This window comes from Arvicola amphibius, chromosome 3 (genome assembly GCF_903992535.2).
Source record: "Arvicola amphibius chromosome 3, mArvAmp1.2, whole genome shotgun sequence".
In the NCBI taxonomy this organism is placed as follows: Eukaryota; Metazoa; Chordata; class Mammalia; order Rodentia; family Cricetidae; genus Arvicola; species Arvicola amphibius.
Genome location: NC_052049.1, coordinates 111,992,373 through 112,132,031, shown reverse-complemented (window position 1 = coordinate 112,132,031; position 139,659 = coordinate 111,992,373). Strand labels below are relative to the sequence as shown.

Sequence of the window (139,659 nt, the reverse complement as noted above, 5' to 3'; positions counted from 1 at the left end):
ATTTTAGATTTCAAGACAGGGGTTTCTCTGTAGCTTTGGAGCCTGTCCTGAACTAGCTCTTATAGACCAGACGGGCCCTGACTCACAGAGATCCACCTGCCTCTGCCTCCCGAGTGCTGGGATTAAAGGGATGCACCACACTGCCTGGCTGTTTTTCCTTATTAGTATTTTTAAAAATTTATTTATTTATCTATTTGGTGTGGTGGTGGTGGTGTGTTGTGAGTGGTGTGTCATGAGTCACAGTTGGTGCTCAGAAGTCAGAGGACAGCTTTTTGGGAGAGCCAGTTCATTCCTTTTATGTGGGGTCCCAGGGAGTGGAAGTCATTAGATTTAGCAGCAGGCACCTTTCCCCCACTGAGCCCTGTTTCTGGCCCTGACTGGCTGTTTAATTGCAGCCACTGCAGGTGTGGCATGTTTGCTAGGTTTGATCATGGACACAGGGAGTGGGAAGCTCCAGTGTGATCTCCAGGAGCCACACCTGTTTACTCTGCAGGCTGAAGACACAGATTAAAAAAAAAAAAAAAAAGCACGCCAGGCCTGGGGAGATGGCTCAGAGAACTGTGTGTGCCAGCAAGAAGACATCTCCAGCACCATGAAAGCTGGGCGTGGCTGAGTACACTTGTCACCCACCAGTGATTGGAGATGAGAGACCCCAGGAACTCATTGGCCAGAGAACCTAGTCAACACAGGACAAGTCAGGTAGAAAAGTGACAGAAGACACCCTCCTGTGTCCTCCTCTGTGTTTGCGGAATGTGTGTGGTCTATTCGCTTATATCTCTGGAATCAAGGCCTTTCTTCCACTGGGGGGCTGGGCTCAGGTCACCCAGAAGGCTTTCACCAAGCAAGTGTTTTTACCGTCTAGGTGACGGCACAGAGAAACTACTGGACTGAACTGGACTGCTCCCTGAGCAGATGGAAAGGTTTAGTGGGAATCAAACTGCCAAGACCATTTCATTTCTCTCTCTCTCTCTCTCTCTTCTCTCTCTCTCCTCTCTCTCTCTCTCCTCTCTCTCTCTCTCTCCTTTCTGTGTGTGTGTGGTGGTGTGTGTGTGGTGTGGTGGTGGGGAGGGCAGAGAGAAGAGCAAAGTGGCAGAAAAGCAAGCAGACTGTGTGACAGCCAGCAAGGGTGGGGCACCTGAGCTGACACACGTTGTCGTTGTCCAGATTGATCTGAACTAGGTGCCCTAGGCACAGGGAGTTGATATTAGGGGAAGATTAAGAGAACGTCTTGGTTAGATCTGATTTTCAGCCAGGCCTTTAATCCTAGAGGCAGGTGGATCTCTGCATTCGAGGCCAGCCTGGTCTACAGAGAGAGTTCCGGGACTGCCAGAGCTACACAGAGAGACCCTGTCTCCGGAATGGGAGAAAAGAGGGAGAGATCTGATTTTCTAATAAATAGAAACCTTTAGGCTTGTTGTTTCCCCAGTAACAATCCTTCTGTTTACCCAGCCAGAGGCCTTCTGTCTAGGACAGTGGTTCTCAACCTGTGGGTCTCTATCCCTTTTGGGATCACATATCAGATGTTCATTACAATTCATAACAGTAATAAACTACAGTTATGAAGTAGCAATGAAATAATTTTATTGCTGGGGTCACCACAACATGAAGAGCTGTATTAAAGGGTTCACAGCATTAGGAAGGGTTGAGAAGCCACTGGTGGACCTTTCCTCTGGTCATTCTGCTCCTCTCTCTCTCTTCTCTCTCTCTCTCTCTCCCTCTCACCCTCTCCCCCCTCCCCCCCCTCTCTCCAGAGTCTCTATGTAGCTCTGGCCCTGAAACTTGACACAGACCAGGGTGATCTGCCTTTGCCTTCTAGATGCTAAGATTAAAGGTTTGAGCTAACTAGCCCAGGCTTTGTTTGTTTATTTATTATTTATTTTTGGTTTTTTCGAGACAGGGTTTCTTTGTAGCTTTGGAGCCTGTCCTGGAACTAGTTCTTGTAGACCAGGCTGGCTTCAAACTCACAGAGATCTGCCTGCCTCTGCCTCCGGAGTACTGTACTGGAATTAAAGGTGTGTGCCACCGCCGCCTGGCTATTTATTTATTTTTAAAGACAGGTTTCATGTGGGGCAAGACTGTCTGTCCTTAAACCTGCTACATATCTCGGAAGCTGACCTTCCCATCTGCCCCACGAAGTGAAGCCTAGTTTATGCAATGCTGGGTTTAAGCGCAGGACTTCGCTCAGGCTGGGTGAGCTGTCTGCTGACTGCGCTCCATCCTCTACTGGCTGAAGCTCAGAGGGAATGAAGGACTCGGGTAATGTTCAGGGTTCCGAGTTGGCAACAGAGAGCTTGAATTCAAAACAAGTAGGAAATTAAAACAAACAGTGGTGACCAGGGGAAGGATAAGTGTCCTTGTTTACTTTCTGTTGCCCTGATAAAACACTCTGACCAAAAGCAACTTGGAGAGGAAAAGGTTTGATGCTCTGCACTGCCCGGTCACAGTCCATCTTTGAGGGAAGTTGGGCAAATTGTCAAGGCAGGCGCCTTAAGGCAGTCATGCTTCTTATTCACACATTACGTCCAACCATGGAACTCACTCTGAGCCAAAGAACCGCAGGAACCATGGGGCTGCTGCTTGCTAGCTGGTTCACTCTCCGCCAGCGTTCTTATACAGTGCAGGACAGCCCCCGCTTCTATATTAATTAACAAGACAAGTTTACAGACCGGACCCGACCTAGACAATTCTTAAACTGAGGTTTTCTCTCAGATGACTGACTGTGCCAAATTGACAGTTAAGGACGATGATAGTCACTCAAGAGCCCTCCTGTAAGCAGAAAGCGCCAGGGCTTTCAATGTGTGAGGCACAGGTGGCCTACAAGCTAAAACAGCGGCCAAGGTAGGAAGCAGAGCTCTTTCAGTCTGGAGTTCCTTTCTCAATGACAACGAACTGCCTCCTCAGGATGCTGCAAAAATCTGCCGAGGAGTGTGGAAGAGCAATTTGGGAATCTCCTGTAACAACCTTTTTCTCTTTGTGAATAGTTTTGTGAATTTTAAGACGGTGTCTTAAAAAGGGTTGTGTTCCCAAAGCATAGTAGGTGCTTAATAAATGATAAAAATAAGTGAGGAATGAGAAGATGAAGCGGCGGGTACAGCGGGACACGGAGGCGGAACTATCCCAGAGTCCAGCCCAGAATTTTAGAGAGCGCAAGCTCCAGGACCCGCAGAGGGTGAGGAGGAGGGGGTTGAGGGTGTTTAACTCTCAAAAGCAGCCGCATCAAAGTCTGGCTCTTTAAGAGGCGGGATGGGGATTATGCTGACATGCAAACAGACCAATCACTGCTTCAAGAGAAGGGGCTTTATACTTATTTTTTTTTCTATCTCCCTCATTGGAAACTATGTCGTTTTGGCACCGTTCAAAAAGACCAATAGCTTTTCGACATTTCTGCCACTGCCCTTCACCGATTGGCCATAGGCCATCGTCCCGCCCCCGCTTGCCCCACCCCTTTGCACACAAGATGGCGGCGCCCAGTGGAGTGGAGGCCGCGCTTGGGGCTTCCCGAGGCTGACTCCCTGCCTCTCTCTCTCCCTTTGGTGACAGTCGCCGCGCGTGGGAGGACAGGGGGCCGGGCGGGGACAGGGGCACTTGCGTGGCTGGACCGCCCCCACCCGGCCCCGGCCCGGCCCGGCTTTTCCCGATCCGGTCCCCCCCCTTCCCGGTCTCCTCCCGGTCTGACCGGTTCCCGGCCTCGTCTGCCGCTCCAAGCTCCTAAAGCTGAGCGATTTCCTCCAGTCCCGCTCACTGTCACTTTCGACATGTTCTGCCTCTCCGCTCCCGAACAGCCCGCCTTCCAAACCGGGACTCCCTTCGTTCTCCTAAGAGTCTTCCCTCCAACCCGCTTCAGACCTTGGTTCTCCCTCGGTTAAGGGTTCGCATCCCTTCCAGATTAGCCCCCCGACTCTCCAGATCCTGGCAGCCTTGACACGGCCTTCACGGAGGAGCCAGCCTTGCTTTCGTCCTGAACTCCGCAGCCCTATCATGGAGGCTGTGTTCCTGGTGGTGAACGGGGGTGGGCCTGGTGCTGGACTTGCTGACCTTGGTGTTGGATCTCAACTTCCTGCTCGTGTCCTCCCTCCTGGCCACCTTGGCCTGGCTCTTGGCTTTCATCTACAACCTGCCACACACGGTCCTGACCAGTCTTCTCCACTTGGGGCGAGGAGTCCTGCTCTCGCTGCTGGCCTTGGTGGAAGCGCTGGTCCGGTTTACCTTTGGCGGCTTGCAGGCCTTGTGGACTTTTCTCTACAGCTGCTACTCTGGCTTGGAGAGCTTGAAGCTCCTAGGGCACCTGGCCTCTCACGGAGCTCTGAGGAGCCGAGAACTACTCAACAGGGGCATCCTGAACATGGTCTCCAATGGGCATGCTTGGCTGCGCCAAGCCTGTGACATCTGTGCCATTGCCATGAGCCTGGTGGCCTATGTGATCAACAGTCTGGTCAACATCTGTCTCATCGGCACGCAGAACCTCTTCTCCCTGGTGCTGGCCCTGTGGGATGCCGTAACGGGGCCTCTGTGGCGGATGACAGACGTGCTGGCTGCTTTCCTCACCCACATTTCCAGCAGTGCAGTAGCCACGGCCATCCTCCTCTGGACCCCTTGCCAGCTAGGGCTGGAACTGTTGGCCTCAGCGCTCCGCCTCCTGGCCGGCTCTGTTCTGTTCAACCTCACGGGTTTGGTGTTGTTGGCTTGTGTGCTGGCGGTAACTTTGGCCATGTTATACCCAGACTTTACCTTGAGGCTGGCCACCCGAGCCCTCAATCAGCTCCATGCCCGACCATCCTACCACCGGCTCCGAGAGGATGTTGTTCGGCTCTCTCGCCTGGCGCTGGGTCTGGAGGCCTGGCGCCGAGTCTGGAGCCGAAGCCTGCAGCTGGCCAGCTGGCCTAATCGGGGAGGAGCGCCGGGGGCTCCCCAAGGTGGACCCCGGAGGGTGTTCTCAGCCAGAGTTCAGGAACAGGACGCTCTTCCTGAAGCAGAAGAGGACGTCAGGACCAACAGGACGGCACCCGCTAGAGGCCGAGAGAGACTCAATGAGGATGAACCGACAGCAGGGCAAGACCCATGGAAGCTGCTGAAGGAGCAAGAGGAGAGGAAGAAGTGTGTCATCTGCCAGGACCAGAGCAAGACCGTGCTGCTTCTGCCCTGCCGGCACCTATGCCTGTGCCAGGCCTGCACCGAGATCCTCATGCGCCACCCCGTCTACCACCGCAACTGCCCGCTCTGCCGCCGCGGCATTCTGCAGACCCTCAATGTCTACCTCTGATGACTCCCTCCCTGCCCGCCCGCCCACCCTCCGCGCTCCACACGCTGGGACAGCATCAGCATTCTGCCTCTGGGTTTTGGCCTGAGTCTTCTTTGCCTCAACACGACGATGCGACTCCGTCAAGCCTCAAGCCATATATCCAGGACTTGTAGCTGGAACACTCTGGGAGACTCCAGCCTGGGTGGGACAGGGTAACAGTTTCTCTGCACCCTGTGTGGGGCCCTGTGGTGTAGAGGGTGGTGAGTCTGTCACTATGCAAGGGCCTTGAGACTATGGTGGGCTTTTCCCCAGCCTGCCCAGGGCCCACCCAGATGCCAGCCTCTCGGGCTAGCCTTTGCTTCTGGCTTTTCTGTTGGGGTTTTTGGTCCTTCCCCCTAGGCCACACCACAGTAGTGTCATGTGAGGATTTCGGCGACTCATGGGCCTTGGAGTGATCTTAATTTTTCTATTTTTTGTTTTTTTCTTGTTTTGGAATGATCTTGAATCTTTATGTTCAGCCAGAGCCTCTGCCCTGGCATGTCTGGGAGTAGAATCCCGTAGGTGCCCTTAGAGCCACTTCTGCCTGTTACCGTCTTTTAAAGACTCCCAACTTGACCCAGAACTTTGGGTGAGTAGTTTATCCCTGGGTACAGGGGTGCAGCTAAACCTGGCTTTGGGACCATTTACCCTGAGCACTCACTTCCAGGAGGAGCCTCAGAAGGAAGACCCAAATTTTTGCTCATTCCTCTCACACCTCACATGGCACTGAACATGGCATTCCTTCTGGTCTCTCTCTGGCATCGGGAGGGCATTCCGCACATTTCCCTAGGGTTCAAACAAGGGGCTAGGCCTCGGGGTATGCAGCCCCGTTAGGTCTGCCTGCCCAGTTTCTATGAATAAAGCTGTGTTGATAGCTCTAACAATTTGGTCCTTGCAAGTGCCAGCGAGTGCTCAGCCAGCGTTGCCTGGGGCTTTCAGACTGGCTAGAGTAAGTGAGCTTCTGGACTGCCTAGCTTGGGGGTGTGGACGAGGAGATGGGGTGGCAGGGCTGTGTCCCCGGGAAAGCTTGGTGCTTGCTCACCCCTTCTGATCTGACCTACCGCACTCATTTCTGGACCAGGCTTCTCTGTACTGCATTAAGTCCTTGTGAGCGGAACGTGAACTCGTTGCCCCTGTAGCCTGCCCTTCCCTGTGTTCCCGATTGTGCCACTATTCCTGGGAGGGTACAGTGGAGCCTGCTGCCTGGAGGCCAGTTCCTGGAGGAGCCGGCGATTGTCCTGGCTGTCCTGGAACTTACTGTGTAGACCAGGTTGGTCTTGAACTCAGAGATCCACCTGCTTTTGCCTCCCAAGGGCTGGGATTAAAGGCATGCGCCACCGCGCCCGGTGTACTGCAATGTGCTGGAGTAAGGGACTAAGGGACTTTTTGCTAGAGGTGTGAGCTGGAGCCTAGAGATCAGCAGGTCTGCCTAGAAGACACAGGAAACCTAGAGCCTTTGATACAGCGCCCTCTCATGGCCGCAGGAAATTAGGGGCAGCACAGTGTCTTCTGGAAGAGGGGTAGATTCTGGGTCCCGAAGGAGGTCCCTCCACTCTCCATGGAGAGGTTGAACAATTGTGGTTAGCAAACCCAGGATGTTTCTTAGTCATAGCCTGAGCCAGCCAAACTGAGTGTCACAGGAGGTGAGCCCTCAGGGGTTCTGTAGCCAGCCTCAGACTTAATGGCTTGGCCCACCCAGGCTGTGCCCAGCACAGCGGAGACAGTTCTCCACTGCCCCTGAATTGGAGGCCTGTGGCAGGCCTTGCAACATACCCCTCCCCACCCGCCCCCTGCTGAGCAAGGAAAAGCCTGGCTCCTTCCAGTCTCTGTTTAATGTGGAGGATAAACATTTTATTAGGGAAGATAAACTTCCTGAGCTGGGGGCCAGGGACCTCCTTTCCTTCCACCCCCTTCTGAAATTCTTTCTGCAGATCTTAATACCCTTTCCCCAACCACCTTAGAAGCCCAGACCTTAAATCATTGTTCTAGTCTGGAGCGTGGTCGCCCCCTTGTGGTCACTTCAGAAACTACTTATGTCTGGGTGGGGGTGACAGCAAGGGCTCTACAGTTAACTAAGAAAGCAAGCTATCTTTACCTTTATCTGGCTCACAGCGAGGGCAGCCATGACTGAAAGCTCCCGATCCTTTTTTAGACCAGACAGTGGCTGCTCCTACTTGGTTTGGCATGTCTGAATGGAAAAATGTGTTCCTTTTTCTGGGTGGCCAGAGCCCCAAATCAGGAGGGCAATCTGCTGGTCAGGCAATCCTTTTCGCCTCTACATAGCTAGGTGGCAGCTCCATGAGCCGACTAATCTAGGTCTGCCTACTGCTATCTCTGCCTCGTGGCTCCATCCCACCCAGGAACCCTCCTGCTGTGGATCCTCAGAAAAAAGGCAGAAGCCAGTGTTAGGTTTTTGAGGTTATTGAGTGAGCTCTGAAAAAAAGGCTGGCCCTAGGAGCAGGAGAGATGGAGTCAGGGACCTAGAGGGGACACGGGACTAGGAAGGAGCATCCCACCTTGGAATCCTGAGCAGGACAACCGGGAACCCACAGTTGCCAGCACAGCACACTCCTGGGCAGAAACCCAGCCGCTGTTGCACACTGCCTGCCTTGACCTCAGACAGCCTGTCTCCATTCCTTGCCAGCAGTGGGACAGGCGGGTGGCTCCCTCTCTTCCCTAGTCATTCACAATATTCCAGGGGGCCAGCCCTCCTGGTATGCGCCTGTCAATGTCACACACCCTCTAGGAGCAAGTGCCAGCTCCAGGTTCACTGTATATTAGGCGAAGACTGGGGAGCTGTGCCAGTCAGAATAGACGAGGAATCCAGAGAAGGTGCTGTCTGTCTTGATGCTGGCATAGATGCCAATGTAATCACCCACGCCCACCTGCACCCACACCTGGTCCTCGGGTTCCAGCCTTACCATAGCACCCCCTGAGAGTGAGGCTGGCTTGGGCCACCCCCCGAAAAACTGGAAGAAAGAGGCGATGGACTCGCCATTTTTGACAAGATCGAATTGCAAGCTGGCCCGGTAGACGGTAGCGTGGACGGCAAAGTAGTAGACACCAGGCACTTGGCAGGTGAACTTGCCGGTAGTGGCATCGTAGTGTCCCTGCTCATTCAGCAGCACGCGGTCGAAGGGTAGGGGTGCGTCGGCTGGCGGAGGCACTCGGCTCTCGGAGCGCTTGGCACTGAAGGCTGATCGCGGGGGCACCGAGCACTCCCCAGCAGGTCCGATAGCCCCCACGGGACCTGCCTCTCCACGAGGCCCGGGCTCCCCTCGCGGCCCAGGCAGTCCTGGGGGTTGGGGTGGGTCGAAGGGGAGAAATTAGGAGTCACAGTGGAGCGCAGAAGGGTGACTCTGTTGACCATGCCTAAGTCTCCCAGCCTCCCTGGCTGCTGCCTCCTGCGGGGAACAGAGCTGAAGTGCTGAGTAGAGGGATCTAGGCTTTCTGACTCCCTGGGGCTGACTCACCCCTCCATCCACAGCCCACCTCGCCCCACCCCAGCCGACTGGAATGGAGGGGGAGTAGCGCCCCCTGGCGGGACCCTTGAACCCCAAAGGATTCTTGAGAGCAGCTGCGGTGCTCACTAGGATGTATGTACCCACGGACTGCGATGAAGATGACTTCTTACCCGGCCTCCCGCCCTCGCCTTTTTCGCCCGGAGCTCCGGGCGCACCGTCGCGGCCATCACGACCGTCGCGGCCAGGCAGGCCTTGGCTGCCATGGTGGCCTGGTGTGCCTGGAAGGCCAGGCTGCCCGGGACACATGCTGGGGATCTTGTTGTCATCCAGTGGAGGAGAGCCTGACACCAACCCCAGAAGCAGCAGGGCAAGAAGTGGCCTCATGGTGGTGACCTCAGGGGCCCAGACGCCAGGATCCTCTTGTAGTCTGTGGGCTGGGCAGGACCAGAGTCGGAACCCAGAATCTCGGGACCCACCTCGCGCCCCACCCAGGTGGAAGCCAGCAGGTCCCCGCTCCACAAACATGCCTTTGGGGCTGAGTGCAGTGTGACAGGATGAAGAGGAGGGTGCCCCAGACCAAGAATTGGAAGAGCACAGGAAAGGAGAGGAAAGACAAGCCCTCCCTACCCGGTCCCCTAGCTGGCGCCCAGGCTTTCCCACAGTCCCCTCCCCCACCCATACTCCTCCTCTGCCAGTCTCACCCCTCCCCTCTCCCCAGCTCCCCCTGCTGCTCTCTCTGAATGGCTTTCTCAGACCCTCCACCTGGCCCTGCTCCCACTCCTACCCCAACCAGGCAGCCCCTGCCCTTGCTGACTGATCCCAGCTTCTGTTGCTCCTTGCCGGCTCCACAGCGCTCCTCCCAAACTCCTAGAGGAAACCAGTTGTTCAGGGGCCAAGAGCTCCGGGGCTGGGAAATAGCAGGGAAATAACTCGTGGTGTCGCCCGGCGGCCGGCCAAAGTTGTGGGGGTGTAGGGGGTGTGGAGAAAGGAGGAGGAGGAGAGAGACTTGAGCCTACTTCACACAGAGGCTGAACTGTCAGACACTCGTGGCTCCAGTTCCCAGGAGCTGGCGGTCGGGAGGGAGGAATGGATGGGGCAGTAACAGGGACCAAGGTCAAGACTAGTGTGTGTGGGTGGGGTGGAGGCGGGTGGATACCTAGATCAGGAGAGCTCAGGGGACCCCCCCAGGCGTAGAATAGGGTCCCGCTACACCAGTAGACTCTCAGTATAGCTTTGTTGACTAAATGGAAAAGCTGAAGTCTGGTGATGGTGATTTTAAACACTCAAGCGGGAAGGGGGAAGGCAGAAGATAGGGAATCAGGGTCAGAGACTTGGATAAGAAATCTCTAGGTTCTCTAGGCTGTAAGGCTGTCTTGGCAAACAAGAGCGCAGGGATAGTACAGGGAAGATCGGGTGGCCCCATTATCCCTGGGCAGGATCAGGTCCCGCTCTCTGGGAAGCACCAAGAGAGGATGGGTGGAGTCCCATGCCCAGGTCACTCTTCCCTTTGTTTTCTGCCTGCCCTGTCCACCCACATAAGTAGAGGAGGATGGGCAGACAGAGGGTAGGGGCTGGCTTCAGGTCAGGGCTGGGAACAAGCTTCCAGGCTAGCCGCTTCGGGCAGCCGGTTGCAGTTGAAGGGCCAGGGGGTGCCCAGTAGTGCCAGGCTAGACTGGCACTGTTGTTCTGCCTCCTGGCAGACAGAGCGGCAAGGGGGTAGGATAGTGCCTAGTGGGGTGCAGTGAGGTACAAGCAGTCTGCAAAGGAACCTCCGGAAGTTCTGATAGCAGGGTAGAGTTGTCAGACTCTGTGGGAGGAAGAGACAGACCTCAGATGTCCAGTTCCCATGCACCCACCCCTCCCTGTACCCTCCCGCCTCTGTGTCCCAGCACCTTGTAGCCTCTGAGGATGTCTGCCACCTCTGCCTGGGTGGCCAGGCCCACCCAGATGTTGGGGAAAGCTGTGGTGCTGTAGCTTAGTCCGCGACACATCTCCACTTGGACAGGTTCACAGGTCAGCTCTGTAAGGGGGAGGGTGGATCACCGTGGGGAATAAGACACTGCCTGGCCCTGGGGCCTTGTTTCCACATGGGTCACGGGGACTTCTGTTGGGTGTCTCAAGAGGCACCGCAGAACCATTTCACACGCTTCAGCGAGCCCTTCTCTTTGCCAGAGCATGCACTGGCCAGCCTATGCATCATGTAGGCCCATCTGATCTTAGGAAGTGTGGAGCACCCGCTGGACTATTTGGGGGCACTTCTGTCATGTGATCTGTGAAGCAGGCTGTGGAGAGGGACTCTGAGTGACAAGGTAGATAAGTCTCAATACCCCTACCACTGACCCCCACCTTCCCGTGTCCCTCTCAGATGACATAAGCACAGAATGCCGTCACCAGGTGTGAGGAGTCCCAGGGTGAGGAGAGAGGGGCCCAGGCACGAACTTTCCAAGAGGGAAGGAAAGGGAGGTGAGGAAAGTGTGGCAGGAACCCAGCCTGTTGTGGCCAGCAGGACTTGTTCAGGGTAAAGGCTCCCTACCTGGTTGTGGGAACAAGTGGCTGCTGCAATTGTCATTGCTGTCGTTTTCACAGTCTCTCCATAGGTCACACATCCACTGCAGTTCCCCACACCCTCCGTCCTGGCAGAACTCTCTGGGCCCACAAGGGTCTGCGGGCACAGAGGCATGACAGTGCCCTAGGACATGCCTGTACCCACGGCCCTCCAGGGTGCCCTTTGATGTTCCATGGAGGAGCCTCTGTTGCCCACACCCCCCCTGCCCAGGGGCACTTACTCTCTGTAGTATTGATGGCCTGGTAGGTGGCTAAGAAGCCCCCGCTGCTGATACCAAGATCGGTCTTAAAGATTACAGCCAGCTGATGCCGCGAGGAGACGAGGTAGGGTGGCGGCTCTGCGCCACAGAACCTGCCCAGAGCAGAAAAATAGCCTGGCACAGGCCCCTGGCCAGCCCTGGGGGCTCTTGGCCATGCCAGGGGTGATAGCGAACAAGATTGCTGATTCATGGAGCTTAGGGCCTGGGGAAGGAGACACATGCTATCTGTCACAGAAAGTAGGAAATGGCTTCTTAGACTTGGGGAGAGTCAGGGAAGATGGCAGGAGGCAAAGGCCCTACAGGTGGAAAGAATAGAGCTGGGCAGCTGCGGAAGCGAAGGCCCGGTCAGAAAAGCACACACTGTTTCGGGGGGCCGGTAAAGAGCTCGGAGTTTATAGAGCAGCTGAAGACAGTGAAGCCTAGTGTTGGGAGCCCAGGCTGCCAGATGGGGGATGAGGCGCCCTGATTGGTACCTGCCCAGGAAGCTGAAGGCTCCAGAACTGCTGGCCTCGTACACTTCCACATAGTCAAACTTGCACTCAGCTTGCTCTTCCAGGCTGAAGTTGTGGAACTGTAGCCTTATGCTGTATCCCACGGGCACTGAGATGTACCAGGTGCAGAGCTGGAGGAAGGCATGTGTGAAATAATTCACGAGGACCTTCTCCGGTCTCAGCCCTGTCTTGCAGGGGGCACTCTATACCCACAGCAGACTAGGCAGGGTGTTGCCTACCTACATCATCGGTGCATCTTAAATAGGAATGGTCAGTCAGACATGGTGACTTACACCTATAATTCCAGTGCTTGGGAGCAGGGTTCAAAGTCAGCCCAAATTTATATCAAGCTCCAAAGAAGCCTCCTGAGCTATATACAGAGACTGTCTCAAAAAAGCCAAGGACCAGGGATATAATAGCTCAGTGGTAAAAGACTTATCTGTCATGCACAAGATCCTGGGGTTGTTCCTCAACATGGAAAACAAACAAACAAACAAACAAAAAAACACAAAACAACCCAGCAAGGTGTGGGGTTGGGGGTGAAGGCATGGAGATGCACGCCTTTCTTCCCAGGCAGTGGCAAGTGGATCTCTGTGGGTTCCCGGCCAGCCAGGGCTACATAGTGAGACCCTGTCTCAAAACAAAACAAAGCCCATGCCTGGCATGGTGGCTTATACCTATAATCCAAGCACTTGGTGAGCTGGGGCAGGAGGATTCTCACCAGTTACAAGATCAGCATGGGCTACAGAGGGAGACCTTGTCTATAAATATATAAATGCCCTTTCAGTTGTCAGAGATAAAGGTGTTTACCCAGCATAGAAATATCTGGATATATCATTGGTACTTAACAATGTTTCCTTCTGGCTGGCAGGAACTTATCTTATCCAGGCACACAAAGCTAGGCACCCTGGTGTCTCATGAGTACTAGACACCCTGGTGTTTCCTGAGGATACTGTGTTTACCTGTTGTTGAGGGTAGTGCTGTGGGTAGTTGGGAGTAGAGAACACCCCGTGGAGCCCAGTCAGATTTCCTCCACACCCTGGAGAGAAGTCCAATGGCTCATGAGTAGCCAGGCAAGAAAATTCTGGGTCAGAGCAGGGGAGAAGATGTGCCTGCCCCATCCCTAGCTGGGCCCGTACCCAAGGTCTTGGCGCTGCAGTTGGCCTCATCACTTCCATCGGCACAGTTGGGAATACCATCACATACTAAGTCGTGCGTCAGGCAGAGGAGCAGGTCGCAGCGGAACTCATTGTGGGCACAGCTCCCTGGAGAAGGGCATGAATCATCTGGAGTCAGAATCCCCCAGAGTTTCCATCCCCTTTGCTGTGTCGGGAGTAGCTGAAGGGGTGGCAGCTGGGGACTTGATGGGAAGTCACTCACAATGCCCCGGGGCCACAGCTTGGTACCAGGCCTGGAAACCGGACCCTTCCACGTCAGCATCAGAGACGAAGGACACACGGAGGTGGCTGGTGTTGGAGTTTAGTGTGGCTGGAGGCGTTTTACCACACACCCTGTCAAAGAGCCAGGTTGGGGGTGATGGAGGCTCTGAACCCAAGCAAGAAAGGACCAGAGCACAGCGGTGGAGGTGCACAGCTTTAATCCCAGCACTTAGGAGGCAAAGGCAGGCGAATCTCAGTGAGTTCAAGGGCAGCCTAGTCTACAAAGTGAGTTCCAGGACAGCCGGAGCTGTTGCACAAGGAAACCTTGTCTCGAAACTGCTTCCACCCCCACAAAAGAAAGAAATGGATCAGAGAGGGAGGTAACCTTCCCTAGGCCACACAGCAACAAGGTGCTGGCAGGGGAGAAGCCAGAGGTTAGTTCTGTTAATTTCCTTCTTTTTTTTTTTTTTTTTTTTTTTTTTTGAGACAGGGTTTCTTTGCAGCTTTGGAGCCTGTCCTGGAACTAGTGTTAATTTCCTTCTTGTCAAGAGTTTTTTGCTTCCCAGTTTCTCCACTTTCAGACAAGTGGGATCCCCTAGACGCAGAGGGACCCACCTGAGGAGAGGGCCTGAAGGCTCGGGGGTAATTTCCAAGCGATCAAAAAGACAGGCAAGCACACCTTCTATGCTGAGGGCTTGAATCTTGAGCTGTATTGTCTGGCCTGTGGCTACCTGGATATGCCAGACACAGCGACTGTGGGGTGGGTAAAGGTCTGGGTAGTTGGGGCTGCTGAAGAAACCCCTCGGGCCAGGAAGGAGGCCTCCGCAGGCTGCAGGGGGTGGAGGTTAGAGTTCAGAGGTCAATAGAAGAGAGGTCTTTTCCCCCTCAGTCCCAAGGTTCCTCTTCCAGGCTTTTCTTCCTCTTTCTCCACGGAGCGCGCTTAGAACTCACTGGTCTGGTGTGTAGGGCTCACGGCTGCCTCCTGCTGCTCCGCGGTTGCTGGAGAGGTGGTGGTGGTGCTGGTGCTGGTGTTAGGATTGGTACTAGGAATGCTACCCTTGGGGGCGAGGCCTTGGGTGGGCAGTGGGCTCTCAGTTGTCGTAGGGAGGGATGTAGCCTGCAACTCTGGGGGCAGGATGGAGGAGTGTCGTTTAGAGGATCTGGTCCCTGGGGAATAGTTCACGGACTCTCCATGTAAAGTCCCCCCAAGCACTTACGAGCCAGGATGACAGTCACCAGTAGCCCCAGCAGCAGGAGCAGCAGGCCACTGAGCAGCAGGATACACAGGGAAGAGAAATGGCAGTCCGGTTGTAGCCCTCGGAGATGCTGGGCTGCGGGGAGGACACAGTGGAGTTCTTAGAGGCACCCCTGCCTGGGATGACCCTCATACCTTCGTTCCTGGACTCTCTCCTATGCCTGGGCAAGCCCAGAGATGGTTACCACGCCAGGGAGCTTTGAGGCTGCTGCTGGCATCTTTCTGTAAGGCTGGTGGAGGGCAAGAAGGCCCTGCTTCAGGGTCGAAAGCAGGATTGCAGAACTCTGTCTGGAATGGAAGACAGAGGCTTATGGGCTGAGACAGGCAGGTTCACTGGGGACAAGGATCTTGGGGGGTGGATTCCATGTGGGCCTTACCTTGCTCAGCTCAGTTGTCTCTGGATAGAGGATGACATCGGAATAGTCCTTCATGGCTCAAGATTCTGCATGGCTTTTTGGAGATCCTGTGACAGCCCAAGACCCCTGAGGGTCCGCTCCGAGGTCGCAAGCCACCTATCAAAGACGCAACCTCTACTCTTAAAGGAACAAGGCTATGAGGAGAGACCAGTTCTCTGCCTGCCTTCGGCAGAATGGTTGGGGCTCCAGGCTACTCTGTCTCCATGTGGGGGAGGGAAGTGAAGCGAGAAGGAATTCACAGAAGGCACGGAATGGTCCTTAATCCAACTCAGCTGAGGATGCTGGGGTCAAGACCCTGGCACGGAGCAGCAGTCCTTAAAGGCACAGGCTGTGGCTGTGAGCACCAACAGAGAAGAGGTGTTCTGTGGTATGTGACTAGGGCAGTCACCATGCCCCCACCTCAAGGTATGAGGGAGCTCACGGGGAGCTGGAGGTGGGAGGGCATTGGAGCCTCAGGTGAAGAGAGACAGAGACAGGGAGCGAGTGCTGGGGTAGAGGTGGGCAGTCTTCTAAGGGTCAGACAAAGCCAGCAGCTCACTACATTGCCCCATCAGAGTGGCAAAGTTACTGACTAACTCTGGACCTTTGGAAGAAGACACTCCTCCACCCTGGCTTGCTTGCTTTCTTTCTTTCTTTCTTTCTTTCTTTCTTTCTTTCTTTCTTTCTTTCTTTCTTTCTTTTTTTTCGAGACAGGGTTTCTCTGTAGCTTTAGAGGTTGTCCTGGAACTAGCTCTTGTAGACCAGGCTGGCCTCAAACTCACAGAGATCCACCTGCCTCTGCCTCCCGAGTGCTGGGATTAAAGGTGTGTGCCACTACCGTCCGGCTTGTTTTTGTTTTCAAGACAAGGTTTCTCTTTATAGTCCTGGCTGTCCTGGAACTCTCCCTGTAGATCAGGATGGCCTTGAACTCGCAGAGATCCGCCTGCCTCTGCCTCCCAAGTGCTGGGATTAAAGGCGTGCGCCACCACCGCCTGGCCGGCTTTTTTTTTTTTTTTTAAGGTGGTCTCATATTGCCTGGGTTGGCTTCAAACTATATAAACAAGAATGACTGGGAACATTTTTTTTGGCATATGTGTGTATATGTATATGTGTGTGTATATGATGTGGATATTTTGCTCATGTTTATATGTATGGAGGCTAGAAGTTGATGTCAGTGTCTTCCTTGATCTCTCTTTCTCTCTCACACACACACATACACACACACGATATTATATTTTGAAGCAAAGTCTCTCACTTGAGCCCAGAGCTTGCTTGGTTCTGCGTGTCTAGCCAGCCAGCCTACTCCAGGGACCACAGACGGGGCTATCATGCCTGCCTGGCATTCACAGCCTTTCCATGAGTGGCAAGGGCTTTCCCTGCTAAGTCATTTCCTCAAAAGAACCCGGAGCTCCTGAGTCTCCTGTCTCTGCTGTGTGTGCACCCACATGGTGTCGGGGTTGAACCTTCACGCATGCTGGTCAGCCCTCGACAACAGTGCTCCTGCTCCAATGCTATATTTTTGTTGTTCTATTATTATTATTTTGTTTCGAGACAGGGTCTCTCTATGTTGGAGCTAGCCTCACACTTGGATCCATCCTTTTGCTTCCGTCTCCTTGCTGTTAACAGCGTGTTTCCATACATGGTTGGGAAAGGCCCCTGCTTTAACCATTGTCTGTGTTACAAGAATGACACATTGCACAGACAGCAGGGCATGAGATTGAGGGGCTGGCTCCCCACATCTGGGTCCCCAAGCCTGCAGGAGGAAAGACAGGGTGGGGGAGGGTGAGTTGTAGAGTCAGGCTGTTGGTCATGGTTGCTGTCATGAGGTAGAAGGCCGACACCACGACTGAGTGTCTCATCCCTGCCTTGTGCAGCTGCTCTAGTGCGAGAGCCAAGGGCCTGCCTGCAGCCTTGTTTAATCACAGGGCCGGGCCGGGCTGAGTCTGGTAACAACTCCATGTTCCCGGCTACAACTTGTAGAATGTCAGTAATGTTTTAGGCTCTGGGCAAGAGGTCTGGCATATTGTTTTCTCTCATTTCAGACATAACTCATTGAGGGACCGTAAGCATTTTCAAAAGCCACTATTAAGGCTCTGAGAAATCACAAGCTGAAGTGAGTTAAAACAGAACATGTGTTCTTGTATGTTTACAACTGCCCTTTAGAGGGGGCCATGCCATGTTAGGAGAGTGGAAGGGGCAGGCAGATCTGAGACTAAGACAGCTGGCTCTGCACGCAGGAAAGCAGCCTTTCTCCAACGCCCTCTCAGAGGCTTGACTACTTCTGTCCAGGCCTCAAGCCTCTTCCCGGACTCTGAGTGGAGAGTTCAGCAGTCCTGGTCTTCAGGGAAGGCCAGCTTAGGTTGCTGCAGGGGTGAGAGTCTTGAGGAGGCTGTGATAGGCATCCTTTGGCCACAAGTCTTGGCCCATTCTGGTTGGACCAGACGGAGCAGTATTCCTAGCCATGCAAAGTGTTTGTAATAGCCAGATGGTGGTGGCTCCCACATTTAATCCCAGCACTTGGGAGGCAGAAGCAGGCGGATCTCTGTGAGTTTGGAACAAGCCTGGTCACAGAGTGAGTTCCAGGACAGCCAGAGCTACATAGTGAGGCCCTGTCGAGAGAGAGAGAGAGAGAGAGAGAGAGAGAGAGAGAGAGAGAGAGAGAGAGAGAGAGAGAGAGAGAGAGAGAGAGAGAGAAAGAGAAGAGAGAGAGACATGCACAGAGAGAGAGACAGAGAGAGAGACATAGAGAGAGACACACACAGAGAGAGAGAAGAGGAGAGGAGAGAGGAGAGGAGAGGAGAGAGGAGAGAGGAGAAAGAGAGGAGAGAGAGACATGCACAGAGAGAGACACAGAGAGACACAGAGAGAGAGAGGAGAGAGAGAGAGAAGAGGAGAGGAGAGAGGAGAGAGAGACATGCACAGAGAGAGACAGAGAGAGAGAGAGGAGAGAGAGAGAGAGGAGAGAGGAGAAAGAGAGGAGAGACATGCACAGAGAGACACACAGAGAGACAGAGAGAGATACACACACATACACACACACAGAGAGAGAGGAGAGAGAGAGAAAGAGAGAGAGGAGAGAGAGAGAGAGAGAGAGGGAGAGAGAGAGAGAGAGAGAGAGAGAGGAGAGAGAGAGAGGAGAGAGAGAGGAGAGAGAGGAGAGAGAGAGAGAGAGAGAGAGAGAGAGAGAGAGAGAGACTGGATCAGAACCTATGGACTAGCCTGCACTGGGCTCTGCAGATTGTGAGTTTGGGGGTGAGCCCCGTGGTGTGGTTATTCACTAAAGGTTGCAGGCATCAGGCCTGGCTGGGGATGAAGTGGGCTGATGGAGCTGGTTACCCTCATCTTAGTAGCACATGACTTAGCAGGAGCAGTTTCAAAGTGGGGCTCAGAATCTCCTCCTCCTGTCTATCCCCAGTTCAGATTGGGTAGGATTTATCAGTCATGACTTGGTGAGGGTATAGGGCAGCACAGTGGAACCCTCCATGTGCAGGGCCCAGCACTTATCCAAGGGACAGCCACCAGGGATGAGCTGTGTCTCAGCTGTTACTGACTGAACCCCTGCTACTTAGAGATATGAATCTTCTGGAAGTCAGAACTTGTCTCTACACAGAGGCTCAATGACTTGTTTTTTTTATTCTACAGATTAATGTGGACAGATAAGATGGCATGGCCAATGTAAACCAGGGGCTTCCCAAAGGCACCCACAGACCTGTCTGGAGCCCAGGTTGGGAACAACATTGACACCAGATGCATGAAGACCGTTAGAAAATCATCTCCAAGGGCTCGAGGGCAGCCCACGTAGCCTATTAAGGAGGCTGCTTTTTCAGCCACTGCATCCTCTTTTCTTGGCAACCTTTTTTTTTTGAGACATGATCTTTTCCTCCCAAAATTTATTTTTATGACTTTATGTGTGTATGCCTGTACCACATGTGTGCAGATGCCTATGGAGGCCAAGAGCAATTCTCTCCTTCTACCAGGAGAATCCCTGTGGATTCCAGGGACTGAATTTAAGTTGCCAGTCTTTGGTGGCAGGGGCCTTTACTTGCTGAGCTATTTGCCAACCCAGTTCTAACAAAAGACTGTATTATCATCTAATAATGCATAATTATGTACTAATATTATCTAATAGAAGACGTGTGTGTCTGCACACACATACATACAGGTGTGAGTTTGGAGGTCACCGGCCAACTTTCAGGAACCAACTCTCTCTTTCCACTGTGGGGATCGAACTCAGGTTTGCAGGCTTGTATAGTGAGTGCTTTTAGGCACTCTCCGGGTAGCTCTCTGACCATAAGTTGCTTCCTGTCAGGTATTTGGTCATAGCAACGAGAAAAAAATTACCCCCCAATCGAGTATCTACTGTGTGTCACATTTTTTTCCTAAGCAGTCTCATAGCTCTGAGTTGGTATTATCATAATCAGTTTATAGATGAGGAAACTGGCTCAGGGAGGTTAAGTCATCTCGAGCTGTGGTTGCCAGCTACTTCCTCCTGCCCTTTGCCATCCACACAGGTGGTTGTTTGTGCCCATGAGCTTCGAAGGGTAGGGATCCTTGGACGTGCCCAGCTCCAACAGACCCTAGCAGGGCTCAGCTAGCTCACGCTGGCTTTGCCACTGGGCACATGTGCACGGTACATGGTTGTTCGGTTCACTTCCTACTAAGGGAGGAAAATTCTGCTGGGAGGCCTGCCGAAGGCTGTCACCGATTCAACCAAAAGGCTAGGTGAGCTCCACCTTCCTTCTGCCACAGCCAGGTCTTTGACAGGTCTTGTTGAGCTCTCTGTAACCTGTCAAAATGACAGGTGGCCCCTAAGTTCCCGACCCTAAAGATCCATAAAATATCAATCGGGCTGCGACTGAGCAATCAAAAATGAACTCCGAGGCTGGAGTGGTGGCTAGCGCTAACAGGTCTGTCCCTGCATTTCCTTGTTATCCGTTTCGGTATGGGCCCTGTGTGACAGAGCCTTGAATTTGATCCCTGAAACTGACCTGGTAGGAGAACTGATTCCACCGTGTGTGCACTCGCTGTCCTCCTTCAATAGGTAAATGTAAAACAAACAACAACAGCCTGTAAACTGGGCCAGGGGCCCTTGGGTGTGTTAAGTCCCTATTCAAGTGTATATTTGGAGGAAAAGCGAGTTAGCATGAAAATTCCTGAGCCGAGGCCTTCAGTTCCTGTGAGGCTGGAGGCCTACAAAGTGTGTGAGTGTGTGTGTGTGTGGGGGGGGGGGGGATCTTGTTCAAGGTCACAAACGCAATTGCAGAGGTAGTACCTCCTCTCAGCCAGGGCCTGCAGGAGAATGGGCGAAATAATCCAAGTTGCTAGGAGGCAAAGCAGATCGCAAAGAAATGCACCGACAGACCTGCTTGTGTTTGGGGTTTGGTGCAGTCCTAGGGACCGTTGCCATGGGGATGAGATGGCACCACAGGCTAAGCAGAGAAAGGAAAGCTGAGAGCAAGGGCAAGGGCTGGACTTGAGTCCCCACTTTGTTACGATCTGTGCTCTGGGAAAGAGAATGAATGCACATGGCGGCTTCTACCACCCCTGAAAAACCAGGCACCATCACTTTGCTGCGAGCCACTTTCTATTTAGAAGAAGACATTGCTTACCTGTGGCTGACTGGGAGAATCCATCAGCTTTTAGACATCTCCTCCTGGGTCCTGCCACTCCTGGGGTGGATAGGGAAGTCCAAGTCCCTCAGGGAGAAGCCACAAAGGTTTATTCAAATCTTTCTTATGTTGCTGGTGTGGTTTTGGGTGGGTGGGTGGGGGTAAAGCTCCAGCCTAGCATACCAGAAGCCCTGGGTTCAATTCCCATTATCAGCTAAAATGGGATGGTGAAGGCACATGGGACTGTAATGGAATCTCAGCCCCTGTAGAAGTGAAGCTGGGAGAGCAGACTCAGCTCACCCGATGCCTTAGGCAGCTCGAGGGACACTTGGACTATATGAGATCTTGTCTCAGAATAAAAGTTAAATCTTTCTTCCCTGCTGTTGTGACATTCGCAGATAAAAAGCTGTCTTCCAAGCTGGGCCTGGTGGTCCATGCCTTTATTCCCATTATTCCTAGCATTCTGGAGGCAGAGGCAGGTGGATCTTTGTGAGTTCAAGGCCAGCTTAGTCTATAGAGTGAGTTTCATTACAGCCAGGGCTACACAGAGAAACCCTGTCTGGAAAACCAAAACCAAACCCAAACCAACCAATGGACCAACCAACTAACCAACCAACTAAACAAACTCTCTTCTTTCATGAGGTGGGGCACACTGTAGCACAGGCCCCAGGTGACAGCAGCCGCTTGTGCCACAGCAAGCCAAGATGTGACCAGATGGACTTTATTCTCCCAAAGTGTCTAGAGCCAGGAAGAGGAATCCTGATGGAACATTCTACGCTTATGGGAGTGGGAGGAACTTCAGTTCTAAGATCAGCTGAAGAAATGATGATCCCACCCCACCCCCAACAGACAATGTCACTGTGTGCCCTAAAGAGCTCGTACCCGTTTTTGTTTGTTTGTTGACAGGGTCTTACTATGTAGCTTTGGCTGTCCTGGAGTTCTCTTATGGACCAGGCTGACCTCAAACTCAGAGATCCACCTGCCTCTGTCTCTCAAGTGCTGGGATTGAAGGGGTGCACTACCATGCTTGGCTTTTTTTTATCTGTATGTTTTTTTTAAGATTTATTTATTTATTATGTATACAACATTCGGCCTCCATGTATGCCTGCATGCCAGAGGAGGGCACCAGATCTCATTACAGATGGTTGTGAGCCACCATGTGGTTGCTGGGAATTGAACTCAGGATCTTTGGAAGAGCAGCCAGTGCTCTTAACCACTGAGCCATCTCTCCAGCCCGTATATGGGTGTTTTGCCTGAATGCATGTATGTGCACCATGGGCATATAGTTTCTCCAGAGGTCAGAAGAGGGCATCAGATTCTCTAGGACTGGAGTTGTGAACTGATTTGTGCTTGCTAGGAATTGAACTGGGGTTCTCTGGAAGCGTAGCTGGTATCTTTAGTCAATGAGCCATCTCTCCAGGCCCTCTTCTCTTTTTTTATATATATATAATCTCACCGACTATCCTTCAAGTTGCCATGTATCTGGGGATGACTTTAGACTTCTGATTCTCACACCTCTCTCCCTGCTCCTCCAAGTGCTGGTGTTCCAGGCTTGTGCCGCTGCACCTGGCTCTCAAATTTTGATGGAAGTTTTTTAGGAAGTGGGAGTGTGACTCAGTATACTTAGTGTAACACCTGCTTAACATGCACAGGCCCTGCATTTAATCTCCAACACCCTAAAACAAACCAAAAGTCAAACCTCCTTAAGGGGATATGGTGGTTTGAATGAATAGGCCCACAGGGAGTAGCACTATTAGGAGATGTGGCCTCGTTGAGCTAAGTGTGACTTTGTTGGAGGAAGTGTGTCACTGGGAGTGGATGCGAGGTCTCAGATGCTCAAGCCAGGCCCCAGTGTCACTCTTTCTTCCCACTGTCTGTGGGTTGGGGTGCAGAACTCTCAGCTACCTCTCCAGTACCTTGTCTGTATGCCTTCCACCATGATCATAATGGCTAAACCCTTTAACACGGGGGCAGTTATTTCTAAAGGTTTTTTTTTTTAAATGTATGCAGTGTTCTGCCTGCATGTGTGCCTGAATGCCAGAAGAAGGCACCAGATCTCATTACAGATGGTTGTGAGCATCACGTGGTTGCTGGGAATTGAACTCAAGCCCTCTGGAAGAGCAGCTAGTGTTCTTAACCTCTGAGTCATCTCTCCAGGCCCGATTTCTAAGTTCTAATGGGAAATGGAGGGCTTCAGTCATCAGTTTGCTCTAAGATAAGCGACCCTGTGTCCAGCATCTGTTGGGACGTCTGCAGCAGAGGTCTGCTCTATGCTCTAAGCGACACTGTGTCCAGCATCTGTTGGGACGTCTGCAGCAGAGGTCTGGCCCACACAGATCTTACAGAAATGTGAGCAATGTGTGGTGGCTCAGACCTGTAATCTCGATACTGTGTAGGTTAGAGCAGGAGGGTTGCTGAGTTCAACAACAGCCTGGGCTGCAGAAAGCCTGTATTTTAAAAGGGGTTAGCAAGTAAAAGTGCCTGTCCCAAAGCCTGATGGTCTCTTCTGATTCCTGGGACCCACATGGAGGGAAAGAACTGACTCTTGCATGTTGTCCTCTGACCTCCACAGGTAAACGCATGCACCCCTCTCCCAGTAAATGTAAAAACCTCTTTAAAAAGAGTCACCACCAGATATGTCAGTTCTCCCAGGGGTTTATACAGTGCCCTATAGGATAATGTCTTTGTAAGTATGCTATAGCTCATCAACATTTTGGCCAAAGAATAAAATACATATAAACACAAGACAGACTCAATCTGGGAATCCATATGTAGAATATGAAATCTGAAACACTATTTAAAGAACAAAAAAAAAAAAAAAGAGAATCGAATGTTGGGCAGTGATGGCACACGCCTTTAATCCCAGCACTCGGGAGGCAGAAGCAGGCGCAACTCTTGAGTTTTGAAGCCAGCCTGGTCTACAGAGCAAGTTCCAGGATGGCCAGAACTATACAGAGAAATCCTGTCTCCAAAAAAAAAGTTTAAACTTAACAGGTGTGTTAAGTTTCTAGAGTGCAGAGGCCAGCAGAAGCGATGAACTGTGTGGCCCTCACTAAGCTGGAGCCCCTCCCAAATCAAGACCGGCACAGCGGCAGCTTCGTTCTCAAAGCTACTATTTATTCTGTACAAGGCTCCACTGTACAACAGACATTTGCCTCTTGCTTACATAGTAAACAAGTGTACACCAGCCCTTGGGCTCAGTTCATAGTCTTCCCTAGAGAAGGGTGTCAGGCCAGGTAAACTCGGGGTGTCTTTCTTGGGTGCCCCAAGCACTCCAGGTTCTGAGGGCATCATTGGGCCCACCTGTGGGCGTGTGCAAAACACCTTAGTGCTGAATAGCTTGGCTCTTGGGACAATGTGGAGTTTTGCCTAATGACTGAGGGCCAATCAAGTCCACGGTAAAGAATCCTATGAGACAGCCCCAGACATCCAGGCTTTAGCTCCTAGGGTAGGACCAAAGACTGATGCCAAGAGGGGGTTAGGGGTGGCATGGGTGTCCCTGAGCATCTCAGTCCAGAGGGCCTTTGTCCAGGAGACTCTGAGAAAGGGACAGGTAGGTGGGCAGGAAGCTTGGGGACAGGGGCATTAAGAGGAGAATAAATTAAAGGCGAAGCTCTAGGGACAAGGGGCCTGGGCTGTCCTTCAAACAGCTGGGGAGTAGACCAGGGGCGGTGAGTGGACAGCAGGAAGAGCTAGCTACACTATCTGAAGAAATATCCTTTACCCATTTCCCGCTTAACCTCACTGCAATGCACAAGCCGGGGGCGAAAGGCAGCACCTTATTTCCCCGTGAGTCTTTGAACATGGCCCTGGGATAAAGGGAAACAGCTGAGGGATATCTCAGGAAGGGGAAGTTACCCCCTGGTCCCCAAATGGTATAAGGCACAAATCTTGGAGGCAACTAGATTCCATCCAAAACATAAAAAAAAAAAAAAGAAAAAAAAACACTTTGAAACAGAAAACTCACTTAGATTCCAGGTCTACTGTGACTATGCTTGGGCCTGGCTGACACTCACCTAACACCACAGGGGGCTAGCATTAGGGAAGTTGCATTTGGAGAAGGAAAAAAGAAAAAAACAACCCCCCCCCCAACCAAAGCCCAACAAAAACAAAAAGGGAGGCCAACCCAATGTCCCAGCTGTGAAGAGGTCCGAAGGACGGCGTCTCCAGTTGCAACATGTTCGTTACAGTTAATTTTTTTTTTTTAAAAGTTGGGCTTTTGAAAACCCAAACCAGCTTTTTTCAAAGATGTCCCCCTCAACTGTACCCCTGGACTTAGCAGCGTTAAGAGGGCTCTTGGCTCATGGGTGTTTCCTTTCTGGGCTGGTGAGCAGGTCCAGGGGGGCTGTTCGGCGCAGGCTCCTCCCTAACTCCATCCAGCAGCGATGCTCCCAGAAGGCTCCAGAGGGCGCTGTCCTCCCAGAAGGTGTGGGGCAGGAGAGGGCAGCAGGTGGCCTGAGGATCTTCTCCCCACAGACTGCTGTTGTTTATTACACACAGGAAAAAAACCACAAACTTAAAAATGCAAACAAGAGAAGCCGAGGAGCTGAGGAACACTGCTGTCGTCTCTGCATGAGTCCGTCTTCCCTGACGCGCCGCCGCGGCTCAGGGGCACCTGGCTCCTTTGCTCCAGACCCCGACCAGGCCGTACCAACTTCTGCTCGGCAGCTTTATTTTACTTTATTTTTCTCTTACTTGTCAGGATTTTGTTGTTTTTGTGGTGTTTTTTTTTTCTGAATTTTTAAAAAACTTAGGACGTGGGGCCGCCACAGGGAAGAGGGAAGGGCTGTAGCTCCACAATGCTACATACGGGAGGGTGGACTGGCCAGTTCATAAAAGAGCAAATAGGCGTCGCTGGTGCGCACTTGGCTGGAGGACATGGGTGTGACGCTGTGGAGAGACCAGGTAAAAGTCAGAGCCTGTCAACGAAGGCCAGGGACATAGAGCCGAGTGTAGCCAGCCTCTCTATGCCAACATAAGCTCTGCCTCTGTCCTTTCAGTTTTTTTTGTCAAGATTTTTATTATTTTTAAATATGCATATGTGGTATGTGTGTGGGTACTTGCACTGAGTACTGAGTGCAGGTCCCATGGTGGCCAATGGCAATGAACTCCTGTCCTCTGCTACAGCTGTAAGTACTCTTAACCACTGAGCTATTTCTTTTTTTGAGACAGGGTCTCATATAACCCGGCTGACTTCAAGCTTGTTAGGCAGCTGAGGGTGACTTGAACTCCTATCCTCTTGCCTTCACCTCTCAGACGCTTGGCTACAGCTGTAAGCCACCATGCCCATTTTTGACAGCCCCAGAAAGGGCAGCGCAGAGTTGTGTGTATAATGTTTGGCCTCGACTTTCTGTCTGTTCAAGACGGAAGCCGCATGAGGTGGTCTGCTGTCTAGGAGCCCTGTCTGAACCCCAGCTCTTACCTGGAGTCATTGAAAGTGTGCCATTCGCCCGTTCCTGGACTTCGGCAGTAGGCTGTATAATGGCCTCCCATGGTGGTTCCGGAGTGATTGGACACAGCGTAAAGGTTGTAAACAGCGTGGTCTGAGGAGGAGACACAGGTGTCGAGCCCTGGAGGCATTCCTGCCCAAGTCCTTCCCTTCCTCTCTTTTATTTCCCTATCTTTTTTTTTTTTTTTGTCCCTTAAAGAAACCATGGCTTCTACTTAAAAAGTTAAAAGTTAATTTTAGTTACTCATTGTGTGTGTGTGTTTGTGTGTGTATGTGTGTAGGTCAGAGGGAAAACCTGAAGGAGCCAATAGTCGATTCCTTCTAGGTGAGTTTTGGGGATTGATCTCAGGTCAACACCTTTACCTGCTGACCTTTCTCAAGGGCTCCTTACTTCCCAGTTTTTTCCAATTCGCCAGCTTTCCCCTCTGGGATCTTCAGCCTTCCTCCTGATGAAGTATACTCACTGGTGTTTTCTGAAGCAAATTCTCTCAAGTCCAGGTCTCTTAGTGGAAAATTCACAAATGTTGTGAGCTTGCTGGTTCGTATCCTGGATTCCGAGAACCGCTTCAGGTCTGTGATTGTCGCGAGTCAAGGACAAAAAGCCAGAAGAGAGTCCTTGGTGAAGGCTCTTCTCAGGAGCAGGAAGGCAGACAAAGAAGTCTACGCTGTTTTTTCCCTACTCTGCTCCCCTCCCCTTTGGTCCCTTGTCATTAGTCACACCAAAAAGTCAGGTCCCACCCTGGGGTAAGGATACGGAGCACCAAGATCTTTGGGAACCTCTGCACAGAGAACTTCTTTATACATCGTTTTCTGGCTCGGCAGCGGCAGCATGTCTGAAAGACAAGACGAAAAGGGCTCGACCCGGTGACCCCTCCCCAGCAAGGCACTGGGATGGCTTCTCTGTCACTGAGGAGCTGACTTACTGGCTTTTCGTCCCCATCCAGCACATCCTCTTTGGTGAAGAGCCTCATGCAATCCATTAATGTCACCTCAGGATAACCTCTCTGGAGAGAAAAAAGGTCCAGGTCAGCTGCGCACAACCTTGTAAAGCCTGAGGGAAGCTGGCGCTGGGCTACAGTGGGGCATACCTTTACCTTTGCAATGGGCAACGAGAGGTCCCAGAAGGGATCAAAGACTGTAGAGCAGTAACCACAGTCAGTACACGTCAGGGAGCTCTTCAGCTGCCCCACGAAGAGATCTGCGGAAGAGAAAGCCAGGGCGTGCTCAACATATGGAGAGCTTGTCTTCATTTTCTCTCTGCTCTTGCCTTAGTTTGAAGAGCCACAGGCAGAAGCAGGGTTCCCTGGGAAGACAATCCTACTTAAGCAAAAGTAGGGAACGAGAGATACAGGTATTTTCTTGTCTGTGTACTTACCCCCAATCCGACTGTCTTCCCTCTCTAGATACTTCCTCCACATCTGCCGTCCCTTTTCGTCATCCCTGGGAATCACAGACAGGAAGACAGCTGTGTCAGACCCTGGTAGGCGAGGGGCTATCAGCTAGAATCTTTATGGATTTATATGGATTTTCTTTGTGGGGCTAGGCATGGAATCCTGGACCTCGCTTGTGTTCTTCACACAACCCGCTGAGCTGTACCTCCCAAGCCAAGGTTTTTCTTGAGACAGGATTAGCCCAGGCTGGTCTCAAATTCATAATCCTTCCTACCTCAGCCTTTTGAAATCTAGGATTACAGGAGTGTACCACCATGCCTGGCTTCAACCTTCTAATCTTTAATGTAACTTAGTGGCAGAGTGCTTGCCCATCACGTCCAAGGCCCTAGGTCCAATCCCCAGTAACACACACACACACACACACACACATACACACACAAAACCATCACCAAAATAAAAAAAAGCTCATGTTTAAAGCAGCAACGAATCAAATCTGGTTCTCCCCAGATCACTACTCTTAAAGAAGTAGGCGCAAATTTCAAGTTCACAAAGACTTCCCTCCTCTTACTTACGGGAGGTGATCAAGGTTCTCAGGGCTGGGCTTGGGCCTCACTGTCACCCGGTTCACCTCATTGTGGAGCCCATCCAGGAGGAAGCGAAGGAACTCCTGAGCATCCTGCTGACTGAACCCAGAAAACGTGAGTGAGCAGCGCCCTGCTTGCGCTACCAGCCCCATGGGGGAGGACATGCATCTGAGGCCCTTACTTATAGCCGACAAAGCGTGGTGCATATCTCTGAATCTGGGTCTTGAACTCAGACGGGCTCACCACATCATTGGGGGATGACGTCCATATGGTCTGGATTAGTTTTGCAAATTCTGTTAGAAGGAGTGATCAGAAAGGGGGTGGAGGAGATGAGATATTTTCTGTTTAAGAAAGTAATTGTATTTTAAACTGTGAGTGGGGGGTTGATGTGTGTAAGCTTGTGAGTACCCATGGATTCCAGAAGTGGGTGCTGGGAACCCTGGGACTAGAGTTACAGGTTGTTGTAAGTTGCCTGACAAGGGCTCTGGGAACCAAACTCTGGTCCTCCTTAAGAGCAATAAACATTCTTAACCACTGAGCCACTTCTCTAGGCCCAGGTGAGATCATATATATGAATATGGAAATATATATATATTATATATATATGTATGTATATATATAAAACCTTGAGCTGGGTGTGGTAGCGCACACCTGTGATTCCAGGTTAAGGTAGGAAGATCAGGAGTTCAAGGCCAGCTTGGGCTACCTGAGACCCTGTCTCAAAAAAACAAGACAACCATCCAATGAACAAACAATGAACAAACAAGATAGGACCCTGAAACTGGAGTCAGGCATGGTATAATCCCAATACTTGGGGGGCTGAAGCAGGAGAATCATGAGCTTGGGTCCAGCCAGTGTTACACAGTAAGGCCGTGTCTCAAACAACAGATCCTGAAACGCATACCAACAACAACAGGCAAAGAAAGAAAAATAGAGGGGTGGAGTGTATCCAAAACACAACCATCAGTCCAACCTGGTAGAACAGAACTGGGAATGGAAGCAGGGCCACACCCACATGGGGCTCCTCACCTTCCATGAGGGCTGTGTGTGCGCTGCTGGTGTGGCCGAGGTCCCGCATATATAGCCTTTGAAGGCAGTAATCTCTCAACTCTCGGGTGTTGCTCAGGCACTGAAGAATTGAGTTCATGAAGCACTAAAAGAGATGATCTGGGCAATTAGTGGGTGTGCACAGCTCTAAGCTTCCCACAAGCCATGGATTCCCAGTCAATGCACTGTTGGGATGTGGTAGCAACTTGAAGCGATGGGGCCCAGTGGAAGGCCTTCAGGTATTGGTGGGCTTGCCCCTGAAGGACCCCAATCTCTTCCCTCTCTGTCTTTTGCATTCTGGTCATGAGGTGAATGGTTCTGTTTGCTGCACATGTACTATCTTGTCACAAGCCCAAAGCAACAGAGTCACTAAGTCAGCCACGAACTAAAACAGCCCGATAAATTTACTGTCATTTTAAGTTGATTTATCTCATGTATCTAGCCGAGGGACAAAAAGCTGACTAACACAGGGATGGAGTTAAGACCTTTACCCGGCACCTCTGTTACTTGCAACTAAAAGCTTTGTTTCACCTCCCGCAAGGTGAACTCCCTCCCAGCGCCAGGTTCCTCTTTCCCGAGAGAAGGAAGGCAGGGAGGAGTGAGGCAAGTCCCCACTATGGGGAAAGGCCATATAATTGGTTATTTCCTACTGAGGTGTACAAAAGGGTGTGGGCACACTGGTCAGCAGTGGGTGGGAAATGATGGGAGAACCAGGAGGAAGGTCCAGGAGAGAAGCAAGCTGGCAATGAATGGGGCAACTTCCTTTTAGCAGTACTTCCTGCTGGGGGCGGGTAAGACAGAGCCCAGCGAGTCACTGAGACGTAGCCAGGAAGGGCAGGTACTGATTGCCCTCTAGGATAGGAAGTTAGCTGGATCCAGGAGGGAACTCTATTGGATTATCCCAGTCAGGAGAATAGGAATGACCTCTACTCTCCTGGAGAGAAGTGAGTTGGGAGGAACTTACCGTGTTCCCAAGGTTTCGAAGACCAGCCAGACCCTGGGCACTCTTCGAGTTCTGTAAGCAAAGAATACGTGACATCTGAGGAGGCACAGAGCCTGGCTCTGCCCAGCTCTCACTCAGCAGCCACCCCCCTCCCCGCTGCAGTGTTCTTGTCCCCTTTCCTTCAGACTGGGTTCCTCTGTGTAGACTGAGCTGTACTCGCTCTGTAGACCAGGCTGGCCTCAAAATCACAGAGATCTTTCTGCCTCTGCCTCCCGAGTGCTGGGGTTAAAGGTGTGTGCACCACTACCACCCAGCAGAGTGTTCTCTTTTTAACCTCGGTCTATGAGTCTTGGAAGAAAAGAGGGTGGAAGAATGCCTATTTTCAATACAATCTATTCTTCAGGGCTCACTTTTTATGGTCTCACTGGGTAGCCTAGTGAACTTGTGGCAATCCTCCTGCCTCAGCCTCATGAGTGCTGGGATTACAGGTATGACCTACTACATTTGACTTCTCTTATTCTTTCTCTGCCACAGTGGAGACTAGATAAGAGAACTAGAGGCTAGGGATCCATAAATCCAGCAATATATATTTCTTGCTGTAAGAAACTGACAGTCCAGGTTAGGCAGGGTGAGGAATGCCTGCAATCCCAGCACTTGGTTCAAGGCCAGCCTCCGCTACTATACAGGTGAGCCCAAAGGCTAGCCTGAGCTATATGAAACAACAAAAAGAGGTTTCCTGTCTGACCCGGTACTAGTTCACATGACCTATATTTGTAATAGACGCTCAACATATAGGGAACCATCATAGCCGTCACTTTAAGGGGGTTGAGAATGACAAACCACTCTGAGTTTAGATCTTCAGCCGGGGTGTGGGGAGCTTAAGCAGCCTGCCATTCTGAGTTGCCAAAGACAGGTGGAATTCCTTCCAGCTGAACTCAGCGTCTAAGGGCTGAGCCAAGACAGGAGGATCCTCCCTGCCCGCCTCAGGTTTCAACATCCCAACGGGCCACTGGCTGCAAACACTTGCTGCCAGCGTGTGCCGTGGAGCTGAGGGAGCACCTGGCTGAAGGTGCCGCTCTAGTCTCTACTGCGGAGGCTGGTGAGGGGGCTGGAGAGAGAGCAGGTGCAAGGCTAAAGGCTCTGAGTGCCATTTGTCACAGTCTCTTTGCTAAGCCTGGGCACACCTGGGAATCAGGAAACCTTCAGGCTCAAAGGGTTAAAGGTACAGTGGATGAGTTTGTGGATTAGGCTACCACCCCCTCTAAGGAAGAGGCCTCGGAGCAGGCAACTCTGGAGCAACACTGGCTGGGGCATGCGTGGGGCCAGCTCAACCCTGATCAGAACAGAAGCCTGAAATAACTCAGCTAAAATTACTCATGCTGTGTGCTGACAGCCTAGGAGACTGTCAGCGGCTCAAAGCCCAGGAGACTGTCAGCTTGAAGGGGGGAGGGAGGAGCAGGCCGAGGGAGGGCTTTTCTCCACAAGTGCCAGGCCCGTCCCACAAGTAAGAGGATCCCTCCCCTGGTCAGTTGTCAGGTCCAAGTCTAGGAGGCAGAGAAGAGAGCACACCCAGAAGAGATGTGGTTTAAACCTTCAGCTGCAGGGAGCACCTGCTGGCATCAGGTAGGGCGCAGCATCCTACCTGCCCTGCCCTGCACTGTTAGCCATAAGTGGCCCCAAATAAAATGCGAATCCCACCACTGGGTGTCGTGGTTGATTGGGCTTGGCTAGATTTGTGTAAGATCCTGGGTTCAACCCCGGGTAGTGGCAAATGGGAATTCTGCCTTGCTGACAACAGTGGAGGGCCCTATAAGGGGGCTACCACAGAGAAGGTCCCTGCGGACAGAGATCTTGTCAGAGCCTTGGGTAAGTGGAAAAAGACTTCCTCTTCCCCCAGAGCCCAACAGCAAAGCATGGCTGCAATCTCCATGCTGCCCACTTGGAGACACCCACTGAGGAGTGCCCACACACGCTGCCCACTCACACCTGTTTTTGTAGCTCTTTTCTAGTCCTTACCCCCTGTGCCCGAGACGACATTGGTCTAAACAGGCTGTAGAGATGCAAAGCATCCTACCACTGGTGACCATGTCCACGTCCACCAGGCGGGCTCTCGGCTGAGGCACTTATCCCAGCACTAGTGAGGGTGGGGAGAGGGAGGCTGGAGTCACCAGTCCACAGAGGCACTCCGTTTTCAGGCTCACTGGGCGGCTGGAAGGTGGGAAGTGCACTGCATCCTCCATGGTTAGTATTCTGGGCCCTAATGCTTCTGTTGGCTTGGTGGTAGGGAGAAGGAAGAGGCTCCCCTAAATCACTATTAGGACCCTCTGATTATTATTGTTGTTATTTTGGTGTGGAGAGTCTTGTTTTAATCTAAAATTTCCTGAACTTCCAAACACCTGGCAAGTTCTTCCCACCTCCCCCCCCCCTTTTTAGACACAGGGTCTCACACTATGTAACGCTGACTGACCTAAAATTCACTGTGGAAATTCACTATGTAGACCAGATTGGTCTTAAACTCAAAGCTATCCTCCTGCCTCTGCCTCTCAAGTGATGAGATCATAGGCATTCACCACCATGCCTGACTCCACTTGCCAGCTCCTGACTGCTCTGTGTAGAATGGGGGGGGGGGCTTACAGGGCTTGGCGGTAGCAGTGGGTGGGGGAGCAGGGCTGCTCTAAGCCAGGCCGATATTCTTCTGCCATGAATAGGAAATCAGGAGCTCCAGGGAAAGTCAGCACTTTCCATTCCAGAGAGGAACAAAATGTCCCAGGAGTGACCTTTCTCACAGGGCAAACAATCCTACCTCAGGGCTGGCAGGGAAAGAGAGGCTAGGATTGAAAAGGTGGGACAGAAACCCTGCGCAGCCAGCCTCTCCCAGGGACGGCACAAGGAACCAATTCCAGCGGGGACTCGGGTGCAGGGTGCAGCGTTGAGAAAGTTTGGACCCGGAGCTTCCTTACACTCAGCCATCGGCAAACCTAGCTTTGACTCAGTAGCAAGTACTGGTCTAGAGAGCAGATGCCACTTCCATAGTAAACAGCACTCCTCTGCCAGGGCAGGAGCGGGGGCTCAAGTACCCTGTCACTGGGTAATGCGGGTTGACATCTGGGGATGGGCCTGTAAGGACGGGGGACTGATATTGTGACTTCACACTGGAGACCCCAGCTGAGTGGCATTTTTGCTTTATCTGCATGGTGAGGGTCAGCCATGTGTCCTGGCTGCAACCAAGGAGCCCGGTGTAGCCCTGGCACGGGGCAGGGCACGCACTGCCAACACGGGAGCTGGTGCCTGTTACATAAGACCTGTCAAGCTCAGGCCCCTTTTCTCGTTCCCAAAGGGACAGTGGCCAGCCTTAGCCCCAGCATTACTCCACGAGCTGCTTCAATCAAGGAATCCACTGCCCACTCCACAGAAGTGAAGAGGGCCAGGAAGAGAAAGGGCTCGTCCTCACACCTGTCTACAACCTCTGCCCTTCACAGGGTCAAAGCACCCTGACAACTGACCCCCGGCAGAGAGCCTATTTGGGAACAGAGACGAAGAGGCAACCCCTTGATCCACCTTCCGTGCTGGAGTTTGGCCTTGGAGGAGACACCCCCGAGTCCAGCGTGCTGTCCGTTCCCCCTAGTCACACACCAGCCCTAGTCAAGGTTACTCTCGTCTGCACCTGTCTTGATAGGTGACTGGAATTAAGAGGCCAAGAGCCACCAGGTGCCCGGGTCACCCAGGGAAGCAGTCAGGAACCTTAGGGAGCTTGGATATCAAGAGGGGAGGAGTCTGGGGCAAGCCGGCGATTTCCAGGGAAGGGGGCATCTCTTGCCAGGAGACCCTCGGAAAAGAGGGGAAAGATCTGGGAAAGAACGTCCCGGGGTTCAGAGACTCATGGTGGTCTGGGGTTGATCCCGGGAGCAAGCAGGACCCCAGACCTTCGGCGTGGGAGGTCCCAGAAAAGGGCCCGCGTACCTTGGCTTTGTTGAGCAGAAGCCCCACGAAGGTAGAGAGCAGCAGGGACGGGGACAGAGGGGAGCGCGGCCGCAGCTCCTTGGCGAGGGCGGGAAAGGGGGCGGCGGGGGGCTCTTCGGGCAGGGTCACGGTGTATGAGGTACGCATGCTGCGGAGCGGGCGGAGGGCTATGCCCCCAAACCGGCGCGGCTGACCAAGGGGTTACGGGGAGTCCCCGCGCGGTGCCACAACCCGGACACCGAAGGCAGAGGAGATCCCACAGGACCCCGTCGGTAACGCGGGGCAGTTACCGCTACTGCAGGGCCCAGCGCGCGCTCCTCCGCCTCAACCTCCCCACCGCGCGCAGCCAACCGACCGGGCCCAGCGCTCGCGCCCCGGCGGACTGGCTGACCCGCCGAGCCTCCAGCCGCGCGACGTCAGCGCCGGGGCGGGGCCGGGCTCAGGACCACGCCCCACCCCGCCTCCGCCCCGCCCCTGGAGCCGGCACGCGGACTCCGGCGAGGTCGCAGGACCTGCCCAAAGCTGCTGACCCCGGGCCACAGAGACGCGGGAACCCTACTGGGGCAAAGCGGGGACGCGCTGTCCCTGGCCGGCCCAGGGATTGGACTCCACGGACAATCTTTGGGGTCTTTGGGGGACGCCCCCTTAAGATCAAATGTCAGTCAGCTTGGAGCGACTCCGCCCAGGCAGCAGACAGTTGTGAACTTGGGGGTTGCAGATCCGTTTGAGACCCCAGCGACAGCTCACTATTTTTCAGGACAAAATGCATAGGCGCACACTTTCGTCCACCTAGGTCTTCGTGACGCCCAGCCTCCTCACGTCTGCAGGGGTCGAGGAGCCCCGGCCAGGAAAGACTCCCGAACGCCTCCCGGGCTGAGCTCCGCTCCACCTCTAGACCTAGCCTACCTAGCCCATTATCAAGAGAGGCGGTGTTCATTTTATAAGGTACAATAGGTCACTGGCCCTTTTGGCTCTAGGAAAGAACCATTTTTGGACCTTCTTGACCTTTTTACCCAACTCCATCTCTTCTAGAACCTCAAATTTAACTTTTATAAGAGGATGGGAGGAAGACGTTCGTCTTGTGTGTGAGGTAGTGGTGGTCTTGTGTGGGGGTGGTCTCTGGCCACGTGGCCAACGCTTAAAGGCCTAGGTCTAGGGAGAGGGGTTTGTTTCTGATGCTCCGCCCCCTCACCTAACAGGGAAGCGCAGGAATCTGCCGAGAGAAAGTATCTTGTTTGGAGCTTGCAGGCTATTTTTAGCTAGTATTTTTAGCGTTTAAAAATACTCGGAGAGGCAGCAGTGTGCGCTGTTACTCATCTGTGGGTTGCTTCTGTTCCTCCCGGCAAGCGCATCCCCACATGTACACGCGTACCGCGCACACGACCACAGCCACATGGGAACTGCGTCCGTGATGTTTGCGTGGGTTGTACCCTAGGCCACCCACAAAATAGGAATTTGGTGACAATAAGGTGGGGAGTACGGACAAATCTCTCACCATTATGTCCCCAGCAGTGATGAGGGAAGGAGGCGGGAGCAGGAGCCACTAGGCATTTAGGGCGGTCACGGTTGGAGGCATGATCTTCGGACTTTGCCCCAACCTTGGACCGTGGACACACGGCGACAGCCCATCTCTCCAAGCTTCCCTTCCGTCTTTGCAGCTACACCCTTTCCCAGGGTGCAGCTCCCACACTGGGCACATCAACGCTGGCATTTGATCACAGCACTGCTGCGTGATAACTAGAGCATCTAGCACGTGGTCCAGGAGGATGTAAAGCTGTCTGTCTATAGCTTCTTTCCATGATCATTACCCTCGTGCCTCTCTGGTCCCTGCCACCAACTACCTTGCTCCTATGCTGCTCTCAAGAAACAGGGCTCGAGCTGGGCAGATGGCCCAGTAGGTGAATGTGCTTGCCTCCAGGACTGACTGAGTTTGATCCCCAGGACTCACGTGGTCGAAGAAGAAAACCGACCCCCACAAATTGTCTTTTAACTTCTAGGCTTACAAAATAAATAATTTTATTTTGACACGGTCTAACTAGGTAGTCCTGAATGGCCAGGAACTTGCTATGAAACCTCATAGAGGTCCTTCTGTCTCTGGCTCCTGCGTGCTGTGATTTAAGGCAAACCATGACTGGGTTGGTTATTTATTTATTTTTAAAGAAACACAACTAGTCCAGGTGGTAGCATGTGCCTTTAATCCCAGCACTCAGGAATCAGAGACAGGTGGATCACTGAGGCCAGCCTGGTCTACTAAGCAAGTTTCAGGACAGCCAGAGCTACAGGAAGAAACCCTGTCTCAAAAAAAAAACCAAAAAGCCAACCAACCAACCAAACCAAACCAAAACAAAACAAAACAGAAAACAATAAAAACCACAACAGAACTAGTTGAGCATGGCACCCCTATAATCCCAGCAGCACTCAGAAGACTGAGGCAGGAGGATTGCTAGTTTGAGGCAAGCCTGGGCTGCATAGCAAGATTCTATCTTAACATTTTCTCCAGCAGTGTAGCTGCTGATAAGGCGCCATGCTCCTGTAAATAACCTTTTATCCATGCCCCTGTTAGCAACTCTAAGGAAACTCATTGGGTCACCAAAAGGGAAAAGTAGAAGTTCCTCAAGGTCAGCAGAAGTGATAAGAGAGGGTGATGGGGAGGAGCCAGGGGAGTATGATCAAGCATGTGTGAGACTATCATAATGGATTCATTATTGTGTATATATATAAACAGAAAGCATTGAAATCACACTGAGGTGAGGGCTGGTAAGATGGCTCATCTGGTATAGGTGATTGCCACCGAGTTCCAACTGTTGGTTCCTTATACCACATGGGAATAAATTTGGCAACTTATGCTCTGCCTTCCACCCCCCTGCTGAGACAAGGGTGTGACCACACACAATAAACGAATGTAATAAAAACACTCATGCTGGGATGCAGTTCAGCTGGAGTGTTTGCCTAGTGTGCACAAAGCCCTGGATTTAATCCCCAGCACCGCATAAACTGTGAGATGAGAAGTTCAAGGTCATCGCTAGGTATATAGTTCAAGACTGGCCCAGAGAATGGCCTAACGCGTGTGCACACACATACCCCAAAGCTGCTGCTATTAAGTCCCTTGAAAGACCAAGCACTGGTCTATGGGCTTTCTATATATTACCCTAGTTAATTTCCATAATTATACCATGAAGCTGTAACTATTACTTTGGTTTATAGGTGAGGGACCTTATTGCCCAGAGGGGTCAGTGTTCTGCCGGAATGCAGAGTAGAGCTCGGAACTCAGACTGTCTTACGGCCAAATGCACACTTTTAACAAGTGCTACGAAACTCTCTTTTCCTCTGCCTATTTATACATCCTAAAAACTTGGCTTTGGCAGGTGTGGTGGCACACAACAGTGATTCCAGCACTTGGGAGGTGGAGGCAGGAGAGTTGTAAATTTGAAGCCACTCTGGGTTACATAGTAAGACCCTGTCTTTAAAAAAAACCACCAGCTAACCAAGCAAGCAAGCAAGCAACCAACCAACCAACCAACACACCAGTTTTCCGAGCAGAGGAAGCCCCTGGGTTTGATCTCTTGGACCATACAAACCAGACCGAATCAACTGCTTGGGGCTGGGGCGGTTCCAGTTCAGTGGTGGAGTTAGGCCTTGAACTTGATTCCCAGAACTACAACAAACAAAACAGCACCCTTGAGCTTTCTATAAAGCCTTCCCTTAATAATTTCACCCAGTTCTAAGTACCCGTTAGTTCATCCCCTCAATTTGCACGCTGTTCATCGGAATGTATTTCTCATTGTTTTATAATTGTAAAACTTGCAAATGCTCTCAGATGGTGTGTGGCTGTTTTGGTTGCTCCAGCACCCAGGGACCTCCTTCTAGGACAGGATCGGAGGTTCCTTAATGAGGTCTTAACGAAGAGGACCAGACCAAGCTCTGCTGGGAACCCGCAACTTGCAGTTTTCCTCAAGGGGGAGGGGTGTGCCTGGTTTTGCATGCCAAGTAAGTGTGCTGTGGGTGGGGGTGCTGCCCAAGAGATGCTCACCCACTGTATCAGTCACTGTATCTGTCTTAATTACATGTGCACTCCCATCTTGGCCTTGCGCCAGCATGCTCTCCCTCTTTCCTGGGATGCAGGAGGTTGCAGGGGAGGTGTGGGTGTTTCTGGGAGCAGGGAGGGACAGATGGGAAAAGCTGTTGCATGGGAGTATTTTGAGAAATCTAGGGTGAGGGAAACAGATTCACACAGTGTCCAGTCTTGTCCGGCAGGTCTGCTGCTGCAAAATGCAGTCAACAAAGATCTGTAACTTATTTCTCAACTAGTTAAGTTTCTCTGAGACCCCCTTATCTTCAGAGCCTTTTTCCTGAAGTGGGCTGGGTAAAAAGGAGATACTCCTTTAGGGTCTGAATCCGGCTGAAGCTCCATGACTCTAGTCTGAAATACACAGAGCCAAGTGGGCTAGAAGTGCAGCCCCACGGCTACCATTCCTCTGGGGTAGGGCAGGTCATTTTCTTTACCTCAGTCAGGGTTAGCTCTACAAGGACAGGGACTGAAACCATGCTGCTGCTCTCAGATTGCAGTGGGCAGCTCTGACCAGGTGACAATGCTGGGGCTCGGGAAGCTGTTTCAAGGCCATGGCCCCAATCCTTGCAAGTGTCTGTGGTTGTCACAGAAACAGACTGCAGGCTTGATGGAGGCGTGGAAAAGCAGGGGCTCTGGGGCTTGGGGAGGGGCTGGGCTCCGGGAGGGGCTGGGTTTCCAGCCCACAGTGCACCTTGGGGAGGAGGGTCAGTTTGCCCTTCCGATCATCTACAGGAAACTCTACCTCCTTGTGTGAATCAGACCCCCACGGGTCAAATGTTCTGTGCTCCGCCAAGCCTCAGGAAATCTGGCTTGAACCAGCCAAATTCTAGAAGCCCACACACTTCCTTCTCTTGCCTATAGCCCTGTCTCGGGTGCCAGTTTTATGTATCCACTGAGGTAAGAGGGGACAAGGGACCACGTGTACAGCTCAGCTCTGAACATGATGTTTGTTTCTGAGGCTGATGGTCAGTGGAGCGGGTCCCCCAGGGGCAGGGAACATTTTGCTAGGCTTGGATTAACTTGTGTTCCTTTGTTCCACCCCAGCACAGTATTAACTTATGGCGACATCCTGGCGTTTGTGTGTGTGCTGTGTGTGTGTGTGGGGGGGTGAGTGTGTGTGTGTGTGTGTGGGGGGGGGGGAGTGTGTGGGGGTGTGGGGGGTGTGAGTGTTGAAGGGAAGACAGAATGGATGGAGGGTTATGGACACCAATTAAGAAGTGGAGCTGGGTTAAGCAGTGCCAAGAATGGTGCCAGGTTCACAGCCTGCAGTCTTCATGGGATGGAGACATTAGGACTGCACTGTTTCCAACATTTGGTCTCAAACCCACTCCCCTGCCCTCCTAAGTAGTGAGAACTTGTCCTGACCACAGGGACTCTCAGTGTTTCCTCTGAGTGACCTTCTCAGCACAGACTGAAGCCCTCAGGCAGTTTGGCCTCTTCAGAGTGACTGAGCCTGGCTGGGGTGGGCCAGGTAAGGATGGGTCCCAGGGTCAAACAAGAGAGAGCAGAGGTACAGTCCAGTGTGGCTGAGTCAACAGAGAGGGAGGGAAGGAGACAGGAGAGGGAGGTCCACTTTTTGTCCTGGAGTTCTTGGGAAGTCACTGCCACCCTCCACTTGTTCTCACTGCGGGGCACCATTCAAGTCCAGAGTCCCACCCGAGAGGTGGGTCACATGATCTTGGCTTATATAATCTCCCTGTCACTGAACAGCTGGAACCCAAGGCTTCAGAAGATGAGTCAGCAGCCCCAGTGGCAAACAGGACCAAGAGATTCCATCACTTCTAGAAACAGGTACCCCAGCAGAGAGAGAAAGGGCAGGGCGCGTAAGATTGTGTGCGGCAGAGGACAGCCTAGACCCAGCTTGGGTCCCTCAGTTCCTGGTTCTGTGTGGAGGAGGCAGGTACCTAGCCTGCTGACTGTGCTGAGAAGGGCCCTGGGCCAACCCTTGGCTCTTCTCAGGGAGAGGAGGTGAGGCCTGGGCGGGGCAAGTGCAAGGCCCGAGGCCAGCAGGCAGGGTGCCAGGGCTGGCCAGGGAGCAGCTGGGGGGTGGATCATAGGAGGATTAGAAAGGATTGTAGGGGTTAAAGCACAGGCCTGGCAGTGCTCAGTGGGAACAGCTTGTCCTTCCATAGGCCCCGGGAACAGAAGAGGTGGGGCGGAGGGGGGGCTGCCTGGGTTGCTGCTCTCTGGCTTTAGACTCTGCAGGGCTGAACCACCTGGGCTGGCTTGCAATCCTCACTGGGAGAGTGAGTTTATTCCTTACACCTTGGTGGCTCCTGGCTCATTCTTCTCTATTTTTGGTGAACCGGAGCCTCAGGGGGGACCCTCACAGTCCCAGGGTTGAGCTGCACCCTCACCCACTACATTCCTTCCTACAGGGTTATTTGCTCACACTCGGTGGAGCCCGTGAAGCTCCAAGTGAAGGTTGCCCATTACTGTTTTAGTGGCTTCAGATACCTCCACCCTTACTGCTGCTTTGAGCCTTGTGGCATCCCTATGAGGTGGGCAAGGCAGGTGTGAGCACTCACTTTTATAGAGGAGGAAAGGCATCTGAGCCACCCAAGGTTAAAGGGTCAGACTGTGTCTTTCAGAGGTCATGGACAGCCTGGCTTATCCTCAGATGACCTCTTCCTTCTCTACCGCTGAGGACACAAACATTCAAGCCTGCCTCCTATCGTAAGCAGGTAAGAATGGATTTCCTGAGGTGAACTGAAGGCAGGAGCTGGCTTGCACATTCTCGCCTCCTGAAACATGGGGCCAGGTGCAAAGATTACTGACCTTTCCTGAGCACCTACTGTGTGTCTGAGCGCCTACTGTGTGAGCACCTACTACGTGTGTGAGCACCTACTGCGTGTCTGAGCACCTATTCCGTGAGCACCTACTGCGTGTCTGAGCGTGTACTGTCTGAGAGCCTACTGCGTGTCTGAGCGCCTACTGCGTGTCAGTAGTGCTCCTCTGGCCCAGTAATTTGTGCAATGGGACCTGTGGGTGCTTTCATTTCACAGAAGAACAGACAGCTTCATATGAAGGGAACTGTCCGGGAAAGCCGGGTGCTAGGTGCAGAGTACTGAGCTAGGAAGCAGAGCACCATGAAGATGCTTTGTTTTAGAAAGAAGCATCTTTGGAGAACAGAGATTACTGGAAAGCTTATGATGGGGCAGATTTCAAGGCATCTGCTCTCACTGCTTCAGGATACAATCAGCCCCCCGGAAGAGAGCACAGGAGGGCGGAGGTTAAGTGAAGGTCTATAGGCCAGTGAGACCTTGCAGGTCTCTTCTGGCTGGTGGGATTGAGTGGGGCTCAGGATGAAATGCTAGTTCAACCTTAGGGCATCCTTGACCACCTATCAGTGCTGTGCCTTGCTTCTGGGTGGGAGGAGATGGCGAGGTTGGGGATTGACCCTGCTCAGGATATGTGTTCCTTCTATTAGGTCCTTTCTGAAAACAAGTCTCTCTGGCTCTGGAGTGAGGTAGGGCCAGGTATCTCCGGGAGCAGTGGCGGGAAAGGGGGCAGCAGACTTCAGAAGAGTTGTACCCAGGCTATAAGGGATCTGACTCCCAGTAAGGACAGACCACACTCTTGTGACAGCAGATGATGGGAGTCTGCAGTTCAGCCTTTGGCCAAGAAAGCTTCAGCCTTAGCATGCTTAGGCAACCAGAAAGCTTGAAACAGGGCAGATTCGACGGCACTATTGGAATATCTGGAGCGTGTGCTCCAGAGGCCTGGGGAACCACTAAATGATCCCAAGGCAGGCTACCTGCAGACCCCATGGAGAAGCAAAGCACGCATATACAAGAAAAGCTCCATTTTTCTCTGCAAAGGAAGAGCCAGCAGAGGCTCCTTCCACCCATGGGAACATTGCCCCTCATCCTTACCCCCGTGAACAACACTGGGCATAGCCCAGTGCAGCCTGCTCCATACGGTGCCTGTAGCCAACCCTAACCAGTAGGGACCAAATGTTCTGGGAGACACAGCGTTAGATCTACCATGACACTTCCCAGATGGCCCAGCCAGGCTGAAACACTTTAAGGAGTATTACCAAAGTTGTCCCAAGACCTTTCGTCATGACACACTTTATAGCTTATGACCCAACTATGGCCCCAGGTCCTGAAGCTTCCCCAAGTGTCTGAACAAACCCTCTAAAGCACCATTTCTTCTTGTGGAACAGCTCTTATTTACCAAGAACTAACTTACGTTCTATGAGGAAGGGTACACAGGGAAACAGAGAATACGGCACCCAACCCTCTTGTCCACATGCTTGCCTACTTATGTGTTCTTCTGCCCATTAATCCATCCACCCACCCACACACCCCTCCCCTCCCCCAGCCCCTCCTCCCTCCAATCTAGTCACTCATCCATCCATCCATGCAATCAGCAGGTCAGCTGAGCTCTGAGTTGCCAGAGGCACCCAGGGAGGGAGGTAGAGATAGGATCATTTGAAATCTCCAAGAGCTTGCCACCTAATGGACACACCAATAACTACAGGAGAGGCCGAATGTAGTCACTGCCCCAGGGGAGGTGTGTTCAGGGATTAGATGTGAGAGAGACCAGGCCAGCCCTTGGTCAATCTCCAGCAGAACCTCTTCCCTCATTCCAGCCCAGCCAGAGCTGGAGTATTGTGGTATGAGATCATTCCCAGACAAAAGACTCTGCACTATTTTCTCCACTATCCAGATACCCTGGATCTGAGCTGCCATCGTCAGGGGAAGAGTTCTCCTACTCTTGCTATCTCATGGGAGGAGTAGGGATGGGGTGGGAGGATGGCTCTCTTCACAAAGAGAGCACTGTGGTCACCTCCACTCTGGCATCCACCCCTGGATGGACCAGGGCCTACATGGGACCCTGACATTTTGGATGGGAAAGTACAGGGTGAAGAACAATGCAGATAGGGATGTCTGGACATTCTAGAGCATCTTTGGACCATTCCCAAGTGTGAAAGGCTTTGGAACCTGGGTTGGCCCTTCCCCTCAGCTCTGAGCCATGCTTGCTGGGGTGACCTCTCTCTTACTTGTCTTCGCTAGTGCTGCCATCAACCATGGGTCAGGCTGGGAGTTCTGTTCCTAGCCTGGCCCTTTATAAGACTGTCTGTCTCCCCAGCCCGTCATGGGATCCCCAAGAGTAAACTCACCATGGTGTCTTGCCCTGGGGAATTGGAGCGGCTGGGCCCAGAGACCTGGCCCTTGCCCTTCTCCCACAGTGTGTAGCGGCCACTTGGTCGGTAGGTGGGACTGAGGACTTCGGGGACTCGGGAGGGAGGGGCTTGCGTGAGCACCTGCGGTGCACTGCCCTTGCGACCATAGTTCTCCAGGTAGTCTGTTAGGTACTCGCTGCGGCTGGCTGCTTGGTAGAGACCCTGCAGGGCACAGAGCTCCTTACGGGTGCGGGCCAGCATGGGGCTGCGGCCCAGGTTCCCCGGGTCTATCCGGTAGCCATCTGAGGTCCGGTAGCTATCTGAGGTCCGGAGGCTGGAGAAATCCCGGGCCAGGTCTGAGTGGCTGTTCGATTTCTTCTGGCTCAGGGTCACCCCTTGGTCTCGGGCACTCATGGGCAAGTAGCTGAGGGAGTTGCTGGTCACGCCATACGGGAATCCATTGCCTCCGTTGAGTCCACTGCCTGAAGGCCTTTCATTGCTCCGGGTCTGGCTCTCAGCGCGCTTACTACCCCCAATGATGTCAGGTCTCAGCAGGGGGCGGCCCCTGTCATAGTCCAGGATGGAGGAGGGGCCGTAGGTTCGGGGCCGAGGGAGGAAGCTGGTTGGGGAGACCGGCTTGAAACCAAGTTTTTCCTTCTCCAGGAAGGAGGCGGCCAGGTTGGCCCCATAGGAAGAGGGGGTGTAGGTGCCATAGCCCGATTTGGCATAAGGGGCATCTGTGTAGCGGGACGACTCTGTATAGCGCTTCAGGGTGGAGGAGAGCTGGGACATCCTTCAGGGTGGCACTCAGTGGGTACTGGGAGCCTCATGGGCTGAAAGACAAGGAAAACAGTTGTCAAAGTGTCCTGCAAGGTGCCAGGCTTACTCCGTGCTTGCTCTTTATGCCACGTGGGCCACGACCTTAAGACCTAACAGGCGCTACTCAGGGCCCTCCCACAAGAGGCTGGCTAGCTTCAGAGAAACACATATGCCAACAGGTATGTACACGGGCTTGTGTGTCCCCATGGACACACAAGAAAATTCAGCATCAGTCTGTTGTCCCTTGATTCTTCTAAGACCCAAACATGTGCAAGAGGCCTAGCTTTTCCAGTTTCCCAGCCCTCTATGTCACATACAGTCTCTAGGCAGATCCCACCCTGGGCTTCTTGTAAGTCTTGGCAGGAACTTCAGAGCTGGTGGGGGTTGGAGGAGTCCCGCCACCTTCATTGCCTGGACTGAGGACAAGGAGCATTTTGAGTTACAACTGCTTCCCTGCCTTTGGCAAGCAATACTCCTTCAGGTACCGAGTGCCCCCTGGAAATGTGCTGATGACCACAGGGTCAGATTCCTCATGAGGAAAAAGAGGTCTCAGGAGAGGACATGAGCTAGAGGAAGTGTCAGGCTGGACCAGACCTACCTCAGTGCTTTTCCTTGGACACAGGCACCTGCTGCTTGGTCACACAGCGAGGGGACCACTGGTGACATAGAACCTATCTATTTTCTTCCCTGAGTTTGGACTAGTCTAAGTGGAGATTGGGAACCTATGGTCTAGGAGGTTTCCTGATCAAAGCAGGTGCCAAACTACTCCCAGAGTTACTTACTTGTGCAAGAGGCGCCCCCTAGAGTCAAGATCCTGTACTGCAGAGGAGAGTCCCAGATTGAAGGTTTTTGCGGATTAATCACTGAATGTGGAGGTTGGACAGCCCTAAACGTCATGCATTTTAAACCTCTCTATTGTACAGATAGGAACAGTGGCGCTTGTTTGCCCAAATTCACATGCTAGCTAGAGTCAGAACTGGAGCCCAGGTTGTGGCCCAGCACTCTTTCCCCTCATCAGAGTTAAACTGGCCCAGAGATGCCCAGAATCCCTCCACCATGGGGCAGCAGTGGAGAAGGTGCTTTGGAGAAAGGAGCAAGGAGCATTAGGCTCCTTTCTTCAGGCACTCTTGAGTTGGGGGTTCAGGTGGAGGCCTATTCAGGACTCTCAGAGTAGCATGTGATTTAACTCCCCCTTCCCCCCCACCCCCCACCCCCCGCGCGCGCGCGTGTGTGTGTGAGACACACACACGAGAGTCAGAGGACAACCGTGGGAGTCAGTTCTATCCTTCCACCATGCAGGTTTTAGGGTTTGAATGTGGGTTGTCAGGTTTGGTGGCAATGCTTTTTGACTTGCTGAGCCATCTCACTGGGTTAGTTTTGACTCCCCCATGACAGGCTAGCTGAGCAAAATTACCCTAGTTATTTAACCTCTTTGAGCCCCAATTTCCTCATGTGTAAATAAGCATAATAACCACCAGGAATCCTATCTCGTTGTTGTAAGGAATCAGTGAGATAATAACACGTGAAAGCATTTAACAATGGTTATTATCTCCTCCGTGGCCCCAGCCAGGCAGCCCGGCTCCTCCCTTTGTAGTCTATAATAATGGGAGGGCTGGCCATCTCCTGGCTTGGCTGGCTTAACCTCAGCTCGGGCGCCAGGCTCCCCCCTGCCACCCCCAGTGAGTTAAGTGGGCAGTGGGCAGACATCTGGCCATTCAGCAGACACCGGCTCAAGCAGCCCACAGCTTGCTTAGGCCAACAGCCCCACTTACTAGGGCAGCAAGCAGTCTGTGCCAAGCCCCAAATGCGGAGATCTTGGCAAAAGGCTACAGGAACTCAAGCTACTCATCAAGGCTCGGGATAGAGGTAGAGGTGCAAGGTGAGCTGGTGGCCACAGGACAGTGCTCCTTAACTGTGCCAGAGACCTCCAGCAATTTTGAGTCCTGGCTGGCATCAGAAAGCCTGTCTATCTCTACTGTCTGTCCTTTCCTTGCCTGGCTCAGGGGATCCCAACACCCTGCTTGCACACTTCCTTATCCACTATGTTCCCTCCTCCCATGCAACTTCCACTTTGCTCAGGGAAATAGTAACTGGGAGAGGATCTGAAGCAAGGATAGAGGGAAACCATGGTGGGGTGGGGGGTGGCAGACAAAGGCTTAGGGATGGGGGCAGGGGATCTGTCCTGCTCTATTTCACTTTGGAGAGCTCCATCAATAATGCAAAGTCAAAGAGACTCCAGGTCTCAGGATCTGAACTCTGGGACATACAGCAGCCAATCAGATTGCCCCTCCACCCCCAGGGTATGAGCTCATGGCTCCTCCCCACGGTTCTCCCTCCCTTCTCCCAGACTGAGGCTCCTAGGGAATTGGTATTCTGTGGGCAGTGCCCCAAGCCTGTGACCTCTCTTAGCCCCGAGAATGACGCACAAGTGCCCAGGCCAAACAAGATACAGCAACAGGGACAGACAGCGTTGGCACTGTTAAGGCTTGGACACATCTTCTAGCGCACAGAACCCTGGGGAGGGCTCCCCAATCCCAGCTCTCTTGCCTGTTCCAATCTGGCAGGCAACTGCCAAGCTTCTCTTCTCCCCTCCCCCCAGTTCCACCAGTAACTCCATCACAGTCTCTGGGAAACTGCCACTCAGCTCTGATGCCTGCCTTACAGTTTCCAGGGCTAGGAGAGGGTTCTCTTGCACATTCCACCTCCTAAAACCCCCCTACTCTTAATGGAGAGAAGTCTCAGGACCTTCTAGGTGAGAGACAATTTAAGTTGGTATCTCTTGGCATTACCTGGTTCTGCAGTCCCTGGAGGCTACAGAATGCACCATGGGCGGGAGCTTCTGTTGGGGATCTGGCTGTGGCCTTGCTGCGCAAGACAGGGACAGGAAGGGCAGCACTCACATGGCTTCGAGTCTCCCTGTTGCCACAGGAACGGCTGGGACTGAATGGCTCTTTCATGGGGCAGTGGGAGGCCAGCCTATTGGCTGGGATCCCCCATACTCCTCCCTGTCCAGTGTGGGGCCCCTGCTGCCTGGCTCCTTTCATTGTTTATCCACAACTGGCAAGTTCAGGCATGTGGCTCCTGACTGTGCCTCCCCAGGTGCCTGCTACCTTGGACAAGGCCGGTAGTCCCAACTCATGCTCCTTCTTTATGCCATCTTTATGGAGGTGTTATTGATTCCCTTCTGAGGTTCCCCATCATTTTGCAAAAATTTCCCCAGAAACTGGCGTGCTGGCATTGTTGTGCATAGACACATTCAGCTTCCTGTGGGGACACGGGAGCCATCCAGCTGTGGCTTCCAGCCAGCTGGTCCCACCTATAGACCTATAGACCAGGCACTAAGCTCACTGGGGATTTTGTATGCAGCTTCTGATTTTATCTGCCGGACAGCCTCATACCATATGCACAAGGCTCTCCCTAGCCTTCTTGGCGGTGTGCTCAGATGTCGAATCCTAAAGTCTCAGTGTGGATGCAAGCTTAAACTTTTTCAGATACATAATTACTCGGGCTTACAGACATAATTGCAAAGGTTATATTGTCTATATTAAATTAAAATGAAAAGGAAATCCATTATTCTAAGTGGACAAAAGATTTAAATAGTGAATTTTTGGGACAGGCCTTACTTTGTAGACTAGGCTGGCCTCAAACTTTGTATCTTATCATGTTCCAAGTGCTGGGATTATAAGTATGAGCCACCACCCCTACCTAATGGGACTTTCAAATGATGTTTTTATCGCTCATATTTCGGAAGGTTTTAATATTTAAAACTGCACCGACTTGGGCTATAGTGGATTAACTCAGTCCTCCTGGCTGCTTTAAGCAGTAGATGCTAACAATATGTCTACTTGCAGATATGGAAATACTTCTTTCTGCGAGTAACGTGGATCATCTCCCAGTATTACCAGAGCTGGACGGGAGTCACTCTGAAACTATCCCCTGTCCCCGGAGAGGGAGGGTGGGTCTGTAGAATCGAGAGAGGACCCCCTGCAGGACGCAGATGTCCATTTCTCTAGGAAACACTCCTTCCTGCAGGAGCAGCCCCTGGATTTTCCACTGCAGGGGAATGAAAGTGAAGCCTGGTGCAACCTGAGCCGCAGCACAATACCGATCGGCTGCGAGATGGTGAGAGGCCTCCATTTCACTGGCTGTGCCAAGCTCTGTGTGTCCCCTGGTACTGGCATCTACCCCAACACAGGCTCCTGGGCCCCAACCTGGTAGTGGACATACCCCTGAACTTTCTTCCCCTGGCTACTGCTTAGCCCACTCCCTGGGTACCCACACTAGGTGAGTCAGGGATTGAAATGAACCCTGGTCCCTTGAGGCAGCCAACCTCCTGGCATCATCAGGTCACTGTCATCAGTCACTGTCATTTCCTGTAGCTCACGTGAAGGGCTCCCTAACCTGCCCAGCTAGGGGAGTGGCTTAAGCCTCAAGAATCCCAGACACTCCTGGCCCTGGAGGCAGGGGATGGGTGATGCCCCACATCTCCACAGACTCCATGCCCCTTTCTGTCCGCATGTGCTCACCTTCCCGAGGCAAAGGCACATGCACATCTGGGCTTTGCTACTACCTGACAGAGGCCTCTTGCTCCCCCCAAGACAAACATCACGGACACACCCAAAGCAGCACTAAGTTCCTTTCCTCCTACCCAGATGTTCAGGGCAGGTCAGTGGGGAGTCCCAGTTGGTCTCACTAGGTGCTTGGGAACCTCCACCACGGTGACCTCAGAGCTTCCCAAAGCTGCTTGCTAATTGCATCAGAATGTGCTGACCTGAGGGGTAAGATAGGTGAGGGACCCTGTCACAGTCTGTGACCTGTCTTCCTGGCTGCTTGGATCCCTTGCTACTCTTTCGGGCCACAAGTGTCCACTCTGCAGATGTGGAGAAAATGACAGGAGGACAGGGGTGGCATGCATTCACATGTTATACCATCTGTTCCTCTCAGGCCCCTTGGGCCCCAGCCTGACCTCTGACCTGTTGCTAGCACCCCTCTCTCTATTAGAGGCAGGTTCTCAGGAGCCCACCCACTTATCACAGGATGCTTCCGCCTCTGGGGGATCGTACAAAGGAATTTGTGTCAGTCTCCATTATTCTCGGTTTGGGAAGATAACTTAAGACTTGGGGAGGGGATGGGAGACGAGGAGGTAGGATAAAGAGATCAGAGACTGAAGAGATTACTACAACCATCCTGACACGTGGAGAAGTGGATAGGCACAGGGGCATTGCTATAGGGTGTGTTTTTGATTTGGGATTAGGAAGGGTGGATATCTCTGTAAGTCCAAGAAAAAGCAAAGAAACAGGCTTCCTGGAAGAAGAGATAGCTTTCAATTCTCTTTCCCATCCCCTATGCCCAGGTACTTTCCCAGTGAGTGACCCCTTCTCTTGAGAGAACCCCATCTTTCTCCCATGAGGGCTTCAGCTGTCCTCTGCTCCCTTGTCTTAAGGGGCACTTGGGCTTGGTTACAGCGCTCACCAGGCCAGTGGGTGGTGTCTATCATGCTCCTCCAAACCCACTCAGGGCTCACTTGGGTCACTCAGCTGCCCTTGAAGCTCAGAGACCAAAGAGAGAGCTACTGACCTGTATCCAGGGGTACTGGGCGGGAGCTGGGGGCTTCTTTCCCAGGAGGGAAGGGACCGCAGTGTAGAGTCCAGAAGCTGGAGTCTAACTGGGGCTGGGTAATCCGGAGCTCAGGTTACGCTAGCTAGATATATATAGTATCTTATCTGACCTCGAAGAGATGGCAACTCACTTGCATTCCAAGCCCCAGGAGAATTAAAGGGGCAGTGACAGGCCCAGCGATGCCCAGCGACCGGGTGATCGCCGAGGAGAACTAGCTAGAATCCTGGGAGGGGGTATTTGGAAGTAAACCAGGAAGGATCAAGGGGGAACAGAGCCGCCGAGGGCTGGGACTGAATTGGAGTCCCAAACATGGAGAAGGTGGATTCTCTAGAGCTGTCAGTCACAGACTGAGTGTCAGTGCAGCTGCGGGGATTCTGAGATGGGGAGGGCCTAGCTACAGGCCACATGGGCAGAGAGAGGCTGGGGACCAGCACTCAGGTGTTAGTCCACTACTTTATTATTATTATTTTTAATGGTGGACTTCTACATCTAGACCCGCATTCCCGTTTTTCCCCTTATGGGATCTAAGGCAGCTTGCAAGGGTAGTTCAGCTTTCTGAATTTTAGCTATGTAATTTGTACAACATGCATAACAGAGCCGGGGTGATGGCACACACACACACACACCTTTAATCCCCACGGAAGGCAGAGGCAGGAGGATCGCTGAGTTTAAAGCTAGCCTGGTCTACAAAACAGACAGCTAGGGCTACCCAGAAAAACCCTGTCTTAAAAAAAAAAAAAACCCAAACCCCAAGTGAACAAACAAGCAAAAAAATCCATGAATAATAACAATAATACAATAGTTTTAAGCTTCCTTGACCATAGCAAGAGCTCGATAAATGACATTCTTATAGACTATTTCCACTTCTTATCTAATTACTACTGTTAGCTGTAGCAGGCAACCTTTCCTAGACGGTGACCCTTCCTAGAAGAAAAAGGCCTCAGGCCACCCCTCAGGGAACCGCACTGATGCCAGAGACCAGCCCTGTGGTTTCCTGAACTGGTCTATGTCCCCAAAATGGAAAGGGCAGACAAATCTTGCCACCTTCCCAAGGCGACAGGCCAAGCCTGCTTGGGCTCCTTTCCCCTTTGCTCAGAAAAAAAAAAAAAAATAGCAAGTGTAGCTTCCCTGGGCTGCCAGGAAAATGCCTAGCCTCAGAGAAGCAGTTCCAGTCTACCTGTCCAAGGGCTCAGGGTTCCAGGGCGGCAAAGGCAGGCTGGACAGGGTTACTAGAGGAGGGCGTCTCTGGTCTTGGTGCACCTGTCTGCTCCCAAGAAGATTCTTCTGTTTCTTGATGGCTCTCCCTGAAGACTGGAAGGCCCCGGGGCTGGTGCCTCCACCCTGTCTCAGCACAGGGTACTGACTCAGACTAGGTCCTGATGATGCACTTCAGAGGACGCCCTCATTCCAGTCCTCATTCCAGAGTGGCATGCATCTACAGCATCGAAGAGTAGGGGACACCCCCACCCTAGCCCATCTACCAGTTCTCCAAGCCTCTGGTTTTGTGGGTTATGTGTGTTTGTGTGCTTATTCCTACGTTTGGATCTTCAATCCACCCTCATTCTCAAAAGCACTGGGGTCAAGAGCTGGGAGTTCTCCCTTCTCATCAGAGCTGGAAGGGGTTGGCCAGGACTCCTCTTGGTTAGTTGCTTGCCAGGGAACATTGCATGGCTGCCTTTGTTTTGGGATTGGTGAGAATTTTAAAGTTGCCTCTTTCTGATTTGGGATTGGTGGAAAAATTTCCCTTCCGCTTAACTGCTGGCTTTCCCCAAGCCCCCTTCCTCCGCTTCGGAAAAATGACCACAGACAGCCCTAGGGGGTTTAACAACAGGGAGGGAGGTAGCTACACGCACACGTGGGGAGAGAGGGTGTCAGGGTCCAGACGTCAATCTCAGGTCACACACCACACAGGGCACGGGGACCGGTACCCGCGGTAACAGTGTTTCCTCAGAACACATTGATCAGCACACAGATGGCTCTTCCTGGCACCCTGAGCTGGCAGCTGGCAGCCCCTCTCACACACTGGCACCCACAGCTGGAGTTCCCCCGCACAGCTGGCCCTCGCCCTACATTTCTCATGTCCAGCTTGCCCAGGCTGCGGTTGACACCCTACTTTCCAAGCCATAAAGCTGGCACCGACCCCGGCTTTCCCCTTCTCTGATCTGCGACAGGTGGCACGTACCTGCCTCTTCTCGGAGGATGGACGAGTCGAACCGGGCACAAGCATGGAGCTGCGGATGAGTCCTGGCTGGTACTGGCGCGGCGCAGCGAGCAGTGGCTGACGCAGAGGGCTCCCTGGCCTCGCTCGGTGCCTGCCCGCCTCTCCCCCACCTCCGCCGGGGGCCCAGAAAGGACCTCCCCGGGAAATCGGCGCCACCCAGCGGGCAGCCGCCTCATTGCGCCCGGGCCGGGAAAGCCCCACCCCGCGTTCGCGTCACTGATATACGTCACGGCTATTGGCTTGTTTCTAATTGTGGCGTCAATATAGCCCCGCCCGGCGTGAGTCTCCCAGGCAACCAGTATATACAGAGAACCACGTGGAGCAAAAGCACGCCTGTTTGGAGCCGGTGGCGCAAGGAAAGAAGTGGACTGGAATGTGACAGGTCCGGGCAGCTGGAAGGTCACGTCACGGGGAAAGGCAGCATACCAGCTTTCAGATTTTAGGGAAGGCTTAAGGTTACTGTACACTTTCTTACCGGGCTGGGAATGATCTATTCCACAGTCTCTTCTCTTTCTGCCTACTTAATAAAATAAGTTATTTTATTAACGTATTAAATTAAATAAAAGTTAAACTAATTAATTTTTAATTAAATTAATTAAAGTGAATTTACTTAAGCCAACTACACAGCAGTATTTACAGAGCCGCATCAATCAAGCAGATAAGATTATGTCTGTTCAACATACTATTTACTACATTACTATTCAAACAACTCATCCTATGGACTACTTATTAAGTGCCTTATTAGACACTGTGATAAGTATGTTGCATGTATTAGTTTTCTCATTTAATCTTTTTAATGGTCCTGTAAAATGAGAACCACTATTATAGCCATCTATTGCACAATGTAGCTAAAGCCTAGAGGGACCATGTGTAGCTAGGTCCAGCGTCACGAGGTGGAAAATGCCAAGGGCCAATTGCATTTCTACCAGCACAGTATGGTGGTTCATTTAGCCGACTCACCCCAAGAAAGGGTAGATATTTTATCTAAACTACTAGCATTATAATGAAAAAGAAGAGAGGCAATCTGTATTTTAATTTTAAGCAAACCTGACTTCTAAAAGTTATTTATTGTTTAGTTGGATAATACTCCTAGCAAATGAGAATCACTCTTGTTTATTTGTTTGTTTGCTTTTGTTTTTGTTTTTCAAGACAGGGTTTCTCTGTGTAACAGTCCTAGCTGTCCTAGAACTCACTCTGTAGACCAGGGTGGCCTCGAACTCACAGAGATCCACCTGCCTCTGCCTCCGGAGTGCTGGGACTAAAGGCGTGCCCCTCCAGAGTTACTCTTCAAGGCACCCTGCTCCCTTGGCTTGTGCAGGACTCGTGGTGAGTCTGGGAAGGATTCTCTGAGCTCTGAAGAGAAAGCAGGGACTGGCCGTGAGGATGGCTGGCGGGTAAAAGCCCTTCCACCCCACGCCTGACAACCTCAGTTTGATCCCCAGAATTCATGGGTGGAAGGAGAGAACCGACTCACATGGGTTTGTCCTCTGACCTCTACATGGGCACGCACGTACAAACACACAAACAGACAAATATAAAAACTAAATGAAAGCAAAATGTTAACCTGTTGGGCTTCCTCTCAAAAGAAGAAAAGACTGAGGCAAATCTTGAATTTTTCCCTCTTAATTTTTATTACCACCCCGTCTCCCACACTGATGGAGAAAACTGCCCCATTAAGTAGGGTGGTGCCAAGGTACTTTCAAGAACTTAAGCTTTGCCTGGATCATTAATTCCTCCAGGTGCCCTTAGCTCCTCCTCCCATTTCCTCACTGTTACCACAGTGGGTCTCCACTCTCAAGTTCCTCCTCCTCTTACGTTTCCCAAGTCATTTAGATGCAACCAGAAGAGGGATTTTTTTTTTTACCAACCCGCACCCCCTCACTTCATTAGTTGGGTAGGTGTGGAATATATGAGACTCTATTCTAGATACTGGAGATAGGGAAGCAAATAAAGCAGGCGCAATCTCTCTTTACTGGAGGAGGAACAGAAGGACAATAACAAAAAGTACAAACTATGGAGTGTGAGGTGGCGCTAGATCGAGGGAAGACAGCTGGGGGCAACAGGGCCTGCGTAGGCTGTGATCTGAGGTGACCCGAAGAGAAGGTAACAAATAATCTGGCAGGAAGTGAGCCGTGTGCGCGTGTAGGGGAAGAATGTTCTGGGCAGAAGGGGCGGTAAAAGCAAAGGTCCTGAGGTGGGAGCCATATGCTAGTTTTGCAGGAAAACTAGGTGGGTGTGACTGGAGTGGTGTGTGGATACAGCTTGCCGTGCCCATAGCTGTCTTGGGTCATCATCGTCATGATTTCCTGAGTTGTCTGATTTTTCCTACATAGTTTTGATGTGGGATGTTCTTCTGTATATGTGTTGCTTTCATTAGTTGAAGAATAAAGCTGGGGCTGGAGAGATGGCTCAGAGGTTAAGAGCACTGCCTGCTCTTCCAGAGGTCTTGAGTTCATTTCCCAGCAACCACATGGTGGCTCACAGCCATCTGTAATGAGAACTGGTATCCTCTTCTGGCGTGCAAGAGTACAGACAGACAAAACACAGTATACATAATAAATAAATAAATAAATAATAAATAAATAAATAAAACTTAAAAAAAAGAATAAAGCTGTTTTGGCCAATGGCTTAGCAGAGTAAAGCCAGGTGGGAAATCTGAACAAATCTGAACAAAGAGGAGAGAGAGAGAGAGAGAGGGAGAGAGAGAGAGAGAGAGAGAGAGAGAGAGAGAGAAAGAGAGAGAGAGGGAGAAGGTGGAGTCAAGGAGACACCATGTAGCTGCCGAAGGAGAAAGATTCCAGAACATTACCCATAAATCATGGTGATACATAGATTAATAGAAATGTGTTAATTTAATATATAAGAGCTAACTAGGAATATGCCTGAACCATTGGCAAAACAGTGTTGTAATTAATATAGTTCCCATATGATTGTTCAGGTCTGGGTGGCTGGGAAATGAAAGTGCAGTCTTTGTCTGCATATTCTCTTGGTGTGCTGGCTAATTTTCTCAACTTGATACAAACTAGAGTTATCTGAAAGGAGGGAACCACAACTGAGAAAATGCCTCTATAAGGTCTGGCTGAAGGCATTTTCTTAATCAGGCATCAATGGGGGAGGGTCCAAGCTGCTGTGGGTCACGCCATCCTGGTCTAGTGGTCCTGGGTTCTATAAGAAAGTAGATTGACCAATCCATGATGAGCAAACCAGTAAGCAGGACTCCTCCATGTCCTCTGCATCAGTTGCTGCCTCCAGGATCCTGCCCTGTTTGAGCTCTTGTCCTGACTTCCTTCAGTGATGACAATGATGTGGAAGTATAAGCCAAAGAAACCCTTTCCTTCCCAAGTTGCTTTAGGTTATGGTGTTTCATCACAGCAATAGTAGCCCTAACTAAGACCCCAGAAAACTATAAAAGGTAAAACCATTAGAGTCATAGATGGGACTTTATAGTCAGACCTTGGCTCCCCAAGCTATTACCTTTAAGTAAACCAGGAATATTCTAGCCTGTGTCCTAACCCAATAATGTGTTCCTCTTTTTGGCTTAAACTGTGGGGATTCTACTTGATCTTGCTGCTGCTCAGGCCCACCTTCTGTTGGTCTACGTACACTGAGATGGAAGTCCTGGAAGGTTTCGGGCAGAGCAGCAAGGCTTTCTGACTTGGCCCTGGGGATATGAACTCTGTGGTCAGGCTTGTGTAACAAGTGCTTTTACTCACTGCCCCATCTCTCTTTGTTGTTATTGTTGTTGTTATTTTTATTTTTAGGGACAAGGTCTCACAATTAGCCTTACCTAGCCTTGAATTCACCATGTAGCATGTCTGGAGCAATGCCCCAATTATACGAAGAGATGGGCTTGGGTCTGGTAGTAGAAGGACTGGCCTTGATGGGGGGCATGAACCACCTAAAGTGAGGGGAGAAGCCTAGAGCCCTGGGACAGGCCCGGGGGGTGGATAGATGGATGTGGTGGGGATTCTGGGCGGCATCTTCTTTCAGTGAATTAGAAAGTGAGGCCAGGTAGCGAGGCTGGCTGAGGAAAGGCAGGCATTTGCTGAGTGAAGAGAAGTTAGAAGAAGACAGCTATTAAGTTGGCAATGGTGGTGCAGACCTATAGTTTCAGCCATTCAGGAGGCTGAGGCTGAGGATTGCAAGTTCAAGGCTTCCCTGGGCTACAGAGTGAGGTCAAGGTCAGACTGGGCAACCGAGTGAGACATGAAGTCCCTATCAACCATGCTAGAGATACACCTGAGTGGCAGAGCGCTTGCTTGAGGCCCTGGGTTCAAGCCACAGTTAAAATAAAAAGATAGTTATTTAGATGAGAGGTTCTCCGTCCCCAACCGGAACCCTCTGACTCAGGAGGTCTAAGATGGCCTTGAGCGTTTACATTTTCAATGCATTTGTGGCTACTGCAGCACTTGCTGGGCTACTGCAGCACTTGCTGGCCTGGGGACAGCTGTCTGAGAATTGTTGGGCTATCCTGGGCCAGTTATGAAAGAGCATTATGAACAGCAGACGGTATCAAGGTTATGACTCCAAGGTGTCTCTGACCCGTATTCTCACTTGCAGTGACGATTTGGAGTCCCACATCTTTGCAAACATTTTTAGTGTGTGTGTGTGTGTGTGTGTGACAGAGGTGTGTGCACATTGGCATGGCACGCATGTTAGAAGTCGGAGGGCAACTTCCGGGTGTTGATTCTCTTCTACAAGGTAGGTGGAAATTAAAGGACAACACACATTCTCCTTCCACAGAGGGTTCTGGGGATTGAACTCAGGTCTTTAGGCTTTCTTGACAACCACTTTTATCTATTGCTCCATCTCTCCTGCCCAATGAATCTGACTTATTTTGATGCATATAATAGCTTCATGTTCTCTTGGGGCCAGCACCCCACCCCATTCTTTGGCTATACTGAAGGCTGAACCCAGGGCCTTGTGTATTCTAGGTAAATGTTCTACCAAGCGAAATCCCCAGCCTGACTTCCTGACGTCAGAGTTTCTATTTGCCATTCCCCTCAACTAACTCCATCATGGCCCTTGACCTGGGCTTTAAGAAGCCTGGCTTCATCCTGCAGATCTGGATGTCTTGATTAGGGAAACAGGAAAAAAAAACCCAATCACTTAAAAGTTGCAAATAGGCACTGGAGAGATGATCCAGAGGTTAAGAACGCTCACTGCTCTTCCAGATGAGCCAAGTTCAGTTCCCAGCAACTGGACGAAGGCTCAGTCATCTGTAACTCCAGTTCAGGGCATCTGAGCCCTCTTCTGGACTCCATGGACACTGCACATGTGTGTTGCACATCATAACATGTAGGCAAGACACCCATACACATAAAATAAGATACATTAAAAATTAAAAAATACACTTAAAAAGGCTGTAAGTAGATCTGTGTCTAGAAAGGGAGACTTCCATTCACTTTGGGAATATTGGGTTTATGCTTTGGAGTTTCTGCAAGGGGCTTCTATTTCTGAAATACAAGGCAAGTACCTACCATCGACACAAGAGAAATTTTTATTTCTTCTTTTTCTTACTTCCCAAATGCCCATTAGGTTAGGGTTAGGTTAGGGTTAGGTTAGTTAGTATTAGGGTTAAGGTTAAGTATTAGGGTTGGTATTAGGTTAGGTTAGGGTTAGGGCAGGGTTAGATTAGGATTAGGGTAGGGTTAGGTTTAGATTAGGGTTAGGGTAGGATTAGGGTAGGGTTAGGTTTAGATTAGCATTATGTTAGTGTCTTGGTTAATGTAGTGTTAGGTTAGGGTTAGGGTTAGGTTATTTAGTATAAGATTATGGTTTAGGGTTAGGTTATGGTTAGTGTTAGGGTTAGGTTAGTTGAGTTAGGTTAAGGTTAAGTTTAGGTTAGGGTTAAGTCAGGGTCTTGGTTAATGTAGTGTTAGGTTAGGGTTAGGGCTAGGATTTGGTTAGATGTTAGCCTGCATTTTCATCCTCAGGTCAAGAGCCTGTTAATTACTTTCAGGCCCATCAACAGTTATGAGGGCTCTATCTTTTGTACTGTCTCTCCATATTACCTTTTTGATTGTAATCATTCTATAGGTTGTGAGTCTTACCTCATTACCATTTTGATTGTCTGTTCTTTAATGGCTAGTGATGCTGAGCATCAATCGATTGTATCTCCTTTAGAGTAATGTCTCATTCAGATGTTTGCCTCCTTCCTTATTTAAGAAATGACGGTTTTTTAAAAGAGTAGTTTTAGGTTAGCAGAACAATTATATATGTACCTTATCTTATGCATGTGTAGCTCCCCTGTTTTGGTGACTCCACCTTGGTAGGTTTGTTATATTAATGCTTCTGCGTTGACATGTCACAGTCCCACAAAGTTCACAGTCAGGGTTCACTCCTTCTTCTTACTTGGTCTTTTTATTCTTCTCTCGTATATTACACCCCAACCACAGGAATGCTGTACTTTTATTGTTTTTATTTATCCGTGTGTGTGTACATGCCCCTTTGGAGACAAGAAGAGGGCCTCTGATCCCTTGGAGGTGGGGTTACAGGTGGTTGTAAGCCATTCAGCTTATGTGCTGGGAACTGAACTTGGAACCTCTGGAAAAGCAGCAAGCACTCATAACTGCTGAGCCATCTCTCCATCCCCAGAGATGCCTGTTGACTATGTTTGGATGGGGATCCTTTTGTGGCTTCTTGCTTTGTAGACTGTGATGTGATGACAGGCATTTCTTTGGGGTTTTCAGAGCTCTACACAAGAAAATTGGTCCAGCAGGAGCTAATAGGAGCCCAGGAGGAAGGCACAAGACTAAGGGCAGCAGGAAGGGCTAGGAAAGAGGAGCTTTGGTGCTTCTGGGGACCAACAGAGAAGAGGAAGATAGACACCTTTCAACCTATTGGGGCTCCATGTTGTGGGCTGAGGCACAGTTTTGTATGCACCAATGTGTCAAGAGCCCTGGGCTTGCGGGCATCTTGTTAGGGTTAGAGGCATCACTGCTGTGTGCCTGGCTCAGCTGTGCTCTGGGGAAGTTATCACTCTCAGCTGTGCTGAGGAAGAAAGCAAGAACTGTGTGGTGGCCCTGGCCTGGCACAGAAAAAGAGTCCCCTGCTCTCAGGACTCTGGGGTGGAGTGCTCAGAGCGTTCCTAGGCTGAAAGTGTTGATCTCAGCCTCCGGCAGCTTGGCTGAGAGGTTTCTGGAAGCCCCCTTGTTCTATCTCTTCTTTGGAGTTTGGCTATTACATGTAAGAACTGTAGGTCAAACACCCCACAGCTGTAGTCTAATCCAGGGTTCTCTTCTCGTGAGTGTAGCCGGTATGACTGAGCAACGGAACATTTTTTATTTTCCTGCCTGCTTATTTTTTATTTTATAAATAATTTATTTAACTTTATTTTATGTACATTGACATCAGAGCCCCTGGAGCTGGAATTACAGACAGCTGTGAGCTGCCATGAGGGTGCTAGGAATTGAACCCAGATCCTCTGGAAGAGCAGCCAGTGCTTTTAACTGCTGAGCCATCTCTCCAGCCCCACAAGTGAACTTTTCACAATCCCCATTCCCCACCCCCACTTCTTCTTTTCCTCTTCTTCCCTCCTTCTGACAAGATCTTACAGTATAGCCCTGTCTGGCCTAGAACTGGTTACGTGGATCAGGTTCAAATTCACAGAGGCAGGCCTGCGTCTGCCACCAAGTGCTGGCATGAGCTGTCATGCTTCTTCTTCTTCTCCTCCTCCTCTTCCTCCTCTTCCTCCTCCTCTTCCTCTTCTTTCTTCCTTCCTTCCTTCCTTCCTTTCTTTCTTTCTTTCTTTCTTTCTTTCTTTCTTTCTTTCTTTCTTTCTTTCTTTCTTTCTTTCTTTCTTCCTCCTCCTCCTTTTCTTCTCCTTTTTGTTTTTTTGAGGCAGAGTTTCTCTGTAGCTCTGACTGTCCTGGAACTCGATCTGCAGCCCAGGCTGTCCTTGGACTCATGGAGATCTGACTGCCTCTGCCTCCTGAGTACTAGGATTAAAGGCGTGAGCCACCACCACTTGTCTGACTAACATCTTGAATTTTTTTATTTGCATCAATGCATCTCTCTCCTTTCCTTCTCTCTTCCTCCCTCCTTCCCTCCCCCCTCCCTCTCTCCCTCCCTCCCTCCCTCCTTCCCTCCCTCTCCTTCCCTCCCTCTCCCTCCCTCCCTCCCTCCCTCCCTCTCTCTTTCTCTGTGTGTGTGTGTGTGTGTGTGTGTGTGTGTGTGTGTATGTGTGTTTGTCATGTGAGTATGGGCGCCCTCGAAGGTCAGAAGAGCCTGTATGAGCTCCTGGAATTGCAGTTACAGGGAGTTGTGAGTCATCTGATGTGGGTGATGGGAACTGACTTGGAATCTTCTGCAAGAGCAGCCCATGCTCTTAACTGCTAAGTCATCTGGCCAGCTTGCTTTGAACTTCCCTAAATTCAGCCGACTGCATGTTTAAGGAGCAGCCCATGGCCAGCAGCTGCCATCCTGTGCAGCTGAGGTCTACAGCTGTGCAGCTGGCAGAGCAGCAGAGAGCAGCCAAGCTTCAAAGCTTGGTTTTCTGGTTTGAATGTTATGGTCAGAAATGTCCTCCACCAGCTCAATTTAACTCTTGTTCTCCAGAGGCAAGTGCTATTTCGGGACCTTTAGGAGAGAAGACCTGGGCTGGAGGAAGCAAGTGTGCCTTTGAAGGTTTTCCCTAGCTCCTGGTTCTTGTTGTGGTCTCTGCTTCCCGGCCTACCACTGTGCCTGGATGCCATCCACACATGGCCATTGCCATCCTCCTCTGCCCAAGAACACGGGGCTGACAGTGATGAACTGAACACTCTGAGATGGAGAACAACAGCAATAGTTGTTTGTTTATCAAGTATTTCGATCACAGCGACACACAAATAACCAATATGCCCAGTCAGAGCTGCAAACTGGCTGTTGTCACTGGGGACATGGGTGCTTTAGGAATCCCACCAGGAGGCAGGAAAGCACAATCTCCTGATGTGACAGAGATCAGCTGCCTGAGGGTGGCACGGAAAGGGGTACAGGGATCCCCAGATCACCGGCGTGGCCAGTGCCGGGCCTGTTCTGTAACCTCATTACCCATTCATTACCCATCTCCTCAGTGATGTCTGAACTGATATGGCTGTGTCATAATATGGCTTGTCTGCCCCAGGTCTGAAGAGTCTAGGTGATCCATCACTTCCAGGTGCGTCTCCTTCCCTGCGCTAACTCCCTCTCTGCCTCAAGCCCCATCATAGACTCAGTGCCTTTCCCAACTTTCTCCTGTTTTCCTTGCATAAGTGAAATTTGCTGTCTTCTGAGCGCTGAGGGGGAGAGGCTTGAAATGATAGATGTATCAGTCCTAGTCAAAGTGTGAGCATCCTCGTGCTGTTTCCGAGACATGAGAGGAGAGCCTTCCTCACCCTTCCCAGCTTCTGGTGGCCCCAGATGACATAGTTCCAGTCTCTCTGTCCACTTCCCGTGCTGGCTTTCCTCGCTGTCTCCCATTTCTCTTTGTCCTGGTTCCCCTGATTTTATGAGGCTATGGGGGGCCCACCCTAATGGAGATAACCTTGCCCTAATTTGGTTGCATTTGCTAAGAGCCTATTTTTAAAGAAGACCACATATTGGCAGGGAGTGCAGATCAGGACTGGAACGCATCTTTTCAGGGGACACAATTTAGCCCACGGCTGGCCGGGTAAGTCCTTCTGCAGCCCCGTCATTAAGTCCGCATGCTCTATGGAACCTATGGCTATGCTCTGTTACCCATTTTGTTGGTCTCTGCCGTTGGCTCCAGGACACTGCGTGTTTTTTCCACAGCCAGCTCCTTGCCACTGTCTTCCACTCCGCCCCCTCCATCATTCTTGTTGCTATCAGCCTCCCTGTCAGCCTGGAGGCCTCTTGACCCCCACTGCCTCACCATGCGTCACCTGCCCACCCACAGGCTTCTTCACATCCGCGCTCAGTTTAGTCGCTGACGTCTTGCTAGGCTCTTCTTGCCAAGTCCCTTGATTTTCCTGTCTGCTCCTCTGTAGCTCCTGTCTGGAAACACCTGACCCTTGCTGAGCTGTCCCACCCACCTCCTCGACACTGCTTCATAAGAATAAAGGAGTTGGGAAAAGATGAACCGATCAGGTGTGCTCTAAATTCATGACCACACAGCTTGGTGCTGTCCAGCGTTTCCATTTCCACCACATTCGTTACCACCCTGTGTTTCTTGCTTTGATTCCTTTTTTTTTTTTTTTTTTTTTTGACAGGGTTTCTCTGTAGTTTTGGGGCTTGTCTTGGAACTAGCTCTTGTAGACCAGGTTGGCCTCGAACTCACAGAGATCTGCCTGCCTCTGCCTCCCGAGTGCTAGGATTAAAGGCGTGCGCCACCACTGCCCGGCTCATATTGAGTGAGTTTTCTACTGCTGCCTAACACACATCCAGAAATATAGAGCCTGAAAGCGACACCATTCGTCGCTGCACAATCTAAAAGATAGGCTGGGTTTTTTACAATGCCAGCGTCTCACAAGGCCAAAATCAAGAATAGTGCTGGGTTGGGCTCCAGCCAGAATGCTCAGGACGGACCCACCTTCATGCTTGGCCAGGTTATTGGGAGAATTAGATCCTCAGGATGCTGATCTGAGGTCCCTAGTTCCATTATGGGTCTGCCCTCTGCTCCTAGAGGCTGCCCTTCTTCCTCTTGCTAGGACCAGATGCAGCCATGGCAATACTTGGGTCCTTCCCTTTCTCTGTCTTCCCTGTAGACCCCTGGTCAGAGAAATTTCTATGCCTTTAAGGGCTCGTGTGATACAATGAGGCCTACCTAGATAGCCTACTGCTTTTAAGATCAATTATGAGCAGAGTCTATAATCCTAGCACTCAGGAGGCTCAGGCAGGGAGACCCCAGGAGTTTGAGCCAAACCTGTCTCTACAAACAAACACAAATCCCCAACCAAACTAAATGATCAACCATGCCACAAGGCAGGCATGGTGGCTCACAGCTGTAATCCCAGCCTCGGAACTCAGGAAGAAGGATCATGAGGAGCTTGAGGCAGGCCTAGGAGAAGCAGCAAGACACTGTCTTAAAACAAACAAACACAACCACGAAAAGGTCCGTTATGCCACACAACTTCGCCCTGGTGTGAGGTGATTGGAACTCATTCATGAGTTCCAGGGGTTGGGGGGTGTATGTGACATTAGGAAGCTGCCTTCAGAATTCTGCTCCTGCTCCAACTTTCTGGTACAGAGATTTTGCCATGTCCTTTGTTTCTCCCCAACACAGTTGTGGCAGCATTGAGCTTCACGAGGTTAAGGTAACATGGTCAAAGCAGAGTTAAAGGTAGGTGGTTTCTCTAACTCCTGGGAGCAAGCATTTAGGCTTCCTTTTCTTTCCTTCCTTTTTCGAGACAAGGTTTCACGTCTTCCAGGCTGGCCTTGAACTCACTACGAAGGTGAGGATGACCTTGAACTTCTGATCCTCCTGCCTCCACTTCACAGCTACTTGGATTGCAGGTCTGATCCACCACACCCAGTTTCCGTGTTTTGGGGATTGAACTCAGGGCTTTGTGTACGCAAGTGAGTGTCCTATCAATCAAGCAATGTCCCCAGTCAGTCATGTAAGCTCTCTGTCATAATGCTACCTTTTTTTTTCCTTTTTGAACTTCTCTATTTCCCTTCCACCTCTCAAAACTCCCATTCATCGGATTGACACACACCTCGTATTTGAGGAGCAGAGACCTCTTGCATGAAAAGCCCCATGTAGTTCTTTGACTGTTGCTATAACTGAATCTCGGAGGCTGGGTAACTTATAAAGAGAACTTACTTGGCTCGAGGTTCTAAATCCTGAGTGGTCTAAGAATACGCTATTGGCATCTGCTTGACTTCTGCTCAGCGACTGGTGAGGACTGTTTTATTTTTTATGCAGGGTGTCGCTATGTAGCTGGCTGTGACAAACAAATCTGCTATGAACACATATAGTTGAGCACATGTCCTTGTGGCACGATTGAGCATCCTTTGGATATATACCTAAAAGTGGTATTATTGGGTTTTGAGGAAGGTTGTTTACTAATTTTCTGAGAAATCGCCACACTGACATCCAAAGGGGTTGTACCAGCTTGCATTCCCACCATAATGCAGAAGTGTTCCCTTTTCCCCACAACCTCTCCAGCATAAGTTGTCATCAGTGTTTTTGATCTTGGCCATTCTTACAGGTGTACGATGGAATCTCAGAGTTGTTTTGATTTGCATTTCTCTGATGACTAAAGATGTTGAACATTTCTTTAAGTGTCTTTCAGCCATTTTAGATTTCTCTGTTGAGACTTCTCTGTTTAGGTCTGTACTCCATTTTTTATTGGATTATGTGATCTTTAGGCACCCAATTTCTTGAGTTTTTTGTATATTTTGGTGATCAGACCTCTGTCTGATGTGGGGTTGGTGAAGATCTTTTCCCATTCTGTAGGCTGTCATTTTGTCTTGTTGACCGTGTCTTTTGCTTTACAGAAACTTTTCAGTTTCAGTGGGTCCCATTTATTTATTACTTGTTTCTCTCAGTGTCTGTGCTGCTGGGATTCTATTTAGGAAGTGGTTCCCTGTGCCAATGCATTCAAACGTACTTCCCACTTTCTATTCTATAAGGTTCAGTGTGGCTGGCTTTATGTTGAGGTCTTTGATCCATTTGGACTTGAGTTTTGTGTATGGTGATAGATATGGGTCTATTTTCTACATGTTGATATCCAGTTATGCCAGCACCACTTGTTAAATATGCTTTCATTTTTCCATTTGATATTTTTTTGCTTCTTTATCAAAGATCAGGTGTTCGAAGGTGTGTGGATTGATATCCGGGTCTTCTATTCGGTTCCATTAGTCCTCCTGTCTGTTCTTATGCCAATACCAGGCTGTTTTTAGTACTGTAGCTCTGTAGTAGAGTTTGAAGTCAGGGATTATGATGCCTTCAGAAGTTCTTTTATTGCCCAGGATTGTTTTGGCTATCCTGGGATTTTTGCTTTTCCAAATGAAGTAGAATGCCGTTCTTTGGAGGTCTTTGAAGAATTTTGCTGGATTTTGATGGGCAGACTGAAAATTTCTTGAGAGCAGCTGTTCTCTGGTCCTTGATGAATCATCACCATTATCACCATCATCACCATCATCACCATCATCATCATCATCATCATCATCACCATCATCATCAATGATCATCATCACCACCACCACCACCACCACCACCACCACCACCACCAGCAGCAGCAGCAGCAGCAGGGCAAATCAAGCCAGCGGGTTGTCCCACATCAATCAAGGGGATCAGAACAGTTCTTCAGGTGAGGCTATCTACTCAGATGACTAATTTTGACAAGCTGAATTTTGACAAGCTGAGATTAAAACTGACCATGATATTTGTATATTTAAAACTTTCTCATATATACAAGCATTTAAATTTGTTGATGTTGTGTTATCTATTGCTTAAAGCTTATTTATTTATTCATTATATGTGAGAGAGAGTTTCCAGATATTGGACTCTGGTTGTCATGCTGTGTGCCTAGCACCTTTTCCTGCTGAGTCATCTTTTGGTCACAGCTGAAGCTCTTCTATAGGCTCGCTTGCTTCCAGCTCACTGCATAGCCAAGGATGATGTCGGATTCCTGACTTCCCTACCAAGATTACACTTAGCCCATTTAATTATTCTTTAAAAAAAAGTCTATTTATAACAATGTGTGTGTGTGTGTGTGTGTGTGTGTGTGTGTGTGTGTGTGTGAATCCAGGGGAGGATGTTCAGTGTCTTTCTCTATTGCACTTCTATTTATTTAGTTAGTTTTAGACAAGGCTTCTTTCTTTCTTTCTCTCTTTCTTTCTTTCTTTCTTTCTTTCTTTCTTTCTTTCTTTCTTTCTTTCTTATTTTCTTGAGACAGGTTTCTCTGTGTAGCTTTGGTGCCACCACCACCACCCGACAAGACAAGGTTTTTTTTTTTTTTTTTTCCCCAAACCTGATTCTAGCCATTTTGGCTAGGCTGGTTGGCTAGCAAGGTCTTGGGAGCTGCCTGTCCCTGCTCCCCAACATTGGAGTTGCAGACATGGGAGCTGTGCTTGGCTTTTACACGGTGCTGGGGATTTGAACCCAGGTCCTCTTGCTGTGTCACAGCCAGTGCTCTCCCCCACTGAGCCACCTCTCCTCCTCCTTTTTCCTCTTCCTCCTCCTCCTTATTATTCCTGAGACAATGATTTACTGAATAGCTCTGGCTGGCCTAGAACTCACTTGATGGAGGAGTGTCTGCCGCTTCCTTCTACACTCACTCTGTAGTGATAGAGATACTCATAGAGATCATAGAGATCCGCCTGCCCCTGCCTCCTGTGTGCTGGGATTAAAGGTGGATCCATTCCACCTGGCGCTTAGTCTCATCTTTCCCTAGAGCTTTGCTGTGACTTTTGGTCAAGGTTGTATTTAATGCTCGCTTAGTCCATTCTATCCACCGTAACAAATACCATGGACAGGGAGGCTTGCAAGCAGGTGGCAGAAGTTAGCTTTGCACATGCTCCAGCCGCTATGCTAGGGAGTGTGTGTGTTCTTTCATTAAACCTTTGAGGCAACTTAAAAAAAATGAATATAGTGGAAAAGAAAGATTGCTCCAACCCTGAAAAGATAAAAATAATAAAAATAGTACAAGAGGGACAGAGAGGTGGCTCAGTGATGAGGAGCACGTGCTGTTCTTCTGGAGGACCTGGGTTCAATTCCCAGCTCACAAACATCGGTAACTCCAGTTCCAGGGGATCCACTCTGGATCTGCTTGCACTCTGCCTCTTGAGGCAGGAGGTTAGAGGTCTCCTATACCTGTGACTTGGTTTCCCTTAGTGGTAGCATCCTGTATAACCAGCATAATAGCAAAATTGAACTGTTGATATTGGCCGAGTTCACATGCTTCGTTTAGATTTCACGCGTCTTCCACTTTAAATGCCTCTCCAAGTCACCACTTCTATTTTCGCTCTATGGCTTCTGTCCAAGCCATCATCCTCACTTTGGACTACCGCAACATCTCCCAACTCCCCTCTCCCCAAAAGAGCGTCCCACTCCATAGTCTAGACTAGGCTCGCTATGTAGCCATTCTGGCCCGGAAATCACGCATCCCACTTGCTTGAGCCCCCACTGCCCCAAGCACTGGGATTGCAGGTATGAGTTTCTCCACTTGGGTTTCCCCACTTACTGTTTCTATTACTGTTCTTTAATATGTCTGCACAGAGCAAGAAAGAGCTAAGCGCAGGCTTAGATCAGATCCTGCCGCATCCTGTGCCCCTTGATAGGAATCTGGTCCAACACTAAATCGTAAACTTTGGAGCATGGTGTTGTACTCCTTTAATCCAAGAATTTTGGAGGCTGAAGAAGGCAGATCTCTGTGAGTTCAAGGCCAGCCTGGTCTACATACAGAGTTCTAGGCTAGCCAGGGCTATATAGAAAGATTCTTCAACCATTAAGGTCTTCCTGAGTGTTGAGCCATACTTGACCTCTATTATAGGCCTCTGCTATTGGTCTTAATCCATCTCCTCTGACCCTGGGTCTTCCATTTGCCAGGCAAAGGATGCTTTTTCTCTAAGGGTGGGGGAAGATTCTGGGTCACACAACCTCCTAAGACCAAGAGCCCTGGGCCTTGGTGAGGAAAGTTGTTGCTCCATTATCTTGAGTACTCTGGATTGAGCATGGGCGGTGACTCTCTAGCCCACGCTAACGCTCAGAGGGAACTCAGCCTCGTGTTCCGCCATGCATGCCCATAGGAAGATGTACCTGTCCCACCTCCCAGCACAAAAGCTACAAGCTCAGGCAGGAGTTGGACTTTGTGCAAGAAGGCAGGAAGTTGCTTGTCACAGATCCCCAGGCTACGATGACTTCTCTGTTGGCCAGTGACAGTCCCCACATCTCATGGTAATCTCCTTGGCCTTCTCAAGGGAGTTCTACCTGTCTGAGAGACTGTGACAATGACAGCCTGTACAGTTTGTCTCAGTGGGTAACCCCATTCAGATGTAGGGTACAAAGAGGGCATTAAAAAACATTTTGAATAAACCTTTTGAAAAGCAATTTAGCGTGTGTATGTGTATGTAAGCATGCACAGGCATGCGGACAGGTGTGCCATGGTTTAAGTGTAGAGGTCAGGCAGCTGTTAGCAGTTGGTTCTCTTTCCACCAACGTGGGTTCCAGGGATTGCAATTAGGCCATCAGACTTAGTGGCAAGGAGTTTTACCCACTGAGCCATCTCACCAGCCCCAAGACACTGGCATCTGATGCTCTTGAGCTAGTAGCTGAAGGTAGAGCGAGGTTAGGGGCAGTGAAGAGGTGGGTGGGAGACTTGGGGCATTTGGGCAGGAGCCCCAAATCCTACAGACATCTCACAGCCTCCACAAGATTTGCTGACTCAACCTGAGGCACTGCTGGGTGTCATGGCCAGCTGCTGAAAACCTTTAGCATTCCTGTCTGTGTCATGATTGTCTTGGGTTGGTTTAGACTGTAAGGCCTCATGGCTTCCCCCTCATCCTCTTCTGCCCTCTTTGCCTCATGGTCCTCTGTGGCTTCGTGGGCTGAGACTGCAACTCTGGGATAGCTTCAGAGAGGCAACCCCACCTCCCGAACAGCATGGCCACAAAGTTCTCCAGGGAAAGATTGCCAGGTGTGGCAAAGGCCACACAAGGAACACCCTCCAGATGCCAAGGTCTCAGGTAGGCTTTTTATTTGGGCTTCCTACCTGGCCTCCCAATTCCTTCCAGAAAACCACTTTGAACTTGACTTCCCACTGCCCTGAGGGCAGGGCCTCCCGAACTGGCCTAGTATTTGAGTCACTTCTCTCCCCTGCAAGGTTTCCTTTAGACTCCTTGGCCTGAAGCTTGTAGCTGCGAGGAAGTGCCCAGCAGGGAGCCGGGGTCTTGGGACTATCCCTTTCCTGGACAGCCCAGGCTTGGCTGCACCTGCCGAATGGCTTATGTTCACAATGCGTGGTTTCTCCTGGCTTCATGAGGCGTAGTCAGAAGGGAGGTCAATGCAAAGAGAGGAAGACTGGGAACAAGTGGCATTGATTTAGATTGGGATGTTTAAGAAGAATGTTCAGATAATTATTCTATCCAGGCTAAATACCAAGTGATTCAGCCTCCTCCCACACTGCCTGTCAAAGCAGGGTGGGCTGTCTCAGGCTGTCTCCATAGTTTACTGAAAATGGAACCCGTTACCACCCTGTGGTCCCCAGCTGACCCTAAACCCAGGACGGCCTGGTGCCTGTTCACATTTCTTTCACTCATCACTCTTTGAGGAGGGTTCCAGGGATGGGACCCCACGTTTCCACTCTGGAGGGGAAGCCTACCCCAGCCCTTTCCCAGGTGATTGCTTTTGTACTGAGGGCCTGATGCCTGGGCCTCCGATTGTCTGCTCCAGCTCTCAAGGGCATGCGTGCCTTCTCGGCAGACAGGACTTAAGGTTGCATTTCTGTAGAAACAGGGCTGGGAAAAAAGGCGGGGTGCACCCATCAGAACAAAATCACTGGTACTCCCAGAGCCAGGGCTGCCTGGTGGGGCCCATGTGTTGGCGGGCGAACTCATGGCTGCTGCCGGGTGAGTCAGCAGAGAGAACCCACATGGCTTTGATGGAAGATTTCACATCAGAGTCGCTCTGAAAAGAAGCCCAGTATCATGCCCCTGTGGGAGGGGGTTGCAGAAAGTGGGAGAGAGGAGGCAAGAGGATAGGAAGGGCCAGGGTACTCAGAGTCCTTTTGGACCTTCTGCCCATAGAAACACCCAGTCAAGCCATCCCGGTCCAGGATCATGGTGGAGCGAAGTGAAGACAGACACCAGGGCAGACTCCAGAGGCTTGGTTTTATTGTGCAACTTTTTTTTTTTCCCTCAGCGAGATGCTGTAAGCTGTGGTGGCATTACACACGGTGACAGGACAGGCAGTTGCCAGTGGGGAAGTGGGTGTTGGGAAAAGCTATCTTCCGAGAAGTATTCACACTGGGTCTCACTCTTCTGAGAGGTATTCACACTGGGTCTCTCTCTACCACCTGCTTCCCACCCTAGGAGGTCCCAGAGGAGGCAGGTGGCAAGACTCTGGTTGTCTGAGGGATCAGGGATGGCCAGAGGGGCTGGCACAGAGGGGCAAGGGAAAGAAGAGCCAAGGATCTCCCTTAGCAAGCCGGGTCCAGCTGGATGGCTCTAGGACCTCCTTCCTGCACTGACTTAGGCCCTGCAGTCAGAGTTCTGGCTCCTTGGGAGCTGGGGAGGAGCTGGCCTTCCTCTGCCAGCCCTGTCACTCGAGGCAGTGGCAGCTAGAGACAGAAGGGGTGATAGTCCCTCACCGCTTCCCACTCCCCTCTCCCCAACATTCTCTGGCGGAACCTGCATCTTTACTGAATGTGCCCTGGCTCAAGAGCCCCAGGGGATTTGTTCAGTGATAGGAGGGGGCGTGTTTGTGGTGGCTGAGAATGATCTTGTAGAATCTCTGCTCTCATCCTCTTTGGACGGGCCACAAAGGCTGAGCAGCATGCTGATATCCTGAGATGGTGAGGCCCCCTCCCTGCCCTCTGGGCAATACTTTCATCAAGAGTATGACTGTACCAGGCACAGACACACCCAACTCCATCTTCACGTCTCTTTCAGGCATCTGGCCTGGTTGGCAAGGAGGAACTCCCCACCAGGGACTGGTATCCTGCCACCCCAATATCCATCATCCACCCTTATGCTCCGTTAGCTCCCTAATCCTGGCCTCCCTCATCACAAACTCCCAGAGAAAAGAAAGGAGAAACTTGAAATAAACAGAAGCAGCCCCGGAATGAAGAGTATAAAATGGCAGCCAGCGGTGAGTGGAGAGGGCGGAGTGTCAGAGCGGGGTAGTGGATGGCATGCAGCACTGGGGTTCCTAAGGAGGGACAGGGTCCCCGTTTCTCCCCAAGGGATAGAGGGACTCAGGAAGGGAGTCAGCTGACCCAGAGAAGCAGGACCTCTGTACTGGGCCTTGAGGCTTCCTGTTTCTCCGTGGACCCAACCAGTCACAGAGAAACGAAATCCATGGCTTGGAAGAGGGAGAGGGAGATCAGGAGCAGCAGCAGCCAGGAGGTGTTCTGAACCAGCAGGCTTATGCCGCCACACTTCACCAGCTTGTCTGTGGAGAGAGAAGGAGGTGAGGGGAGGAGGGGTAGCAAAGGCAAGGCCAGGTGCTACCCCTTTAAGGCAGCTGCTGTCTTGATGTCTTAGCAGAATTACCGAATTACCATCTTTCTGCTAGCTCTTCAACATATAGCCTCTACTCCAAGCTCTGCCTATCCCACTCCTGATCTGTCCCCACTCACACAGAGGGCAGCAGTTCCCCAGGGATCAGGCAGCCATTGGGAAATGAGAAGGCTATAGGGCCCCTCTCCTCTCCAGCCCAGCTAATGGAGCTGCTGGTTGCTTTTTTTTTGTAGGCAGATTAGTTAGCCCCAGCCCGGCTAACCTGGCCATTTCATCTTTCTGGGGACCAGTCTCACCTCTGAGCACAGAGACATTTTGAGAGAAGGTTGTGGGAGGCTGGCCAGAGACTCGCAGCTCACATGCGTAGGTGCCCTCGTCCTTGGTGGTGAAGTTGGCTAAGGTGAGGATCTTGATGTTGGGGTTGCCAGTGACGGTGGTCCGGGAGCGGTACGTGTGCTCGGGTACCCCGAGAGTGCCTGCCAGAACGTGCTTCTTTTTCTCTCGGGTCAGGCTGAACTCGTGCTGGATGGGTGAGCTGGTCTTATTCTCATAACGACAGTCCAGGCGAAGGTTCTGGTCCACCAGGCAGGCCGTCAGGCTGGTCACCTTTTGTCCTCTGGACATCTGCAAGACTGGCACAGCAGTGCCTTCTCTGAATTGGGGGAGACACAGAGCAGAGGCCTCCCACCTGCAGGAAGAGTAGTCTGGGTCCTGGCCAGGGAGGATGTGGGGTTTGCACTCACCCCTGGGGTACTGGTAGGATATCAGAACAACCCCCTAGACCCCAACTTCCATCTCTAGTCTACTCAACCTCTAAGTCCCATCAATGAATGTCTCAAGAACAGGAGATCAATCTTAGCTCCTGTATGGAGTTTCCACTTTGCCGAAGACCACCAACAGGCAGATCAGTGAGGTTGAGCCCTCCAAGCTCCCGAGTCTAAGACAAAGAGACTACTTCCCCAAGGGAAGGAAGCCAGATGCCCTGGAATGCCAGCCCTGCCCCTTGCCCAGTACCTGAAAGCAGGAGAGCGATGCCAATGACTGGGTTCATGGTGCCAAGGGTTCTGTCCTGGATTCTGGAGTGGGGAAAGCCGGGTATCAGCCAAGAGGTGGGACAAGTGGGCCCACATTCACTGTCGGGATGTACAGCCCATGCAGACCGCGATGGACACCCAAGCCCCTCCCTTCACCCCTTCTCTTTGAAGGTGACATTGCCTGAGGCTCTTTGCCACTCAGAGAAAGCAGAGGAGGAAGAAACACATCCTGGGATGCTGTGTGTCTGTGCTGTCCCTGGAGTACGTCCCTGCTGGGCGACTTCATCGCTTTTCTGGGATTTAAGACCCCTCTGGGCAAGCATTGCCTATATTTACAATTTTGATCTGGTAAACTACACATAACTTTTACCATCTTAATCCGAGCCCGAGTGCAAAGGCCAGGAGGGTCAGGCTTGGTCATGACGCTGTGCACCCGCTCTCCGGAACTCACTCAGTCTTTCCAAATGAACAGTTTCATACTCATTGAACAAAAATACACCCTCCTTGGGGATTAGTTGAGAAGATACCTAATGCCCAGATCAGTCCTAGCATATAATACTCAAATATACTTGCTTATTATAATTAATTGTTTATTATTATTTTATAGGGTCTCACTATGTAGCTTGGGCTGGCCTCAAACTCACCAAACTGCTCCAGTCTCCCAAGTGCTGGGGTTATAGGCATGTGCCACCACCTGGCCTATTATTATTTTATCGAGACTCGATCTCCCAATGTAGTTTAGGATGTCCTCAAACTGTGTCCTGAGAGCTGGATAAAAGATATTTACTGGATAAATGAGGCTCTTTGAACCTTATGTAAGAATAGGATTGTGACCAGATGTGGTGGTGTAGGCCTTTAATCCCAGCACTTGGGAGGCAGAGGCAGGTGGCTCTCTGTGAGTTGGAGGCCAGCCTGCTCTACAGAGCTGGTTCTAGGACAGCCATGGCTGTTACACAGAGAAACCTTATCTCGGGAAAAAAAAAAAGGAATTTGTGATGGAGTTTAAGAAAATGGTAAGCACTGGGTGGTGGTGGTGCACACCTTTAATTCCAGCACTTGGGAGGCAGAGGCAAGCAGATCTCTGTGTGTGAGTTCGAGGTCAGCTTGGTTTGCAAGAGTTAGTTCCAGGACAGGCTCCAAAGCTACAGAGAAACCTTGCCTCGAAAAACCAAAAGAAAAGAAAAGAAGAAGAAAAAAAAGATAAGCATCAGGCGCTATGCCCCACAGTAAGTGATCCAGACAGCTTATTGACTAGGGATGAGGTCAGGCACATGCCTAGCTAAGGTGCCATAGAGGCCTGCACAGGACACAGGATATGAATGAGAAGCCTTAGCGCTCTGGTTGTGCATAAGCCAGAGACGCTTGCAAAGGGGGCCAGCTCTCGAGGATTCTGGGGGCTGCAGTTTTTTAGTCCAGTGTTTATAGCTTCCCGACATAGGTTTTCTGCCACCACCAGCTTCCCCCCACCACTCCCTACCCTGCAGTCAAGCGCACCCTGCTCAGCACATTGGCAACACCGAGAAGCCTGTCCTTGCTCGAGAGTGTTCGCGGGCTCCACCTAGGCTACACAGCCTTTGCGCAGGGTGCACCACCACTCTGCCACTCTAGCAGTCCAAGGTCCTTGGGGGAAGAGAATGGGGTCTCCAGGATGGGCTGCCACAGTTAATGTCATCTCAGCTTGGGGCGCAGGATCCCAAGACTTTGTGGCAGAGAAGGGGGGCCATTTATTTATTTTAGAGACAAGGTTCCCTTAAGTAACCCTGGTGAGCTTGGAACTCGAGAGGTAAGACCAAATTGATCTTGAACTCTCCATTCTGCTGTCCCCACCTCCTGAGGGCTGAGATTAAAGGCTAACCCACCACGCCGAAGCCCGTTTAGGGCTTGGATTTGAGAACACTGGGTTTTGGAGGAGGGAGTGTGGGTTTGGGATTAGGGGAGGAAAAAGGAACCCTAGAGGAAAGAAATGGAGCTGAGACTTGAGAAGCCTGGCGGAACCAGGTGAAGAGGTAGAGTGCGCTGACAGAGGCAGTTTGTGTCTTGGTGCCCCAGTCTCAGAAGCCCACACCCAGCCAAACTCTGCAGTCTCTTCCTGAGGCCACGCCTGGCTGACCCCACCCTGATGCCATTTCCGTATTTCAATCCTTCTCTACCAATTGAGGTTCCCCATCCCCCCCACCCCCGTTAGCATCCTTTCTAGCTCTTCCCTCCCCCACGCCTGCCACCCAGTCCCCTTCTGCAGCACTGCGGTTTCCTTACCTGAGGTGCCCCGCACCCTGTGAGCCGCGAGGTCACCCGGCGGAGACTCCCTTCAGCTTGCCACCTGCCTCCTCCTTCTAGCGGCACTACCCCTTTCCCTAGCGATCTGAACGTGGGGAACCTCTGGGTGGATGGCAGAACCAAAGGTTGTCCTCGGTGTCCCCTTCCTCACGGTTCTCCTCTGGCACCCAGTCTCTAACAGCGCCCGCCAGCAAAAGCCTGCGACCCTGCACAGACTCACTCCCTCCCAGTCTGGGATGCAAGTCCCTTCCCCAGTTGCCGCGCCCCCATTAAGGAGCGCCCTCGTATCCTTTTCCAAAGCTGCAGCTGGAAGGGCTTGCAACCCCGCTCTGTGGCTGTCCCTGTGTGCGCAGCTTCCTCCTTGGCTCCTGCTCTCACCTGGACTCTGGTAGCTGCAGCCTCGTCCGGATGCACCACCGCCTCCAGTTGCTGCACCCTGCACGAAGCCCGCAGTTTTCACCAGGGGTGGGGGAGAGGGGGAGCGGGGAGGGCCTCGGGGTTCAGCCAATCAGAGGCTGAGGGAAAAAAAGGATGGAGGGGGTGGGGTGTCTGGTGAGGGCACGCCTGGGTGTGGGAAGGTGGCTGGCTGTTACTGAAGGGGTACCCTCAGTCCTGTGGCTGACTGGCTTGCTCAGGAAAAAGACAGTTTGGGACCCCCGGAATCAGGATGGGGCAGCCTCCTTCTCATACCCGGAGGGCTTGCTTTCCTTTTAAGGCTGTAACCCTTTCTCTGCTAGAGCCTTTAGAAGTCTGGACAATGGAAGGGGAGAGTGCTGTGGGGAGGCCTGCTAGCTCCCCCCTCCTTTCCCTCCAGGCTGGAGCCTCCAGAGACAAGTTTTGGCTTTGGAGCCTGGAATTCTGCAAAGGAAATTGGTTGGTTGCATTCCATGCTAGAGCAGCCTTTTCGGAAGCAAGTCAAGAGGTGCACGCGCCTGGCCCCTCTTTCTGCTGCCCAGGCCTACCCACCTTCGGGTACACAGAGCCTTTGGCACTGCTGGAAGAGTGCTTTCTGCTCCTGATGCTATTCCTGAGCTGACCCTTCCTGGCCCAGCCAGCTAAAATGTTCTCACTTCCATGAGTACAAGATGGTCCCGTTTGGTCTTCAAACAAGGGAAGGAGTGTTGCCTTCTCACGAGCTTTGTGCCCAGCTCACTACATCCATGGTCACATTCCATCCCCACGCCCATCACCACAGACTCGGCCTATCCCACTCCTTGTTACTTCGTGGTTGGTAAGTAGTCCAGCAGACTGACCAATTGCAGGATCTTGGAACCCAAAGCCTCAGTGCTGAGCCACTCCACATCGCACCCTTCAGCTAGTGGGGGAGCAAAGAATTGGGGGGGGGGGGAATGTGATAACTGGAAAGGCCCAGTTTCTCATCCTCAGGGATACCTCTTCTCCCCCATCAACTTTGTGATGTCACTAAGAGGTTGTTTTTAAACACGGAGTGCTAATGATTTATTTGTTTATATTTATTGTTATTTTAAATAAAACTTAAAATAGTTTACACACATATAGTGTGTGTGTGTGTGTGTGTGTGTGTGTGTGTGTTGTGCAAGCACATGGCCAAGTACACCTATTTGGAGGCCAGAGGTCAGATTTCCAGAGTTGGCTCCTCCTACCATGTAGTTCGTGGGGACTGACCTCAGGTGGTCAGGCTTGTTAACAAGTCCCTTTACCCACCGAGCCATCTTGCTTGTCCCTATATTTATATTTTTAAAAGGCTGGTCTGAATTGAACCTCCTGGTCTCTGAACTCTGGTTGGGAAGTCTTGTGGGCTAGCCCTACGTCTCAGCCATCTGCCGGCTCATCCTCCTATTTCCTCATAGAAGTCAGCCCTGGCACTGGCACTGCAGGCTCAATACAGTAATGACCCTGCTGGAAGCCATCCCTGGGCCTGCAGATGCAATTTCAGTCTCCTCCCTCAGTGCCTGAGATGCTAAGACATTCTAACAGGAGTGGAGCTGTTTCTCTGGTAAGCCATTGAACCCCTGGTGTGCTTTCGGTAAAGCTCCCCAGGGCTTAGGGGTTGAGGAACAGCGCCCACTTGGAGGACCACCCCTCTTGTAGATGAACACACCCAGCTTTACTGTTCAAGGGGAACTTCTCAGAATCTGGGTGTCCTGGCCTCAGCTTCTCACCCCCCTTGCATTCTTTCTCATTCTTTTAGCTTCCTTCCTGTCTCATTCCACACATGCTCCATCCTGTCCCTGGACTTCAGTGGTTCCTGTCAGGCTCAGGGATCTTTCCTATCTGAGCCCAATTGCTTTAGTTCGGGACTTCCTCAGCTTGGGTCTGGAGCTGCTTGGTTCCTTTATTCTGGAGCAGAACATGGGCCAGAGGGCTGTTAGCTGCAGAGCTCAGGCTGCCTGAGGCCCTGGATGCTACTCTGCAGGTCCTTCTGAGACCTGTCTGTGCTACTTTGCGAAGGTTTCCAGGACCTGGCCTACTTTCTGGGTCCCCAGGCACTTTGCCTTCAGGAAAGGGAGGGGAGCATGGCCTATTGAGATCTTGCTACTTCGAGTCTGCTGGAGCATCATCTCTAGTTGGATGGAATCAAAGGCCGGAAGAAGACAGTCCAGGATCTGGGGAGAGACCTGGATGGGGAAGGGGAGGAGACAGAAAACTCCCATTTCTGCCAAGTGAGAAGTCAAAGCTGGAAGGAACTAAGTGGAGGTAAGAGACTCTTTTGTTGGTCACCCGGCCCCTCTTTCATTGTCTCCTGTAGCCCCTCCAATTTGAGACACGTGGGTGACAAACTCCTCAAGATCAAAACAACCTAGGGACATTTACCCTTTATAGTCATATAAATCTAATCACGTTGGATAGGTTTTTGTAGATGCTATCAGAGTGTTGGGAACATCAGAGGGGGTCACAGAACTGCCCCTCACTTTACAGCCTGGACCTGAAGACCGAGAAAGGAAATGACTTGTCAAAAGTCAGCCAGTTACTCTGCAGAGGAGCCAGGCCTGGGATGGAGGAGTGACTTGGTTTCTGGACTGACTCCACAGGGATCTGGTACTTCCAGCCTGGACTGTCAAGGCTTTTCTAGAATGATTTCACTGTGCCATGGGGGAGATGGTGTGGGAGTATTTGACCATCACTGCCAGATTGCCACCCCTTCACTTAGTTGATGTAGGAAAGGTACCTATCCCAGGGCTAATTGGATGGCTGAACACTCAGAGTTGAGTTGATAGGATTTATGGGCCTCATATACTCACAATCCAGAGAACAACACTCTCCACAGAATTGCCAGAAGGGGCTTGCATCCTGAAACCAACCAACCTGGACCTCTGGGAGGCAGGCTTGGGAGGATACTTGGTTCCCTGCAGGACAGTGAATTGGACAGACTGCCTCATGGTTGCAGTCTCCAGAAAACTGAAGCCTTTGCTCAGGGAGAAGCAAGACCTGAGCCTGGTCCTCATAAGGAGGGCTGTCTGGCCAAGGACATTATCAGCTGGCGTGGAGTGGGACCAGCCCTCTGATTCAGTAAGATGCGGGGACACTTGAAACCCTGCAGATTTGATCAGATGTCAAGCACATGGTACCCAGCTCCAAGGCTGGGCCGGTCTAAGGCCACACCTGCCTTTCTGCACTGGCATCTCCAGAGTACAGCTTCCAGCATTTTTGTTTAAGTGCTCATGGCGGATTTCCTGTGTGTTTTTAATGTCCTTATGTGGCAAAAGAAAACTGGGGGGGGGGGTGGAACAGTCTTTTTCTGTTGATTTTTAAACATTCAATAAAAATTAATTATTGTCATCTTCATTATTATTGTGCATGTGTGTGTGAGTGAGCACGCATGTGTGTGCACACATGTGTTGGATCGCATGTGCCATGACATGCATGTGGGGGTCAGATGACAACTCTGTGATTCATTTCTTGCCTTCCAGTTTGCACTGGTTCTGTCTGTTCTGTTCTGTTCTGTTCTGTTGTTTGTTTGTTTGTTTATTTATTTATTTATTTGAGACAGGGTTTCTTTGTGTAGACCTGGCTGTCTTGGAACTAGCTTTTGTAGACCAGGCTGACCTCGAACTCAAAGAGATCTGCCTGCCTCTGCCTCCTGAGTGCTGGGATTAAAGGCATGCACCACCATGTTCTGCCCAGTTCTGTTTATTTTTAAATTTGTTTAGAAACATGGCTTATCTATGAAATTCAAAGAATCCTGGAATCAATGTTGTACTCTTTGCTGCCTGTCCTAATCTCAGGTTGGGTTGGTTCCTAAGTAGGTATATGCTTGTTAGTATGACCAAAATGAATTATTTTTTAGGAGACAAATCAGAAGTTGAGAGAGAGGAGAAAGTACACAGGCTGGCCTAGAACTCACAATCCTCCTGCCTTAGTATCCCGAGGGCTGGGATTAGAGCAATGTGTCACTGAACCCAGCTAATAGATCTTTCTTTTGAAATTTTTTTCATAAAAATATATTCTTTCTTTTTTTTTTAGTTTTATAATAGATTTATTTTTAAAAGGTAAAACACTCAGACAATTTAAATACCAGTCCAACAGAATGGCTGTCAGTCAGCCATGATGCAATCGGGCGTTCTTGGAGTCCTCCCCATGAGGAAGAAGGCTCTGAAACTTTATTCATATACATCCTTCTTATCTTCATTGTAATCTACAATTTCTTGTGGACACATCAACTTCTCTGCATCTATATCAGGAATTTCAAATCCAAGTTTGTCTTCCGTGGCGATAATAATCTCCACTTGGTCCAAACTGTCTAAGCCCAGGTCCTTCATAAGATGAGAATTTACTGAGAGCTTTTCTGGGTCAGTCTTGTCATAGAGTTTCAAGACACACAGCACTCGGTTCTTAATTCCCTCTACCGTCAAAGGGGGTATGCCACTGTACTGGAGGCACAAGTGTGTGACCTGCATGAGGGCCAGGGAGGGCTGCAGAGTCTGGGACCTCCTCCGGGTTCCCTCAGGGTAGACAGTGGTGCTGAGTGGCCAGACCAAGGCCAGTGTGGGAAGCCAGGGCAGTGGCGCAAAGGCCGCGGGCAGGCAGCAGACACAGACAGAAAGGACACGAGCTGCCATGACTGCGCCAACCAAGAATGCACTGCCGTAAAAATCTAATCTAATTATGTTTTTCTTATCCCAGATCTTCCTCACCTTCCACACCCACCCAACGCCATGCTCTTTCTCTCTTAAAAACACAAACAAGCAAAACAAATAAACCAAAAATACAAAGACCAAGAAGCCTATACACTGCCCCACACAAATCCCTACAAAAATGGAAACCAAAATATACAAGACAAAAAAATTTCCCGAAGCAATTAGAATCTATAAAGATACCATTGAAGGCCGGGCGGCGGTGGCACACGCCTTTAATCCCAGCACTCGGGAGGCAGAGGCAGGCGGATCTCTGTGAGTTCGAGACCAGCCTGGTCTACAAGAGCTAGTTCCAGGACAGGCTCCAAAGCTACAGAGAAACCCTGTCTCGAAAAACCAAAAAAAAAAAAAAAAAAAAAAAAAAAAAATACCATTGAATTGTTCTGAGTTGGCCATCTACTGCTAGACGGGGCTACCCTGACTGGCTGACAGACCCCATGAGACTCCATTGGAGAGAACCAATTTTTCCTCTGTAAGCGGTGTCAGTTGCAGACAGCTTCTTGGTTAGGGTGGGAGCCCCTGTCGACTTCCTGATCCCTGTCTGTCGTGAACCTTTGCATCCTGCTATAGTCTTCCTGAATTTAACTGTGCTCAGTACTGCTGTGTTTGGAGCCCTGCTTCCTCGGAGTCCCCTGTTCCTTCCTCCTGAATAGGGCAGAGCAGAAATGGACACTGAGTCTTCAAAGATGAACCAGAGTTGCCCATGGGTGATAGATTGCCTCGTTAGTGGTCCCTATGAATCAAGCCTCCAGTATCTGTGCCAGTTCTGGGTGTGGCCATGTGACGAGCTTTGGCCAACTGGCCATTAGCATGCATGAGGAAGACAGATGCCTAAACACTGCATTTGTGTTGGCAATGGCTTTCTTGGAAATTAGTTCCAATCAGTCTTATGAAGAAGTTTGAGCTAGCCATGTGGAGAACTGACCACAAGCCATCATGGGATCCCCTAGCTCAGACAGCTCCCAGGTGACATGCTTTTTCCCTATGGATGACCAGAAGCGCGTGATCCAAGTGATTCAGCATACGGAAGAATGGAGGCTGAGGATGCAGCCTAGTGGAAGGATGTTTGTCCAATATGCATGAAATCCCGGGGTTGATATCCAGCATCCACAAAACGGGAGTGGTGGTACATGTCTACAATCCCAGTACTCGGGAGTGGGAGGCAGGAGGATCAGAAGTTCAAGGCTATCTTTGCCTACATAGAGAGCTTGAGGCCAGCCTGGAATACATGAGACCCTGTCTCAAAACATGAATGAATGAATGAATGAATGAATGAATAAAAAATCTCTTAAAACAACAAATTACCCCACATAGGCCTGTGTTGATTCCAAAACCTAGGTACAAATTCTTATGTATTCTTTTATTAAGAAATTAAGTCTGGGCATAGTGGGACCCTGTTTAAAAAAGAAAGAGCTGGGGTCGTAGTGGCGCATGCCTTTAATCCCAGCACTTTGGAGACAGACGCAGGTGGATTTCTGAGTTCAAGGCCAGTCTGGTCTACAAAATGAGTTCCAGGACAGCCAGGGCTGCACAAATAAAATAAAATGAAATAATATAAAAATGGGGAATCTCTCTCTTTGCCTCAAACCTGCTATATAGCTGAGTATGACCCTGAAATCCTGACCCTTCAGACCCTACCTCCCAAGTGCTGAGATCACTACAGCCCCCACCACAGCTCTCTGCCTCCTCTAGACTCTCCACAGGCCTTCTGACTACTTCAGTTAACAGGTCATGCAGAAGTGATGCTAAGGTTTTTTTTTTTTTTTTTTTTTTTTTTTTTTTTTTTTTTTTTTTTTTTTTTTTGCACATGAGTATGTAGCTTCTCCCTGGCTTGCTGGAACATTCTCTCCTGGGACCCACATGGAAAATCTGCCTGTCCTGGAGCTGCTCTTCATGGTCCAAGCTTTCTTACTAAGGGAAATACATGGCAGCCGGAACAAGAGTGCTTATGCTGTGCAGTGGTTGCACAGCTGGTAAAAACATTGGGTCTGTTGACTTAGAGGACTGGAGATACCCCTGCTGTGGTTCAGACGCGTGCAGTCCCTCACACTCATGCTAGAAGCTTGGTCCCTAGTATAACTGTGTGAAACTGGTGGTGCCTTTAAGAGGTGGAGCCTGGGGACTGGAGAGATGGCTCAGAGGTTAAGAGCATTGCCTGCTCTTCCAAAGGTCCTGAGTTCAATTCCCAGCAACCACATGGTGGCTCACAACCATCTGCAGGCATACACACAGACAGAATATTGTATACATAATAAATAGAGGTGGAGCCTGGTGGAAGGTAAATAGGTCATAGGGGCTCCACCTCATGAGGGGGTTACTAAGGGGGCTGGATTTGTCTCGTCTCACTCTGGCTTCCCTTCTCTCTGTGTGATCTCTCGTCTGTGTGACCCTTCAGAAACTTCCCAGAAGCAGCTGGGAGGAAGGCTCTTACCAGATGCTGACCAGATGGGCCCAAAACCTTGGGTTTCATATTCCAAATCTGAGAGATAAACATATCTCTCTTCTAGTTTCTCCTTTTTGCTAAAACAAAACACAAAACAAACAAGAAAGCCTTGTATTTAAGTATGTGGTGGTTTGAATAAGAATGGTTCCCAAGTGGGGTGGTGGTGGCACACACCAGTACTGGGGAGGCAGAGGCAGGTGGATCTCTGTGAGTTTGAGGCCAGCCTGGGTCTAGAAGAGCTAGTTCCAGGACAGGCTCCAAAGCTACAGAGAAACCCTGTCTTGAAACAAACAAACAAACAAACAAACAGAATGGCTCCCATAGGCTCATATATTTGAATGCTTAGTCATTAGGGAGTGGCATTACTTGAGAAGAATTAGAGGTGCAGCCTTGTTGAAGGAAGTGTAGGCTTTGAGGTTTCAAAAGCCCAAGCCAGGCCCAGTAGTTCTCTCTTTCTGCTGCTTGTGGATCCAGATGTACAACTCTCAGCTACTTCTCCAGTGCCATATTTGCCTGTTCACTGTCATGCTTCCCATCATAACAATAACAGAACAAACCTTTGAAACCAGAAACAAGCCCCAATTAAATGGTTCTATTATGAGAGTTGCCATGGTCATGGTGTCTCTTTACAGCAATAGAATACAGACTAAGAGAAATATTATTTTTCATACATTTATTTATTTTTTATTGTCCTCTTGCATGCCATGTGTGGAGGTCAGAGGACAACTTGTATGCTTGTATGGGTTGTTTCTCTCCTTTAATCATGAGGGACCCAACGCAGGTCATTACTCTTTGTGGTGAGCATCTTGACACAGTGACCCACTTCACTAGCCCCTCTTTTCCTTTTTTGAACTATGAAGCTCAGACTGGCTGTGCTGGCTACTTTTAGGTCACCTTGGCACAAGTTAGAGTCATCAGAGAAGAGGGAGACTCAATTGAGTAAATTCTTCCATAAGATCAGGCTATAGGCAAGCCAGCGGGGTATTTTGTTATTTAGTGATTGCTGTGGGATATCCCAGCACTACTATGGGAGGTGTGTGGTAGCCCATGTGCGACTCAGTTTCCATCTGGAGTCAATTCTGACTTACAAATCATTTGAGTTCAAGCTTGCATGCTCTGCCTGTGTCCTTGAGGGCTGTGACAAAGTTCTGATTAAGCCCATGGGAAAGAGCATTTTGACCATGAGAAAAGAACACATGATTTAATAGAAAAAATACTGCTGATGCCAAACTTCAGGAATATCAAGATAGAAATTGGAAACTCTTACTCAAGGACAGGAGTGTCTCTCATGATTAGACACTGGCTGACTATGCTGTGCTTTATTCTGCTTTTGCATATAAGCAGGCTCTGAAATAAACTTGAGGCTGGTTGGAATTCACCAACAGACCTTCTGGATCTATCCTGTATTTTCTGTCTCAATTTCTTACAGTCTGGTATTTCCTTAACCTCGTACCCCCTTCCAGATATCCCATCCAACTTTGTTGGAGCAGGCTCTGACATATGGCGCCCAAAGTGGGGCTGGATTTGGGGGACTTATGTGATGGTCACCTTGAGTTGAAAGAGTGCACTCAGAAAAATGGAACTGTGGTGAGCTTATCCAGGAGTAAGTAAACACACATGTAAATACTAAAAACACCAGTTGCACAGTCTGAAAATAAGTTAAAAGTAACTAAATTTAAGAGTTAATATAATTATAGGTCTAAGAAAAGTACATTTACTTATAGATACTTTAAAAGTTAGAGGTGCCAAGGTAGGGCATCCACAACTGTGTAAATTTTTAGAATTTGTACATTTACTTACAGATGTTTTAAAGGTTAGGGGTACTATGGAAGGACAACAGCAATTGCTCCAGTTTTTGAAATGCATAAAGGATGTGCCCCTGGTTCCCTACAGTGAGGAGTATGAGTACGTGAGTGGATGAGCGCTCCTTGTCTTGGTCTGTTTTGACTGTTACTATGTTGCTGTTCTGTCTTATGTGTTCATGTCTTTGAAAAGCATAAGTGGCACAGAAACCTGTTTGTCTGTCATTGTTGTCTTCTGCCTCATCCACCCTGTGCATTTTGTTAGCTCAGTTCCAGCACTTTGAGTCCTGAAAGAAAAGCTTCTCTAAGGAGAGGCATGGCAAGGGCCACCTCCCTCTGCTGTTCTCTGGCCCACAGCCAGTCAGCAGCTCCTGCAGAGGGAGGGAGGTTGCTCATGCTCAGGTGGGCAGGGAGAATATATCAGGGAGACATGTACATGTGAACAGGATGGCAGGGAAATTGACCGCTTGCAGTGGAAAAACTGCATGGATGTGAAACAGAGAATCCGGAATTGTGGCTGGAGAAGTTAGCATTTTTTTTTTTTTCAGGAACACTGGCAGCCAAGGGCACACTCTGTGCCCACCAGCGCTGCTCCCCCCTCCTTTCCTTCCTAAGAGAAAATCTTCTTCACTGTGATAGCACTCAAGGTCTCTTCTGCTGGCCAGCAGTTTCCCACCTTAACCCTTTCCTGTCCTGATACTGCTTGAAGTAAAATTGTCGAATTATACTAACCTGTATGCTCTGGAAAGCGTTGATTTTAAGATAAAAGCAAAGATGCATTATGTTTGGGAAACATGCTTTTGTTTTCACAAGAAAAGAAAAAATATGAGTTTTAGTCATTTATATCCAATGGGTTACAAATACTTATCATCTTTTAAGGAAATTAGGTACAAATTATTATTGATTAAGATATAGAAAACTGCTGCTAGTCTCAAATGTTTCACATTGTTACAGGTTTTTATATGTTAATGCAAATTTAAATTATTTCTATTATATATATATTTCTGCTCTTGTTTAAAATGTTGTATTTATGCAATGTTTTAGACTGCTGGAAGAAATCACAGAAAAACATTTAGATGGAAATTTGCATGTTGTCTGGGAAGTGAGAGAAAAGATAAGAAAAAATGCAAGAGACTGGAATAATAATTGGGAAAGAAAAAAGGAAATTGTCTATGTCTGCCTAAACCAGAGGAGCAAAGAGGGCAGACTGGACCCAAGGATACACAGAAGGTTGTAGAAGGCCACAGAGATGTGAATAACACTGAGTTTCAAGGGAAGCTGTAAAGTCTGTATGAGGTTTGACCATGCTGTGTAAATTCTGGTTGGTTTTTTTCATTAAGAAGGCTTGTGATTCTTCACTGCAGAATATTTATATTAAAAATGGGATCATGTTCTTGATGAAAGGAGGACTCAGGCCAAAAATACAAGTTAATAATTAATCATCATATTGCAACCCTCTGGGTTACAGGGTTCTGTGTGATTGGCCTCCAATGAAATGACAGGCTAAAGCCCAAACTTGTTTCCTAAAACTGCCAGCATCACATCTGTGGTCTGTAACTGAAAACTGCAGTCTAACTGCTTCTATGATGATTATAAATAAGACAAAATGCTTGTGTAATGAGTCTGCATAAACTCTGAGGGTCTAAAAAAATATAAAGGCCTGAGGACATCAATACAGGTTACAAGGATCTGAAGGCACAAAAGCTTGGATTATATGGTTCTAAGAGGCTATTCTGAAAAATAGGGATACAGTTTATAAGGATAAAAATGGCTTAAGTTGTATATAAAAGTATTACAGGATTTCTTTCCCCTTCCATAACATCATTATACCTGGACTTCAAGAGTTCAGAGTTTAGCATTAATAGAGTTCTGACAAGCTCACAGAGCAATGCCTGCTTACTGTTGGGGTCACAAGCTCAAGATTTTAAATTTCTTTTGGTTGTCTTCTGAATATAGGCTTATGTGCTGTTTAACCAAAATCTATAGGTTTTGCTAAGGTTCAAGGATGTGAATCTACTTCTGCTGTTTTATAGATACCTGCCACCTGCTTCTTCTACAGCCTGGATTTCAGCACAGATTGATAATGCTAACATATCTAAAAGTTTTATGTCTTTCTATAAAATGGAGATTCATATAAATTTCAGAAAATCAAGAGAGTCCTAAAACTTGGATCCACTTCTCACAAGTTAAAAGGATTATGGTATTTTTCTCTCTCTCCTGGTCTTGGGACTCCTCCCCTCCCTCAGTTACTGAGACTACGAGTCTACAAGTTTCAAATGAGTTCATAAATTTTAACTCTGTTCCTAGTTTGTATCTGTCTCAACAGGTTTCCACTTGGCGGACAAATCCATCCAAGTGTTAGTTGCTGACGACAGTTTACTGCAAATCACTGTGAGTCCTGAATTTGCTGAAAGCTGATGTGGACCAATCCAGCCAATGTAAATGCTGTGTTTTCAACTTGTCAATGAACCAGATGCTTTTAAGTTCCCGCATTGCCTTCCACTAACATTCTAGCCTTCCAGGAACTGGAAACAGCATCCTAAGGTCAGCAGGAAATAATTATAGAAAGAATACATCATCCCTGTCCCCTCCCCACCATGGAATGTTAGATAGAAAGTGAATTTCTCTGTTAGCCGTCACAGGGCTTTTGGTCACTAATGCCTTAAATAAATGATAATTCTTGTCTGGGTACTGTTGGCAGAGGCTGCTTGTTCATTCCCCAGCCACCCAGACCCGAAATAATCACACAGAAACTGTATTATTTACAATACTGTTTGGCCAATAACTTAAGTGTATTTCTAGCTAGCTCTTACATCTTAAATTAACCCATTTCTATTATTTTATATTTTACCATAAGGCTCGTGGTTTACTGGCAAGGTTCAGGTGAGTCTGTCTTCTGCAGCAACTTCATGGCTTCTCCTTGACTCTGCCTACTCTCTCCTCCTCTATCTGCTTGGAATTCCCACCTTGCCCTATTCTGCATTGCAATAGGCCCAAAGCAGCTTCTTTATTAACCAACGGTATTCACAGCATACAGAGGGGAATTCCACATCACATAATGATGCTAAAATCCCAATATCAGCCTCTGGAACAAACTCATCTCAAGGATTTGAGATAATATACTACTCAGGGGCAAGGAATTATTGAAAGAACACATGGAGTCTTATACAAAAAAGGGGGTATACTCACAGTCACCATATATGCATTTTATTTAAAAACTTTAAAATTCTAAAATGTGGATGTCTGTGAACAATCTGCCATGGATAGATTTTGACATGAAAGCACCACCACATAATTTGCTCAGGTCTAATGGAAAGATCCATCCACTGGTTTCTGAAAGAATGCCGACTCTGTTTTGAAGTGGGGAGAGGGCATGATCCAAAGGGCTGGAAATGATTCAGTGTGAAAGTGGATCCCAGCTTTCTTTGGACAGGAGGCAGGTCTAAGCACTCATGAGCTATTTCTCAGGGGAAAGAAGTGAGGAGGGTCTGGGAGATGACTTAGTGGATAAAGAGAGAACTGGAATTTGATTAACAGCACCCATTTAAAAAGTTGGGTGTGGCAACGTATGCCTATTATTCTAGTGCTGAAGGGGGTGGGTGGATGGTGGTGGGCAGGAACAGGTAGATCCTGGGAGCTCACTGGCCGGCCAGTCTAGTCTAAATGGTGAGCTCAAGGTTCAGTGAGAGACCCTGTCTCAAATCATAAGGTAGAGAGGGCTGGAGAGGGCTGGAGAGGGCCAGTAGTTAAGAACTCTTGGCTACTCTTTAAGAAGACTAGAGTTCAGTTCCCGGCTGTCAGGCTGCTCACAATCACCTATAACTCCTACTCTAGAAGATCTGGTGGCCACATAGCCACACACATATATACAAGTAAATTAAGTCTTTGAACATAATAAGGCTAAGAGTAATTGAATTAGACGTCTGGAGTCAACTTTGGCCTCTCCTTGTGAGGGCTCCGGGGAGTGTATCCATACACAGTCACATATATCACACAACAGGGCAAGAGAAGGGGGAGGGAGGAAGGTGTAGAAGCTAGGACCAAGAGCCCAGAAACATGGGGATCTCTTTAGCTGCAATACAGACCCTAGCTCTGGTTCTAGGGTCAAAATGTGTTTCTTTGGCTCTGGTTTCAGGGTCAGGGTAGGTTTCTTTGGTTCTGGGTTCAGAGTTAAAGTATTTTTTTCCACTGGCTTTCGTCTCAGAGTCAATCTGTGTTTCTTTCATTGGCTTGGGTTTTAGGGCTAGGATGGATTTCTTTGGTTGACCCTTTTATGCTACACTTTTGGCTCATGGTTTCCGTCAAACATGATGCATAAGTGTCACCTGGTTGCCATGTGAGGAAGATCTGCTATGTCAGACCCCTCTGCTGACAGCCAGACAAGGAGTGAACCCCTCCACAATCACCCCACTGGTGCCGATGTCAGTCGACAAGGCAGGGCAGAGATGAGTATCATCGCAGCTGGTTCAGGCCTACTCTGCTGACCCATAGAACTGCTGCTGCCTTTGGTTGCTAGTTGGAGCTTTTTATTTTTCGAGACAGGGTTTCTCTATAGCTTTGGGGCCTGTCCTGGAACTAGTTCTTGCAGAATAACCTGGCCTCAAACTCACAGAGATCCTCCTGCTTCTGCCTCCCGAGTGCTGGGTGTTAGGAAAAATCTTAAGACGAGCCGCTCCACCGACACAAAAGAACTCCAATCAGACAGATCAAACCAAATTAAATGCCCGTGTTTAATAGACAGCACACTCACTCCCGGATGGCCTGAAGAGCATGGCAAGGAAAAGACAGAGGGAGCACACACACAAACCCAAAATCAAGTGTTCCTTGTTCCAGCGACCCTAAATACCCTGTGGGAGTGGTCAGTGCTTGCAGGCTGGGAGTTGGAGTCCAAGCATGAAGTACTTGGCAGGCTGGGAGTGACCCTGCCAACCCAATATTACATTCCAGCCTCTTTGGATATAGGGGTGTTAGAGGACTGGGGTCTCACTTTTGACCAAACACTGGGATTAAAGTGCGCCACCACTGCCTGGGTAGTTGGAGCATTCTTACTCTGAAATAAATAAGCAGAAGAGGGAAGGGGAGAGGGATTTAACACCGAGGCAGCAGCATGAACAAAAGCCTAGGACCAAAGCAGAACAAAGTGGGCGTGGCAGCAAATACCAAGTGGGGAAGGAAAGGAGAAATGAGGTCCTTGTCTTTTCGAACTTGGCAGCTGGAAAACACAGGAGGTTTATAGGGAGGTGGTGACGTAGTCAAGGAGATGTTTTGTTCTTTTTGAGGCAGGGTCTCATTTTGCAGCACAAGCTAGCCTTGAATACTTTATTCTCCTGTTTCCACCAATGTAGTGTTGGGATTATAAGTGTATTCTTTAAAAAGATTCCCTTAGGGGAAGTGTGTGTGTGTGTGTGTGTGTGTGTGTGTGTGTGTGAATACCCACAAGAACCCTGTCCTACCCTGCTAGTTCCTTGCTCTTTTGTCTGTTCAGCTGTAGGTGGGAGACAGGATGTGGTTTCTGGGGAGGAGGAACAGGTGATAGTGCCCTGAGTGTAAGGTAAAAGGGTCACTGAAAGAAACACACTCTGGCCCTAGCATCAGAGCCAGTGAAAGAAATATGCCCTGGCCCTGAAATTAGAGCCAAAAGGTTAGAAAGGGCCAGTAAAAGAAACACACTTTGGCCTTGAAACCAGAGCAAAATTGGTCCCTGACTAAGCAGAAAACCAACCAATCCCTGAGTACAAACGCTAGCTAATCTGAGCTCACGGGACTGAAATCTGACCAATTCCTACCCTGAAAATCTTCTCCCTGGAAAAGCTCCGCCCCTAAGAAGCCCTGTATAAGCCCTGTGCCTGTTCAGTTTGCTGCTGCTGCCCTTCTCCACCCTGGCAGAGGCAGCTACTCTCCTGGATTCTTCCCTCCCTATAAGTCTCTTGACTGAGGTTTGGGTGAAGACCTTTGGCCAGAGTGGAGCAGATGAGAGGAGAGCAGAGCGGAGCGAGGCTGGAACACTTTCACTGGGGAAACCCTCCCCTGTCCGGGCAGAGCTGCTACATTGGTGAAACCCCTCCCTGGAACAGGACTGTAAACTGATTTGCTTACTGTGACCTGAGGTCATGGTCCATCTCAAACATATCTCACACACACACACACACACACACACACACACACACACACACACACACACACACACACACACACAGCTCAAGGAGGACTGAAACCCAGTAGGTAGCCCACGTTGGCCTTAAATTACTAGAAATCTTTGTGTCAGTTTTTCCATTGCTGGCATTATAGACATGTGCCATTCTACCTGACCGTGGAGGTTTGGATAAGAATGGCTCCCATAGGCTCATGTATTAGAATGTTGGTCTACAGCTGGAGGAATTATTTGAGAAGAATTTGGAGGTGTGGCCTGGTTGGAGGAAGTTGTGACTGAGGGTGGACTTTGAGGTTTAAAAAGCCCACACCACTCCCAGTGCATTCTCCCTCTCTTCCTTCTCTCTTTCCTCCTCCCTCCCGCTATCTCTCCGGCTTGTGCTTTGTTTGTTTGTTTATTGAAACAGGGTCTCTTTATGTAGCCCTTACTGTTCTGAAACTCCATATGTAGACCATGCTAGCTTCAGACTCACAGAGACCCAAGTGCTGGGATTAAAGGCGAGTACCCCTATGTCCTGCCTCTTGCTATGGATCAAGATGTAAACTCTCAGCTACTGCTCCAGCACCACGCCTGCCTGCCTGCTGCCATCCTCCCTGCCATGATGATCATGGACTTAGCCTCTACACCTGTAAGCCTCAAATAAACTCTTCTACAAGCTGCCTTGGTCATGGTGCTTTATCACAGCAGTAGAAAAGTATCCAAGACACTGGCTTTCAAGAATTTTGTTTTTGATTTCTGAGAGGAAATTATTATTATTATTGTGTGGTGTGTGTGATAGCAGGCGTACACAACTCTCAGGAGTAGGTTCCCTCCTGGAAGTGTGGGTTCTAGGGATTGAACTCAGATTGCCAGGCTTGCGTGGCAAGTGTTTTATCCACTGAACTATCTATCTCACCAGGCCCTGGTTCTCCACGCCCCCCCTATGGTCTAGCCTAGTTTGGAATTTACTATGTAGATTAGGCTAGCCTTGTGATCCTGCCAATCTTCCCATCTCATCCTCCTGAGTGCTGGGATGATGGGTGTGTACCACCATGCCTGGGAAGAAGCATCTTTGAATAAACATGGAAAGAAACAAGAACAATCTAGCATTACAAGGATCATATGTGGCCAAAAGGGGAGCATTTGGAAGAAATCCTGGGAGAGAGCAGTGGCTTATGGACAGGCATTCCCAAGGGACCCCCAGAAGCAAGAGAAGGAATGAAGGAGCAGAAGTGTGGGTCACTACACTGCATTCTGGAGCTAAGTGCTGCTGGGGTGTGGAGTGGGAGGAGGGACAGGGCTAGATGTGCTTGGAAGGAAAGCCAGATCACAAAGACTGCATTTATTAGGTCAAGGGTTTTAGACTTTCCAGTGAGCAGCACTATGGAAAGCCCTAAATCAGGGGAGCAGTCTGATGAAGCATTGGGGATGGATTGGTGGAGATGGGCTGGTAGGGGTACACAGGAGGGATGGGAGGGACCAGAGCAAAGGGCTGGAATCTAGCTGAGGTGGGAGAGTCTGTTATGATGGGTAATGGCGGCAGGCTCTGGGAAGAAGGTGTACGTCACCTAGGCACTCCTGGGAGGATTTCAGTGAGGGCCGCTGGGGCGCCCAGGTTTCTGGTGAGCTTTTATACAGGAAGAGCAGAGAGAAGAGAATGTTGAGACACAGGCTATTAGTTCAGAGCTCGAGGTGCCTGGAGACACGAGCATGAGCAAGGAGCGGGTTAGCGTCCCAGAGGTGTCTAGTAAGTGTTGTGAATAGGTGGCAACTGTCACTGGGTGTGGCTCTGGAAATGGACAGAGCTCAGGGCCTGGTGGAGCACTGATGGGAACAGTATCGGAAGAGTCTAAGGCCACGAGGACTGAACCCAGACAGTGACCTGCAAAAATGTCATGCTTCAGCAAGGAAGTGGTGGGAGGGATGAGGTAAGGATTTGGCAACCAGGAGCTTGGAAAATATGGTGAAGGTGGTTCCAGAACAGAGCCTGAGGCTGCTGCTTCAAAATGGTTATAATTTATTATTGTCAAGGTATTGTTTGTTATTTAGTATAGATTAGTATCATTAATATATTATAGCTTTATAATAAATGACAAATTATGTGCCTATAATAAATTGCTATTATTGGACCGGTGAGTTGGCTCAGTGGGTAAAGGTGCTTGCTGTTAAGCCTGATGATCCAAGTTTGATCCTCAGGCCACGTGTGGTCGAAGGAGAGAACCAATTCGCACAAATTGTCCTCTGATCTCCACGCATACAAGTGGGTGTATGTATATGTGGGCACACAACACATAAACAAAGAATAAACAAGCAAATAAATAAATAAATGCAAAATTTTTTTATTCAAGTATGGCAAGCCAAGGGAATCACAACTAGCCACCTTTGGAAGTCTGTCAAACTGACAAGTCTCCAAACAGAGACAGCACATCACACTATGGGGGACACTGGGAAGCATTAGGTATCGCCGGGGAAGGGAAGGCTGTAGACTGGAGCCTCACTTACCGTTTCTGAGGCAGGAAAGAGTGAGGCCAGGTGACCAGGGTAGGTTGGCTGATACGAAGAGTCCCATGGGGCTCTGCTCGGGAGTGTAGTACTGTTCCCAGTTGTCTGATAATGGATCCTGGGCAGATTACGGCTGGCAACTGTTACCCAAGTGTGATGGCCCCACAAAGGAGGTGTGGGCCCCAAATTGCTCAGCATGCAGAGCTGTTTCTACCTCTAGGAAATGACGAAACTTGAAGTTAAAACATTAACCTGCATGAGCTGGAGGGAAGGCAGTCAGGACAGTGTCTGCCTTGCAAGCGTGATGACCTGGGCTTGCTTGATCCCAGAATCCACATTAAAAAACTGGGCATGTCAGGCAGTGGTGGACACACGCCTTTACTCCCAGCACCCAGGAGGCAGAGGCAGGTGGATCTCTGTGAGTTCGAGGCCAGCCTGGTCTTCAGAGTGAGTTCCAGGACAGCTAGAGCTGTTACACAGAGAAACTCTCTCTGTCTTGAACCCCTCCCCCAATAAATAAATAAAATAAAAGCTGAGCTGGGCATGCACTAGTGATCACTGCACCGCGGAGGAAGCAGCAAAGCAGATCTCTGGGGCTGACTGACTAACCCGCGTGACTTTTTTGTGGGGTTTCAGGTCAGTGAGAGGCTCTGTCTCAGAGAACAAAGTGTGGTGTGTGTATGTGTGTGTGTATGTTGTGGTGTGTGTGTGTGTGTGTGTGTGTAGGGGATGGTGGGATGACTCAGTGGTCAACATTTTTAATATTGGTTATTCTCCCAGATGATCTGGCTTTGATCCCCAGCACCCACAACTCTATAACTCCAGTCCCGGGGTTCTGATGCCCTCTTCTGGCATCCTTTGGCAATTGCACTCACACATATACATACACAAAAATACACACAAATACATACATACACATAAATAATAAATCTTAAAAAAAAACAAACAAAAAAACCCCAAAGTAGATATTTACTTATTGAGGATTGACACCCAATGTTGTCCTCTGGACTCCAAAAACATATACACATGAGCACACGTGAACACACACACACACACACACACACACACACACACACACACACCAGTAAGGTGGACTAACCTGGCCATGGGTTGACAACTGAATTTATCATGCAGAAGGAACCTTGTCTGTGTCAGGCTGATGGTGGATGGTTGAGGTGGCTTGGTGGATATTTTACACAGGTGCTGAGAGATGACTCAAGGCGTCTGGGAAAGCCAGGATAGACCTTCTGGTAAGGTCTTCCTACAAGTTTTGCTGGGAAGTGGCTCCTGGTGGGGATCTTGGAGGATACCGGCTGCATTTTGTTTTGGATGAACTCAGCTTCTCAGTCTGCATCAGGCCACTGCGGCCAGAGGAGGCCATGTGAGGGTGAGAAGCTGAGCCTGACTCTCCTGCATGGGGAGAATGAAATAGCAGATTTTTGGCAGAGTCAGCTGACTTGAGGAATGAACAGGGCTCATCTTTGTGGAATGTAGGCAGGCGCCCACTTAAAATTTTGTAAAATTGTTTTTTGAGAGGAAAGGAGGTGACAGGTTTTATGACTCTCAGAGACTACGTCCTCTTGAACTTTCCACAGACCGGCTCCATTAAAGACAGGCTTGGTGAGCAAGCTCTTGCCTCCTGATTTGTAGGCTCATGCTACCCCTAGCTCCTTGGGATAGGCCCGTCACCACCAAGCTCCCTTGCAGCTGGCTTCAGCTAGTAGTGGCCAGTATGCAAATGGACTCTGGGCTGCTTGGCCACATTGAGGAGGCTTAACACTCAGACTGGCAACTGAAGGAAACCGGAAATACTTTTTCTATGGTGGAGGTATTTCTGTGCTCCTTGGCAGGAAGAAAGGAAGGGCAATGTTGACAGGTGTTTCTTCTGTCAAAAGCGCTCTGTGTCAGAGAGCAAATGAGGTTCTGCTTTTCAGAGTGACAGTATATAGAGCAGTTCAAGAGGCCATGTGGTGATGTGGGGTGACAGTGTGTGTGTGAGAGACACATGGGTGGTCATGGGGTGATGGTGTGTGTGTGTGTGAGACACATGGGTGGTCATGGGGTGATGGTGTGTGTGTGTGACACATGGGTGGTCATGGGGTGATGGTGTGTGTGTGTGTGTATGAGAGAGAGACACACACACATGGGTAGTTATGGGGGTGATGGTGTATGTGTGTGTGTGAGAGAGAGACACACACACATGAGCGGTCATGGGGTGATGGTGTGCGTGTGTGGCACATGAGTGGTCATGGGGTGATGGTGTGCGTGTGTGGCACATGGGTGGTCATGGGGTGATGGTGTGCGTGTGTGGCACACGGGTGGTCATGGGGTGATGGTGTGTGTGTGTGTGTGTGTGTGTGTGTGAAAGAGAGAGAGACACACACATGGGTGGTCATGGGAGTGATGGTGGGTGTGTGTGTGTGAGAGACACACACACACACATGGGTGGTAATGGGGTGATGGTGTGTGTGTGTGTGTGTGGCACATGAGTGGTTAGAGATCTTTGTTTATTTTCAGCTCCAGATGCTTTTTCTTAAGCTTTCTTGTTCTGTCTCTTCTCATCTTCTCCTGTCCTTTTCTTCTTTTAAAAACGGTTTTACATGGCGCACGCCTTTAATCCCAGCACTCAGGAGGCAGAGGCAGGCGGATCTCTGAGTTCGAGGCCAGCCTGGTCTACAAGAGCTAGTTCCAGGACAGGCTCTAGAAACTACAGGGAAACTCTGTCTCGAAAAACCAAAAAAAAAAAAAAAATGGTTTTACACCTAGCTATACAACCATAAGGTATATGCAGGGAACCTAGCTCAGACACATACAGGGTCTACGTTTGTTGCTTCCATCTCTGTGAAACCCTATGAGCCCCGCTTAGCTGAATCCGTGGACCATGTTCTCCTGGTTAACTTGGTGTTCTTGTGAGCCTCCTAACAATGGGAATGTGTGTGTGTGTGGGGGGGGGGGGCTGAACCTTTTGCCTGATTTTGAAACTCTTTTTCTCCTACTGGGTTGCCTCATCCAGTCATAATATGAGGATTTGTGCCCAGTCTTATTGTATCTTATTAGACCATGGTGGGGATATCCCTGAGAGGCCTGCTCTTTTCTTTTTTTAAGGGAGAAGGAGGAGGAGTGGATCTGGGGGAGCGGGGAGGTGGGGGATGGACTGGAGGAGTGGAGGGAGGGGAAACTGTTGCCAAGGTATAACATATGAGAGAATAATAAGAGTTTAAAAATGTTTTACGCTTATGTGTGCGTGTGCAGCTCAGAGGGCTTCCTGTGGGAACCAGGGAATCAAGAATCGTTCCACCCTTCAGATCTTGGGTTAGACTCGGGTTTTCAGGTTCGGCAGCAAGTGTTTTACCTGATGAGCCATCTGCCTGGCTGGCCCCAGATCTTTTTCTCCCCTCCCTCCTTTGTTACTGGGGACTGAACCCAGGGCCCTGTGTATACCTGGCTAGTGTTATTCCACTGAGCTGCACCTGCAGCCCTACAGCCCACTCTTTAGCTCACTGAGATCCTTTGAACCTTCTGGGAGGTTTGAGGAAAGGGCAGACCTAGGGCTTACGATGGAGGAAGAAGCCTTTCTCAGCCTACATCCCTTCTCACATTTAGTCATCCGAGTTTTGGTACCACTGAAGGTGCTTTTTAGATCCTCTCCATCCTCCCTGATGCAGCTGTAATTCTAGTCCTCCTCCTCCTCCCTTTCTTCTTTCTTCTTTTTGCAGTGCTGGAGATCAAACCCAGGGTTTTCCACGCGCTGGGCAAGCCCGCTACAGCTGAGGCAGACCTTTGCATTGCTGTAATCGTCTGCTAGTTGACATCCCATGTGTAGCTTTGTCCTTGGCAATGCTATAAGAATGACATTTTTTTTTGTTTCAAACCATATTTGAAAAACTCAAAAAATTATAATTCTATTCATAGGTGTTTCTCCTGTATATGTGTCCGTGCACTTATTCCATGCGTGCCTGGTGCCCTTGGAGGCCCAGAAGAGGGCATTGTATTCTTGGAACTGGAGTGACAGACAGTCCGGAGCTGCCATGTGGGTGCTGGGAACTGAACCTGGTTCTTCCAGAAAAGCAGCCGTATTCGCTCATTGCTCCAACTCTTCTAGGACACAATCTTCCTCCTCTAATTGCAGCTGGGCATAGTAGTGCACGTCTATAACCTCAGCTGCTTGGGAGGCAGGGGTGTGAGGTGAGCCTTAGTAATGCCGAGAGACACCGCCTTGAAAATCATGTCCTCCTGCTCCTTAGCATCTGAAGCGTCAGCCTGTAGGCTTACCGAAATAGACGCTGCATTCCACGTAAGGTGGTACCATCCTGGCATCCTGTGTAGCAGGCAGCACCTCCCGCAGATTTCACTTTTCTTACTTAACACAAGGTAAACAACATGGGAACAGCTCTTGGAACATGTTGTTTACAAAACGACAAGAAAAAAAAAAGCCTGCATGTTGTTTATTTAGTATAGACATTTTTCCCACAAATGTTTCCATTCCAAACATAGCTGACTTCATGGAAACAGAGGGCTGATGGCCTTACAAAAATTATAACACAGTGCTACACTCCCGGAATGCTACACTCCCGGAATACCAGCACTCAGGAGGCAGTAGGCAAGTGGATTGCCCATTTGAGGCCAGCCTGGGCTACATAGTGAGACTCTTACCAAAAGACAAAAGTCATAGAAGTACAGTTCTAAATACTACAATGTGAGAAGAATAAAAAACCTCACAGAGTGAAGCGTAGGACATTCCGTATCATTTTCCAAGTCCTATCTTTTCAACTTGATGTGGTTGTTAGAAACTATGAGCCCTTCCAGAAACAGCCCGTGCCTGTAACAGTATTAGGCATCCTGTTCTTCTGGGAGGGAGCATGGAAATACAGTCTCTTGTACGCGTCATCATGCATCTTGCCTTTTTATTGAATAGCATTTATTGTGGGTCACAATGGGCCAAGGCATATTAAGTTGGTTTATTCTTTTAGAATTATGTAATATCTCCCTGTCCCTGCATTGTGATTTTTTTTTTTTTTTTTTTTTTTTTTTTTTTGGTTTTTCGAGACAGGGTTTCTCTGTGGCTTTGGAGCCTGTCCTGGAACTAGCTCTTGTAGACCAGGCTGGCCTCGAACTCACAGAGATCCGCCTGCCTCTGCCTCCCGAGTGCTGGGATTAAAGGCGTGTGCCACCATCGCCCGGCTTGCATTGTGATTTTTGAGACAAGTCTTGCGGCATAGGCCAGGCTGGCTTTGCATTGCTGAGCCTCCTGCTTTTCTGGGATTACTAGCCTGTGCCACCATGGCCTACCAATCTTCCATTTGTGCCTGTTCTCCACTATGTTTCCCTGGACACCTATCAAAGACTAGTTAGGTGGTTTACAAACTACCCTATGACACACACTGCTTCAACGAGAAACTCGTACAATTATACACACACACACACACACACACACACACACACACACACACACACACACACACTTTATTTAGAGGACAAATTCTTCAGGTTTTAAATGTCTTTAAATATTATTGCTATTGTTTAGTTCAAATCATGGTACTGCTTACTTGTTTTGTTTGTGCAACAAAATGCCCAGTGAAGGCAACATGGAGGGTTTGTTTTGGCTCACAGCCTGCGGATATTGTCCATCCTAGCCAGGAAGGCCTGGTGGCAGAGCCAAAGCAGCTGGCCACCCTGCATCTGTTGCCAGGAAGCAGAGAGGGCTGAGCGCTGGTGCTAGGCTCTTCTTTGTGTTGAGTCAAGGATCCCAGTCCATGGAGTGGTGCCCCCTGGAATTAGGGCCAATCTCCCACCTCAGGTGAGTAATCTACACTACCCATCACAGGCTTGCATAGAGGCTGTATCCCAGACGGTCTGAAGTCCTGCCAAGCTGACAGTCAATACTAACCATCACAATCATTAAATAGTTTGTGAAACGTGAAGGTCAGGTTTGCATCTTCCGTCCAGAACTCTTCCCTGAGCTCTGACTTGCTGACTTGCCAATCTTTCTTTCTTTCTTTCTTTCTTTCTTTCTTTCTTTCTTTCTTTCTTTCTTTCTTTCTTTCTTTCTCTCTCTCTCTCTCTCTCTCTCTCTCTCTCTCTCTCTCTCTTTCTTCCCTCCCTCCCTCCCTCCCTCCCTCCCTCTTTTCTTTTCTTTTTTCTTTTTTTTTTTTGTTTTGTTTTTGAGACAAGGTTTCTCTATAGCTTTGGAGCCTGTCCTAGAACTAGCTCTTGTAGACCAGGCTGGCCTCAAACTCACAGAGATCTACCTGCCTCTCCCTCCCGAGTGCTGGGATTAAAGGCGTGCGCCACCACCGCCCGGTTCTGACTTGTCAGTCTTATTGCTTAATATGGATATCATAGATGCAGCGTGGTGCAAGGAAGCGCCTTCATGCCGTTGTTTGAGGCTGAGCCTTTTCAGTTGGCCGTGATGCCTCATTTCCAATGCATCTCATGTCTTACCCAGTTCTCTGTTTTGCCTGACAGTCTCCACACTTTTATATTTTTTAGTAAGACTTTTAATTCCACAGCTTCCTGCAGCCTTGGCCCTCCATAGGTATAATGTCACTGTTGTCATTCAAAGGTCCCAGCATCTCTAATCTGAACTAAGGCAGCTAGAACAAAAGGCTTCTGAGTGCATTACAAACACACTTTACTACCACCTTTGGAGTAGGTGAGCTATTACAAACAAGGAAACCAAGTCACAAAGAAGCAGTGTGTCCCCTGGGAATAGCATATAGCATAGTAACGCTCATTAACATTATACTCTGCGGCCTTTCTAAACGAACCTCCCGCTACTACTTGTGCCGCTGGAGCCCTTTCTCTAGTGTCCAGAATATCCCATCATGCCTCTCTTGAAAGCTTTTGGTGACTCCATGTTTGTCATCTCTTTTAGAAACTCATATTCCTGCAGGGAGTTGCATGCCCAGCTCTCTCCCCTCCCATTGGCTTCCTCACAATGACACCCTTGTTATGGGTCTTTTCCACATCTGCCCCCTTGAACAGCCTCTTTGTCTGGAAGAGTAGTTTCCCACTAGGGGATTCTGCCACCACATTGGTCAGAGACAGATTTGGTTGTCATCATGGGGCAGAGGTGCTGTGAGCATTCAGCTGGTAGAGGCTATATCGGTGATGCGGTGCAGGACCACTGCCTAGCCAAGAGTGACGGATCCTCCCTGTGCTTTTGTGTGAATTGTTCAGCTTCCCACTTCAGAGGTGGATGGCAAACTTCACCCAAGCTATTTCTCTGACGCTCCTATTTAGAGGGGAGCTGGGGCCGGTACAATGGCTCAGTGCAGGGAGCACCTGCCTCCAAACCCGAAGAACTGGGTCTCATTCCTGGAATCAGGGTGGGGTAGTGTGGTGGGGAGAACCAACTGCCAGCTGTGTGCAGGTGTGCCCATGGCAATGATACACTTTCACTTAGGACTCCCCACTGTGGGGAGCGTGGGCCCTGAAGTCCTTGCCTACTGACTGGTACAGGGGCCTCAGGGGCCCAGGAGATCTCATGGCAGAGTATCAGGGAGGTGGGCTGGAGTCTTAGGTCACTCACAGCTAAGGGAGCCATTTCAGGAAGGCCTTTCCTCTGACACGGAGGTACCTGTGTGTATTTCTATTTCTGCGTCTTCTCTGGGGTCAGAGCCAGTGAGAGAAAGATGAGCACTCACCCCACTGTGGCTGTTCTGACTACAATTGCATTGTCTTTCCCCCGTGAATATTTAGGACTGGGACTCCAGGAAGGTGGCTGAGGGTCTTGAGGGGAGTGCAAAGTTGAAAGAAAGGTCATCTTGTCTTCTGGGTGAGTTGAGCCCCTGTCTCCATTTGCTGACTTTTTTTTCCAACAGTGAGGTGTTGAGAGATGGAAACTTGCCCAGTCTCTGGGTCTAGAAGGGGGACTGTGGGAGGTAGTCAGAGTTAGATAAGGCTGATCTGTGCCTGGGGCTCAGTGACGATGCTTGCCCAGCATGCAGAAGACCCAATATTGGGGAAATAAAAAAAATTAGATAATGTCATCAGGGTGGAGCCCCTATCATTGAAAATTGAATCTTGGTGGCGGCTCTATATGGAGAGAGACCACACACACACACACACACACACACACACACACACACACACACCACACATGCCTAGGACTAGTCTCCCATAAACTGAGGCTAACACTTAGCCTGCTTTCTCCTCTTTAAAAAAAATTTTTTTTAAAAGATAAGTCTCACTGTGTAATCCTGACCAGAACTCACGCTGTAGACCAGGCTGACCTTGAACTCACAGAGATCCATCCTATTGCCTCTGCTTTCCATAGGCTGAGATGAAGGGGCTGTGCTACCACGACCAGCTTTTAATTCTTTTATTACATTTACTTATTATTTTTAAGAATGCATTGCATATGCGTTTGCTCCCACCACGGCGCACACATGGGAGGCAGAGGACAGACAGCTTTTGTGTGTCGGAGCTCTCCTTTGACAGTATAGGTCCCAGGAATCGAACTCAGATCATCGGGCTTTGTAGGTGAGTGCCTCCACTTGCTGAGCTGTCTTGCCAGCCCTCTCTTCTTATGCTTATTGAGGTGAAATTCACTCCATATAAAGTCAGCCTAATGTGGGCAATTCAGGGGCATTTCCTGTGCTCATTGCATCGTGCAGTCACAACTTCTACCAAATTCCCACCCATGGAAGACTGTTCCCGTGAAACAATCTTTTCTCATTCTTCCCACCCCAGCCTCCAGCAACCACCTTTTATATCTAACTCATGTTTAGCATAAGGTTTCCTAGTTTATCACTCAGTAGCATGTGCCAGCACTCTATTCCTTTTTAGGGCTGAATAATATTCCACAGTATAGTAAGTTATATTTATCTATTCATTTGTTGATAGACATTATTGACTTTCTATTTTGGCTTTTGTGTTGTTATAAACGGTCACAGGAGAATATCTGTTCGACTAGTTCTTTTCAGTTCTTCTGCATGTATTTCTAGATGGGGAATTGCTGTGTTATTTGAAAAGTTTATGTTCGTGGAGTGTGGTAGCACACACCGGTAATCCCAGAACATGGGAAACTGAGTTGGGAGGATGTTATCTTTGAGCCTGGGGTACATAGCAAGACAGTCTCAAATACTGAAACAGAACAAAAGGGACCAAACAAATGAACAAACAAAAGCAGAAACAAAACCAAAGTTTATGGTCCATTTTGAGGAAACGCCCATATTTTGCATTGAGGATGAGCCATTTATATCCTGCATGCAACATATGCAGGCCCCAGGGGCTTCCTATTGTCACCAACACTTTATTTTTATGCAAAACCATCCTTTGAAACAGGATCTCATGTGTTCCAGTTAGCCTTACAGTTGCTAGATAGTTGAGGTTGATCCTTCTGCCTCCATCTTCCAAAGGCTGGCATTGTAGGTATATACCACCATGCCTGGTTTATGTGGCATGTACACTAGGCAACTGAACTACACCTCCAGCTCTCTCTCTCTCTCTCTCTCTCTCTCTCTCTCTCTCTCTCTCTCTTTCTCTCTCTCTCTCTCTCTCTCTCTCTGGTGTGTGTGCACAGTATGTGTGTGTGTGTGCCCATGCCATGTGCTTGCCAAGACCAGAAGAGGATGTCATCTGCTCTGCTCTCACCTTGCTCCTTTGAGACGGGTCTCTCACTAAAATGGTTGCTAAGCTGGTGGCCAGCAAGCCCCAGAAATCTTCCTGTCTCTACTTCCTCTAGAGATCTTCCCGCTTCCACTTTGCCCCAGAACTGGGGTTGCAGGTGTATAGGACCACGCCGAGTTGTTTGATGTGGGTCATGGCAATTTGAACTCAGGTCCTTAGGCTGTGCGGCAAGCGTTGTTCCCCAGTGAACCAGCTCCTCAGCACCACCCTGCCCTACTTTCTTCAAAGAACTATAATTGTGCTAGAGGCTGTGAGGTGGCATCTCTTAGTGAGCTTTACTCTTTAGAAACAATTTGTTTATTATTATACGTGTATGGGCACAGCACGTGTGTGCTTGTGTGTGTGGTGACTTGCTCTGAGGTCAGAGGACACTTTGTTCCTTCGTTTTCCACCTTCATGTGGGCTCTGGGGATCACACTTAGGTCATGAGCCTTGCATATGCGTGCATTTACCCAGCGAGCCATATGGCCAGCTCTCTCCTAGGGTCTTGACTGGCATTTTACAGATGGCTAATTAAGCTAAGACTCCTTCCATGTGTTTGTTGACCATCTGTGGTTGATCTTTTGAGAAATGCCTATTTCTCAGCCAGGTGTGGTGGCACACCCTTTTGTCCCAGCACTCAGGAGGCAGAGACAGGTGGATCTTTGTGAGTTCTAGGCTACATAGTGAAATCTTGTCCCCAAAAAAATCAAAAAAGGAAAAAGAAGACTTTTCCCATTTAAAACTATACTGTTAGCTCCTTTGCTGTTGTGTTCTGCACGTTACTGCTGCAGTATTTGTCTCTTATTGGGACACTGTCTTAGGGTTTCTATTGCTGTGAAGAGACCACATAAAGGAAACATTTAATTGAGGTGGCTCACAGCTTCAGAGGTTTAGTTCATTATCGTCATGGTGGGATATGGTGGCGAGCAGGCAGACATGGCGCTGGAGAGGTAACTGAGAGTTCTACATCTGGACCTGCAGGCAACAGGAAGTGACTTGTGTCATTGGGTGTTGCTTGAGCCTCGAGACATCAAAGCCCACTTCCACAGTGACACTCTTTCTCCAACAAGGTCACACCTACTTCGATAAAGCCACACCTCCTAAGCGTGCCACTTCCTATGTGGGCCATTTCCAAACTACCATGGGACACACTGATCTGGGGCAGCAAGATGCAGTGGGTAAAGGTGCCTGCCTCCAAGCCTGATGTCCTGAGTGTGACCCCTGGGACCCACGTGGTACAAGGAAAGAGCTGACTCCAGTAGGTGGTCCTCTGACCTCCACCCACATATACACACTCAAGCGAATACACTAATTATACAAGGCCCTCATTCTATTAGATCAGGGCCTTATCTTTACACAATCTAGTGACCTCACCCAATTTTAATCACTTCCTTATTCTCTCACACCGGGGGTTCGGGCTTTAACATGTGTATTTGGGGAGACACAAACATTCAATACACAGTAGTTCATTTTGCACTTTTAATTTCTCAGTCTGTCCTCTTAGAATTAAGTAACAGGTTCCTTTATGTGCTTTCATGTGCGTGTGCAGCTTTCCTTTGTTCTTTAAATGATGTGTTGTATGTATTTATTTATGTGTGTGTGTTCATGTGTGTATTTGTGTGAACACTTGTGTGCCATGGCTCGAATGTGGAGGTCAGAGAACAGCTTAGGGAATCGGTTCTCGTTCCACCACATAGCTTCCAGGGAGAGCACGCGGGTGTCGGACCGCAAGCACTTTGACCTGCCGAACCATTTGCCCGCCCTTTGCTGTATTCTTGTCCCTTCACCAGGATCTCCCCTGTGCCTCCTGTCCTCTTCTGAACGGTTCCTTTCCTTTCTTCAGCTACCCTGCCCCCTGCTTTGGTATCACATGTACCCCGTTACCTTCCCTATCCCTTCCAGATCTCGCTTCGTCTCTCACACCCCAACCTCCTTCCTTCCTGCATAGTGGCTTTTGACGCCCTTGTTTTGGTAGAATCCAGCTTGTTTACTTTTTATTTTCTGATTTACCTTTTATGTCATATCTAAGATTTCCCTTCCAAATATGAGCTTATGAAAATTCATGGTAATTCTTGTAAAAGTATTGTAGAAGTACTTGCATGTCGGTCCATTTTGAGTTGGTGTCTGTGGATGCTGTCTGTCCCACAGGGTGCTGCTTCCCTCTGTGTACGTGGCTCTCTGGTCTTCCCAGCACCATCTGCTAAAGACCGTTTTCTCCCCATTGCATGCTCTCCCCACTTAGGTAAAATATTAACCGGCCACGGATGCATGGCTTCTGGAGTCCGTTAATTGGTGTGACTTTGTTCACTTTTAACATCAGCGCCACACTGCTTTGGTTTCTGTAGCTCTGAAATAAGCTTTACAATGAGGACACGTGAGTTCCCTAACCTGACTCTATCACAATAGCCAACCATTTCCGTAAGTGGATCCATGCAGCGTGCACTCTTGATGTCTGTCTTCCACTTAATATTTTGTTGGGATGCACCCTTCAATTAATTAAACGACACCTTTACGTGATTTAGAAAAACCACAGCGTGAAAAGATGTGAACAGTAGAATCCAGTGCTGTGGCTCTCTCAATTTCATTCTCTCGAGCCTTTCAGGCATAAACAGTCCACTGGTGGCGATCCCGTTTCTTCCCTGAGTGACAGTGGCACAGAAGCCAGAGGGCACAGCCGTCTGCCCACCTCATGGATCTTAAGAAACAACCTTTGTTCTAGACGGGACTTCTGGGGCCAGCGTTCCAAATTTGGTTTTAAATTGAAGATCTAGATCCTGAGCTATGATGGTTTATCCTGACCGGATGGAGAGACACCTAAAAAAATGAGTAAAACACACTTCCGGGTGTCCTGTGAGGGCGTTTCTGGAGATGATTGGCATGTGAGCGAGCAAATTGAAAGGAGGAGACCCACCCTGGACGTGAACAGTACCATCAGACAGGCTGGGGCCAGGAGTGCTAGGAGGAGGCCGCGTCGTACGCAGCTCCCTTTCATGGGAACGGTCCTTCCTCTGCAGCTGTTTCCTGCTGATGTTAGATCCCCAGATTCTTCAGTCTGAACTTGGATTCACACCAGCAGCACTCCAGAGAGGTTCAGGATGTGACAGGCCGCATCATGGCATCGTGTGTATATGTATGTACCAATGAGGTAATATGTGCACATGTGGGTGCATGACGTGATGTATAGGCCAGAGAACAACTTCAGGTCTCTCTCTCCCCCACCATCCCACAGAACTGCGGATGGTCGCGCGATTGAGAAGCCTGGATGGTGCAGCTTCAACAAAGTGGCAGGATTTACTTGACCAGAAACTGAAGTGCGGTGCCAGCCCATGAGATGGATGGAGAGGGACACACCTTTTGAGGGATTTACTGCCTCAAAAGTATATGCTGAACATAATTGTGAGGAATTGCCAAATAATCCCAAAACAATCACTCCGTGCTCTTAAAAATCTCGAGTAAATGTAGGGATAGAGCGATGGTAAGCCACCTGAGGACTATTTAGAAAATAAAACCATTGACCCAGGTGTGGTGAGACACACCTGTTATCCCAGTACCAGGAAGGTAGAGGCAGGTGGGTCCCAGCAAGTTCCAGACCAGCATAATCTAGTGAGTTCCTGGCCAGCCTGCCAAGACCACATATGAAGACTCTGTCAAGAAAATAAACAAACAAATAAATAAAATAAAAGGAGTAAGGAAAAATGTCTTCTTCTGTGTGCACACACCTAAGAAAAACACTCATACACATAAAATAAAAAAAGTAAAAATAAAACAAAGATTAAAAAAAGTTTTCCATGGAGATGTGTACTTGGGGAGAAGGCGGGGCTCCTATGACGTCATCTGGCTTCTCTATCCTGAATCTTCTCTTTGACTTTGTCTATGGCCTTGGCTTTGTTTAAAGCCTTGATAAGTTCTGGTTTTCTTTGGAGTAAGCCCCAAGCTCTTTGATTCTGAAGCCATACTTTTGCTTTTGGACTCTACCTACCTATCTACCTCTCTCTCTCTCTCTTTCTCTCTCTCTCTCTCTCTCTCTCTCTCTCTCTCTCTCTCTCTCTCTCTCTCTCTCTCTCCCCCTCCCTCTCTCCCTCCCTCCCTTCCTTTCTTCCTTTCTTTTCTTCTTTCTTTTTAACATTTGTCAGTGTGGGGTGGGGGTGTACAAGTTTTGGAGGTCAGAGGACAACTGGCGAGGGTGTCTTCTATCGTGTGGGTGCTGGGATCGAGCTCAGGTGGTCAGCCTTGGCAGCAAGCACCTTTACCTGAAAGCCATCTCACCAGGCTTCCTATGTTGCTTCCTAAAACAAGTTTCTGTTTGGAAGCATAGCTGGGTTGAGGTTTTTGGGTTGGCTGTCAACAGCAATCTTCAGTGGATCCCCTGTGAATCGGGTGCAGCTGTTCCTGGCTGTCATAGTGTCAGAAGCATTGTCCAATCCCGGGGAGGTGGGAAGAGAATCCTGGCATCCATCCTAGGCTCTAGCTAGCCAGAGTGTTCTCATTAAAATGCAAATCTGAGCTGTCTTGTGTCCAGCTGAAGAGCCCTAGTTAGCTGTCCAGCAACATCCCCAGCACCAGGTCACAATCTGTGAATTCATGGATTCATCAGGTGCTGTCATTTTGGTCTTTATTTAGCATCTAAAATTTGAGATGTGAACAAATTATGTGGAGGTCATTGTATTTAATGATGCATATGCACGGGTGCTGGGACCATGGTTTCCACGTGTGGATTCTATGAGTGATGTTATATTGGGGAGATATTTTTTTTAAGGTGGATGAGTATGTGTGCACGCACTCATGCATGCACGCGCACATGTGTGTGTGTGTGTGTGTATTTCTGGGGGTCAAATCTAGAACCTTGCAAGTTCTAGGCAAGTGAGTATCTACCACTGAACCAAATTCTTAGCTTTTGGTTTTTAGAGACGTGATCTGTGCATGAATTATTCTTCTGATTTCAGTAGCAGGGAATGAACCGGTGCCTTTGTGCACTAAAGGGAAACACTTTAACATTGAGCTGTATCCCAGATTTTGTCCATGAACTTTTTATTCTCCTGTCTCTTGCTCCCAAGTGCTAGCTAAAATGACTGGGGCGGGTGAGTCATTTTTCTTCAGTGGTGTAGCCATTAATACGTTGTTCATGCTCCAAAAAGCAACCTCTTCCCTCATGCTCATGGAAGCAACTCTGATTAAACTCAGTAGATCTCTCTCTCTCTCTCTCTCTCTCTCTCTCTCTCTCTCTCTCTCTCTCTCTCTCTCTCTCTCTCCCTCCCTCCCTCCCTCTCTCCCTCTCTCACTCACTCTCTCTCTCTCTCTCTCTCACACACACACACACACACACACACACACACACATACACACACACACACTCACACTCACACACACACGAAACATGACATAAAAATAGGAGGATGCTTGTTAGGGAAAGAAGGGTTTCATCAGGAGAGGGGGGTGGATAAGAGAGGGTAATGGAAGTTGGGAATGATCAAAATTCACTATGTAGAGGTATGAAATTGTTAAAGAATTAAATAAATGTATTCTTATCCAGCCAATGGAATATTTTAGGATTAAAAATAAATGAGCCGTCAATCATGAAAAGACATAGCGAACCTTAACTGGGTGTTAACTAAAGAAGCCAGATGAATGAGAAGGCCGCATACTATTATTTCATTCCAACCAGGGGACATTCTGGACAAATAATGGAGACAGCTAAAAGATCAGTGGTCTCCAGGAGTTGAGGGATGAAAGGGTGGGGCACTCAGGGTTGTCAGGACAGGGAGATGACTCTGTGGAAGCCCACACTGTGTTTAATGCTTACAGCAAGCCCTGACGTAAACTATGGGCTGTGGGTGAAAAGGACATGCCAATGCAGGGTCACTGGGTGCAAGAAAGGATGTCTTCTAAAATAGAAACGGTTTATATTAATTACTTTCCGTGATTGTGTCTATGTGGGGGTGTGCCTGTGGAGGTCAGTGGACAGCTTGCAGACGCTGGGTCTTTCTTTCTACCATGTGAGCTCTGGGATTGAACCGGGGTCCCCAGGCTTGGTGGCAAGCACCTTTATCCACTAAGCCATCTCACTGGCCTCAAAATGTGGGTCATGATTGGGGAATGCTAATGGTGGGGGACTCTTGGTTGAGGGGGGCAGGACCCTTAAAGGAGTTACTTTCTGCCCAGCTTTGTCATGAGCCTAAAACCATCCTACAAAATGAAGTCTATTTTATATTATTTTATAATGTTAGTAAAGTTTGAGGGAAGAACAATAAGACAGTCAAACTGGAGATCTGGCAGTAGCTAGGAGGGTAGAAGATGGGGAAGTCACGTCTCTTAAGTTAGACTTGGAGGCCAGAGAAAGAGTGAGAAGGCCCAGAGTATTTGAGAAAGCATATTTAGGGGTGCCAAGCCAAGGATCTGAGTTGAAAGGATACCCAGTTCTAGGGTTTTGTACCCCAGAATAAAGGTGATTAGAAATCAAAACATAGATAGCTTATTTAAGAAGGGGAAAGGCAAAGATGCGAGAAGGTAGTGTGAGCTGAGGGAAGAGCCCCCAAAATACCCGGGTTAGGCACCCCATGACCCTTTACATGACATTTACATGACACCCGCCTCCCCCATTTATGGAAGTGAGGCTGTTTTTAAGTATGGACTTTTGCTTTCAAATAACCTCGGGAAGTGTCTAGGTGGGGCTTTGGCCACACTGGCCATTTTGCTGTATTCCCCTTGCATCATGCCTCTGCCATGTCTGTTGGCCTCTTCCTGGTGAGGACCCTAGTAGGTCGGGGAAGGTGTCAGTCCGTGGTGACAGCTCCCTCAGAGCTTCCTTGGTATTTGGAGAGCTCTGTCTCCAAAGCTTTTTCATCCGTGCTTTTGGCCTCTTAGGTAGAAGCAGGCATGGTAAGGAGTCTGTTTCCATTTATCGTCTATGATGTACGGCCTTCTCTCCAGGGGAGTTCTTCCATTTAAAGGGTGATGGCCTGGAAAGCAGGGGGAGGTGGCGTGGATAAGAGGGTGTGGGGCACAGGAGAAGACTGAAGCTCCCCAAATCCCTAAACCCTGCACACAACATCTCCGCTCTCCGTCCAGCAGCCCTTTCTCTAGTCATCCCACCCCCATTTCACAGTGAGGAGATACAGCCTCCTAGAGTGTAAAGGCTCACTGGAGCCACTGCCCCCAACACCACTGCAGAATGTCAGGTTGATTTGTGTAGCAGAAACGGAGCTGAGATACTGGTCTACACTGAGTCAGAGACATGGTGACCCAGAGGGTTCACATTTGCTTCTTGGCTCTTGAGCATGCAGAGGTGGGGATGGGGGTGGGACATTAGTGGGACCTGCAGAGAACCTCAGCTTCTGCGCGGGACGATTCCTTCCCTTTGGGGCTGCTTTCTTCACTCATTACCTGCTCCTCTCTTAGCTGGGCTAGCAGGTATAGGTGGGAGTTCCTGAGGCTTAGGTCTCTCTGTCCTCTTGGCTGGGAGGATCATGTTTTCTTTCTCCTGGTGTATGTATTCTGCCTTCCTGCAGTCACCCTTGGCCTTGCAGGAGCCTGGTGAAGTCTGTTTCCCTTCCAGCCGAGGCTCAGTGTGTCTGTCTGTGAACCAGGCTGGCTGATGTCTAGTTGGCCTGCCTTAGAGCTGTATCAGGAAGCTGCACTCTGTGCCCGCCCTCATCCTGGCCCTGTAGAGAATAAGCCACCTGCTAGGGATATTTTCAGACACAGCTTAATTAAATAAATCATGACGGGAAATAGACAGCATTGTGACAGTTCCCTCACTCTTGGCTCCGCGGAAGCCCTGGAACTAGTTTCTGAGAGGGCCGGGGATGTTGCCGGCTCTGTGCCAGTCCTCCCCCCCCCCCCTTTGCCTGGCTAAATTCAGCTCCAGACCAAGGCTTCCTTCTCTCCCCAGAAGGAGGCTGGCTTCCCTGCTGCGAGGAAGCTGTCCCCATTTGCTTCCACCTTTGAGCAGCTCTGGGTTTCTTCTGCATCTTTGTGTGTTGACCCAGGGCCCACTTTTAAAGAACATTAGTTGGGTTCCTGCCTGGAATCGGGCGTGTTGGAGGCCTGAGGAATGAGCAGAGGGTAGTCAGCCCTTCCCTGTGAGTCTGACTTTAAGGCAGGAACACACTTGTGAAGAAAAGTATGTACCCATGATAAGATCAGAGCCTGCTGCTGGGAAGAGGGAATCTTAGGCCAGTTGGGGAGACGGAGAGAGGTTCAGGCAGGACCTTTGCCATGTTTTTCTTCTGCTCCCGTTTCCTTCCCCTTCTCTGCTGGTCTTTCTCAAACAAGCTTTCCGATACTAGTGTCTATGTCAGGTACCAGAGCACAGAGATGTTCTCATTTTAGCTGATAAGCTCAGATATATAAGAGCATATAAGAGCTAATTCTCTTTGATTCTCTCTCTCCCTCCCTCCCTCCCTCCTTCCCTCCCTCCCTCTTTCCCTCTGTTTGTTTGTCTCTGTCTTTCTCTGTCTGTTTCTCTCTCTCCTTCTCCCTCCCTCCCCCCCCACACACACAAAGCCTCATGTCATATATTACAAGCCTACTTGGAACTCACCACGTAGTCAAAAATGACCTTGAATTTCTGACGTTCCCCCACATACTGAGATTAAAGGCTTGTGCGATTATCATGCCTGGTTTATGTGGTGCTTGGGTTTGAACCTAGGGCCTCATGAGTGCCAGGCAAGCACTCTTTGGCTGAGCTATATCCACAGCGTCAATCACTATTGTTTTAAAGCATTACGGGAGGTTGAGAAGAGTGCGTGGAAACCGGTCCTGGAAGGTGGAGGCAGGGGGATCAGGACTTCAAGGCAAATCCTCAGTTACAAAGCAAGCTACGTACTTACAAAACAAACCAAACCCACCTCAGATAAGCCTATGTGGTTCTAAAATCCAGATAAGAATTCTTTCTTCTTTCCTTTCTTTCAAGTGTGCGAGCGTGCGTGCCTGCTTGCGTCCATGCCAAGCAGAGGGACCCTTTCAGGAGCTGGTTTTCTTTCTACCGTGAATTCCAGGGACTGAACTCAGGCCACTGGGCCTTCACAGCAAGCGCTGTGACCTGCTGTGCCATCTTTCCCGTCTAGATTCACATTCTTCTATAGTCCCACACTGACAGATGAATCTGAATCTTGTCTTTTAATTTTAATCTTAAGGTGGCCTGGTTTAGACACTTGTGTGAGTGCCTGTGTTAATCCACAATCTAATACTGTGAAAAACTATCGGATACAATTAAGTTATAAAGAGGAGACAGCTATCCTGTGTTCATAGTTTCAGATTTTGGTTCATGATCCTCTGCTCTGTTGCTCTAGGCCTGTGGGAGCAGCGCATCATGGCAGGAAGTGTATGGGGTTGTGGTGGGGTAGGGGTGGGTGAGGTAGGTAGGGTGGGGTAGGGGTAGATTCTATTCATCTCAGGGCATTCAGAAAGCAGAGGAGAAATTGCCAAGGTCCCAATATCCCTTCCAAGAGCATACCTCTCCAGGGACCTAACTCCCCTGATGAGGCCCTTCCAGCTAAAGGTTCCAACACCTACTGATAGTGTTGCAGACTGGGACCAAGCCTTTAGCACACTAGTTTCTGCGAGCATTTGAAATCTAAACCATCATGGTGTTACAATTTATGAAGTGTCCCTAAACAGGCAGATGTGTTGAAGGCTTGGTCCCCAGCTGGTGGCACTAGAGGGAGATGGGACCGTGAGGCCATTGCCCTCTGATGAGTTCCCACTGAAGGACTGTAGAAGCCCCCTGGTTGGAGAAGTCACTGAGCATGGACTTCAAAGGGCTTATCTTGTTCACAGTCCTTTCTGCCTGTCCGTCTCTCTGCTTCCTGGCTGCCACAAGGCCAGCAGTTTTCCCCTGCTGTGTCCTTCTGCCTTGTTGTCTCATTTTGCCACAGGCCTAAGGCAATGGAGCAAGCTGATGTAGACGCCTCTGACGCTGTGAACCAAGATAAATAGTTTTTCTGTCTAATTTGCCTGTGTCAGTAGGACGAGTAGCTAGGGAGCCTGCATGAGACCGACCTAGGCCCTCTGCATGTGAGTGACAGTTGTGTAGCTTTGTCTGTTTGTGGGGCCCCTACCAGTGGGACCAGGACCCGTCCCTGGTGCATGAACTGGCTCTTTGGAGCCCATTCCCTATGATGGGATGCCTTGCCCAGCCTTGATGCAGTGGGTAGGGGCTTGGTCCTGCCCTCAACATGATATGCCATGCATTGTTGACTCCCGTGGGAGGCCTTGCCCTTTCTGAGGAGTGGATGGGGGGGGGCGGTTAGAAAGGAGGTGGGGGGAGGGAACGGGAGGAGAGGAGGGAGGAGAAACTGTGGTTGGTATATAAAATAAATAAAAATTCTAATTAAAAATTTATTTATGTCAGATATTGTATCACATAGTCAGCAAAGCAACACAGTTCCCTTGTCTGCTTTCTGCTGTTATAATAGAATATCATTGCTTGGGTAACTTTTAAATGAAATGTTTTTGGGTCCTAGTTCTAAAGGCTAGAAAGCCCGAGGACCATGACACTGGAGTCTGGAAGGGGTTTCCTTCTGCAGTAACAGGGTGGAAGGGCAGTGAGCACGTGCAAAAGAGAGGAAGGCCCCCACTTTAACAAGTCCTTTTATTACAGGGCCCACACCCACAGCTAACCCGCCTCAGCAGTGACGCCAATCCACCCACAGGGGCCAGGTCCTAATCTCACTGCCTTTGAAAAGTCCTATCTCTTGACCCTCTTACAATGGCATTTAAATGTAAATATGAAAAAAAGTATGTATCTTTGAGACAGGTTATCTCTACGCAGCCCTGGCTGACCTGGAACTATCTCTGTAGACCAGGCTGGCCTTGAACTCACAGACTAGCCTCTGCCACCTAGGAGCTAAGATTAAAGGCACACGCTACCACACCCAGCTCACAGAACTTTGTTTTCCCAGTATTGTTATGAAACAAGAAGCAGTCCATCTGATGAAAGCAGCTTAGGGAAGGAAAAGTTTATGCTTACGGGTTGGGTCTATCTACCACAGTGGGAGGTGTGTTGGTAAGAAAGGCTCTAGCTGTGTGAGGCCCCTGCCCACACTGCATCTACAGCCAGGAAGCAAAGGTGGTTACCGGTGGTATTGGTACTTCCTCTTCCTTTTCTTTTTTTTTTCAGCTCAGCTCCAACCCATGGAATGGAGCCACCCGCATTTCCGGTGGCCTTTCATTCCTCAGCTAACTTCTCCGCAAACACCCTCACAGACATGCTTGGAGATGTGTCTCCTAGGTGATCTTGCAATCTGACACCCAGGAGGTGGAGGCAGGAGAAGCAGAAGTTCAAGGCCAGCCTGGGATGTGGGAGACCCTGTCTCAAATAAAGAATAAACTGAGACAAATCCACAGCAGTGGGAAATGCATCTTTGAGGCCGTGCAGCTGAAGGTGATGAATGTTAAGGTCTAGGCCACAGCAAGGCCAAAGCTGGGACCCGGTTGCCTTTTTTGCTGCCTCGGGCCCCTTAGTCCTGCTCTGCCTTACCAGCTCTTTATGGCTCAGGGTCAGGGCAGAAGAATCCCAGACTGGACTGACGGCACTGTGGTTATTTCTCTATGAATCTAGTGATCACTGGAGAGCTACAGGGTTTGGGGACAAACTGTGTTTCCCATGGCTGGCAACGCCCCCTTCTTGCTTCCCTGACTTTACTGCTGATTTCCTCAAAGACACTCAGCATAGTCCCTCAGGAATGGCTCCAAAACAAAGGATGTTATTAGTGCTGTGGCTGAATTGTCCTCAGCCACCCCCAGTTTCTGTGTTGCTGGTCTAACCCTCATTATCGCAGTATTGGGAGAGAAAGGCTTTAAAGAGGTAATTAAGTTACAGTGAGGTCTTTTCAATTCAATGTATTCTACACCTAATTCAATATGATTGGTGTCCCTGTAGGACGATGAGAGCAGGAAGGGAAGATCAGGCAAAGACGACAGAAGAAAATGGCCTTCTGCAAGGCAAGCAGAGGGGCCCAGGAGGAAGCAAACTCTTTTCCTTAATAGATTAAAAATTTTATTATCATTGTGCATATGGTGTTGGTCATGTGAGCAAAGGCACACACATACCAAGGTACATGTGTGGAGGTCAGAGGATTACTTTCAGAAGTCAGGGCTCTCCTTCCACCGTGGGGTCTGGAGAGTGATGTCAGGTCACCAGGCTAGTACAGCCAGTGCTTTTACCCATGGAGTCGTCTGGCCAGGTCCTACCGTGCTGGGACCTTGTTCTCAGGGTCTCAGTTTCCAGAACTGTGAGACATAAGATCCTCTGTTCAAGTTACCCTGTCCATGTTTTTTTTTTAAATGTATGTATTGTTATGATGGCATATCTGCTTTGTTTTCTGTTGCTGAACCTGTGCCGTGGTAAGAGTCACTTGTTCCCAAGAGCTTGAGCGGTTATGAGTCCATTAGGAGACTGACTGCCCATTGCAAAAAGAATTCTTGTTCCATAGTCAGCCAAGGCTGATAGCAGGCTTCTATGGGTAGAAACAACCACATCACTTAGAAGGCGATTTGCAGGCTATAAGACAAACAAATAGGACTGGGACTCAACACCTACATAGCAAATGACAGCAGCGTCCTCCCCACTGGCACTTAGGACATCTTTTAAGCCGTGCTATTTTGTCCTGGCTTACAGTACCAGATGTGAGTCCCCAGTCTATGGAGTAGGCTTGAATCTAATTAGAAATACTCTCAGAGAAATGGTGCCACTTTGGCATCTGTAGGTACATCTTGACACTGTCGTTTGCAGTACCCGTGGTTGTTGGGGACAGTTCTCTCCTAGGAGTCCACACAGTGCCATAGGACACTGTGCCAGCCAGCAGGAAGGGAGCTTCTGGTTCAGTCCCAGTCCATTTCTCTCTGTCTTGTAGCCGAAGCAGTCAGTGTCTTTGGCAATGCGATCTTACCATCTGTTGGTGTGCAGCCAACAGCAGTGGCAATAGCTTGTATGCTGGGGGAGCTCTGGGGTCTTTCTGGCTAACAACTCCTGGTGAGGTTAGTCCACCTTTGGCACTGGGATTTCCAATAGGCAACTGTGTGGCCTCTGGGTGTGCCCTGCCTGCTCACACAGGGTACTTCCGCCTACATTCCATAATCATTAGCTCTGAGGTTCTGCCAGATGTTTCACAAGCCTGCAAGACACTCAAGGGTTAACCCCTGTACAAAGAAGCCTTTTTTTTTTTTTTCAGAGAGTGGGTAGGATCTGAAGCCTGCCATCAGCCACTCTAAGCCTCTGCTGGTTGCTCACAAGCAGCTGAGATGATATAAAGAGGCAGTAATGTTCGATTCAGTGCAGAGTGGTTTAATTTCTGTATCAATTGTTTAGTCCAAGGGCAATGTTTGGTACAGCAGCATCAGGGGAGGACGCTACCCCACGTAACTCTTCACAACCCACAGTTATTTTCTGTGAGCCACCCCTCCTCCCTTATCTTCCTTATCCTGCCGTAGGGCCTCTGCGTAGCTGGCCAGCCCTAACAGTTTTAGTAGGGCCAGCTTGCACTGCTTGGCCTGCCTCGGGCTTAATAGGAAGCAGGTTCTGTTCTAGCCTGCCCTGCCCGCTTCTGGAGTCACCTCCCCAGTTCTGATAGGCTCCAGGTCAGCACTGTGGGCCTAGACTTTCCACTGGATACACCTGGCTGCTTAAAGGGCCCCGGGTTAGGAGAGCAATCTTTCCTCCTAGTTTATGGAGGGAAACATACGCAGCACAGTCTGGGGGAATAACTGCCCACACCTAGGTGGAGCTTAATCTTTACTTGCAAGGTGTTCCTGAGACCTAGAGGTTTCCAGAAACTATGATAACGTTTGGTTTTCTGTTAAGTTTTTCCTAGGAACTCAAGTTTGCCACCCTTGCTTTTGAGCTGCCCAGATAGATTTCTTTGTCTGCTTTGTCTTTCTCTTGTACCCTCTTGGTTGCTTTAGCACGTTATAGATGCAATTGACAAACTGATCTAAGTTATTCAGATCTGCCAAAGCCTCTCCTACCTCATAGAGATCACATCTCAACACAGGGCTCAGCAAAGCCACAAAAGCCCCAAACCCATCCTGGGGACCCTACCGAATTAACTAACCTCTTTTTTTTTTTTTTTTTTTTTTTTTTTTTTTGCTTGTTTTGATTTTGTTTTTCAAGGCAGAGTTTTCTCGTGAAACAGTCCTGGCTGTCCTGGAACTCATTTTGTAGACCAGGTTGGCCTTGAACTCACAGAGAAGCACGCGCCTGCCTCTGCCTCCTAAGTGCTGGGATTAAAGGAGTGAACCACCGCCAACTAACCTCTTTATTCTCCCACAAACAGTCCTGTCTGGTCTGGTGAACTGAGCATCACACGGCCCCTCTCACTTTCAGTTCCTTCAGTAAAGCTTGCCATTCCTCTTTTGTCTTCCAGTCTGCTTTTCATAGATATATGAACAAAGGACTGTCAGGCATCCCTAAAGACCCCTATGAACCGTCCATAGGGACTGGTACCCCTCCTGTTGCCTCAGGTCATGCAACTTTGTCTCAAGGAAAGATGGGAAGTTACATCAGTTCCTCTGCATCCATACAACTAGCATTCAACCTGACCCCGCCCACCCTCACGTGCCACAACATCAGCATCAGACAGTCAGAGGCTCTTTCATTGCTTCTTCAAGTCTTTCCCAGTTCAATTGATTCAGATGCTGAGCATCCCCTGATTGTCACACTGTCTTATATGGGACCATTCATAAGGCCCCTCCCTGCATGCCAAATTATGGATTTCCCTGTGTCGGTATTAAAGGCTGGAACTGAGGGTGTCTTCTAACATGTCTACCCTCCTCCCTGCATCTTCACTGTTCAGTTCTTCCCATGAGTCCCAAGTCCTTGGATCCAGGAAGGGATGTTTAGCACAGATCTCATCTGGGCCCTCATTTCCTTACATCTCGCCAACTGTATGAAACAGCAAGCCAACACCTCCATCTCATCCTGCTCCCCCTCGGATAAAAGGATTGCCTGCCAAATCAGAGGCTAATGCAGCAGATAGCAGCATCCAGTGCCTCTTGTGTTTTGGCGTTCTTCCCTCGGGTGGGCAGGCTCTTTCTGGGGAGATAGCCAGACCTGAGTTGCATGTGGATGACCACAAGAAAAGCCACATCACTGACACCATCTTGTTAAGTGCTACTTTCAGAGAGTGCAATGTAGTCTCTCCAGTTCAGCAGCAGTTTTGGGGGCACCTCAGAGACACATTAGTCATCATGCCACCTCATACCAAGTAGAAGAAGATAGCCACCCTGAGGTTTCCCCCCATGACACTGTACTCTCAGATGGTTTAGACTTGGTTGCATGTCCTATAGCACATTGTGGAAAGCATGCAAGCCCTGCTACAAGGAGGCATGGCATCCCATGCCACACGGGGAAAGGCCATCCTATTGGTATTGCTCACCCCCAGATGCTCCACTCTCATGTGGATCAGCCTCATCTGTGTGTCCCAGAACCCACTGCAGAGCCACAGCTGCTCTTCCCTACCTCATCCGCGTGCCCCAGAACCCACTGCGGGAACTGCAGCTGCTCCTCCCTGCCTCTTCTGCGTGCCCCAGAACCACTGCAGGAACGCAGCTCCTCCTCCCCTGTTCATCTCATATTTTCTTGGTCTCTGCTCAGGTGCCAGTTGTTCAGTGTGACTCTTCTGGGAAGATGTGAACAAACACCTTTTGCCTCCAGACTGTAAACCAACGACAGATAAAAAAAACGATGTCACCAAGTCTACCCTAGTGAACCAGTGAGTTCATTGGAGTGTCTGACTCAAAAATAGCTGTGTCCCAAGAGCTTACCCCAGCGTCGACATGACTCATGAGATCCACAAGTCTGGAGCAGTCTGCACAACTTGCAGGTGGCTTGGCTGGCTGGAGTCTCCCCACCCCAGCAATGGTTACTGTTTCTATAACCGTAGGGAGTGAGCACCCTCAATCTTAGAACTTTCAAGAGCATCCCCAGCCCCCCACCAAGTCTTTGTTTGTTTGTTTTTCGAGACAGGGTTTCTCTGTAGCTTTGGAGTCAGTCCTGGAACTAATTCTTATAGACCAGCCTGGCCTCGAACCCACAGAGATCCTCTTGCCTCTACCTCCCTGAGTGCTGGGATTAAAGGCGTGCGCCACCACCGCCCAGCTCTCTCAATATTTTTTATATGCATTTCTATGAAGTAACATGTTGTATGTGATGTTTGCTACTATGACTTACAGTTTTGAAAAAAAAAGTAAGGGCTGATGAGATGGCTCAGTGGATAAAGGGGTTTGTTGCTAAGCCTGGTGACTTGAGTTTGATCCCCAGGGTCTACACTGTAGAAGGAGAGAACAGACTCTGGCACGTTATTCTTTGATCTACACACACACATACACATGCACACACACGCACGCACGTGCACACACACGCACACACGCACGCATGCACATGCACGCATGCACACACACGCACATATGCATACATGTGCACACACACATGCACACACATGCGCGCATGCACACACACAATAGATTATTTTTTAAAAACTTGGACAACTTGGAAATCAGTGTGGCAGTTCCTCTGAATGATGAGAATTAATCTACCTCAAAATCCAGCTCTATACTCTTGGGTGTATACCCAAAGGACTTATCATCCTACTACAGAGACCCTTGCTCAGCCATGTTCATTGTTCCTCTAGTCATAATAGGCAGAAATTGGAAACAACCTAAATGTCTGTCAGGGGATGAATGGAGAAAGAAAATGTGGTACATTTACACAATTTACTAAAATGTTAAAAAAATGATAGCATAAAATTTGCAGGTAAGTGGAAGGAACTAGAAAAAATTCATTCCAAGTGAGGTAACTCAGACCTAGAAAGACAAATATGGTATGTATTTGCTTATATGAGGATGTTAGCTGTTGTCATTGATAATCAAGCTACATTCCATATAGCCACAGAGGTTAAGTGGAGAATAAGGAACTAGAGGGACGAATGGATCTCCCTAGGAAGGGGAGAAGGGGAAATAAAATAGATAGTTGTGTGTATGTGTGTGTGTGTGTGTACGCACATGTGTGCATATGCGCGTGTGCGTATGCGTGTGCGTACGCGTGTGCATGAGTGCTGGAACAGGAGGATCAAACAGGGAGGGGGAGGAGGGGAGAAAGCAAGTGGATATGGAGAGAGACAACTAAACTTAAGGGCCATTGGAGAAGTCATAGAGAAACCTAATACAGTAGAAGCATTCTAAAATATGTGTATATATGAAGGCAATCTAAATGAAACACCAAATAATGGGGAGACCGAGCCTGAAATGGGCATCTGTTGTCACCAAATGAAGCTTCCAGTACCAGGACTAGGTTACCACTAATTGAGTTCTTGACTAAAGGGGTCCCATGGGAAACCCCCAAACAACCCAGGCTATTGCCAAGGTTATTGGTGGCTCTCTACAAATTGACAGAAGGCGCTATTGCTGAAGACTATACCTACAAAACTGAACACAGAGGAGTTGAGCTGTTGCCTTCACCCCTGTGGACTAGTAGTGTTCATGGTGCTTGAGGAGTTCTGCCACCATGGAGCAAAGTAAATGCCAACTGTAGGCAGAGGCAACATGTTCATTCCCAGCCACCCAGACCTAAAATAATCACACAGAAACTGTATTAATTGAAACATTGCTTGGCCTATTAGCTTATACTTCTTGTTAACTAACGCTTACATCTTATATTAACCCATTCCTATTATTTTATATTTTACCACAAGGCTCGTGGTTTACTGGTAAGGTTCCATCTGGCATCTGTCTCCTTCTGTGGCTACATGGCATCTCTCTGACTCCACCTTCTTTCTCCCAGCATTCAGTTTAGTTTTCCCACCTAGCTCTATTCTGCTCGCCATAGATCAAAGCAGCTTCTTTATTAACCAATGGTATTAAAACATATTCACAGCATACAGAGAGGAATTCTACATTACCCAACTCAGCTATAAATCCTTCGATATACCATGGTGACCTGCCTGCAAGATATGTGGGTGCAATAGTGGCACAAAGCTTGTGGTGATAACTAACCAATATTTTAGGACACTCAACCCTAAAAGGGATGTTGCTATCCACACATATGGACGTACTCACAGAGACTAAGGCAGCATGCACAGGGCTTGCTCAGGTCTACACCAGGTGGGTTCTGAGCTGGAAGGAGAAGTGGACACACGCCCCATCCCTAACCCAGAAGTTATCGCCAATTGATAACCACTTGCAAATGAAAAAAGGGAGTCTCACTGGGTAAATGAACCACTCTTAAGGGCAGGCAGCAGTGGGTGGCTGACACAGAACAAAGCCAAGTCAGCGGCATCTTTGGAGAGTCTCTGTCTCATGTTCACCATACAGGTCCTTTGTGTCTATGCTGTGGCTTCTGGCTTTGGATTTTTATGGGATTCCCACATGTGAGAATGTGGGTGTCTGCATCATGTGTGTTTCTTGTGCATTTCCTTTGGCTCTTTCTTGGCGACTTTTTTTGTTTGTTTTAGCTTATTTTATTTTTATCATTATTCCTTAGATGCCTGTTTGTTTTCTAGAAACAGAAAGGGTGTGGATCCAGATGGGAGAAGAGGTGGGGAGAAACTAGGAGGTGTGGGGGAGAAGAAACAGAAATCAGAATATATTGTCTGCACAAAATCTATTTTCAATAAGAGAAAGAAATTAAAAAAAAACCTTGGAAAACTTGACTTTCCCCATTCAGTAGGATGAAGTGTCAAGTTGTGTCTCTTCTGTAAGGGAATGAATTCCATGGATGTGTTACTGGCATTTTGAGGTCTGTCCCCAGGAATGGAGTCTTGGTTTTTTTTTTTTTTTTCGAGACAGGGTTTCTCTGCAGCTTTAGAGCCTGTCCTGGAGCTAGCTCTTGTAGACCAGGCTGGTCTCGAACTCACAGAGATCTGCCTGCCTCTGCCTCCCGAGTGCTGGGATTAAAGGCGTGCGCCACCACTGCCTGGCTAGCCAGCTTTTTTTTAACTTAAATTATCCATCTACTTTTTGCCTCTGAGTTTTTATCTTTTATCCTACATACCTTTCTTAACTTCTTACTCTGTGGTTGGCCCCTGATGTTCTCTCTCTTCTCCTTTTCTTGCTCCTTAATCTTTTTCTTTGCCAGATTCCTCCTCCTATTCATTCTCTCTGCCTGCTAGCCCTGCCTATCCTTTCTTCTGCCTTGCTGTTGGCTATTCAGCTCTTTATTAGACCAGTCAGATGTTTAGGCAGGCAAAGTAACACAGTTTCACAGAATTAAACAAATGCACCCTAAAAGAATGCAACACATCTTTGCATCATTAAAACAAATGCTCCACAGTATATACAAATGTAACACATCTTAAATTAATATTCCACAACAGGCAGGTAGGCAGGGAAAATAAATAGAAGGAAAAATCTATAAAAGATGGACGAGGAATGAGGAAAGAAGAGGATGATGGGGCCAGCCACACAGCCAGCCACGGAGTAAAGAAAGTAAGAAAGTCATATAGAGTAAAGAAAGGTAAAAGTCACAAAGGCAAAACATAGTTAAAGAGAAACGGGATAATTTAAATTAGAAAAGCTGGCAAGAAACAAGTTCAAGCAAAACCGGACATTCATAAGTAAGAATGAGTCTCTGTGTATTTATTTGGGAATTGGGTGGCAGACCCCAGAAGAGTAAAAAACAAAGCAAAAACCAAAACAAAACCAACGACAACCATCCCGGAAATGATGGCCCTGGGTTCTACAAGAAAACAGGCTGAGCAAGTAAGTAAGCCAGTAAGCATCTCCCATCCATGGCCTCTGCATCAGCTCCCGGTTCCAGTCCTCACTGCTTTCCATGATGAAACCGTGAATGAAATAAGCCCTTTCCTCCTGGAGTTGCTTTTGGTCATGATGTTTCCATCACAGCAATAGCAACTCTGACTAAGAGATAAACTCAATCTCAAACAAAACAAAACATGCCATCAGCTAGCTGGTTGGGGAGGGGGGCTTAAATAAAATGTGTTTTCAAAGAAAGAAAGAACAAGAATGTGTCTCAGGAGTTGCACAACAAGGCTAAGCTGTGCTTTTGCTGTTATGGGGCCTTCTTGCTTTCTTATGAGATTGCTAGGAAATTGTAGGCTTATAGTTGGGAAACTAGAAAGGCTTAGGCCAAAAGCATGATTTGTTGTTATTAATATTTCAACATTATTTGGAATGACTTTGTATAAAAGGAATATTATCTCTGTGTAGGCAACCATTACAGCAAATGTTTACTGTGCTGGAATTCTTGACCCTTAGCAGGAGAGAGGCCTTAGTCAGGCTCTAGGGTGAGGGCTACTTACCCTTCCCATGTTCCCTTACTTTTTCCTGTCTTTCAATTCTGCTTTAGGCAAAAGCCTGGGTCCTGGGTGCTTGGCCTCCTATTCTTGATACGTTAACCACAAAGGCCAGCATAGCAAAGCAAGGAGAAAGAGTTATTCATCGTGTCCACAGATGAAGAGGTTCAGTGAGTCCCCCATCTCCACCTTAGTGTACTGACAAGATATTAAACTAGAGCTTCAACAGGATCCTGACTAAGTGGTCCTTGTCAGGGTGTGGTGCCACCCATGGCTGGTCTGTTACTGACACAGCAGCCTCTCCATTCCCGGCTCCCTTGCGGTGCCCTTAGCAGCGTTGTGTTCTGTCTCCTCCTGAGAGGCAAGTCCCTCCGGGGGGGGATGGGGGCTACCAGGCTTAAGGTTTTCTTTTCTCTCCAGCATGAGACTTTTTGGGAAATTCCAGTCCCTTAAGCATTGTGTCAGTGGCCTGATAACTGAAGGGCGGGGCATAAGGAGCTCTCTTTAATCTGTCTTTGCTCCTGCCAGGATGGTCACAGGAACAGCTAACCAAGCAAGGAGCTCAGAAGCAGGCACCGGAGGTTCAAAGTCACAATTAGCCTGCCTCGGAGACTGTAGCCTGAGAATCTTCTGGGGAAAGCTGCCCCCTCCCTGCAGCAGTCCCAGCTCAAGGCTGAAAGTGCACAGCTCACTCATCAGGGTTCACACCCCTGCCCGAGCAGGAAGCCGAGGTCCCCCTCTGTCTTTCCTGTGTCTCCAGGTACCCTAATTCATTTTAGTAATAACGACTACAGCGGCATTAACGGTTCTGTAAACCCGACTTATTTCTGGCGTGCGAAGGTCTTGTGCTTCTGACTTAATTCCACAATCCTGGGAGTAATTAGTCCAGGCTCATCAGGGTCAGCCTGGCTGTTCCCAGTTCTTTACAGCTGTGTCTTTTAGAGAGTGGAGGGGGCACAAGCTATTTCTTTCCATGCCTGCAGTTACAGTCTGTTGAGAGACATAAGACTATCCCTTTGATCTTGACCAATCTTGAAGCAATCTAGGCCTCCTTGCTGCCTGGGTGGCTGGGAGCAGGAAGATGGAGTGTGCTATGGAGGGAAGCCAGAGGGGCAAGAGCCAGCCAGAACCAGCAGCAGCAGGAGAGATCCTCGAGACTGACCCGCTATAGTCAGTGTTAATGTGTTCACTGACAAGAAGAATGGGCTCAGATGCAGATGCCAGCCTGGATCTACAGTCTAAGACAAGCTTTCAGTAGAGACTGGGGAGCTCGTGACCGGCGGTGCCATCAGCGAACTTCTGTGAGAAAGCTTTCTCAGTGTGGAAGACCCTCACCAGTCTAAGCCCCTGAGTCAGCCGAGCCAGTGGAGGACTTGGTACAGCAGGTTCTGGGGGTTGTAGATGCTAGATCACTATGTGTCATACATAGAATAGGTACAAAGGAAGATTAAACACTTAATGTATAAGAGTATAGAAGCTAAAGAAACACAGTTCCAAAAAGGCATAGACAGCAGGGTTTTATCAGGAAAAAAATGAGATTTGAAAAAAAAAAAAACTGGAGTGGTTTTACTACCTTGCCGGAAACCATGTGGAAGTCCGTGATCTGCGCTGCCCTGGCTGCTGTGGGCGAGGACACGTCTTTTGCAGTGGCATTGATGGCTGCAGACTCATAACTGAGAATGAGAGACATTGCAGGCTTCTGTGACCCCCCTCCAGACAGGAAGCTACTGAAGAGTCCTTGCAACTGTGGTAAGATGCTGAAGGGTAGGTAGCCCTTCACAGCTGATGGCTCCCGTGAGGGTGGGGCAGGGGAAGGACTCCGTTATTTTTAAGGGACTGGCCGCTGGGAGTTTGACCATGCTCCAGTGAGTGTTTGGGAAACACAGATTGGACTTTACTGGATTTTTATTTTGTTTTGTTTTTTGTTTGGGTTGAGGCACAGGGGAGGGAGGGTGAGCCTGGGAGAAGTGAGAAGCAAGTGTGATTGGGGCGCATTGTATGAAATTCTCAATAATTAATGAAAATATTATGTTTGGGGGGAAAGAGAAAGGGATCAACTGTGCTCCTTGAGGGAGTGAGTGCCTCTTGGGTGGGGTTAGTGACTGCCTGGTGGGCTTGTTACAAAGCAAAACTGTTTCTCCTGTCTGTCTTCCACAAGTACCTGCTTGCCCTTCTGAGTTCTGCCATAAATTGAAGCAACTGGCTAATACCATGTTCTTAGGCTTCCCAGCCTCCAGAAGGCTGGTCCAGTGTAAACTATTTCCCATACTCAGTCTTAGGTGTTTCATGATGGCAACTGAAAACAGATTAACACATCTATCTAATTAAAGTTTAGGAGAATATATATGCAGTATGGGAACAGATATGGGGACAGATATAGAACAAAGACTTTTTAAAATTCATGGATAATCATAGAGACTAGCATGGAAGATTTCAATACGCCTTTCTCATCTTGGTAAGTCAAAGATCAGCAATGATAGAAGAAGTTGCAGAGTGGGTTGAAGATGTGGCTTTGCGGTAGTGCGCTTGCCCTGCGCATGTGAGATCCTGGGCTTGGCTAGCACCGCACAGGAACCTGTCTCGAAAAACCAAAAAAAAAAAAAAAAAAAAAAAAAAAAAAAAAAAAAAAAAAAAAAAGATGCCTGTGCACAGACACCAGTTGTCAGAGTGGGAAGGGGGAATGAAATAACGGAGTGCTGCGCTGTCGTCATCAGTATGGGGTGGGGCCAAGCTGTGGCTCTCTGAGAATGCATTCTTAGTCTGTAACAGCATCTGGAGCGAAGCAGGCAGGCCTTTTAAGCCAACGCTTCCCATATGCCGCTGGAACACATCATTTGTGGCTTCATCCTCTTTCCAGCTGCGCAACTGCGTCTGCTTTGTTGATTGGCTGCCTATCCAATCAGAATCCGTCCTACCTCACTGACAAACATCCTTCCATTTACTAAGTGGTGCTGAAGAGAAAACGAAATATTAACAAGCTTTAACATCAAGTGAAATATGATCAGAATGAATTTCCTAGTAAACTTACTCAGAAAATATTACATTATATAGATATAATATTACATTATATAGATATAATATTACATTATATAGATATAAGAAATCACTCTGAGTCCTCTGCCTTGATCATGACTCAAATAGAACTTAGCATAGTTTCTTAAGATAGGTTTTAATCTAAAAGATGTAGAGAAAACCACAGAATTGGAGTTGTGTTAATGACTTAATTAAAATTGAAGTTGCTGATGTCTTGCTTTCTGCCAATTTTCTCAGTAGAGCCAATTCCTCTTAGCAGAAAAACAGTCAGACTGCCTTGAAGAAATTACCTCAGTTGTCAGCCATTTTGAGAGTGAGTTTTAAATACTTAAGATAATTTAAACCACAGTTTCTGTTTCTGTGAATTTACCCATCTCATCCATCCGCCCACCCATCCACCCATCCATCCATCCATCCATCCACCCATCCACTCACTAATCTTTCCATCCATTCACCCACCCATCCATCCATCCACCCATCCACCCATCCATCCATCCATCCATCCATCCACCCATCCATCCATCCATCCACCCACCCATCCATCCATCCATCCATCCATCCATCCACCCATCCATCCACCCACCCATCCATCCATCCATCCACCCATCCATCCATCCACCCATCCATCCATCCATCCATCCACCCATCCATCCACCCACCCATCCATCCATCCACCCACCCATCCATCCATCCATCCATCCATCCATCCATCCATCCATCCATCCATCCATCCATATATTTATCCACCTCTCCATCCATTCATCCATCCATTCATCCACATACACACCTATCCCTGGTTTATAACTGGTTGAATGCCAATTTTGCCTCAGTTGCTCAGGGCTCTCAATATCTTCAGAGAATTTGAATTCACCTACCAGCTTGTTAACTTCTCAGGGCAAAGGAATGTTTGCCACATGGTACATATCTTATTTTTGGTCTGTTTTTGCATTGCTTGTTTGCTTGCTTCTTTCATTGATTAGGGAACATGTGCCTGTACCGTGGCGTTTGCATGGAGGTCAGAGAACAACTTGTGGGAGCCGATTATCTTTCTGTTTTGTGAGTGCTGGGGATCAAACTCTGGTCTTTGGGCTTGGTGGCAAATCTTTTTTTTTTTTTTTTTTTTTTTTTTTTTTTTTTTTTTTTGGTTTTTCGAGACAGGGTTTCTCTGTGGCTTTGGAGCCTGTCCTGGAACTAGCTCTGTAGACCAGGCTGGTCTCGAACTCACAGAGATCCGCCTGCCTCTGCCTCCCGAGTGCTGGGATTAAAGGCGTGCGCCACCATCGCCTGGCTTGGTGGCAAATCTTTAACCTGCTGAGTAACCTCGATGACTTTGCTTGTTTGTCTGTTTTGAGAGAGGGTCTCAGCATACTGCTTAGGTTGACCTCGAACTTGCTATATACTCAAGACTGATTTTTGAACACCTGATCTCCTGGGGGCTGGGATAAGAAGCTTGAATCACTATACCCAAGCTCTCTTTTGTCAAAGGCTAGGATGTACCTCGCAGCCAAGAGTGAGGAACTGCCAGCAGCCCGCAGGGCATCAGCTCCCTAGCTAAAGATGCGATGACATCAGGTCCTTCCGGCTTTCAGTTCCATGTTAATGTTTCATAGAGGTAAATTTCCCACGTGTTCTCTCCAGAAAGGTCTCTGATGGTGTGGGGCCACGGGGACCATATTCACCTGGCAAAGAGAAGTGTTTTAGAGGACCATTTGAGAGCTCCCAGCAGCCGCAAGGACCGGCTGATTGGCCGTCCTCTCATTCCATTTAGCTGGTAATGGAGTAAAAGGGCTCGAAAGTACTTGGTGTCACTGCAGCAGCCTTTCTCTGTTCCCGGATGGCAGGGTCAGCTTTGAAGGATGGACCCCCAGGGCTTGTCGTGGATATTGGTCTCAGGCTGGGGGACCAAATTTACCCAGGGTCCTGCAGTGGGAATGGTTCCAAGCTGCACACACTGCTGCTTGGCATTGCTGTCTTGGAGGCTTTATTGCCTCTGTTAGCCTCAGAACTCTTGTGAATGCCAGGCAGCTGCGTCTGGCTTTGAGTACTTTCTGGAAGCTCTTGGTACAGGTGATGTCAGGAATGAATTCCCAGGGTACTGAGGTATTGATCGCCTTAGCTTGTGGTGCCTGGGGGAGTGTGAACTTCCAGGCGTTTTCTCCTCCTGCAGCCAGCAACTCTGTCTGCTGCTAGCCCCATGTTCCCTAGAAGTGTTTTCGTTTTTTTAAAGTGTGGTAGTTTGAATGTAGTTGGTCCCATAAGATCATAGGGAGTGGCACTATTAGGAGGTGTGGCTTTCTTGGAGTGGGGGAGGCCTTGTTGGAGGAAGTGTGTCACTATGGGGGTGGGCTTTGAGGTGTCTTTTGCTCAGCACACTGCCCAGTATCTCAGTGGCTTTCCTGTTGCCTGCACAGTAGGACTCTTAGCTACTATTCCAGCACCTGCACAATGATAGAAACCTTAACTAAGTCAACGAGAGTCAGGGAAGGCCCGTCCTATTGATCTATAGTTGGGTAGTAAGAGTGGCATCCCTCTAGGCTGCCCTGGTTGGGATCAGCATTTCTCTAGAGACTCCATAGCTGGATCCCCAGACCCAGGACGTCTATGTCTCTAATGGGTAGAGCCATCATCTAGTCTGGAACTCAACTGGCCAAAGTTCTAGGTCCAGATTTTGAAGACCTGCTTGATATCCTCAGGGCCTGTGCTGGGCCCTGAGGCTGGAATAAACACATCACCATGAGCAGTATGAGTACCCAGCATGCTCAGGGCTTCCTGGGACAACACGCAGACTGGAGGTCTCCCCGGGAAGGGCACTGTTGGTGGGCCTCACGGAAGAGAGGGACAAAGGTGTTCTCTGATGGTGGAGGTGACTTGAGCCCTTCCTTCTGGCTAGGGAGAGGGCAGGACTGGGACAGCTTGGGGAGCCTTTGGGGGCTGGGCTGCTAAGAGAGAACTTGAGTGGTCAGGTCTGCACTGTGAGGGAACGGATACGAGATAGATGAGATGCACCTGCACTCCAAATGTACTAGGTTCCGCCCCTGGTGACCTTCAGACAGGCGCAGCTCACTCACCTCCTCCCATCCCTAACTGAGGCCCACAAGTAAAACTGCATGTAACCAGATGAGACCAAGAGACAGACAAAGCACTTAGGAGGCAGAGACAGGAGGATTGGAAGTTCAGTGTCATCCTGGGCTACCCCTCCACACACAAACAGTAAAATAGGCATGTGCTGTATACATTAAACACAAAGTCAGTGGAAACGAGAAGGCACACAAGAAGGCCCTTTACCCAGTGCCTGGAGCCTGACAGCTCTTGGTAAAATAATATCCCTTGCTTCTCTAGCTATATGATTGAGAGACAGCTAGTGGGCACAGAGAGGGGCAAGGTCGTGAGCTGGAGCAGGTGTGAAGCTATTTTTCACATCTGGAGGATAACAGGGGGTGATGGAATACTGGGGTACCTGTGGGGAAGACTGGTGTATCAGACAAATATAAGGAAGTGGAAGTCTGGGACACCCAGGAGCAGATTTCAGGCTGCCTCAAGGAGTTCTTGGTGATGTGGGTGAGCGGGGGTTCCAGGTAAAATGTCTGAAAATCAGCACACTTGAGAGGCCGGCTGAGAAGAAGAACCCTGAAAGGAGTTAGGAAAGGAACGTGGAGAAGCAGAACCCCGGACCACTGCCTGGATGTACAGAGGCGTGGCTATGCTGCCGATGGTCCAGACTGTAGAAGGCCAAGCTGCCTTTCATGCTGCAGCAGGGAACGGAAGGGCTTAGAGGGCTTGGGCAGATTGTTGAGAAGATTCAAGACCCAAGGGAACTGGTGTTATGTGCTGGCTCCGTGCAGAAGAGCAAGAGACTTGGGCCTGAGGGAAGGTTCCATGCCGGGAGCGGGGAGAGGAGGCAGGGGTCAGAAGACTTCATGGGGGGAAGGGGTGCAAAGCAGGAAGCTGGAGGGTTCTGATGCTCTCCGCTGGGGTGAAGCATTACATGGGGGGCAGGCTCTAGGGTAAGACACAGAGGGAAAAGAAGGAACAAGGCAGGGAGGGAAACCTTTGGCTAGGAGAGGGGCTGAATTACAGATGACTGAGCAGTTCAGGACATGCTTGCAATGATGGAGGAAGACAGAGTGGGGGGATTCTGTCCCTCCCACAGGGCCTGCACTCTAGGACTCCCGTGTGTGTGTGTGTGTGTGTGTGTGTGTGTGTCTGTCTGTCTGTCTGTCTGTCTGTCTTGTGAAGTGACACTCCCCGGACAGCATTCCCTGAGCTCACAAGGGAGGGCCTGGCTGTTTAGTATGGGTGCTGACTCTGCTTTCTTCCTTGGGTTTGTGGTCTGTGTCGTCCATCTGTCTTGCCCTACCTCATCCCCTGACAATTTTGGAGACTGAGCCCATGTGAGCCCATGTTGCAATTACATCTTGTGTTTTTAATTTGGTGCCCTTAATAAACGGTGCACAGGGAGTGGCTGGGAGAGAAGAGTGGAATTCAAACCACATCCTGGGGTAATGTGATCTCCGAGGGGCCTCACTTCCTCTTTTCCCACTGCTGCAGCCGGCTCCCCAGTCTCCTTGGAGAGACACGAATCTCCGATTGCCGGATGGAATCCGGTTCCTTTCCACATATAACTCTTCCGGCACAACCCCAGCCACGGTGGGAGAGCTTTGAGGGCAGGAAGGGAATCTCTTGTGATCATGAGCTGACAACTGTAGACTGGTTCTTGGGCAGAGTCAGTAAGCTGAAACGAGAGAGAGAGACAGAGAGAGAGACACACACACAGAGACAGAGACAGAGAGACAGAGACGAAGAGAGACAGAGAGAGAGACAGAGACAGAGAGAGACAGAGACAGAGACAGAGAGAGACAGAGACAGAGACAGAGAGAGACAGAGACAGAGACAGAGACAGAGAAAGAGAGGATGTTCATCCTGGCCGATTGAGATGCAGGCCTCCTGTCTTTATCCTGGAGTGTGGAGAAGGCTCCGTCTGAGCTGCTAGCCTCTGAGAGCCCTCTTGCTGGGGAAGGTCAAGGAGCAGATAGAAGCCACTGGGACACCCTGTGCCCAGGAGATGGTTGACGAGGAAGCAAATTAGACCCCCAACTCTGGGAGCGGGAGTGGAGGTGGGAGTGTGGGGTGCTGGTGGGGTTGGGGGTGGGGATCAGTCTAAACTCCAAGTTGTATTCTGTTCCCCTGAGCCCTCTTATGAGAGTTCTCTGGCCACTCCCCACTGGCTTTAGGTGGCTGGGCTGGAACCTGGCCTCAGTTTCCCTGAACACAGCTGAGTTGGAAATGAAATATTTAACAGAATAGGTTCAGGAATGATAACGGGGAAACAGGCGCAACTTGAAACTCACCCACTTGCCAGAGATGAGTGCTGGGCTTCATTTCCAGTTAAGGGTCCCCTGTCCCCAGCTCCTAGCTTTCCATACTGAGACAAAGACTACTTTCTCTACTTCTCCTGACCCTGGGCTACACTGGCACATCAGCTCCTGCAAGAAATATCCACAGACGTGGCTCAGGCTCTTCCCATGCCCCTCCTTCTAGTTGCCTCCCTGGACTTTGGGGTGCCCACTTTTCCCTGGCTCCAGCAGAAGCATAGAGTTTGAGGCCAGGATTAGAGAAACTGCAAACATGAGGACCTGGGTTTGAATCCTCGGTTGCAGCATTCTGAAAGTGCCTGTCTTGGAGCAACAAGGCAGAGAGTGGTAGAGGACACCCAGTGTCACATGACACTACACATGTGAACTCTACACATGCTCGTGTATACATGTGCACACTGATGTTCATGAAATACACGTCTACACACACATATATGTGTATATATACACATATGTGTATATATATCTTTTAAAAAGATTTGTTTTAAATCCTATGTATGCTATGTGTCTGTGTCAGGGTGTGTGCACATGGAGCTGGTGTTACAGGCAGTTGTGAGCCGCCTGACATGAGAGCCAGGAGCAGAATTCAGGCCCTTTGGAAGAGCAAATAATTCTCTTAACCACCGAGTCATCTCTCAGGCCTATTGTTTTACCTTGTACTTATTATTTATTTATTTATTTATTTATTTATTTATTGTTTTAAATATTTATTTATTATGTATACAGTGTTCTGTCTGCATGTGTGCCTACAGGCCAGAAGAGGGTGCCAGATCTCATTACTGGTGGTGGTGAGTAACCATGCTGGGAATTGAACTCAGGACAGCAGTCAGTGCTCTTAACCGCTGAGCCAGCTCTCCAGCCCATTTTTTTGGCAGATCACCATTATATCTTATTTTAATTTTAAAAAATGTTATTATTATTATTACTTTATGTGTATGAGAACTTTCCTGCACATACATCTGTGTACCATGTTCATGCCCTTGGAACTAGAATTTTAGACTCTTGTGAGCCACCGTGAAGGTCAGGGTCACTGGAGAATGTCCAGAGAGTTGTCAAGTCTTTAGAGCTGGGGATGCTCAGACATCCAGACCTGGGGGTTCTACCACTGGCTGCTTTCAAAACCTGAGGGATTCCAATACCTAGGCCAGAATGCGTGACACCAGTTGCTTCCGAGGACTGTGGAGGTATGATGCTCTAGACCAGTACATAAACTATAGCACATATAGACCTAGCACCCTCCGCCTAAGAGCGGTGATGCTTGTAGAGCCCAGGATCCCGTTAACCTACAGCTTACATTAGAGAGTGCCGCCTGCTGCTGCTGCTGCTGCTGCTGCTGCTGCTGCTGCTGCTGCTGCTGCTGCTGCTGCTGCTGCTGCTGCCGCCAAACACGGAGCCCTAGGATATGCTGTGTGAAGAAGTGTGGTCCAGACCTTGGTCCTGCCCACTCTACCTGCTTGAGATGTCTGTCCTGCTGCTGTGGCTGTTTTGAGTGACAGTTCCAGTGCCACCCTCCTGCAAGATGATCTGGCGAGTGTCAGAGCTGTATGACATCTCTGAGACACAGGAGCCTCCTGTGGCTGGCTGCAGGGCCACAGTCCTTTCCTTCTTCCAGCACAAGTTTCCTGTGGTGGTGGGGGATTCTAATTTATTGGGAGATCATTGGGGAGGAGCTTGATTGTCCCTTTAGAGGGGATCTTTAGTCCTGCCTCTCTGACTACAGTGTTCATAGGCTCAGTAGCAACAGAAAGCAGTTTGGGGTTGTCACATGGGGAGGGGAAGGACGAGGGCAGCAAGGCCCAGGGATAAGGGATAGACTTCAAAGCAGGGCCGGGAGGCTAGAATCATGGTGGAGACAGAAGGGGCAGGATGAGGTGTCTCAGGCATGGGGCCACACAGAGCACACGTGTCAGTGGCAAGAGCAAAATCATCTTGAATATCTAGAACTTTAGGTGCCTCGATGTAAAACAGCATCCGCTCCACGCTCTACGGCACTGCACCTGTAGTTCCCCGGGGCCTCTACAGGTTGGTACGTGAGCCGGGAACTGGGCCTGGAGACTTAAAAAGACACGCACAGAGACAGACAGACAGCGACATGGACACGGGTCATCCTTGATACAAGAATGCCAAGTTTATTGTGCCCCAGAGAAACTTATATAGGGATCGTTAGCCACTCCCCGCTCTCGGGATCTTTCAGCTGCAACAGGCCTCGTCAGAGCCCACTCCCTGCCATCAGGGTCGCCTGCTCAGCTCTAGGCTGCTCAGAGCAGAGGAAAACAAGAACAAGCTGTTTACAAGAAATTCAGGGCTTGGTGGTCCACAGTTCCCAATACCTCAAGACACTGAAATCAGAATTGGCTTGGGGCCGTACTCATCAGGATTCTACAGAGGAACAGACCAGAGCGATGAATCTCTCTATGCACACAAATGAAATCTGTTAGCGTGCCTCACAGGCTGTGGCCCACTGTTCCAACAATGGCTGCCTATCAGAAATCCACCAGTTGCTGAGTTCACGAAGCTGGATGTCTCTGCTGGTCTTAAGCAGATGCTGCAATCAAAAAGAAGTAGCTCTAATGCCAGTGAAGAAATGGACCCTCCAGCAAGAGGGAGAGCAAGCAGACAAAGAGCAAAAGCTCCCTTCATCCACGTCCTTTATATGTAGGCTGCCACCAGAAAGTGTGTCCCAGATTTAAGGTGGGCCTTTTGACCTTAAACGATCTGGATTTAGGATGGGTCTTCCCCCACAAGATTCAATCAAGAAACACCCCTCACAGGTGGACCCAGCCACTTGGGCTTTAGTTAATTCCAAAGGTAGTCAAGTTGAAAGCCAAGAATAGGTGTCACAGGGGTACAGCTAAGTTTTAAGGCGCTTGCCTATATGTGCAAGATCCTGGTTACAGCCCTAGCTCGGACTTGGGGGCGGGGCAAGAGAAGGCAGTGGATGGACTGGTCTGAAGGCCAGCGGGGAAACTCAGGACCATTTGGGAATCAAGGCTAGACGGTGGGTGTGGTTGTGACTCAGGGGGAAGAGAAGAGTCATGGGAGGGGAGTCTCTACAAGTTTTGCCATCTGCAAAATGGGTATGGTTACACAAGACGCTTGACTTAGGGATGACAAAGCATATGATGGCATTGCTGTGTCACTGAGGGTATTGTAACCAGGGCTTTTTCACGGGGCTCTTCCTCCTGCTTTGCACTGCTTTCTTAAGCGCCCTTTCAAAGATGTTCCAAAGACCGCATCCTGTTGCCGCTTGGTTCCGTGAAAGCCGCCTCGGGTCAAGTGTGCTTTTAGCCCTGCACACTGCTGCTGAGCGAACGGTCAGCTAAGACTCCTGGATCTTCAGGGGGCATGCTAGGAACCCAAGGACTCATGAGGAAGACGCCAAGTCCTGCTCTTGGGGCTGAGCACAAATTCTAGAGGTGTTAATAGTGAACGAGGCTGGGGGTGGGGAATGTGGAGGCAAGGGCCTAGTTTGAGGACATTCTGCTGCAAGGAAAGGGGTTTCTCCAGCTTAGAATGTGGATGTTCTTGGTCCCTTATCTACGGACTTCAGAGTCTGGCTTGATCTTCCTGAGCTGGCAGTCTTGTGGACTTTCTTGGACCAATGCTGCCCCCTTGTGGCTATCTCTGCAAATACAGACAGTGACTGACAGCTCAGCACTGTTGGAGATTTTATTCCACCACGACCAGGGTGACCAGCTACCTTTTGGCCAGTATGTTTTCTAACCTTGGGCATCCTGGTGCTGTCTTTGATTGCCTAGGCTTGTCCTTATTCCTCGTTTGTGTAATCTTTGTCCCTGGCCTGTCTCTCCTGTTGACTTGGGCTGTCGGTCAAATGCCTTTTCCCATCAGTCTCTGCCTGGCTGTCAAATTCTTTCCTGGCGTCTCTGGCCCTCCCTGCCCTGCTCTCCCTTGTTTGTGTCCCCGAGCTGGGGTCACGCCTGTTCTCCTCCGGCTGGAGCTGGTTATTAAGAACGTAGGCTTAGCTGCTCTCTCCAGAATGAGTCAGGAGCTCTCGGAGGGATGAGGGCTCAGATCCCACCTTTTGGTGACCTCAGAGAGGGGATGCAGGGCAGAGTTGCTGGCTGGGCTAGGGACTGTGACAAGAGATTTTCCAAATCATGTTTATGGGGTGGGTGGAGACATTCCAGCGGGCGTCAGGGGAGAGGAATGAGCAGTCTGGACGGTGGCCCTTGTGGTACAGTGCCTGTCCTCCTCCTCTGGGGAGGGCCCAATGTGTGCTTCTCACAACCCCACTGGGAGGGGTTAAGCCACTGCTGCTTGTGTGCAGGGCCCACTGTGGCCACACAGCGCTTGCACAAACTGCTTCCTGGTGGCTTCTATCTGATGCCTGACCTTAGAAATCTCCTCTTCCGTGGAGCTTTCCTTGATTCACAGTGTCTGAGATGGGTGACACCTGGCTGATGTCACCTGGTCATAGCTGTGTTCCCTACCTGTGTGTCAACTGCTGCATCATCAGGGTGTGGCCCTTCCTGGCCCTCAATAAATTCTTGCTAAGAGGGTGTCCTGGAATCTCTCCTGGACTTACCAGATGTTATCCCTTCCTGACTCTCCCCTTCCCTCTCTGTGGCTCGAAATATGTACACGTATGTGTATATGCATATCTGCATGCGTACGTGTGTGTGTACATCTGTGGGGGTGGATGATGCTCTTACAATCATGGCATCTGGCCCAAGAGCTACTCATGTCCAGCATGTATGAGGGTTTATGTATAAGTTCATTACAACTATATTAAGAGGGAAATCCAGCTCCTCATCTCATTGGCTACCTTTCAGATGCTCAGTGACCGTGCGTGGCTAGAGACGATAGGCCCCCGGGACAGGCAGATACAGGATGCTGGTGTCACCGCAGGAAGTTCCATTAGTCAGCACTGTCAAATGATGAGCTTTGGAAAGCACCCTACTCCCGGATTCTTTCCCACTGTGAGACAAGATGGTTAAGATCTCGATGTGTCCATGTCAGGATCTGAGGGACTAGGACCTCTGGCAACACACATTGCTGGATGGTGAGATGCAAGGTTATGTGTGTTTATACATGGGTGGACATATGGACACACATATATTTTATTGGGTACGTGTATTTATGTATGTATGTATGTATGTATGTATGTATGTATGTATTCTCATATGTATGAATATTTGGACGGAAGCCTGAATTCCTGAAACTCCCGTCTTGTGAAAGCCCCAGAGGATGATGGGAGGGGCAGCACTGCCTCTGAGCTAGTTAGTTTTGTCACCTGTCCACAGATTAGTTACCTGAGAAGAGGGACCCTCGACTGAGGACCTGCCTCCATTGGATTGGCCTGTGAGCGTGTCTGTGGGGGCATTTTCTTAATTCCTAATTGACTCAAGAGGCCCCAACCTGCTGTGGGTGGTGCCTTCCCTAGACGGGTGGGCTGGGTGGTGGGCCAGGCACGCCTTTAATCCCAGCACTCAGGAGGCAGAAGCAGGTGGATTTTTGTGAGTTCAAGGCCAGCCTGGTCTACAGAGCAAGTTGCAGGACAATCTCCAAAGCTACAGAGAAACCCTGTCTCGAAAAACCAAACCAAACAGACAGACAGGCAGACAGACCCGGGCTGAGTAAGAAAGGCAGCCAAGTAAGCCAGAGGAGAAAGGCAATAGATGGTATTCCTCCATAGTCTCTGCTTCAGTCCCGTCTCAGCTTCCCTCTGCGATGGGCTATCTCTTGAAGGTGTAAGGTGAAACAAACCCTTCCCTCTCCAGCTTGCTTCTGCTTAGTGTTTCATCTCAGCAACAGAGATGCCAACTAAACAGCCTCTGAGCGGGCAGGTGAGCGGTCTTCCTCTCTGTGCAGATGCTGCCCTGCTCCTGGTTCTGCAAATGAGCAAGGGCTTTCCACAGCTCTCCCTTGAAATGCTTGACTTCGGGTGGCACTTGGAAGCACAAGTACTTGGGGGGGCCCGGCAGTTAATGACTTCAGGGCCAGCTTTGGAGGCTCCCTGCTTCAGGTAGAAAAGCTGAGCTGTGTCAGAGTGGAGGCAGCCACAGTGGCTGGTGTCCAAGAGCTTTCTTCTATGCAGGCTTGAGCCCAAGAGGCACTGAAATACCAGGAGAAGGATGGGGAGCTGCGAGGCCAAAGTCCAGTCAGCTCAGGGCAGAAAGGAGTTGAGGCAGGCCTGGGGGACCCTAGCCTTAGCGAGGCCTTCCTAGCAAGCGGGCCTGGATAGTCTGGGCATGATGTACAGGAGGTAGGGACTGAGCAATGCTTTGATGTTCCTAGGGGCTGCTCTCTAGCCAGTACCAGAAGGCACCTGGGCCACCTCTTCCTGCTGTGACTGGCATGGAGTGGGAAGCAATCTGCCCAGCCCGGGTGGGGAAATCTGGCGGGGTCCACACCATACATGTGCACAGTCACACGTTTATTTGGGAGCACATTCATGCAGACGCATTTACATACAGACAGACCTTCACAGACACACGTGCATGCCTAGACACACGTAGGAAAACGTCTACTCATGTGCTCACATGCATTCACAGACACGTAACACAAATGCACACGCACACACAGGTGCAAACACACGGACCTCCCCTCCTAGATCTGTGATAGCTTGCGGGCTAGCCTGTGATATTGTTGGAAAGTGTCCTCAAGGAGACTGGGCAGGGATGGAGCCCTGCACCCCATGTGAGCCACCAAAGGGGAAGAGCCAGTTGGTCCTAGTGGGCTTTAGGGCCTGGGAATGCTGGGAAGGTGAGGGGCCTCACCTGCTGGGCCTGGGAATTGGGAGGAGGGGGAGGCAGTGAGCTGGGTCTTAGAACTGGGTGGCTTCAGGGAGTGGGTGGGAGTTGTCATGTGCAGAGACAGTGAGAGACGGGTGGCATGGGCCAGGCCGGGTCTTTTCTCCACTGTCCCTCCCCACCTTTTCTGTTCTGTCTTCGATTCTCCAGCATTTTTGTGCCAGGAGCATCCCAAAATTCCTGGAAATTTTCTTATATCCCAGAGACAGGAGCTGAGAGGTGTGGGGAGAAGGGATGGATGGTTGTTCGTCATTTGTCTTCCCCATCTGGTGGCTCCAAACAAGATGCAGTGGTCAGGCTGGGACACTTGTAACCTGGGTTCTCTTGGGGTGTGGGCAGTGAATGTGTCTCCTGGGGCAGGGGGAGGGGTGACCTCCAGGTTCTGGGTCTCCTGGCTGTTCTAGGGATCATGAGATACCCTCGCACTTTGATGGGCTTCAGGGCCCTGACACTCCAGATGCACCCTAGGGAGGGTAGAGGACACATATGGGGGCAGGGGTGGGGAGCCATGGTGTAGGGGGAAGAGGCAGAGCCTCTGTGTTGTCGGAATCATGTGCTTCCCTCCTTCCAAGATGGAGAGCGAGTCTGGTATGTGACCTGAGTGAGGGGCTGCAGGGGACTCTGCAGGGGATGAAAGGAAGGGCTGCATCTGTGGGTAGTGGCATTCGGGATGGACACAGGCGCTGATGGTGAACCTGCTGGTAGGGATCCCCCCAGGGACCCCACAGTCACAAGTCAGGGAGTGAGGCAGGGAAGGGCTGGGGCTCGTGGAGTTTCCTCAGCAGGAGTTAAGCGGGGCAGGGTGCGGGGAGCATGGACTGTGGACTTAGGGAGTGAGGTCAAGTCCTGGCAGGGGGTGTGGCCCTCTGCTGGCCTCTGTGGGCCTCAGACTTCTCAATGGGAGTGAAGAATGAAATGGGCTTCACAATGCCTTGTGGGCCCTTCTGAGGGTGGGGCGAGCCTGCATGTCAGACACATGGCTGTCCTGGGAACTGGGCATGGGGGGCATTCCTTGACCCTTTCCCCTCCATCCTCCTACATCTTTTGTCCCCAGACTGACCCGGAACTTTCCAGGGTCAGCAAAGAAGACCTAAAGGAGGACCGCCTTCCAGCTGGCCTGGCTATATCCGTACCCCCTGGGGACACTGCTCAGAGCCGTCTCCATCTTTCCTGGTAGGCCACACCACACAGAGCCACATGGATGCCACCTGCTTTCCAAACGCTGTGTTGAGGTGCAGGGACAGAGTTGTCAGGGCTGGGGAGGATGGTGACTACGCAGGGCGTGGTGACCTGGGAAGGCTGGAGCTGAGGAGGGTTTGACAAGTTATTCTTTATCACTTACATGTTACCTGCTCCATGGTACACATTTAAAAGGACAGCAGCACGGCACACACATAGCACACACACACAGACACACACAGACACACCACACACACACGCGCACACGCGCACATGCACATAACGTCTATGCCTTTCACCTACTCCACCCCTGCTGAGAAATTAAACTGTTAATAATTTAAACAGCATCCTGTCTAGGACTCTCGTACACAGGGTTTTAATAACTTAATTTTGTCTTGTTTACTCTTCAGGTCGCAGTGACCAAAAGCCTGAAGGAAAGCAGTTTGACAAAGGAGGAGCCACGTTTTGGCTTACAGTGTAAGGGTACAGTTCGCTGTAGCTGGGGAGGCATGGTGGCAGGTGACTCCAAGGCAGCAGGGAACAGGGAGCAGGGGCTGTCTGCCCTCACTAGGTGTCTCCCCTCCCGGGCCACTCTGGAGCCCAGGAGCTGGCGCCATCTACATTCAGGGAAGGTTTTCTGGAACAGTCCTCATTGGCTTGTACAAAGACCAGCTCATGAATGCCCTATGGGGATAGATGAAGTTAAACACCACACACATATATGTCACTTTTTATAAAAATGAAGGAAAATTATATGTTATTTTTGCCTTTTCCCAGTCTTGGATCTGTAGACATTTTCTTCCTTACATGGGCTATTATACTAGCGTATGATCAGATCACCTTTGTTGTTTTTGTTTTCTGCGGCAGGGTCTCACGAATACCGGGCTGGCTGCACACTCTGTGACTGAAGATGGCCTCCTGCCCCTACATCCTGAGAATGAGATTACAGCCATGTGCCATCCTGTTTATTCAGTGCCGGGAATCAAACTGGGGGCTTTGTGCAAGTTAGGTAAACACCCCACCAGCTAAACCCTTCTCATTTTTATGTGCTTATGTATGCATATGTATGTATGAGAGAGAAGTACATGCATGCTCATGTGTGTGGACAC

At 49.6% G+C, this 139,659-nt stretch overlaps 6 protein-coding genes and 1 long non-coding RNA gene across 10 annotated transcripts; 2 read left to right on the top strand and 5 right to left on the bottom strand.

The window, feature by feature from the left end:
• The first annotated feature begins 3,428 nt into the window (after nucleotides 1-3,428).
• On the top strand, nucleotides 3,429-6,159 carry Rnf26 (ring finger protein 26). Its single transcript, XM_038322530.1, is given in 2 exon segments — nucleotides 3,429-4,005; nucleotides 4,007-6,159. Coding segments are annotated over 2 exon segments (1,281 nt in total). The 5' UTR covers nucleotides 3,429-3,978; the 3' UTR covers nucleotides 5,261-6,159.
• Nucleotides 6,160-7,683: 1,524 nt separating this feature from the next.
• On the bottom strand, nucleotides 7,684-9,640 carry C1qtnf5 (C1q and TNF related 5). Its single transcript, XM_038323750.1, has 3 exons — nucleotides 9,527-9,640; nucleotides 8,913-9,176; nucleotides 7,684-8,573 (listed from the first exon to the last, which is right to left on the bottom strand). The coding sequence occupies exons 2-3, from the start codon at nucleotides 9,124-9,126 to the stop codon at nucleotides 8,056-8,058; spliced, it is 732 nt and encodes a 243-aa protein (XP_038179678.1). The 5' UTR covers nucleotides 9,127-9,176; nucleotides 9,527-9,640; the 3' UTR covers nucleotides 7,684-8,055.
• A 684-nt stretch (nucleotides 9,641-10,324) lies between these two features.
• Nucleotides 10,325-15,123, bottom strand: LOC119810640 (membrane frizzled-related protein). Of its 2 annotated transcripts, none has more exons than XM_038324216.1 (13): nucleotides 15,070-15,123; nucleotides 14,878-14,980; nucleotides 14,655-14,768; nucleotides 14,389-14,562; nucleotides 14,053-14,266; nucleotides 13,439-13,569; nucleotides 13,198-13,323; nucleotides 13,021-13,097; nucleotides 12,041-12,189; nucleotides 11,504-11,659; nucleotides 11,276-11,388; nucleotides 10,635-10,762; nucleotides 10,325-10,549 (listed from the first exon to the last, which is right to left on the bottom strand). In XM_038324216.1, exons 1-13 carry the CDS (start codon nucleotides 15,121-15,123, stop codon nucleotides 10,325-10,327), a joined length of 1,764 nt encoding a protein of 587 aa, XP_038180144.1. The 2 variants fall into 2 exon arrangements, with proteins under 2 accessions (XP_038180144.1, XP_038180145.1); XM_038324217.1 differs by having other exon boundaries at nucleotides 11,276-11,386; nucleotides 11,529-11,659.
• An 8,669-nt stretch (nucleotides 15,124-23,792) lies between these two features.
• On the bottom strand, nucleotides 23,793-52,043 carry Usp2 (ubiquitin specific peptidase 2). Of its 2 annotated transcripts, XM_038322319.1 has the most exons (13): nucleotides 51,891-52,043; nucleotides 43,268-44,103; nucleotides 30,132-30,182; nucleotides 29,150-29,273; nucleotides 28,302-28,413; nucleotides 28,109-28,219; nucleotides 27,521-27,585; nucleotides 27,240-27,343; nucleotides 27,069-27,149; nucleotides 26,900-26,978; nucleotides 26,610-26,717; nucleotides 26,119-26,239; nucleotides 23,793-25,586 (listed from the first exon to the last, which is right to left on the bottom strand). In XM_038322319.1, the coding sequence occupies exons 2-13, from the start codon at nucleotides 44,060-44,062 to the stop codon at nucleotides 25,499-25,501; spliced, it is 1,839 nt and encodes a 612-aa protein (XP_038178247.1). In that variant the 5' UTR covers nucleotides 44,063-44,103; nucleotides 51,891-52,043; the 3' UTR covers nucleotides 23,793-25,498. The 2 variants fall into 2 exon arrangements, with proteins under 2 accessions (XP_038178247.1, XP_038178248.1); XM_038322320.1 differs by lacking the exons at nucleotides 43,268-44,103; nucleotides 51,891-52,043 and adding an exon at nucleotides 34,071-34,465.
• On the top strand, nucleotides 39,872-52,400 carry LOC119809501. Its single transcript, XR_005284639.1, has 3 exons — nucleotides 39,872-40,107; nucleotides 40,731-40,823; nucleotides 51,880-52,400. It is a non-coding gene; the product is annotated as an uncharacterized LOC119809501 (long non-coding RNA).
• Nucleotides 52,401-69,661: 17,261 nt separating this feature from the next.
• On the bottom strand, nucleotides 69,662-74,782 carry Thy1 (Thy-1 cell surface antigen). 2 transcript variants are annotated; one of them, XM_038323200.2, is made up of 5 exons: nucleotides 74,720-74,767; nucleotides 74,321-74,426; nucleotides 72,045-72,106; nucleotides 71,327-71,662; nucleotides 69,662-70,962 (listed from the first exon to the last, which is right to left on the bottom strand). In XM_038323200.2, the coding sequence occupies exons 3-5, from the start codon at nucleotides 72,079-72,081 to the stop codon at nucleotides 70,850-70,852; spliced, it is 486 nt and encodes a 161-aa protein (XP_038179128.1). In that variant the 5' UTR covers nucleotides 72,082-72,106; nucleotides 74,321-74,426; nucleotides 74,720-74,767; the 3' UTR covers nucleotides 69,662-70,849. The 2 variants fall into 2 exon arrangements, with proteins under 2 accessions (XP_038179128.1, XP_038179127.1); XM_038323199.2 differs by lacking the exon at nucleotides 74,321-74,426 and having other exon boundaries at nucleotides 74,720-74,782.
• Nucleotides 74,783-78,921: 4,139 nt separating this feature from the next.
• Nucleotides 78,922-79,380, bottom strand: LOC119808788 (acyl carrier protein, mitochondrial-like). The gene has a single exon (XM_038321233.1). It carries the CDS (start codon nucleotides 79,378-79,380, stop codon nucleotides 78,922-78,924), a length of 459 nt encoding a protein of 152 aa, XP_038177161.1.
• Between the last annotated feature and the right edge of the window lie 60,279 nt (nucleotides 79,381-139,659).

What these genes read in the sequence shown, in the direction of transcription:
- Thy1 (XM_038323199.2), bottom strand. Translation starts at nt 72,081, where the DNA reads ATGAACCCAGTCATTGGCATCGCTCTCCTGCTTTCAG. An exon ending in CATCGCTCTCCTGCTTTCAG is followed by an intron (nt 71,663 to 72,044) that starts GTACTGGGCAAG and finishes CTGCTGTGCCAG; the next exon opens with TCTTGCAGATGTCCAGAGGA. An exon ending in AAATGTCTCTGTGCTCAGAG is followed by an intron (nt 70,963 to 71,326) that starts GTGAGACTGGTC and finishes CTCTCTCCACAG; the next exon opens with ACAAGCTGGTGAAGTGTGGC.
- LOC119808788 (XM_038321233.1), bottom strand. Translation starts at nt 79,380, where the DNA reads ATGGCAGCTCGTGTCCTTTCTGTCTGTGTCTGCTGCCTGCCCGCGGCC.
- LOC119810640 (XM_038324216.1), bottom strand. Translation starts at nt 15,123, where the DNA reads ATGAAGGACTATTCCGATGTCATCCTCTATCCAGAGACAACTGAGCTG. An exon ending in CCTCAAAGCTCCCTGGCGTG is followed by an intron (nt 14,769 to 14,877) that starts GTAACCATCTCT and finishes TCCTCCCCGCAG; the next exon opens with CCCAGCATCTCCGAGGGCTA. An exon ending in GGTGACTGTCATCCTGGCTC is followed by an intron (nt 14,563 to 14,654) that starts GTAAGTGCTTGG and finishes TCCTGCCCCCAG; the next exon opens with AGTTGCAGGCTACATCCCTC.
- Usp2 (XM_038322319.1), bottom strand. Translation starts at nt 44,062, where the DNA reads ATGTCCCAGCTCTCCTCCACCCTGAAGCGCTATACAGAGTCGTCCCGC. An exon ending in GAGAACCTTGATCACCTCCC is followed by an intron (nt 27,586 to 28,108) that starts GTAAGTAAGAGG and finishes TGTGATTCCCAG; the next exon opens with GGATGACGAAAAGGGACGGC. An exon ending in TCTCGTTGCCCATTGCAAAG is followed by an intron (nt 27,150 to 27,239) that starts GTAAAGGTATGC and finishes TTTTCTCTCCAG; the next exon opens with AGAGGTTATCCTGAGGTGAC.
- C1qtnf5 (XM_038323750.1), bottom strand. Translation starts at nt 9,126, where the DNA reads ATGAGGCCACTTCTTGCCCTGCTGCTTCTGGGGTTGGTGTCAGGCTCT. An exon ending in AGGCGAGGGCGGGAGGCCGG is followed by an intron (nt 8,574 to 8,912) that starts GTAAGAAGTCAT and finishes CCCAACCCCCAG; the next exon opens with GACTGCCTGGGCCGCGAGGG.